Genomic DNA, 133,827 nt, shown 5'->3' with positions numbered 1-133,827 from the left:
CACATGGCAACCTTGGTTTCCAGACTCCGTGCGGAGCTTCTGATAGAGGGTTTTGGGATGTGACCTTCCACAGTTAGCTTGATTTCATAGTGAGAAGACAGAGTCCTGAATCCACTCCCTAGCCTGGATGGTCATCAGACTTAGAGTTTCTTTTTTCTTTTATTCCAGTTTTTTTGTTTGTTTGACAGAGAGAGAGAGAGCAAGAGAGGGAACACAAGCAGGGGCAGTGGGAGAGGGAGAAGCAGACTTCCCGCTGAGCAGGGAGCCCGATGTGGGGCTCGATCCCAGGACCCTGAGATCACGACTGGGCTGAAGGCAGACGCTTAACGACTGAGCCACCCAGGAACCCCAGACTTAAAGTTTCTAACAGAGCCAAAGCCAGTTTCTAAGGGGGTGTGGCCAAGGCCATACAACCCCTCTTGTTTGAATCATTATTACTTTCTTATCAGTAACACCCTCGTTCCTCCTGCCTCAAAGATTCCTGAAAAACCCAACCACCACACTGTTCTTACTTCCTGATGATAGTGCAGAGCTGCTCCTGCTTACCCCCTTGTTTGTTCCCCGAATCATCCCGCAAAAGCCCCAACCTGTATGAAAATCCCTTCCTACTCTATTTGCTTGAGATGCCCATGGCTTGCCATGGTCTGCGTGCTCCCTTAACCTCTACCCTTGTCACGTACAGAGATGGTCCAGTGGACCTGAGCATTATTATCCTCATATTTAAAGATGAAATCCTGAGGTCAAGAAATGTGTCCATGGGGCGCCTGGGTGGCTCAGTTGGTTAAGCCTCTGCCTTCAGCTCAGGTCATGATCTCAGGGTCCTGGGATCCAGTCCCGCATCGGGCTCTCTGCTCCTCAGGGAGCCTGCTTCCTCCTCTCTCTCTGCCTGCCTGTCCGCCTATGTGTGATCTCTGTCTGTCAAATAAATAAAATCTTTAAAAAGAAAAAAAAAAAACAAAAACATTCCTCTCCTTCTGCCGCACGGGCCGCTGCCAGCTGAAAGGTGGACGACGGTTTTTCATGGAAATCTTAGCCCACTCTGGATGCTCATTAAAGAAGTCCGGCAGAGGCTCCTGGGGCAGCCCCCCCGGGTGCTAACACTGTCCGCAGCCAGAGGCTCTCTGTTCCTCAGGGAGCACGGCCTCCCTCTCAGAATTCTGCTTTGCCGTCTGGGTGTCACTTCTGGACTTCGTTTGGTTTTCCATGGACAGATCTCCTGGTTCCCTGGGGAAGGGATCCTATATTATCCGGAGGCCGCCGCACGTGCCCAGCTGCGCTAGAGAACCTCACTTGTGTGTCCGCACGCACGGGCACACGGAACGTCGGAGGCGCCCCAGGTTCCGCGGGCTCTTTTGTTTCCTGGGCCCCACCCAGCGCTGTCCCCCACCTCCACTCTCCTTTACACCCGAGGAGACGCCGTAGTGTGCAGAGTGGCTTCGTCCGACTGGTTCTTCCAGCTCCGTGACCTTCCTCCTCCGAGTGCGGGGACCCGGGCGCCCTTCTTGCTTTCAAATGCAGTGATACTGGGATTCCGAATATAAAACTGTATTCACTTGGAGTGTTTTAATTTACTTTAAACAAACCGCTTATTTTTCTATATGCATGGCCTCAGGGGAAAAAAGAAAAAACAGCTCTGCAGAGAAACAAGAATAACCCTAATATCACCCCAAGCAGACTCCCACATACGCCAGCAGCAGGGCAGCGTTCTTTCTGGCTTTCTCCCTACGCATATGTTCTTTTGTCAAATCCAAATTAGGATCACCCTTTGGCAGGGTTATAACGTTTTGGTTTGGGTTTGTGTTGTTGTTGTTGTTTGTTTGTTTGTGTGTGGTTTTTTTTTTTTTTTTTGCACTTAGTAAAAATATACCTCAAACATCTTACTCAAATAGACTTTGACATCATGATTTTTTTTAAAAGATTTTATTTATTTATTTGACATAGAGAGATCACAAGTAGGCAGAGAGGTAGGCAGAGAGAGAGAGAGAAGCAGGCTCCCTGCCAAGCAGAGAGCCGGATGCGGGACTCCATCCCAGGACTGCGGGATCATGACCTGAGCAGAAGGCAGTGGCTTAACCCACTGAGCCACCCAGGCGCCCTGACATCATGATTTTAAGCAAGTGCTTATCATTTATGAATTCGATGTGTTTCTGAAGACCTGGTGGGGTTTTTCCTCCTTGTGATTGTTCTTCCAAACCTGAACCACCACACCCAGCAGGTGAACAGAGGGTTGCAAAATGTTTTGAAGCCTGTGACAGCTGTGTGCCTCTCCAAGCCGGACAGGAGGCTGCCTCACCCTGTCCCTCTAGATGGGACAAGATCTTTCCGAAAATAAGCCACCAGGACAGGCCACACAGACCACCAAGGGCTCAGCGAGAGTCAGCGGGACAAATATATCTCATGGGTAATCTGCAGTTCCGAAAGTCTGAAGACGCATTTCATCGTGATCGGGAACATGCTGCACTGACTACTAATTCTTTAGAAAATGTCTTTTTCCAGGGCGCCTGGGGGGCTCAGTTGGTTAAGCAACTGCGTTTGGCTCAGGTCTTGATCCCAGAGTCCTGGGATTGAGTCTCACATCGGGCTCCCAGCTCTGCAGGGAGTCTGCTTCTCCCTCTGACCTTCTCCTCTCTCATGCTCTGTCTCTGTCAAATAAATAAATAAAATCTTTAGGAAAAAAAAGAGAAAATGTCTTTTTCTGTAAACCAGGAATATCTTTTCCCATCAGTAAATATAGTTCATTTAAAAACTGCTCATTGGGGGCGCCTGGGTGGCTCAGTGGGTTAAAGCCTCTGCCTTCGGCTCAGGTCATGATCCCGGGGTCCTGGGATCGAGCCCCGCATCGGGCTCTCTGCTCAGTGGGGAGCCTGCTTCCTCCTCTCTCTGCCTGCCTCTCTGCCTACTTGTGATCTCTATCTGTCAAATAAATAAATCTTTAAAAAAAATAAAAATAAAAATAAAAACTGCTCATTGTAGGGGTGCCTGGGTGGCTCAGTGGGTTGAACCTCTGCCTTCAGCTCGGGTCGTGGTCCTGGGGTCCTGGGATCGAGCCCCACATTGGGCTCAGCTCTGCAGGAAGCCTACTTCCCTCTCTCTCTCTCTGCCTGCCTCTCTGCCTACTTGTGAGCTCTGTCAAATAAGTAGATAAAATCTTTAAAAAAATTAAAACTGCTCATTGTAATAAATGGTGCATTTTCATACAAATTATACAAAATCGATAGAATACTGATAACTGTTGCAGCGCAGGGATAGGTACCTGGAGGTCTGTCAAACTACTCTCTCATTGTGAGCCTGTTTGAAATGGCCTGTGGTAATGGGTAAAAACAGCCTCTCGTGTGCTCTCACCCTCTGACCTGAGCTGAGACCGCACCCCAGGGCTGGGGAGATGAACAAATCCTCCAGTTCATTTGAGGTCAGTGGCCAGCTTGGAAAAGAAGACCAATAAGGAGATTTAGGGCCCGCGGTCCTCACTCTAGAAAAGCTACTGTAAGGCGATAGGCCTGGGGTGTGGGGGTAGAGAGTGCTGTGGAGGGGAAGCCGAGGGGGAGCCCACTGTTCTGGGCACCAGCCTAGACCCTTTCCTGCCTCTTGCTCAGGCTTCGGGTGCCCTGGCCCGTCATTAGCACCTGAGCCTTGTGGGAGAAACTCTCCCTGCCCCTTCTAGAAGCAGGCTCTGAGCGCCCCACGATGCTCCTTGCTCTGCAGTGGGAACGTTTTCCCACTTACCCCTGCCTTAGGCAGCTTTTGCTCCCTGCCCCCGCCTCGTGGCGTGGGATTGCCTGGTAGCCCCAAGACGTGAGTGAGAGGTGCTCGGGCTCAAGGCAGGCCCACTGGTGAATGAAGCCAACGTGCCACCTCTTCTGCGTGCGGGCCTTCTGGCTGTGCAGCTCCGTTGTGCTGCTTTGTTGTAGGACAGGCCGGCGCAGGTGAAAACCAGCAACAGACAAACGGCAGTGGCAATGAGAGCAAGGATTGATCATTTACACAGAAAACTGAAATTTCTGGCTTTACAGGCCTTTTGGTGTGTGTTTTGCTTTTGTTTCTCTCTGTTCTATTTTGCTTTTGCAACATTTAAAACATAATCAGAAAAACCAGAATAATCAATTCCCAATATTGGGTCTAAGACCAAAGTTATTCCTGCTAGTAATTCTTAATTGGGGGCTTTCACCTAAAAATTTGTATTTGGGGACTTGCTTAAAAGCATCTGGAAGGGTGCCCGGCTGGCTTTGTGGGTAGAGTGTACTTGATTTTGGGGTTGTGAATTAGAGCCCTTTGTTGGGTGTAGATATGACTTAAAAATAAAATCTTGGGTGGCTCAGACAGTAAAGCATCTGCCTTCAGCTCAGGGCATGATCTCGGGGTCCTGGGAGAGAGCCCCGTATCAGGCTCTGAGTCTGCTTGTCCTTCTACCCTCCCCAATTCATTCTCTCTCTCTCAAATAAATAAATAAAATCTTAAAAAATAAATAAATAAATACACCTCAAGAATGGCTGACCTAGCCTAATCCTCTCATTTTACTGATAAAGAAACTCGGGGTCAGAGAAGGTGAGTGAGTGATCCAAAGTCACACAGCTAGCTATTAAGGGCTAGAAGGAGGAGCTGCAGTTCCTGACCCCAGGCCACCTGCCTTGTCTAAGTGTTGGGACCACTAGACCCAACCAAGTCCATCTTTTTGACTTATTAGAAAGGAAACTCCCAGGTTCCCACGGCCCCCTCCCTTAAGACGGTATTTGTTGAAGTATGGAACCACCTGTTCCAGAACCGGTCCAGATGCCTGTGAAAGATACAGTTCCGGCCTCAGCCCTTCACCAACCTTAGACGAATAATCTGACTTCTCTAGACCCCAGCTGCCCATCTAGGAAGGAAATAGAGCATCGCTTCACAGAAATGCATGGAAGGGATCCCATACAATTTCTGACATAATGGTGGCTACTGTTCCCTCTTAATTCCCAAGGACGACAAGACAGTCATTGTGTTGAACCCCAGGGGACAGAGATGACCCTGCCAGTCCTCCTCCTTAGGGAACTCACAGTCTAATCACTGACACAATGAGTCCTTCCTCTTCAAACCAAGGCTCCCACTCTTAATGATTCAATGAGGCCTGTGTTGTTTGCATTTTCCAGAACAAGAAGCTATTTGTACCACAGAAAGGAACCCCATGCTGGTTGAGGGCATTCTCCCACTCTGAAGGTAATAACCCTCCTCAGTTTCCTCATCTGTAAGATGGGCTTTTTCCATCCTCAGGGAAAGGAAGAAAAGCATATTTGGGTCATGTGCAGAGGCCTGGGGAGCTCTCTGAGAAGGCGGTACTGACAGGGACAAGATGTCCTGGGAGCAGACCCCCACATGAGCTCCCCTCAGGAGAAGCCCCTCAGGAGAAGCCCACGGGACCTGGCTGAGAGAGAGGACATCGTGGCCAATGAAACCAAGCAGGTGGGAAACCCCAAGGCCCCGTCCAGCCCACCTGGCCAGCACCTGCAGAGCTCTTGCCTGCCCAGACCCGTCTCTGTCCAGAACGGAGAGACTACCCTGAGCCGTCCCTCCTCTGAAGCCTTCAACTTTCTCCTTCCTTTCCAGCTTCGACTTTCAAGCTGAATGGACGCAGAGAGTTGGTTCCTGTTGTTTCTAGGCCACAGGTGGCAGAAAAAGTAGCACCTTGGCTGGGACAGCTGCAGGGAGGGCAAGAGAGGGAGGCCAGGAGGCCGGGAAGTGCCGCCCCCAACAGCCACCCCTGGCCCCAGCAACAAAGCGCCCCTGTTTCCACCCCCCTGCAGGTGGTTTCGGCTATGGCTATGGGGAGCCGTTCAGAGAAAAGTCTGGCTTGCACTTTCAAACGGGAGATGCACCCCTCTGCTTTGCCAGGTTTTCTTAGTTTACTGCATCAAAGTTTAAATACATGTAAAGCGATTATTTCAGCTAATTCATGCAAATCATTAACTTAACCCTCAAACAGTCCTGTTCTTATTAGTCTCAGTTGTGAGAGGAGAAACCCAGGCGGCTGACCGTAGCCGACCCAGAACATCTGACCATCAGAGCAGATCGGTTTTTCACATCCTCCTCCTCTCCACAACAAAATTATTTTCATCAAGAATCATGGAATGAAACAAATAACAAAAGGGCCAGAAAAGAAACACAGGGAAGTTTTTCTTGTATTCAACTTTGTATATCAACCATAAGAGACTCTTAATCATAGGAAACAAACTGAGGATTGCTGGGGGGGGTGGTCGGGGGATGAGGTAACGGCGGGGATGGACATTGGGGAGGCCACGTGAGGTCATGAGCACCGGGTGTCATATAAGACTGATGAATCACAGACCTGTACCCTTGAAACAAATAATACATTATATGTTAATTAATTGAATTTAAATTTTAAAGAACCTTATATCAAAACATATATATTTTTTGGCTTCCCTTTTTTATTCCTTATCAAATCATGATAACAACAGCATATGATTTGTAACAGAGAAAAACCATACACAACTCCAGTCTCCTAAGAAAAATCACGTGTTTATTTCTCCATCATCCACTTACAGCCTACAACCATATGTGCACATATCTCTCCAGGGCTCTAATGACAGAAAATCTTCTATTTTTATGTTTTCTTTTTGTTGCCTGCCATATTACAAGCATTTCCAACATGGCAATAACATCTTTATAATTATGGTTCGAAGCGGCTGCATGGGACAAACAAGAGGTCTACCAAATGAACATCAGTGGAGGGGGGGGCAGCAACAAGATAAACATAACTCAGTATTTTTTTGTTTCAACAACTAAAGCAATGCAAGACATTTCTCAGCAGCAGAAATACAAAGTCATCTCTGTTAAAACACAAATACTATGGGCGCCTGGGTGGTTCAGCGGTTAAGGCTCTGCCTTTGGCTCAGGTCATGATCTCAGGATCCTGGGATCGAACCCTCCATTGGGCTCTCTGCTCAATGGGGAGCCTGATTCCCCCTCTCTCTGCCTGCCTCTCTGCCTACTTGTGATCTCTCTCTGTGTGTCAAATAAATAAATAAAACCTTTAGAAAAACCCCCACAAATACTACATTACAGAAAGAAGTAATAGATTAAGTACTTTTTAATTACATCAATGTTGGGGTAGGGGTTTGGGGTTTTTTGGCTTTTTTTTTTTTTTACAAGAGGGGTAAAAACACATGAAGAAATGTTTCCAAATGAGTGAATAAATGAGCAAACACATGAGCCAATGGACCAAATCATTTGTTTTATTCTCTGAATCAACTATCGCTGCTAAAAAGAAAATAATAATAATAATAATCACACATTCTGTTACTGTAAGTTCCTCTCCTGCAGACACACACACACACACACGCATGCACGTGCACACACTGTTGGATTTAGACCTCTCGTTTTCACTGAAAAAATCCCCTTCCCCATTCCTTATATTTCTGGGGGGGAATCTTTTTCTTGTCCAGGTTGGATGAGGATGAGCGAGCTCCGAAGTATATGTTTAGTGCGCCACCTAGTGGACGTAGTCTCTCCACAGTTGACCTAGATCCCAAACGTTAGGAAGCTCTTCAAACGTTCTTCAAACAGGTTGTTCCTCATTACCAAATCCATTACCAGTTCCTGACCACCGATTAATAAACCCAAACCTATTTCCAACCTTGACCAGCGTCTTTATTGCAATTTGAAAGAGGACTATATGCCCGAGCAACAAACTATACCAATGGAACAAGTGAGAACAGAGTTTGACATTAAAATTAAATAAATGGACTGAAAAATCAATGTGTCGTGTGTCTGTGATAACACAGGGGAGCATCCTGACATTGGGTAAGCAACAAATGACAACAATTCAGAGCAAAATTAGTAGGTCAACAATTGTAGTTTGAAGTATGACCACACTCCTCTGTGGTCAAGCAGCATAATTAATAAGACTGGGCTATTAGCGATCTATAACCTCCCGTACCTGGAAAAAATAAGTACACATTCCTTTTGAGGGATGCAACATTTAAAACAATATAGTAAGCATAAAGCTACAAATCCCAAAGGATCCTTACCATTCAGACTGTAGTCTTTGATGACAGAGCAATAGAATTAGACATTTATAACTAGAGTTTTTTAAAATCTCAAGACAGGTAAAGTTCTACGAAATATTTGGGACAATGGAAATAATAACTTCCGTTTTTGAAAGCAAAGCGTGGTGACCTCTCAAAGAATGGAAATACCATCTCATGGCTTCCCAACTAGATAAGAAAAAAAAGAGATTATAGAAAATTGGTAATATTTTCAATCCAGACAAAAATAGGACAAAGTAAAAGGGAAGAATATTAAAAAGATAATACAAAATGAGATAGTGGAAATAAATCCAAATGTATTAATAATTATAAGAAAGATAAACATAATAAACTCAGATATTAAAAGAATGTATCAGATCAAAGTCCTAAAAATCCAATAAAACATTGCTTAGGAGAGAGACCTACAACAAAACCACAAAGAGAAATTGAAAATAAAGGGATGAAAGACTGGCTTAAGCACATAACATAGGCAAATAAACCATATGGTATTTAAAAAATTAATATAAATGATGAAGAGGAACAGTACATAATAAAGAAATACGCCATTAAGAAAAGAGGACAGCAAAAATCTTGGTAGATAGAATAACATAGCCGAGCCACTTTTTAAAATATGGACACAGATTCTTGAACCCCTTCTCCTTCAAAAGATGGAGCCTAACTCCCCGGCCTTGAATATGGGCTGAGCTTACCCAAGCTACATTATAAAAGACATCACTGCTTCTGCCTCATGCACTCTTGAATCACTTGCTCCGGGGAAAGCCAGCTGCCCTGCCAAGTGGACACTCCAGCAGCCCGGGAGGGGTTGGCAGGGAGAGAGCCTGCACGAAGCTCCCAATCATGTGAGTGAACTTGGAACCAGTCCTCCAGCCCGGGGCAGACCCTCAGAGGACAGCGTCCCCACAGAGAGACTCCAAACCAGAACCACCAAGCTGAGCCATTTCTGAATCTCAGACTCCGAAGCTGTGAAACTATGCAACTGTAGTGTTGTTTTAAGCCATTAAGTTTGGGGTTGGGGGGTAATTTGTTATATAGTAACAGATAATTGATTAAATGGCCTCAAGTTGTAGAAAGTGAGAAGGGCCGTAATGACAAGAAGAAACAGACAAATGCCTAGGCCTCGTGGGAGATTGTAATAGCCTCTATCATAAATGGGTAGATCATGCAGAAAAAAAAAAGGGAAAATAGAAGATAGTGATACTCTTAGCTCATAGTTACTAAGAATCTACATGCCAGGCACCATTCAAAGTATTGTGTGCTTGGATATAGAAACGTGCACATATAAAAAATAGAGAGCAAACATTCCTTTAAATGTGAAAGGAGCATCACAAATATTGACCAGTTAGAAGATCACAAAGAAAATCTCAGTGTAGTTCAAATAATCTGTTATACTATCTCTACTAGCAATGCAACTAAATTAAAAAGCAACAATTTTTTAAAAAGATTTTATTTATCTATTTGACAGAGAGAGGGAGAAATCACAAGTAGGCAGAGAGGCAGGCAGAGAGAGAGGGGGAAGCAGGCTCCCCGCTGAGGAGCTCGATCCCAGGACCCTGAGATCATGACCTGAGCCAAAGGCAGAGGCTTAACCCACTGTGCCACCCAGGCGCCTGAAAAAAAGCAACAATTTTTTTAAAAGTATTTTTAATCCACATTTGAGAACTTAGCAATTCATTCCCAAATAGCTCATGGTTAAAGGTGAAATGACACTTATTTAGAAGTGAGCAATGGAAGTACAGTTGACCCTTGAAAAACATAGGTTTGAACTTCGTGAGTCCACCTACACGAGGGTTTTTTTTACTATATATAAATACAGTACAATACTGTAAATGTATTTTTCTCTTATGATTTTCTTTTTTTTTTAAAGATTTTATTTATTTATTTATTTGTCAGAGAGAGAGAGCGAGCACAAGCAGGCAGAGAGACAGGCAGAGGCAGAGAGAGAAGCAGACTCCCCGCTGAGCAAGGAGCCAGATTTGGGACTTGATCCCAGGATTCTGGGATCGTGACCTGAGCGGAAGGCAGTGGTATAACCAACTGACCCAACCAGGCATCCCTCATGACTTTCTTAATATTTTTTCTCTAGCTTAATTTATTGTAACAATACAGTGTGTAATACACATAACATAGAAAATGTATGTTTATCCATTGTTTATGTTATCAGTAAGGCTTCTGGTCAACAGTAGGGTATTATTAAAGTTCTCTTGGAGGGGGCAAATGTTATATGTGCATGGAATGGGGTTCAGTACTTCCAACCCCTGTGTGGTTCAAGGGTCAACTGCACTACTAATCAAATCTCATGGGATGTAACTAAAGTAACATTTAGAGGGAAATGTGTAGCCTTAAACAGATTTATTGAAAAACAAATGGAAACAAATAAGTGTGTTCAACTCATGAAGCCAAAAGCAAATACAGAGTAAGCCCTAAATTAAGAACAAAGAAGGAAATTTAAAAATTAGATAATAAAGTAATGAAATAGAAAGCCACAATAAAACCATAGAAAGGGAAAGACTGACAAAACCCAAAACTAGTTATTTTTTTAAGTTATTAACTTTATTTATTTATATATCTTTAAATATTTATTTATTTACTTGTGAAAGAGAGCGCAGGTGGGAGCAGGGGGAAGGTTGGAGGAAGAGAGAGAGAATCCCAAACGGACTGTGCTGAGTGTGGAACCCCGGGTGGGTCTCCATCTCATGACCCTGAGATCATGATCTGAGCAGAGATCAAGAGTCCGAGGCTTAACCACCAGAGCCAATCAGGTGCCCTAGCGTTCAACTCTCCATTTCAGCTAAGATGTTCATCTCGGGGTGGTGAGTTCAAGCCTCACGTTGGGCTCTTTTCGAGATGTGGAGCCTACTTAAAAACAAACAAATAATGTGTGTGTGTGTGTGTGTGTGTGTGTGTGTGTGTGTGTGTGTGTGTGAAGAAAACAAACAAAATAACCAAAATTTTTAAAGAGGCAAAGGACTTGAACACTTTCCCATAGAAGACAAATGGATGGCAGGGAAGCACATGAAAAGATGTTCAGTGTCGTTAGTCGGTAATGGAAACAACCAAAGATCTTTCAGCTGGGGAGTGAGTGAAAAAACAAAGTAGGACAGCCATGTGACCGGATACCGTCCGCCAACGAAAAGGCAGGACTTACTGATACACGCCATCAAGTGGATAAACTCAGACGTTTTGTGCTGAAGTAACAGAAGCCAGTCTCCAAAAGCGATGTATGGTTCTATTTATACGACATTCTGTGAAAGACACAACTATAAAGCCGGAAAGCGGATCAGTGGTTACCAGGACTGTGGTGGGGAAGGGGTTGGTTACAATGGAAAACAGGGATCTAGGGGGGAGATGGAACGTTTCTCGATCCTGGTGGTAGTGACATGGTTGTAGGAATGTCGAAAGTAAAAACTAAAAGGGGTGCCTTTTACTGTATATAAATTCATACGTTAATAAATCTAAAATAAACAAAACTAATGGAATAGATAAACTTCTGGTGATATTGAAACAATTTTTAGGAATTGAGAAAAAGTGATCCGATTACAAATAATGCAATTTTAAAAATCAAAACACTTCACACAAATTTGAAAAATATTAAAATGGATAACTTCATAGAAAAAACCCACCGAAATTAGTAAAATGGAAAACCTAACTAAATCAACAATCACTCAGGAGACTAAACTGGTAATCAAAAGTCTCTTCCAGACTTTAAAACCTCCAAGGTGGGGCGGGGGGTGAACCTGGCTGGCTCAGTGTGGAGCATATGACTCTTGATCTCAGGGTCCTGAGTTCAAGCCCCACATTGGGTATAGAAATTAAATAAATAAATAAATAAAATAAACTTAATAAAAGGGTTGCCTGGGTGGCTCAGTCTGTTAAGCATCCAACTCTTGGTTTTGGCTCAGGTCATGATCCCAGGGTCATGAGATTGAGCTCCGTGGGGAGTTTGCCTAAGATTCTCTTTCCTTCTCTCCCAGCTTCTCTCTGCATCCCCCTACCCCACCTCTCTCTCTTTCTCTCTCTCTAAATTAAAATCTTTAGAAAAAACTTAAAAAAATAAAATAAGATAAAAAACACGAATGCCTGCTTCTAGCATACAAAATGCTCACAGAACATAAAATTACATAAAGTTATTAAACCATGTACTGGGGGCGCCTGGATGGCTCAGTGGGTTAAAGCCTCTGCCTTCGGCTCAGGTCATGATCCCAGGGTCCTGGGTTCAAGCCCCACATTGGGCTCTCTGCTCCGCAGGGAGCCTGCTTCCTCCTCTCTCTCTGCCTGCCTCTCTGCCTAGTTGTGATTTCTGTCAAATAAATAAAATAAAATAAAAAATAAACCATTTACTGGTCTAGTTATTTCTGAATGTTTGTACCCATTTGCTTGAGGATATATGCATGTATTAGTTGTGCGTGTGGTGTTTTTTTTAATATTATTTATTTATTTATTTGACAGAGAGAGAGGTCACAAGTAGGCAGAGAAGCAGGCAGAGAGAGAGGGAGAAACAGGCACTCCACTGAGCAGAGAGCCCGATGTGGGGCTCGATCCCAGGACCCTGAGATCATGATCTGAGCGGAAGGCAGAGGCTTAAACCACTGAGCCACCCAGGTGTCCCTGTGTGTGGTGTTTTTTATAATGTGGTCACATGAGTAAATTACTTTGAAAAAATTTAGCGTGTAGTTACCCCTACGTAAGTTTCTAGTCCCTCATTTATAACAGCTGCATACTATTTCATTTCATTTCATGGTTAAAGGAGGATGGCAGGGTTTATTTTTTGGTAATTTATGTTCTCGTGTTCTATTAAAAAATGTTACAATACATGAAGATACAAACAAACAGAAACCCTCCAAGGTACTCTCCACCTACAGGATAATATTTAAAGCCATGAGGATGGTCCTCAAAACCCTTCCCCATAGAGCCACTGTCTTCCAGGCTGTGCCCTCAGGCAGCACCCCTCCATCCACACACCCTCATTTCCAGCCACACCAGACTCCTCCGTGCTCCCCAACATCACAGCCTCTGTCACCCCTCTAGGCCATGGCCCACACTTTAAGCTCTGCCTAGAAGTCCCCCACCCTCGTTTATCTTTTTCCTTCCTGGCAAACTCCTATTGCTTCAAGACCCAACTCCAAAGTCATGCGCTCAGCAAAGCTCTAGACTTTTGCTCTGCACACCTTTCCCTCTGTGTCGTCCCCTCCTCATCATTCCTGCAGCCTTTCTTGTCTGTCTCTTACCCTTCCTTGTCCTCCTTTCCTACATCCTTTTCCTCTGAGTGCTGAGGAGTCACGGGTGAACCGGGAGGTGGCAGATCAGTGAGGAGACTTAGAGAGACCCCTGTGGAAACCTCAAGGGAGGAGAAGCAGGTCTGCTCTCAGTTTGGACAGACCAGCCCCCAGCATGGGGGCCGAGGGGAGGCGGTTGGTTGGGGAGGAGGGAAATTTGTTGATGCTCAGGGAACAGCTGTTGGATGACAGGAGTCACTTCTGGATTGACATGTGTCCCCCAAGGGATCCCCTCTAGTCCGAACCCCCAGTCCCTGTGAGTGTGACCTTATTTGGAAATACGGTCTTTGCAGATGTAATCAGGTTAGGATGAGGTAATGCTGGGTTGGGTAGGTTTTAGTCCGAATACTGGTGTCCTCATAAATGGAGGGACATTTGGACACAGGCACACAGGGGAGACTGAAGGCGGACGCAGGCATTGGGGGAGCCGGGGAAAGATGTCCCCCTCGGGAGCCTTCTGAGGATGAATGACCCCTTGATTTTGAACTTCTATCCTCCAAAACTGTGAGAATAAATTTCTGTTGCTTTAAGCCACCCTGTTCGGGCAGCCCTAGAAGCGGACTTTAAAACCTCCATACAGAGCCCAAGACTCATTGCTCAGAAACTCGGAGTCGCCTGCCCCCTCCGCTGCCCTGGGAGGCCGCAGCTGTCCCAGGCTCTTGCTGTCCATCTCCCCCCACCCGCCGCCGGCCTCAGCCTCCCCGCTCCAACCCGCAGAGCACCGCCGCCCCATCCACACTAGATGGCGCCAGCGGACTGAGCCGTCCCCGCTCGCGGCGCACCGGGGGCTGCGGAAGGGACTCTGCAAATCCGAGCCCATCAGACGTCCAACTCCTTCAAGTTCTTTCTAGAGAAAGCGGCTTTTGTTCAGGCACAGAGGAAATCGGATCCTCTCCCCTGCAAACTGTCCTGCCAACCCCAACTCGCCCTTCCCCGCTCCCGGCCTGTTGAGGGCGAGGCTGGTGGGGTCCGCGGTTGGGAGCCAAGCGCAGGCCCCCCCAGGGATGGGCCAGGCTTTCCTGCCCCAAGTACCGGCCTCGCGATGGTGATTTGGGGCAGGCCGGCCCGGGTGCCCTGGGTGTGAGGACCGCTATCTCAGCACACGGGTGGCTGTGGGAGGGAAGACAGGGTGTCATCCCCCCTCGGGCTCCCGGGACCCTGCTTTCTCCTCCCAGCTTGACATCTGCAGTGGCCAATGTCCCTCCGGCCCGTCAGCTCCTTCTGCGGTCTCCTCCTCTCAGAGAAGCCCGCATCTGAGAGCCTCTTTTGACACTTTGCTCTCTCGTTGCCCCTGCCTGTTATACGTTGCCAAGTACTGAAGAGTTTGCCTCCAATGGATGTCTGAGATTTCTCCATTTATTTCCATTTCTCCTGCCCCACTCTGGTCCAGGCCACCACACAGCTCACCTGGACAAGCCACTTGCTGCTGAGTGTGGTCTGTGAACCAGCAGCATGGGCACTGTCCGGGAACATGGAAACGCGGGGTCTCAGGTGCCCACCCCAGGCCTATGGGATCCTGCTCTACATTTTTGTAAGCTGCTGTCATGTGACCCGAGGATTCTTGAGGCTCGGTGCTGGCTCATCTCTCTGCACCTGCCCTTACCCTCCTCCATCCATCTGCAACAGAGTAAGAAGAACCTTCTAGAGATACGCCAGATTATTTCAGTTCCTTGAGAAACTCCTTCCATGGCTTCAGTGCTCTTAGGCAATGGACAAGGTCTTGATCACGGCCTAGCAGACTTGCCTAGCCCCGCGGCGTGGTCTCACACCACTCTCCTTCTGGCTCTGAGTCCTGCTTACTACTTCAGAGCTCCTGGCGCCTTGGGCCTTTTATGAAGAACCCTCCTTGCCTAGCTCACCCTTATGCATTTTTGCATGTTATGGCTTCCTAAAAAGGAGCTCTTCCTGATCTCGCTGACCAGACCAGTTCTCACAGCCAGGGGCCGTGTGGATCTGTGCCTCCTCTGTATTCCTAGGGCCCAGCACAGACCTTGGCCCACAGTAGGTGCTCAACACACACTGTTAATTACGGATGTGTCAGAGTAGGCCCATGTGTGGGTGAGTGCCTGTGTTTCCAGAAACACTGTGACACTCCCCCCCAGGATTGTAAGAACCAAGCCAACATCCAGGCCCGGTAAAGCCAGAGGCTGTGTCCCCCAAGAGACCAGAACCTCTTTCTGTACGCTGTCCCGTCAACCCCGATTTGTGTTTGCAGTCTCAGTGTTCCAGTTGCTACAGGGAGAAGTAGGAGGGGCTGGGTCACTGCTTACCGGGTTCTGCCCTCAAAGACAGGCTGTCCTTTCTCCTTCAGCTCCGTCTACAACTTCCTATGGGGGGCAGCTACTTCTATTTTCACCCCAGAAGCCATCCTCTGGCTGTGTTTCCTACCCCCAAACAAGGATAAGGAAACTTCTCTGGGTCCCGGCCCCTCAGTCCCATATTCCTTGACCTTCTGCCCTGGCCCCTGACATGCTTTTTTCAATTAGAGCTTTCCTTCATTTCTCTGGTTCCCCCTTTTCCTCTCCTCGCCATAGAGATGTACAGTCTTTTTGACCCTTTTGTCCATTTCTCTTCAGAGCTCAGACTTTTCACCTGAATGATCTCCCCAAGCCCGTGAGCAATCTTCCCATTTCTCCCAGACAGACTCAAGCCCCCTGGGCTCTAACCACCCAAAGCCTGCCCCTCCTCCTCACTCACCAGGATGCCCGCAGTGGTCTCTGGCGTGGCTCTCACTCCAACTCACTGTCCACTGAGTTCTTTTCTAATGTATTACGTTGAGAGCACAACATTTGGTCTTCAGATCCTTCCAAAGTTCTCACTTGCCTATGGAATCACGTTCACGTCCCTAGTACGACATTCGAAGTCCTGCCCCTGGGGGGGTCAGTGGGTGAAGCGTCTGCCTTGGGCTCAAGTCATGATCCCAGGGTCCGGGATCAAGCCTTCTTCAGGCTCCCTCCTCAGTCGAGAGTCTGCTTCTCCCTCTGCCTGCCTCTCCTCCTGCTTGTGCTCTCTCTCTCTCCATCAAATAAATAAATTAAAAACCTTAAAAGAAAAAGTCCTGCTCCAGCTGGGCGCTGCCGTACCTCCCTCACTGCTTCCCTCCCCAGCTCCCTCCACGCCGGACTCCTGGTCCCTTGTCTGGAGAAGTCACCATTGCTGGGGAGTCTTGGTCAGACCCCCATTTTAGACTGGATGTGCTAGTTTGCTAGGGCTGCAGTAACAAGGTACCACAGACCAGGGGGCTTAAACAACAGAATTGTATTATTATTATTTTTTTTTTCACAGATCTGGAGGCCAGAAGTCCAAATCAAGAGGCCAGCAGGGACTGTTCCAACAGAGGACGGTGTCCCAGGGCCCGTCTCCTGGGCTTGTGGACAGCCGTCTTCTCCCTGTGTCTTCACATCGCCTTCCCTCTGAACATGTCTGTGTCCCAATTCCCTATTCTTACAAGGACACCGGGCATTTTGGAATAGGACTCGCCCTAACGACCTCATTTGAACTTACTGACTTCTTTAAAAACACTACCTCCGGGGGTGCCTGGGTGGCTCAGTAAGTTAAAGCCTCTGCCTTCAGCTCGGGTCTTGATCTCAGGATCCTGAGATCGAGCCCCACGTTGGGGGGCGGGGGGGTCTCTGCTCTGCAGGGAGCCTGCTTCCTCCTCTCTGCCTGCCTGCCTCTCTGCCTACCTGTGATCTCTGTCTGTCAAATAAATACATAAAATCTTAAAAAAAAATAAAAATAAAAACACTACCTCCGGATTTCCACATATGCATTTTAGGGGAAGACAGTCCAATGCAGAACACCAAAGATCCCACAAAATCATTTTTGTTTTATCAGGGAAGGAAGATGGGAATAACAGGTAATGCGTACTGCTTGTTGTCCTTAAACATGGCACTGTGGGCACACTTTCCAGAAGGCAGATTACTGATTTGGAACAAGAGAAAAGATGAGATAAATTTGCAAATTTTCTTGTGAATATTCCTTCCGATCCCAAGTAACACACATTTAGCATTTTTAGAAACAATGTATTAAGCAAGTAATGTATTCACTTGCTACAAAATTCAAAATTACAAAAGGTGTAAAAGATAACGCTTCCTCCAGGGACTCTCCCTTCGCAAGGGGATCCTTGTGCTGCCTGGATCCGGAGGGACCCTCTGTACGTAGAAAAACATGCACTTGGACCCGTTGATTTGTATCACTTTCTTGTACACAAAGATAGCATTCATACACTTGTTCTGCACTTGGCCTTTTCCATACAACAATGTATTGTGTAGATTGGTCCAGAGCTATATTGCTCTCTTTTCCGTATCCGTTTTTGCTCGGACATATCATACGTGTTTAACTCCATATTGGTGATTATTCAGGGTTTGTTTCTTTTTTAAATTCTGGCCTTATTAGACACTTGCGGTGGCTAGCCTGTACACATAAGATATTTGATATATGAACAAGAATATCTGTAGAAAAATTCCTGAAATCAGAATTTCTAGGTCAAAGGGTGTATTGCAATATATTTAAAAGTAAATAATGTTATTTAGAAACAATCACCAGCTTCGTTTCTTGAATAATTTGGGAGTATGTTGTCCAAACCCCTCTACAGACTTCAACATGTATTTCTTACGATGACCTCCTCCTACATAACCACAATATAAGCAACAAATCAGGAAATTAACATGGTTATGTTACCGTCACACCCCATTTCAGTTTTTTTTTTTTAAATATTTTATTTATTTGACAGAGAGAAATCACAACAAGGCAGAGAGGCAGGCAGAGAGAGAAGAGGAAGCAGGCTCCCTGCGGAGCAGAGAGCCCGATGCGGGGCTCGATCCCAGGACCCCGAGATCATGACCTGAGCCGAAGGCAGAGGCTTTAACCCACTGAGCCACCCAGGCGCCCCCCCATTTCAGTTTTGCCAGTAGTTCTGATAATATCATTTGTCCAGTTTAGTGATGCCTTGAATTTCTTTCTTTTTTTTTAACTTTTTTTTAGATTTTATTTATTTATTTGACAGACAGAGACCACAAGTAGGCAGAGAGGCAAGCAGAGAAGGGGGAAGGGGAAGCAGCCTCCCGGCTGAGCAGAGAGCCAGGCTCGATCCCAGGACTCTGGGATCATGACCTGAGCTGAAGGCAGAGGCTTTAACCCACTCAGCCACCCAGGCGCCCCTGCTATGCACATCTCTTCATTTTAAGAAGGGATCTTGAATTTCTTTTTATTCACATCTCTTCTGTGTCCTTCCTTCTGGAACAATTCCTCCATCTTTCCTTGACTTTCCTGCCCCTGACATTTTAAAGATTACAGGCCAGTTCTTTCGTATCACTCAATTTGGGTTGTCTCATTTTTTTCATGTTTGGATTTTCGTTGCTGGTTTCTCTCCTTGCATCCCATCAGGCAGTGCATGATTTTGATTTGTTCGCATTTGATTAAAGTAATGTCTACCAGGCTTCTGTTTATCTACATGGACTCATGGCTCCTGTTTTATTCTATGGATTATAATCCATTTCCATCCCTATTTACCTTGATGCTCGTGTTGCTCCTGATTTAGTCAGTAGAAGAAACGTCAAGTGGGAGTCTTTGGGCATGTACTCATCATTCTTTGAACACTTTCTTGCTTTTAGGCCCATCATGTGATCTTCCTGCCTTAGCTCCGAATTCAGACATTTGTCCAAGAACCCCTGGTTCCTTTTAGTGGAAAATAGTATTTAAAAGCTAAGATCCAAATTCTAGGTGTGTTCCCAAGCCCTCCAGGGAAAGCTAGGGAATATCTGTGCGTATGTGTACGTGTGAGCATGCAGTACACCTCTATTAATTTCTGCATCTGTTTAAGTAGATCGAAAACCAGGAGTGCACACACATACCTACAATTCCAAACTGCTCCTGACGGGTTTTTTGTTCTGTGGCTCTTTCTGAGGTTGTAACTCTGCCCCCACCGAATGGCTTTAGAATAGACTTGTTGAGCAAGAGAAGGGCCAGGAACCGCACCGTAACTCCATGGTCATTGCCAAATTGCCTTGCAAAGAGAATGTACACTTTATACTCCCACTTGATATTTTTAAAACTTTTCTTCTGCCAGTATAGTATCATAGGTGGGAAATGTCATCTCTGATGTTTTAACATGTATTACTTCCATTATGAGATAGCTTGATCATCCTTTTAAAAGATTTTATTTATGTATTTGACAGAGATCACAAGTAGGCAGAGAGGAAGGCAGAGAGAGAGAGAGGGGGGTGGAAGCAGGCTCCCTGCTGAGCAGAGAGCCCAATGCGGGGTTTGATCCCAGGACCCTGAGATCATGACCTGAGCCAAAGGCAGAGGCTTTAACCCACTGAGCCATCCAGGTGCCCCAGCTTGATCATTTTTTAATGTTTCTAACGACAAATAGAGGCACTTGACAAGAAAGGAGTGTTGTAGTTGGATGCTACTGCTGTTTTTCAATCTCTGTCTTAAAGGAAACAATTCAAAAGGGTAAAACACACACACACACACACACACACACACACACACACACACACACACCCCAAAAAACCTCCCCACCAAAACCAAATATACTTCTTAATTTTGGAATCGCTACCTGGCTGTTGCTGGCTGAAACTTGTTTGCAAGCCGCTGGTCTCCCTTCCGTTTTCCACCCCAAAGAGCAAGTGAACTGGCCCATGTGCTGGAGATTTGAATCAATCCTATGATTTCTGAAGACGCCCCCTGCTGGCAGGGGCCAGGCGCTGGTGGATTTCAATGAGAAAGTCCCCTCCGTTCAGTGTTCCATTTTTTAATTTTTATTTTTTTTATTTATTTGACAGAAATCACAACTAGGCAGAGAGGCAGGCAGAGAGAGAGGAGGAAGCAGGCTCCCCGCGGAACAGAGAGCCCGATGAGGGGCTCGATCCCAGCACCCCGGGATTGTGACCTGAGCCGAAGGCAGAGGCTTTAACCCACTGAGCCACCCAGGCGCCCCTCAGTGTTCCATTTTTGTGCAGAATAGACTCTGGGACAGCAAGTCTCCAGGCACTTGTCTGTGGGTGTGCTGAAATTGCTTTCTTGTGATTAAAATAAAGTTTAGTCGAAGAAGAAGAAAGGCATTTCTTATTTTGGTAGCTCTTAAAACCACTATGTATTAGGTTGAAATTGCCCACATCTGACCTCTTTTTTATTAACCTGTTAACATGACAATTTGGGATGATTCATAATTGTATACGCTGGTACTTTTCTCCTACGGGTCTCTATGGCCCCAAAAGTCCTCTTCATACTTCCCATGCCATGGTTCCTTGTTCTCTTACTTCCCTACCTATAGAATTGCAAGAAGATCCAGTCTTCATGATGCCAAATAAATAAATGGCACCTTGCTGGGGAAATCTTCGCTCATCCCCTAAGAAATGAACTCTTCCTCCCTCTTCACTATCCAGGGACTGCGCTGGTGCTGTGTTAGACATTCTTTAAATTCTGCCTTAAATTTTAGGTAGCTGCTTAATCTCTTTCTCCCTATTCGTCTGCAAACTATTTGAGGTCAAAGACTAAGTAAGTCTTGTTCCCTTTTGTGCCCCTGAAATCCAATACCAGGCTTTGTATAAAGTGGATCTAGATCTTAAAAAAAAAAAAAAAAAGTTTGTTGAATGAATGAACAAATAAGTGCTTGGAGCCGGAGTGGGGATGGCCTTCCGTCACATAGTCAGGCTACAGCATGGGAAGTCCCTCTAAGTCTTTGGAACCCAGAGGCTCAAGGGCTTCAGGACCACCCCAGAAGTGAGAGCGGGCTTCATGCTTGGTGTTTGTGTCGAGTCATAGACCTTCCTTCACACACCCCAAATCACCCCAGATGGTCAGCCCTGGCTGGCACAGGCTTCACCAGCAAACAGGCTGCCCTTGCTGAGGGCTGCTTACTTGCTCCTCCAGGGAAGCCTTGTGTGGGGAAGCCCATCCTTGCCAAACCCTCCACAGCGCCCTGCCAAGTTGAGAGTCATCTACTACCCCAGGCTCACGACCAGTTCAAGCTGCCCCAGATGGGGCTGCTCCGGACAATCCTAGGTTATGAAATTTTCTGAGGGCACTGGGGCAATCATGGAAAATCTGAAACGTCCAACAGTCATTCACCCCGTGAGTGGCATGGGACGGGATGGTCCCCAAGCCCTGAGATGTTCCTCTACCACCCAGGAGCTGACAGGAGTGAACTATCAATGTATCAGTGTATCCATCTATCATGCATTATTGGATCTAGAGGGGAAATCAGTTTTGACTTTTCATCTCAAACGTGGGCATCTTAAACATCCAACTTGCCCAGTTTTCAATGTCTTCTGTTATAAAGAGTAGACAACCCATATTTCCTCAGAGTTCAACTTCAGGAATAATGACACAAGTGTGAATCAAAACAATACCATTTTCTTTCAACCGGCCTATTTTTTAAAAATAATTCTCCATGCTGGTGGGGCTGCGGGAATGAGAGTATGATTTGGATTAACTTTCTTGGTGGGAGATTTGAGATATAGCAAAAGCCACTAAAATATGTGTTTCTTTTGATCTAGCATTCCACTTCCAGTCATTTATTCCAAGGAAATAATTTAAAGTGCTGTCAAACCCTTGTTTATAAGAATGTAAAAAAAAATTCTTTTTGGCAATCTACAAGCCCAAATTACCAATAGAAAACCATGCAACTATTAAAAATGATATAGATTGATGTTCTATGAGATTGTAATGGATTATAAACTTAAAAAAACCCAAATACTATTTACAAATGATGTTTTAAAAGAGGAGACTATATTTAGGCATAGGAAAAAGACCAACATTACCAGTAGGAAGTGGTATTATGAAAGACTTGAGTTTTCTAAATTTAGTTTTCTAAATTTCCTGAAATGAGTACGTGTTACTTTGGTGTATTTAACAATATTTTTAAGTGGTCTGAGAAAGACTTCCCTGAGAGATGACTACTTTTGTTGTCTAGGGGTCTGGTCTCCACTTTCCAAACTAGGAGGTGGGGGTCCAGCCGCAGGGCGGGGAAATTCCTTTTCTCTCCTCCCCTCCACCCTTCGCCACTTGAGGGGAGCTCTTCAAAGCCAGCCCTTCCCCTAGCAATTGTTCCTTTGTCCTTCCCTCATCAGTCTTCAAGAGAAAGGTAACAAGCCCATGGTTGACCCCAAGTTGACAAGGCTGCCTTCCCCAGCATTCCTTACCTGATGGGACACGCTTCTGCCTGTTCTCCAGTGAAAAGGACGACTTACCTCTCACGGAAATAAGCAGTCTTTCCTTTTTATATACATTTTTCCTTGTGGGGGAGCAACTCCGACTGCTTTGTGAATTTTCTTATCACGATCAGGTTGGCACAGCTGAAATGCTTTCTCCCCTACACCTAGTAGGTGTAGTGCTGGGCACTTCCCATTCTTCGAGATTCGAGAGTCCTTTGTTCCCCCAGTGAATGGTGTGATTTCCCTGCCAGGACACTGGTTTTTCCTATGCCTGCAGCTCCCTTGTTGGAACAGACACTGAAAGGCAGAGGGAGGGTGGTGAGGGCCTTGGAGGCAGGCAGCATCTGCGGGGCTGGGAGATGGCACACAGAAGGATCACTTCCGCAGAACTGCCTGGGTTCAAGTTCAATCCCAGCCCCATCTCAGGCAGGTTAATGCACCTCTTTATGCCTCGGTTTCAGTTGGAGTGCTGAGTGATACACACACAGAGTGCCAGAGCTCTGCCTGGTACAGGGTGAGCGCCTGGACAGATCCGTCGGTATCACCATGACTTTGAGAAGCTGGTGAAATGCTCTTCCCTTCACTTCCGTGCAGCAAAGGGCAGTGATGTTTGTGCAGACCCGACCTGAGGACTGGGGCTACTAAGTGGGGAGACTTGGCACGGATGCTCCTAAAACGTTTTCCCACCTGATGCTAAGTATTACAAAAACACATCCTGCCCATTAATTACCAACCCAAAGCCACTTCAAGAGTGGCCTGATTTTTTATCCCCAAGTTCCCCATCTTCCCTCTTCTCGCTCCCTTACCACCTGTGGTAGCTGCTCAGATCCAGTCGGCCTCTCTGCCTGCATGTACTCTGCCCTCTGGTCCTAGGATCTCCCCGTCATTTTCCCTCCCTAGACCATGCCTTCCATCTCCCCGTCTCAGAGAAGGGTTGCTGGCTGCTCGCACTGCCTTCCTCCCAAGACCGACAGCTTCTTACGTGGTCTCCGGGTACAGTATGTTTTATCTCCCTGACATTCCTCTTAGGAGATGGAGAGCGTGTCCCCCCAGAAAAGGGGAGCTCACTAATCATTGTTTCTTAACACTGTCAAAGCACATCCGGTCACACAGAAGGCAGTCAAACCTCTCTATTCCTCACTCGGAGGGCCTGGGCCGCCCAGCCTCTGCCCCCCTCCTCCCCTCAGCCCTGGGCCCCACTCCTTTTCTTCTACCCCCAACCCTGCACCTGCTTTCTGCTGCCTTGGCACCCACAAGCACGTGTGATGCCCCGCCCTTTAGCCTGGCTGTGTGGCCCCTTCCATCGAAAGCATGTTTCCTGACTGTGCCTGGCCATAGCTTCCCTCATCAGGGAGGCCTGCTGTTGGGACTGCCCGCCTTCCCGCCTCAGGTCCCGCGGAGTCCCAGTGCAGCACAGTGGCTGGCACTGAGGACGTCTGAAGAGACATGGAACCTGTTGCCAGCAAGGCCTGTGCTCTCCTGTCCCTGAACAGCGCACTCCCTGTCCCGTCTCCTCTTGCTAGGGACCCCTCCCTAGAGCTGGGGCTTCACCACATAGGCTCTTTTCCAACTCAGGATTCTGCAAAGACAGTCTGGAAGGATCACATCTCTCACAACTGCCTTCATAAGAACCTTTTTTTTAATTATTATTTAGAAATGCAGTTATATACATAGAACAATTAAAATTAAATTAAACTTTGTACAAATATTAAAATACTATCTTCACACCCACTGCAATGTACAGGATACCAAAAAATATATATATAAAATAAAATAAAGCAAACCCAAACTGATTGAGTGACATCCTGCACAGTTAATGATGCACGTGTCGTCTGAAACCATTATACAGGAGTACCATTCTGCAAAGGATTCCATAGTGGTGTGATAAGAAGCCAGGGCAGGGTGTGGTGGGCTGCCTCGCAACCCGCGTCCATCTCTCCTCCTGCCTGGCAATATGAGTGCTTGGCCCCTACATGCCCTCCAGCTAGCTCTGCTGCCCGACAGAGGCCTCAACCTGGAGGTTTTCATTCAAAAATTTGATTAGGTTGTCGACTGGAGACTGAGAGGAGCTGCTTCCCAGCGAAGCTGAGCCTGCTGCCTTTCCCCGTCCCAGGAACCAGCTACTCTACCTAACTCGGTCCATACTTCTGCCAAGCAAAATCTCTTCCAGCCCCTCTGTGGGCACCGGTAATGACTGGCCTTCTGCTGAGAGCCAGGGGCCCCAGCAGCACCCCCGAGAGAAGCCCCCAGCATCACTGTCCTCAGCAAGCACATCTGGAGTTAAGCTATAAAGCCTGTGTACCACTTCCCTTCTGGGTCCTTTATTCTCTGTGAGGAGGAAAGAAAGGCAAGGATGTAGAAGTGTTTGCAGCATATCCCATTCTCTCTGTGACAATGTTTCCTGCGAGTGGGAGAGACACTGCTGTGTGGCGAGCAGGTGCTTTGAGAGCTCAGGCAGAAATAGGAGGGGAGAGGCTGAGTGCTTGTGGATCCCTATGCCAGCACTAAAGAAGCAGGAAAAGTCTACCTTTGTCTTGCCATCAGGCTTCTCCACAGAACGTGAAAGCTGGCAGGGAAGGGGAGAGGAGGAGGAGGAGGAAAGGATGAATGGGGAAGACAATATGAGCTTAAGTTCTATTTGCAAATGGAGTGTTAGTAGAATGCACATTGAAATGCCTTGCAAAGCCAAAAGAACTCGCAAAGGGGCTAGGACTCAGCCCATTTCACAGTTCACACCAGTGAAACAGGAACACAGCACACAAAATTCAGAAATGGCAAAACAGAGAGCCTATCTGCTAAACTAAGGCATTGAAAGGGACGGAAATCTTAAGTGATTTTCACCACATACTGGCCCTTGAAAGTCGCTGGCCTGTGACAGCAAGTCACCAGGATATAAAACCTGCACTGAGTCAGCTCATGTGTGCAAAAAGACACTTTTAGTCCTTTGGTGTGGGCCATTCTCCTGGACAAGCCTTCTGCTGGACTCCCCTAGATGTGAGCCCTGGAAAGCCAGGCCCTGGGCAGTTTCTCCCACCCACTCTAGGCTCTTTTGGCAGCCTCCCGACTAACAGCCTGCCGCCTGCCACCACCCTTGTCTTTCCGCCAGGCTCCACCTCGAGGCAGCCGTGGAATCCCTAATCCACAAAGCCTGGAAGCCCTAGAAACATCAGCACCTGGCTGATGGCTGAGAAACTGCTTCAGAGAAGTCCAAGATGAATGGGAGGCCTGGGCAAAGCCAATGACGTGGGGGGGGGGGGGCGTGGTGGATGGAGAGTGCTCACACTAACTTCCCATTTATCCAGACTTTCTTTCCTACCAGGCAGGCAAGTCTGGGCTTGTGATCCCCAGGATGGTGTTAATGATGGCAGAGGTGGAAGGCGGCTTTCCTTTTTTTCTCCCCCCAAGGGCTAAGCCGGTTATCCATGTGGCTGAATAAACCCAAAACAAACAGCACAATCTCTTAGGGGGGGAAACCCAGAGTAATGATATAAAAAAGGGTAAGAGCTTCCATTTTAAAAAATATTCTAGACCATTATTCTGGCTGTGAGTCCAACAGTGAGACTTTGGATCCCTCCACCATTTGTCCCTGCTTTCTTTTCTGGAGGAAGACAAGGGCACCCCTGTGGGTAAAGGAGAGCCCATGTGTGATGAGGCAACTAGGGTCCGTAGGGACCCCACCCTCCAGATGGGCCCCGTGCCAGCCCCTGCTGGGAGGCACGTCTCCGGAAATGGCCTCTTTGGAGGCCAAGGACAGGCCCTCGGTCTTCTGCAGGTCCCTCAGAGGCCTGCGTCCCAGCACCCCTGCCAACCTGCTCCAGATGGAACCACGCAGGCCAGGGCTTTACACACAGCATGTGAAGGCTCCTGGGTGGGGAAGGGGAGAGACGTGGGGGTGCCCGCAGGCCCAGCAGGCACTGCCCTTACCCTGAGCGAAGGAAGACTACAGTGGTGCCAGGAGGCTGGGAACGAGCGGGTAGTAAAGTGCGTGTGAGAGGGATGCAAGAGGCTGAGAGGAGGCTGTTCCCCTCATTTTTGTGGCCGCTCACGCCTGGAGCTACCCTGTTCTGCCAGATACTGAAAATATAGGGGTTCTTTATTGTTTTCCCCACCCCAAAGAGAGCGGCTCAGGGACAAGCAGAGGTGCAGGCGGGGTCAGTGACAAGTGTCTCAGCCCCAGTGCTTCAAAAACAGAACAGAAATAAGCACTCCTCCATGCCACATCTTCTGCAGATGGCAGCAGCCTGGCTGAGCTCTGCCACCCCGGCCCTGGTCAGCATCCACAGGCAGCCGAGCGCGAGCCCCCCGGCGGGAGCATCAGAGAGCACGGAGCCCACCCCCTTTGACGGCGGAGCCCTGGGGCCAGGCTGCCTGGCAGGCTTTCACCCACCGCAGAGCAGCAGGGCGGGGTGTCTAGAACAGTCAGCCCCTCTCCAGGTGCACGGGGAGAGCGGGGAGTCGTCCATCAGCTGTGACACGTGGAAGGGTGGCAGGGGAAACACGACTAGGAAAAGCAGCGGTGCAGCAAGCAGCAGCACGCTTCCGGGGCACAGTTACTAAGGCACGTGACTGTGGTGACGAGGACCCTCGGGACTGGGGCGGAGCTGCCTGCAGCTGCCTGGAGACTCGGTCTGTGCCTCTCAGGCTTCCTTCGTCACCACGAACCCAGAATGGGGCAACTGCCCCCAATGCCAGTGGCCACGCGGGCATTCCGCAGCACCTCAGCAACTCTCCCGTCCCAGTGATGATTCAGGCAGGCCCCTGTGGGCAGCAAGGAAGCGGAGGTTGCCAAGGATCCAACCCAGGAGGCAGCAGGCCACTTCCCCTTACACTCCAGTGAGACAGAGAAAACCAAGGCCAGGAAGGCCGACGCTGGCAGTAGGAAGTGAGGACTTGCATGTCAGGAAGACAATCATTCTCAGCCACCTTCCTTCCCTCCCTCAGCATCTTCTCCATGCTTCTTGGAAACTCAGCAGGGCCAGGATCCAGCACCTCCGAGCTGGACGGCTGGGCGCTGGGAGAGCTTTGGCATGATTTTCCACATCCTCCATCCTCAGCCAAAGAAATGTGCCACCAGTATCAACCAAGGGCAGGCCAGGGACCCACATTCTCGCCCTAATCAGAGCCACCTTTGGATCTGCTCCTGCTAAGGGCAGCGGCGCCAGGCCAGCCCCAGCCCCAGGCCCGGCACCCTGTGCAGTAGAGGGCAGCAGTGCAGCCACTGAGGCTGGCAGGACAGCAACCAGCCTGCATGACGGGGACTGGAGGGGTCGGGGGTGGGGGAAGGCACAAGTAAACACAGCGGCTCTCAGGCCCGCGTGGGCTGGTGGGGTCTGCCGCCAAAGAGCTGGCTGCAGGGGACCCGGAGGGCTCAGGGAGAGGAAGAGTTCTGTCCAGCACATTCAAATATGTCCCCGACACAGATGGGAAGGCCGGGCTAGGAAAAATGCCAGCTCCTCCAGCTGTCCAGCAGGCAGATGGCGAGAATCTTCCTTGAGTTTCCAGCAAGTTGGGCGTGGAGGCCCTCAGAGATACAGAGATACACAGATACACAGGTGGCGGCTCAGGTATCCGGGTAGGGTGGCTGGAGTACAGGGTGCTCAAACCCACAGGGAGAGGGACGAAGGGCAGAGAGGACCGTCGCAGAGAGGAGAGGCCCATGGCAGCGCTCATGCTTCTTTCAACAGTGGGATATCTGCAGGAAGAAAGATCGGGAAGCACAGTAGTTACCCCCCCGGGGCTCTGTGCGGCACACCTGACCCCACTTCAGGGTCTCCATGCAGGCCTGGTCTGAAGACATAAAAAGCTTCACTCAGGGGCATCTGAGTGGCTCTGACAGTTAAATATCTCCCAACTCTTGATTTCGGCTCAGGTCATGATCTCAGAGTCAGGAGACTGAGCCCCACGTGGGACTCTGCACTCAATGGCAAGTCTGTTGCTTTCCCTCTCTCCCTCTGCCTCTCCCCCCACTCACATTCTCTCTCTCTCCCTAAAATAAATTTAAGAATTTAAGGAAAAAAAGCCTCATTCATACCCTTCCAACAAGTCTAAACCCCTCGCCCTTTCTCCAGGCCTTCCTTGTTCATCTCTCCCTCTATACCTGCTTAATAAAATCCGAATATTCAGTCTAGTATTCAAATCCCCTCTGGTCTCACCACCTTGGACCTCCTCTCTGCCTTGACTCTGCTGGACTAGTTGCTTCTCTTTCTATCCTTAATCTCACTCTATGAGGCTGCAGACCCCTGCTCAGGTCCCTCCTCCTCCTTCAGGCCACCCACCAACTGTGTGATACTGAGTAACTCACTCCCCTCTCTGGGTCTTGGTCTCCTTTTATGTCCACTGGGTTACAACAACACCTCGGGGTCCTGATTTCCTTCGGTGCCGTCAGGTCCTGACAGCTCCGTCCACCAGCAATGAGCTGGATAAACTATGTGCCACTCACTCCGACATGGGCACTAAAACTCTTGGTTCCGTTATTTCACAAATATAGGCCTGATCTCTCCAAAAGACTGACCATCCACGCAGGCAGACAGCAGGTTTCACAAGACTTTCTATCCTCTCAGAACTCTAACTAGCACCGGTGTAGATGGGTTCTCAAAAATGCTTGTTCAATAAGTGGAACAAAGAAAGGCAGCAAGGAGAAGGGAGAAGAGCAGGCCCTGTCCAGGCTCCTGAGGAAAGATGAGGGCCGAGAAGTGCACTGGGGACAGGCATCTGTAAGTGCAGACACACGATACGTGTATAGCTGGCTCTCCACGGGGTCACTGGCTTCCATCTTTAGAGTCAGGTCTAGCGACCCCTTCCTAATTCTCTATCCCCCCAAGAGAAAAGGCATGCTGCTGATTTCAGGAAACTCCTAAAGGTGATCTGCATTCAAGAATTTCCAACTTCTTTGCTTTCAGATACTCTAAGCCTCAGACATTAACTGGGCCCAGGACTCCCAGGGCACAGTTTCCTCGCTGGCTTTCAGAGAAGCCTGGTTAGTGCAGAAGCCGCCCTGTCCAAAGGGAAACAGCTAGGTTTAGGCCTCATCCTGAACCACACTGGGGTTTCATGTAAAGATATTGTTTAAAGTGACTGAGTCAATCCTGATATTCAACCTTCAGGTTCCAAAAAAAGGTCAGGAAGCGGCAATTTCCCTCTACAGATGGTCTGCCACAGAGAAGCCCAAGTCACCTGCGAGGCAGCATGGCACTATGGGTTGTAAACACAGGCTTCAGAGCCAGATCCACCCGGCTTCAAATGCCAGCTCAGGCACGAATCAACAGGAAAGTGACGCATGTTCGGGCCTCAGTTTCCTCATCGGTAAAGCAGGAAGAGTAGTACACCTACTTGTCACAATCACTGTGAGGTTTAACTGAGCTAGGGCAGGAGAACGGTCACACAGGAGAGGCATACTCCTGTTTCAAATGAAACTGCTGAACGCCCTGGAGGAGAGACCAGCTCCAATTTTCACTGTAATATGACCCCATACCTCCTTGTCACTCCTAGCCTTTCAGGAACATAGAAATTATAACAGGAGAACAGACCCCGCTCCCGCCTCCAACCAGCTGTCCTCCCTTTGATTTAGCACAGCCTTGTAGCCACAAATAATTTTGGAAACTCCAAACTATCAAGATTCACAAACAGTCAAAAGTGTCCTATACAGAGCCCAAAGCCCCAGCAGGAGCTGAGGTTGAGACCTTATTTTATAGGCTAGCCCCCCAGGTATTAGCTTCCTTTGCCCCCAGTACCCCATTATTAGAGAGGCTCACAGTCCTTCCTCACTCCCCACAAGGCCCCCAAGCAGCTCCTAATTCATGCTCAGTGCAGACCACCTACCATCTGTGTAGTCCTCCGATGTGAGGGATAAAAGGCTTTGTATGTCGCTGTTCTCTGAATCTGGGGCTTCTTTGTATGCCACTCGGCTGTTCCCTGAGCCGGCCACCCAGGAAGAGGTGGTCGCCTGATGCACCATCACAGTCTCAGAGCCCTGAGAACCCCAGGCTTCACACAGTCCAGACTGGCCGGGGGCCTCCTCCTCTCCGCCGGCAGAGGAACAGGCCCCCTGGTCCTGCAACTGCGGCTCCCTTGGCCCGTTCCTCCCACCGGGCCCAGACCCTTCTGACAGCACGATCTGCACCCTGGGGTCAGCAGGTGGCACGCAGTGGCCGGAACTGCCGTACACAGCTTCCTCATAGGACGGGAGCGCAACCTGGACTCCATCCACCATGATGGACACCTGGTCGCCAGATACTCCCTGGTCGCGCCTGCAGCCAAAGGAAAAGACAGACAAAGAATTAAAACACACGACCAGATGCCACGGCACCAACAGCACCAACCATTTCTGAGCACGTACAGTGTGCCAGGCACAGCACTAAGTGCTTTATCCCACGAACCCTCACCTGAGCCCTGTCGGGGACAGATTCACTAAGAGTGCAGATGAGGGTCAGAGAAGTCAAGTAACCTGCCCAGTCACACAGCAGGTAAGGGAGGAAGCTGGGATGTGAATCCAGTTCCGTCTGCTTCCAGAGACTCTGTTCTTACCCTCTGGGCACAGGGACCCAGCCTCTCGACCTGTGCAGAAACTAGGACTCTAGAGACCTAAGAATAACGGCACCATTCAGCACAGTTGTAGAAGAGCACAATGCCCGCATCTAGCTGCGGGTATACTGTCTGAAGACTTGAAGTGGATCCACTCTATGGCATGGGAATTAAAGCTCCGTAAAGCGGTTTTTTTTTAAGCCTTTTTTTAAAAAAATATTTTATTTATTTGACAGAGAGAAATCACAACTAGGCAGAGAGGCAGGCAGAGAGAGAGGAGGAAGCAGGCTCCCTGCGGAGCAGAGAGCCCGATGTGGGGCTCGATCCCAGGACCCCGGGATCATGACCCGAGCCGAAGGCAGAGGCCTTAACCCACTGAGCAGCCCAGGCGCCCCCGTAAAGCGGTTTTTTAAAAAAGGAGGGAGAAGCAGCACTGTGAGACACTGGAGTTGAAATCTTAGGAATTTTATTCTTTTGCCTCAGTTACCTTGTCCTTTTTTTAAAAACTTAATTGAATGTAAATTATAACACAAACAATACACAAAAATAGAAAAAGTATACAACTTCTTGTTTTATCCCAGAGGTAACTGGATATAACCCCTACTAAGGTCAAGACAGAATGCTGCCAGCATCCCCAGACACCCTTGTTCCCACCGTCCCTCTGATCTCCTACCTCCTCACACTGAAATTAATCACTATCCTAACTTTCATGAAAATCATTCTTTTGCTTTCTATCTCAATAGTTTTACTGCCTAAACATGAACCCTTCAAAACCACAACTAAGTTCTGCATATTTTCGATCTTGATGTAGTGGGACATACGATGAATGTGTGTGTACATGTGTACTGGTACACGTGTACGTGCGTCTGGCTTCTTTTATTCAGCTTGATGTGTATGAGATTTATTCATACAAGCACCTTTCTTGGCATCACTTTTTGACACACATACATTCCACCCCATCCCCCCGCCCCCTGATATTTTGAAAGTATGTTATTTTTTTGCTACATAAAACATTATTTGGCACAGTACTCCCAAGAACGTCTTCTCCTATGTAACTGCACCATCATTACAGCCCTGAAATTGAACAATGGTCTAAGACTGTAATACACATTTTTCTAACTACCCCAAAAGAGATGTTTCAGCTGCTGTCTTGTCTGTTTTTTTGAGGATCCAATTATGGATCATGCATTGCAGTTAGTTCTATTTCATCTCCTTTCTTCTACAATAGTCCACTCTAGAGTTTCTTTCATGACACTGACACTTTTTGTAGGGTCCAGGCTGGTTTCTCCTAGAATGTTCCACAATCAGGACTGAACTGTTTCCTTGGGATGAAGATCCCAAGTCAGTGTTTGCCTGGAACACTGTGTCATCTGTGATGCGTGTCCTTCTCAGTGCATTATGTCAGAGACACAAAAGGTAAAGGGCTGGACTGTTGTTATTAGCTCTGGATTTCCTCATCTGTACCTGCAAACAAAATCTGTGGTGCCCAATTCAAATGGTGCAGACACTGTGAGGATGACAGAAGTGGTAGTCAGAAATGCGTGGAGGTTTCTGGAAGGAAGGGAAACTAATGGCAAGGAGGCAGAGAAAGCAGTGTGCATTCTGCTATGTGTTTAACTTCTGTTACTTAAAATGGTTTTTGTTTGTTTGCTTAAAACCTAGTATATGCACACAGCACAAAATTTAAACAGAGTCCCTATTAAAAACCAAATCATTCTTCTACACAAGTCAGGAAAAATCAGCCCATTACTTTTAACACACTTACCAGATAACTACAAGAGGAAAATACTCCCTAATTTGAACGACTTGACAAGCAGATCAGCTTGACTTTACATGGAAATACCCGATTCTTTCAAGTAAACAGTCCCCTCCAGATCCTCTTTATTTTACTAATTGTTTAACAACCTTAAAAAAAAAAAAAAAAAAAAAAGCTGCAGGGTGCCTGGGGGCTCAATCGGTTAAGGCTAAATGGCATTCAGCTCCTGTTCCCAGGGTCCTGGGACTGAGCTCTAAATCAGGCTCCCAGCTCTGCGGACAGCCTGTTTCTTCCCCTGCCCTTCCTCCTACCTGTTCTCTCAATCCCTGTCTCTCTCAAACAAGCAAATAAAATCTTGAAAAAAAAAAAAAAAAAAGCTGCAACCTGCTCCCCAAAACAAAACATAAAAAGGAGACAGAAAAATCACACCTAGAACATCAAGGACTTAGCCTGGGCCTGGTCTGTAAATTCCAGACCAGGAAGCATTTTACTTAAAACAGTTTTGTTTGCTCCTCTGGGCCTGTGGATGGCGAAAGTGACCGATGAACGGCTGTGAGCGCACACAAACAATTCTCAGGGGAAAGAGGGGCTGCTGGGCCAAGTCAGGCAACCCTAGAGGCCAGGCCAGCCCTGGAGAGGAGTCCCTCCTAAGGGATACACACAGGGACAGCCCCTGATCATCTGCCACCCACCCCGCCATCTCCTCTACCTAGTATAGGATGACTTGTGGCTAACGCGCTCACAGAAGAAGAAAAGTAACAAAGGCAGGCAAAACTCCCCCATTTCTAGTGTGGTATAGTGCAGTGGCTGCCAATCCTAGCTGCATGTTAGGACCACTGGAGAAGTTTAAAAAAAAAACAACAAACCGCTAATGCCAGGCTCCCACTCCAAACCAAATTAATCAGAATGTCTGGGAGCAGGAGCCCAGGTGTTGGTATTTGTGTTTAACTCCCAGCAGATGCCTCTACGTGCAGCCAGGATTAGGAACTAGAGGGACAGGGCAGTGGCTGGCAAACATGAGTTTGCGAACTCGCAAAGATGAGCCACCACCGCAGCGCACAGCTTCCCTCTGTCTTTCGCGGGGGCCTTCCCCATGCTCCCACCTAATGCAGCTGCGGCCGTGGCAGCCGCCACAGCCATCAGCCTGCCCTTAACCGTGGCAGCCACGTCCAGCCTGCCACAGACAAGCGGTGCAACAAACAGTAAACCTTACCGACCCTGGGGGACAGAAGTGGGAGCTTTTTAAGTTTTCATTGGACTTTTTGCAATAGTAACTGAATGTCCTTCATTTCAGAGTCAGCTTAAACCTCTACACCCTGATAGTAGCCATACAGATGTCTACAGATCCACAAAGGAACAATAAAGCTATTTGAGACACACACACACACACACACACAAAATCAGAATCACCTGCAGCGCTTAAGAAACTCAGTCACTAGGTCTCACCCCGAGTTTCTCATTCAGTTGGTCTGGGATGGGGCCTGAAAATCTCCATGCTTAGTAAGTCCCCATGTGATGCCAATGCCACTAGGACCACACTTTGAGAACCTCCAATGTAGGGCAAATGATGTGGCTCAGGGATTGGACGTATTTAGGTTTAACTCTCCAGGCGGTCATCATCTAGAGAGATGACCTTGACTTAAACTCTCTAAGCCTCAGCTTCCTGATCTGCAATGCTCCTGTGAGGATAAATCTAATGCGGGCAAAGTGATAAGCACAGAGCCAGGCACATCCAGGAATCAAACACACAGGAGGGCATCCCCTTTCCCAGGGTACATACGGCGGAAGAGGCTGCTGGGCTCGCGAACACCCCTGTGCAGTCAAGAGACCAGACCCCATGACGCGCCTTCCCCCCACCCCACCCCACAAGGGCTCACCTGCTGTGATGGAACGACTTCAGCTTCGGCTGCAGCAGCACAAACAGCACCACGAGGAGGAGAATGAGCGCCACAGAGCTGGCAGTGGAAGCCACTATGGACAGTGTGGGGACCCCCAGGGATGTGTGGGCATCTTTGTCTACAGAAATAAACCATTGTCAGGAATATGTTATACCCAGACCCGGAACACAGAATTCCCACAGCTGACCTCGTCCAAGGTCCCTTGCCTGGTACCACAGCTCGGGCCACTTTAGAAGTTGACATGCGGAACAGTGTTTACATACAAGGGAAGGGGCCAATTCCCCATCCTGTTTCTATATCTAAAATTCACTTCAGACCTGTGTGGGCCATCTCACGCCCAACTTCCCCAACCCCCCGAGATCTGGCCTTTATGAACCCCTTCTGAGGCTGCCCTCAGGACCCTCAGGACCCTCAGGCTGGTGGACATCCACCACTTCCATGTCCCCCGCCTTCCACGGTCTGAGGTCCTGCCCATGTTTCCCCCACGTGGCAGGAAAACTGGTAAGAACTGGGCTGTACAACCCCCTGTTCTAAGATCCTGTGACTTCATCTGTAAATCTCAGGCTGGTCCCCAGCCTTCTCTGGGGTGTCATGGTCTTGGGGCCCGAGTGTGAAGCACAAAGATGGCTGTCTGACACACGTTTTCCTGCAGGCAGCTGGAGTTTCCTGTCATGCACGACAGGCGGAGGCAGGAGGGGGAGAGGTCTTCTGTCCAGCTGGACTGTAGCTCTATAACAAAACAGTCCATTTCCATTCAAAGTAAAATAATATAAAAGAGACACTCCAGAAGGTGTTAGCAGAACACAGTCAAAGGTCACCAGCACTTGGCTGGGCAAACAGGAGATGCTGAGCATCAAAGGGACTTTACATAGCAGAACAGATGCCTCAGGAAAGCTACAGAGCCCCTCAGTGGCTCAGCTGAAATGCAGCAGGACACACACCAGCAACCCCAGATGTCTTGCACAAAGACATGAAATCCCAAAGGAAGGGAGGCCGCAGGGCATCAAAGGAGGTGTACTGCCCCATGGCACAGGTGCTCTGGAGGAAGTGGGCACCACTGCCTGTCAGTTTACAGGAAGCAGAACCCCAGCAGCCCCTCTTCCCATCTGCCAGACTGACCCTCGTTGAGACGGCAGCTGATCTCCATGGCTGGCTTCCACTCTCCATTCTTACAGGTCAGGTACTTGTAGTCACCTTTCAACATGTAGCCTTCGGCACACAGGTACTCAATGACGCTGCCCGCATTCAGGGGGTCTCTGCAAGGCCGGGGGTGGCAGATGTAGCCACCATTCTCTGGCTCTGGGGGCAGGGAACACACTGCAAAGACAGAGAGAGTGCACGGTGCTATAGTGCTATAGTGCTGGGGTTTTCCAGTGGGAATCCCGTCCATGACGGAGAGCTGGATAGTTCCACAGGCCTCAACCAGAAACACAGGAAGAAGCAAGAGCCATTCCCTTGGAAAGGCTGTTGGCTAAAGTCTAGAAATTCAGGTTGCCAATGACACAGGGAAGCATGCTGGCCACAGGGAAAGTCTGGGTGCTTGCAACTTTGCCCCTTTCCCTTGGCACGTGCCCGGAGAGGACTGCATCCATAAGGGAGTGACAGACTCTGACAAAGTTGTGAACTCACAGAGATCTAGCACATGATATGGTTTTGATAAAACCTACTGGGACACACAAAGAATCAGAGGGAAAGGTGGTAAAATACAGTCAGCCTGAGCAGGAGACACATTACCCCTGTTTCCAGCATCAGTTCGAGCAAGGAGTCCATTCTGTGATGAAAATGTGCCTTCATGGCCTGAGAGGGAATATCTGATGGATTCCTAGGCCCCTCTCAAGCCCCCACCTTCTGACTGGAGTAGTCACTGCCAGCACTTGTCTCTGTCCCATAGTAAAAGCCACATGTTTTGTTCAGGTAGGACTACTTAGCTTTAGAAATACCTTCCCCTCCCATCCTATTTATGCTGACAGCTCAAGGAGATGGGGATCATCACGCCCCTTTGTCGATGAGCACACCGGTCCACAGAAGCTAAATGACTTGTAGCCAAGCATAAGGCAGCGTAAAGGGCAGACCTACCCGGTCGACTCTTCTTTCTAAGATCTGAGCTCTTTTTGCCCTCAGACACTGCTTCTACCCCGTGAGCTGAGTGGGCCTTTAAGAAGTGTGCATGTCAAGGTTACCTCCCTTTCAAACAGGTCAGTCAGGGGGATGGCAAATGGAGCCCAAGTGTGGTAAGAACCCTGGCATCGATAAGTTGTAGTAATAAATCAGAGCAGCTTGAGGAGAAGGGGACTCTGATGCCATGGCCTGCCCTTCCAATCCTGCACAGATGCTGCAGAATGGGTTGGGGGCGGGGGGGGTGTCCCTAGCTGTAATAGGAGGGACAGAGCAGGGCACAAAAGGAAGTGCTGTTTGGAAGGCTGAGCTGGGGGAGAAGATGTGCTGGCAGGATGGCTGGGTACCATGAACTTCAACTTTCCAAAAGCCATACTAATAGAAGAAAGATAAAGGGGGGGTGCCTGGGTGGCTCAGTGGGTTAAGCCTCTGCCTTCAGGTCATGATCTCAGGGTCTTGGGATCGAGCCCCGCATCGGGCTCTCTGCTCAGCAGGGAGCCTGCTTCCCCCTCTCTGCCTGCCTCTCTGCCTACTTGTGATCTCCCTCTGTCAAATAAATAAATAAAAATATTTTTTAAATGCTAAAAAAAAAAAAAAAGGAAAAAGAAAGAAAGGTTTCCAAAGGACATCTGATTTTGCTGACAGATACCCTGCCCCTATCCTGACTATCACAAGAACATCTGTATGAAAATAAGAACTGCTGGTTTTTCTGGTTTTTTTTTCCCCCCACTTCCTCTAACAGACCTGGAGTCTGACTGTGCCCCATCCTGTTCACTGGCCTGCCCACTGCTCCCTCGCACACGGATGCCCTCACAGTCTCTCACCAAATACCACTTCCCTTCAACCTACACACTGTTAGTAAGCAAACTGAATGCCAGTCAGGCGTGGGGGTGGGGGGGGGTGGTCCCGTCAAAGAGCTGATAGCTCCCTGCCTACAAGTGGTTTATTGCTGAGGTGGGGAGAAAAGACTCATTTGCAAAGATTCACTAGAAGACAATGCCAGGGTAGGTGGCCCAGGGATCCACACTAGAGGTGTGGGCAGCTTTTCTGAAACTAAGGGATGAGACACGCCTTCTCCAAATTCTTCCCACGCTACCCACCTCACCCAAAGTCTTGAACAGGAGGAGGGCAGACCCACCACACTCCTTCTGATGCCTCCTCCAACTCTAGCCAACTGGTTCAAAGAAGCTGGCCAACTGGATTTCCAAAGAAATCTCTACAAATGGCTTTACTCTTTACACTTTCCTTCTTTTGTTCAGGGCAACAAGACTGCCACAGAGCCCCTGGCTCTCCTAGCACTGTGTCTAATTGGGGCACTTCCGAGGCATAATTAAAGCTGAGCACTGCAGGGCAGCTCTGGGAAGCAGGCAGGACCCACTCACAGGTCCAGTGTGCTGGGAAAGGTGGTCTCAGAGGAAGAACGGCTCATTCTGAAGCCACTCCAGCTTTGCTGGTATTCCTGCCCATAAAGCCCACATCTGCACGAATCTTTGCGAGGAACCCTGGAGACCACCGAGCATTCATTTGGTCAGTGAAAAAGAATGAGGTCTACAAAGAAGTGACTTGCAATTTCATTTCATTTCAATTCAACTAGTATTTATTGATTATTATGTAGGGGTCATTGTGCTACACTCTGAAAAAGGTTAAAAAAGATAAGCACTTCAGGTACCTGGAGCCAAATAAGGATATGACAAATAAGTACACACATATATTTTAAAAGTTGTTTTCTTATGGCTTCTGGGTTTTGTGTCTAAAGGACATTTTCCCTTCTCTGAGGTTATATGCATACCCCTCAGTGTTTTTTACAGTGGGTCTTTGTTATGTAAATAGTAATTTTACGAGAAAAAAAAAATCGTAGGAAATACATACACATGATATGTAAACCCTCTCCTGAGTCACTCAATTCCTCTCTTCAAAGGCACTGCACCCATTTCTTTCATATCCTTCCAAAGATACTCCACACACAGGCATTCTAATACACCTCAAAGAACATGATTAGTACCACAAGACAGGGAACACAATACAGGAGAGAACACATCTTGTGCAGGAGAGAGCAGGCAAGGTTCAGGGAGGGGGCAGCATTTCGAGTGGGGCTTTATCTCATCAGAAGAAGGTTTCAGCAAATGCAGAGAGGTAGGAAAGTATAGGTAAAGCCCAGATAATTATGAAGCAGCCCTAGTTAGCTAGGCTGCATAATACAACAAAATTCAGAAAAAAGTGACAAGCAATGAAACCATCTTGCAGAGGGCCTTGACTGCAAGAGGTATTTGTACTATGTTCAAAGGACAAAGGGAGCTTTTGAGGGGTCTTGAGAAGGCAGAATTACAAGAGAAGCTGAATCTGATGAAAGATGGACAGAGCTTGAGGGAGCCTTAGAGTAGGTCAACAGTAGAGCAATGCTAGCACGGTAAGTGCGCACACTTATTTTATGTTACCTATGACAGTCAGACAAAGGGGACAAGCTAAATGCATTGGGCTCAGCATTGCAAAGAGGCTCTCCCGGGTCCAAGGAAGTAAGGAGGCTGTAGAAGTAAAAACAAAAAGGGGTGGGGAGGTGGAGGCAAGGTCAATTTAAGACACCAGGAACACAAGAAAAAAATATTGCCCTGCTGCCCAGTCAAAATCAGAGCAGGAGAGTCATGGCAAAGAGCAGACGTTCCAGAGGACCCTCTCAGTGATGCCTGGGTTAACAAGAAAGGGAAGAACATCAGGAAGAGCAAATAATCATCCAGAGTCTTCTGGAAGCCACCCTTCTGGGCAGGAGGCTGACTTACTCTGTGCATCAGGCTCTCTCTCTAACAACCCTTGGTCCACAGAGGGAGTTTCAAGCTCTTTTCTCAACCACAAGAAGACAATGAACTCATCTGATTTGGCAAAGCTGCATAATTTTTAAAAGAGAGCGAGAAAGCCAGAAGATAGAAATTTTACAGGAAAAAAATCAATTAATTCTCCTTCGCTTCCTTCTCTGCTTTCCATTATCTCCTATAGCCACTTAGGCCTCCAGTGGCACAGGAAGCAGAGAGGTAATTCTTCAGGGGCTGCAGAGTGCCTGGCGCACAGCAGTCATTCAGGGAAAGGCCATCTAACCAGTTGGGGAGGGGACAGATGCAGTAGGCGCAGAGGAAGTTAGCTGATCTTCTACTCCAAGTCACTGCAGCCTCACACACTTGGTAGAAAACAAGAACCCTCCATCAGGCCTTCTAAACGGGTTTGGTTTTTGTTGTTGTGGGGACCAGCCTCTTAGGAGGAGGAGGAAGAGGCAATAAACAAAGCAAACTCTGTAAGATTCTATAACAAGCAAATCAAAGGGAGCTCCAGGAAGGGGCCCAGGATCAAACTGTTCAGTTTAACAAACTGAAGAAGCACTTGAGCCCCTGCAAAGGACGGTGTAGGGAGGAAGGAGTACTACCGCCAGCCTGAGGAGGGGAAAGAGACGTGCATTTTAAGAAGACTCAACAAAAGAGGTTTCTGGTTGATGTCAGTTCTAAAGAAAACACCCTACCCCCAAACACTAGGACTGAGGGCTTAAGAAACTGTCAGTGTTCACTTCCATGTTTGAAATAATGCTTTAGACTAAATCAGAGGAGTTAACATTGAGAATACAACTGAGCACAGAGAAGTAGCTGCTTAATCAAGGTATCCAAAGAAAGGATGGCCAGAGAAAAGCTTTCCTGGGAATTCAGGGGACAAGAAAAAGGCTCCCCCAAACCCAGCACACAAACCCAGCAGCTGCAATCATCAGGGACACCACTGGAAGCAGTACTGTAAATGTCCCTATTTGGTTGTGATTCCATCAAAGGACTGGAGCTTGCCTCTCCCCACAAGCCACCCTAGGAGGGCCATAAATGTCCATGTGACAGGACCATGGGACAGCCTTTTGTGACCCACAGAAGGTTTATAATTTAGAGAAGACAGACTCACATGTATCCAACTCTAATGTAAATCAAAGAAGGAAGTGTTAAAAGGTTAGCGTTTCTACTATCTGACACCTCTTACTCATCTGAGCACTGGGGGCAACTGGAGGAAGGTAAGACCCCAGGGCAAAGAGAAACAGGATCAAAAAAATAAGGAGGGGAGGAAGGACCAGATGGGCACCACATATCTAGCACAGCATTGTCCAACAGAAATATAATGTAGTCACACAGCTAATTAAAACCTTCTGCTGGCCACATTGAAAAAGAAATAGGAAACACATGAAATGAATTTTAATAATCTATTTTATTTAACCTACTATATGTAAAATACATTAGTGATTACATCTCAACATGTGATCGATACACAAATATATTAATGAGATATTTAATTTTTTTTTTCATTATTAAGTCCACACTTACAGCCCATCTCAAGTCAGATGAGCCACACTTCAAGCTCTCAGTAGCTACCATGGGGCTTGGAGCCTGTACGGGACAGATTGTGGAGGAGAGTCCGTGTTTGAGAGTCAGAGGAAGTGGTCTGGGGATGGGAAAGCTGTGGGGAGGGTCCAGAGCCAGCCCCAGGGTAGGAGATAAGAGGTGATGCAGCAGGTACGAAGGGAGCCCTGGGCACTGCGGAGCCAGAGAAAAATCAAGGCAAAGACAGACAAAAAGGTGTTCGGCTGTGCAGTCTGGTGTTTTGGGTTTTTTTTTTTTTCTTTTTTGACATAAAACAAGGAAAGCAATAATTACTGCAAACAGATAGCCTATTACATGTGCCAGGCACTTTCGTGAGCTGTCTCTTAACACGAAGCAGGTGCTATAATATTTCCTAAGAACAATGGGGCTCAGCTGAGTTGAGAAATCTGCCACAGATCACACATTTGTAAATGACCACGGTGGGCTCAACAGGCACTCTCGCTCCTGCGTGCCGTTCTGCGGCTCGCCCCGACACGCTAATAAGCCCAAGCTTCTGGAACATCCTGCTACTCTGTATGTGATGGGACAAGTCATGCTATAGTGTGAAAAGGCTAGCTCACACAGAGTTGCCATGAAAACCTCCCAAGAAAGCTGGGAGTGGACATTCCAGACAAATGTAGAGGCAGGGGTGGGGGGCTAGTGATCACATCTGACTACAGTTAAAAGCTTTCTTCTGAGGCCGTCTTTAAACATCTCAGTACTAACATTTATTGACCAACTACTAAATTCCAAGCACCAGTCCAAACACTTTACATATGTAACTCATTTAAGTTTCACAAAGACCCTGTAAGAAACATGATTAATATACAGACTATTAGATGAGTAAATTTTGTGAAGTTAAGAACTTGTTCAAGGGGTGCCTGGGTGGCTCAGCGGGTTAAAGCCTCTCTGCCTTCAGCTCAGGTCATGATCCCAGGGTCCTGGGATCGAGCCCCGCATCAGGCTCTCTGCTCAGCAGGGAGCCTGCTTCCTCCTCTCTCTCTCTGCCTGCCTCTCTGCCTACTTGAGATCTCTGTCAAAAAAATAAATAAAATCTTAAAAAAAAAAAGAAAGAAAGAAAGAAAGAAAGGAACTTGTTCAAGGGCACCAAGCAGAAAGGGGCAGAGTCAGGATTTGAACCCAGGAAGGCTGACTTCCCTTTGCATGGCACTGGGTAGAAACAGAGGGTCTCTGAGCCCAGCTTCTCCTCCCATACCCACATCCTGGAAAGGGAGCTCAGTGACAAAGACAATTTGGGTACTGCCTGAGGACAGTGGGCTCTATGACACACGGGACTGAACCAGATGTCCTCTGAGGTCTCTTCTGACATTTGCAAACCTGTCTCAAGTTGGCTGAGTGGCTGGCCTCACCCCTACCCAAGGTTCCTTTGTCAAAGTCCTATAGCTGGGGTGGTTTTCAGTTAAGCACGAGGTGTGAGGTGCTTCTCCTGAAGAAACCTCTGCACCCCTCCGGGCAGACTCCTGCCTCGGGTGTGTAGTGGGAACAGGAAAACAACAAGAGGAGTTCTCTTACTCAAGTGATACCCAAGGGCTGCTTCTGTCCCCAGCATTCCCCAGTTTTCTGCCTTCCTGATCCCCCCCAAACAGTCAAAAGTCTCAAACGATGACAGCGAGAGGGAAGAGACAATTTCTCATGCCATTTGCAACCTTCCTCTCCTGGAAGACAAACCTCAGCACTCAGACAGGAAGCCACTGTCCAGCTGGGATCCCTTTTCTCATGAGAACTTCCCACGCGCTGGGGGGAGGGCCAGACTGCCACAGCTCAGGCCTTTCTCAGGGTGTGGCCCTGGGGCTGGGGCACCGGAGAGAAAGGGGGGGACCCACCCATGGTTTAGGCTGCCTCTACTGCTCCTCCCAGGCCCCCACCCCCATTTTCCCCGACAGAGGCCTAGGGAAGTGGGACTGGTTTCAGAATCTGTCAGTCCTGTCTTAGGTCTGGGTCCCTCCCCGCCTCTCTCTCTCTCTCCCTCTACCTTGCAGGAAAGGGGAGATGCAAGCCAAGGGTTCAGAGCCAGTGAGGAGGACCATCTTCACGGCACCCTGCTGCAGAGAGGAAACTCCTACAACCTGGAAGCAGCCAGCAAAGCCCTCAGCTGTTTTGAAAGAAGGGCTGTTTCTCTCCCCTGTGGGGAACCCTGACCTGAAAGCAGATGGATCATCCACAACCCCACCCATCATTGGAGATTGAGTCCCATGTCACCAGCTCCAGAAAACCACTCCAAAGAGCACTGCCAGGGAGAACAGAGCAGTATAGGGTGGCGCTCACCAGCACAGGTCTATAATGAGAGCACTGGAGTCACACTGCTAACCGTTACCCCTGTGTGGGCTGGGCCCCATCTTCCCATTCCTATTCCCTTGCTTGTAAAGTAGGGATCCTAAAGCATAGTGTCTACCTACAGGGCGGCTGTGCGCGTGAGTCACAAGTACACAGGTAAAGCGCCTGGTACCAGGTCTGTCATGCTAAGGGCTCAACAAACAGCAGCTTTATCATTCCTCCTTTGTGTTCCCATAACACCTGCATTCTTCTCTATCAACTGTCACCGTGTGGTTGGCTCTGCAACAATCACGTTCTCACAGTCAGCCCCCCACCCCACACCTACCCACCCAAGCTCCGGGGCATGTATTTGTTCTGCTCATTTCTTTCTTTCTTTTTTTAAAAAATATTTTATTTATTTATTTGACAAGGAGAGACACTGCAACAGAGGGAACACAAGCAGGGGGAGTGGGAGAGGGAGAAGCAGGCCTCCTGCAGAGCAGGAAGCCTGATGTGGGGCTCAATCCCAGGACCCTGGGATCATGACCTGAGCTGAAGGCAGACACTTAACCGACTGAGCCACCCAGGCGCCCCAGTTCTGCTCATTTCTTATCCCCAGATCTTGGCACAAAATCTGGAGGACAGAAGATGCTTGGTAGAAAACTGCTTCGACTGTGTGGGCAAAATTCTGCCCCCATTTCAAGGCACTGTCATGTTCCTGATTTGACATGAGGCAAGGACAAGTAACAGCCAAGAGAATCCCCCTGCAAGGTACAGCTCACGTTCTCTAAATCTGGTGTATACCATGAAAACGTCCTCCTGACCTGACAGGATCAGGGCCAGGACAGGGCAAAGCATGGTCTTGGATGTCAGCCAGAAGAGTTTCGGTTTGACCCAGGGGCCCAATCTGCAACCCTGTAATGGCCTGAACTGTTTCGAGTATTATTACTCCTTGACAGTTATTCCCACCCGCAAGTAGTGTTTAAGAGGAAGGATAAAAATGCAACCTAAACGATACTCACATGATGTCTGGCAATATCAGGAACTGATAAACTTTACATTCATTTTCACGTAGCAAACCAGACCTTTACTTCTGGTTTTCAGAATGGGGTAGGGCAAAGGCTTTGGCAAAAATAAGAAAACAGGTTGTTGGAGGACTGTCTGGTTATCTGGAGACAGGACAGGCCGAGAATAGAGCAGGATGAGCCATTGGTTGGGGGGTGTTGCTTTGCTTTCCCCTTGCTCCAGCTCAGTGACCAGCCCCTTTCCCCACTTGCCTTCACAGCAGAGCAGTCTGGGCTGCTCTCTTGACTGACAAATGGCCTCCATATGGCCTGTTAACCCTTTTACCTCCTCCCATTCTTGCAGCTCAGGGACTCAGGGGAACAGGCTGCCAGCTATGGCTGTGCCCCCATCACTCCCCCTTCTACTGTCATGAGTGCTAAAGGAAGAGCGGCCAGGAGGATCACTGGCCTTCATCCTATTCCCTCCAGGCCTGGAGCATCACCCAGTGCAGTGACCTACAGAGCAAAGCCCACAGGACAGCGGGATGACAGCAGAGCTGGATGACATTGATGACAATGAATGGATGACATTCCATGTGCATGAACAAATGTTACTACGCATCCCTTGACAGTGGCAGTGATGAAAGGGTTAAGGGAAAGAAGATGATGTTTTTCTTTTTTTTCACCAACTGCTACTTCCTGGTCTCACCTCCTTCACCCTACCATCTAACTAAGTTGTACATGTGTTTGCTCTCCCCGCTCAGAATCCCCCATCTCCAAGAGGATGCAGGCTAGTCCTCCGGAGGAAGGACTGCCTAGCGTCTGCTGCCTAGCGCACTGTTCAGCCTCAGAAGGGTCACTAATAAGCAGGTGAAAATTAACACTCTGGCTTGGAGTCTGAAGCAAGGCTGAACTCAGGCGCAAAGATCAGGGTGGGGGTTTCATTTCCAACTCTACTTGTGACTCCTAATGCCAAGGCCAGTGAACTCTACTCGTGACTCCTAATGCCAAGGCCAGTGCCAAGCACACAGTAGGCCCTCAAGAAACACAAATGTAAATTTAAGGCAGATTTAATGATCTCTATTGTCCAGCAGGGCGGAAGCAGAAGAGAGGAGGGGAATGAACATGTATCACCAGCTGCCAGCCTGGGCACTGCAAAGCTGCTGTCCCATTTAATTCTCCTATCCTACCAGGAAGGTGGTAGGATACTCAGTTTGCTCAGACAAAGAAATGGAAGCTTTGAAGAATTTAGTAATGTCTGGGGTTGCCTGACTACTAAGCATTACAAGTCTGGATTCAAACTCTAGTTTGCCCTTCTCCCTCTTACACAGAAGCTCCTTGATTACAGATGTGAGCAGAAAAATTTACCCCAAAACCTACAATAGGTATACAAAGGGGTGGGGGAGGACTGACAAAAGTCACAGTGTCCTGTCTGGAGAAGAATGTGAACAGGCGAGTTTACCTGTGTCCAGAGAACTCCGCTCAAATCTCAAGTGGGCCCACATTTTTCAGGAGCAGAAGGGGGTTGGGCAAGACAGTTTCCTTCACTAACCTCTGAGAGTGACAAACAAGCTATTTAGGGACTGCAGCTACCAAAGCTTCAAGAGAAGGTATGGGGGCATTTTCAGCTAAGAATGCAGTCTTCCTAGAAGGCTGTTTGAAAGGAAGGTTGTCACCAAACGCAGAATGGGGAGGTGAATTAGAATTAGACAGTGGGCTGATTTCTGGGCCAGCTCCTGGAACACAAAGGGTCACTGGGGCATCTCTGCCAAAGCCCCAAATAATCAGCCTCTGCCATGTGCCACCAAACATTGACTTGGGCAGTGTTCTGCTTCTCCAAGGTGCTCAAAAGAACACTGTTACTCACTGAGGCCCTACCCAACTTCAAAGAATAAAAGGAAAGAATCGGTAAAAACTCTGACTACAGGTGGTGCAAGAGAGCAGGTGTGGACTAAATTGACCAACAAAACACCAAGTTCCCTGAAAACCACTCACCAGTAACTGAGGGGCAAAGATTTGAATGGTCTTTCTGAAGAAAGATGGGACTGGGTCTCCTCATGACATATAAGGTGTAACTAACAGACTGAGTCTGAGCTGTAAACATGAATTAAGGGAAATCCCACTGAAGCAGACTCAGAAGGCTAGAAGGGGAGAATAGAGTGGACAGCCAGACCACTCAAGTCTACTACCCAAAGAACTATCAGTCACAGACCCCTAGCAGAGCATCTCAGTGGAAAGAATCCTCATTTATAGGCCCCCAAAGGGAAATATGCATACTGCATCTCCTACAAGAAACTGATTACCCCTACAACTCAGTCAACGAGAAATCATCATCGCCATGAACTGCTGCTTTTCTCCAACGGACTTTGGTTCAAAACAACCCCTCCCAACTTCTTCCTCCACAAAATAAAGTTCCTCTATTTCTTCTGTTGGACTTATCTCTATGGTTTTGTCATAGTTTGCATGTCCCAAATTGCAATTCTCTGCTATTCCTAAGTAAACCCATTTCTCCTGGTAAAACAAAGGACTTTTATTTTTAAGGTTAACAAAGGCTCGCCATGAAGTAAGCCTTGTACATTCTGTGGGGGCTCAAGTTGGGCCTGACTTTACCATAAGACAGGGACAGGAAATATAAAAGGAAAAAGTTTTTTTATTTGTTGCTGTTGTTGTTGCTGTTGTTTAGGGGGGCGTGGGGGTAATGAAGCTCTTACAACCTTTGAACCAATAGGTATAAGGCACACGGTGACAATGGGATAGGCAGCTGGGAATCCACAGTTATAAAGTCCACTGATCTGGATATTCTTCCTCCTCTGTCTTGTGGGGGATGGGATTCTCTTCTTGAAACACTTTATCTTAAACCACTCTGTCTCACATGGCCACCACAGAAAACGCAGCTTATCAAGACTTCTTGATTTCCTTTTTACCTCCTAGAAAGTGAACTTATCACCCTGTGCCACCATCAGCTGATCAAGGATAATGAGGAGTCAAACTCTCCCAAGGGTTTTTTTGTTGTCGTTCTTCTTTACCTTTTAACATTTGGGTCTTTCTAAAATTCTGGACCAGAAGGAGCCACTGAGGTCAATGGAGAGGTGGCCTGCCACAGGGTACTCTGTTCCTCCTCCCAAGCACGGGAGGCAAATCCTTCCCAATTGTTTTTCTCTGAGGCCTATTTATGCTTCTCTTAAGAAACTTTAAAAACAGCGGGAATCCATTAAAATCCATTGTGAGGTCCAAGGCAGGGCACATGGCTCTCAAGGTGCTTTTCCACAAGACTGGGACTTGCCTCCCCTTTGATTTAGCCTGTGTATTTATCATCCTGGCTCCAGCACAGTGTGGAAACTCCTAGATCACTAAGCAGAGCATCCTCAGAACAGATTAGTAAAGGCTGGGCCCAGACCTGGTCAGAGTCACAGCAGGATGTCAACTGTGCTCTTACTAATCATGCTGAGGCCTGTGCTCCTGTCACCAGTCCGCCACTGACCTGTCTCTCCTGGTCTTTGGACCCCTGACTTTGCCAAGTCATTTCTGACTGACCAGTCCAAGATCCCTGGTCAGAACATACTGCCTGTTGCAGCCTCGCCCATTCTATGTGTCAGTAGGTAATTATGTCCAGATGTCACACAGGTAAACAGAAAATACCCTTTAACTTTTTGTCTTCCAAAAAGCAGGTTTAATAACTTTCACCCAGAAGAGAGTGAAAAACATTTACAAGTGTTGATTCTTAATCTCCCTGGGTTTCACTTTCCTAATAGGAATTACACTTCAGTAATTTAACAAATATCTATTAAACACCTACCTACCAAGGCGCCAGGTTGGTGCTAGAAATTCAAGAGTAAATAACACATGGTTCTGTCCCTGAAGACTTTAGACTCTTTGAGGACATTGATAAGGATCCCCAATCAGGTTACAGTAATAGTAATATTTACTCTGCTTATCTCCTACAGTTCATATAAGGATTACATTTATCCATTCATTCTTTCCACAAGTCTTTACTAAGTCCCAAAGCACTGTTGCAGGCAAGGGGAGAAGGAGCCGGACAGACGAAAAAGACATAGACTCCCCTCTCTGAAAGCTGTCTAGTACATAACCATAATGGACACACATTAGAAATAAACATGGCATAAGACAGGAAGTTCTGAAGAAGGATTATCTAATGAGGAAGAGATCAGAAAGGATAGTATTAGAACTCTGACTTTTGGGACAAGCAGGATTGTGACCATGGGATAAAGGAGAGCAGGAAGAATGTCTAAGGGGGAGATGAGAGCACCATCGCAGGCAGAGAAGCAAGAAGAGGTCTGTATGGAAAGCAGCGGAAGCTCCCATGTTTAACCGGAGACAGCTGGACATTTAGAAAATCAGGCTCGCACCACAACAGGGAAGATCGTGAATACAAAGCTGAAAAATAAAAAATACTGGGTTCCTTTTCCATAAAATGAGATTTTAAGGGCCTTTCCAGTTCTAAAATGCAAAGTGATGTTGCTAACAATAAAATGAAAGCCTGCTCTCTAGAACTAATCCAGCAAAAGAAGCCAGCCATATAAACGTACCTGCCTGCTCTCGAAACTATTTTTCAACTGAGCCGGGTATGCTGGTGTGATGGAGTCAGGACAGGGAAGGACAGAGAGGAAAACCATGTGAGTTTTCTGGTGCAGATTCATCATGCTGCCTAAGTTTGCCGGGGGTGGGGTGGGGTGTGTGTGTGTGTGTGTGTGTGTGTGTGTGTGTCTGTCTGTCTCGCGAGGGATTGGCGCAGAGAAAAGGAATATAAGGGGGCCTTTGGTCAGTTTCTTTCCCAAGGTTCACTCACATGGCAGCAGATGGCCTATCCACAGAGGAGTGGATCTCAGAAAGCAGCTGCTCCCAGGTCCTGATTCTAACAGCTGGGGTTACAGGACCTCTTTGCACAGGCTGCATGGTAGAAATCAATGGGCTCCATTGTGCCCTCATGCATGTGCTCTCATGTCCCGGCTAATGCCCTATGCCTGCCTGGAAAAGAGGACTGGGAAAAATAACAATATGCGCTTTGGAAGCAGGCACTTGCAAATTAATGGAAAGACACAGTATTATAAAGTTCAATTTTATTTAAATTACCTTGACTTTGCTGGGAAACTATTGAGATGCTAACTATTTGAGAGATAAAGGACTTGCCCATAAAAGGGTCAATGGGTCAATGAGGGGGGCAGGAGGGGTAGATTATAAGTGGAGGAAAGTCACAACTGCCTCTGATCTCCTCTTCTTCCTGCCTGACATGCACGAAGGAATCTGGCTCTCCCATACCAACCAAAAAGCAGGCAGGGTGTTTCATGTATGAGAAAAGGGGATAAAAATCCATAAAACCATGTGTGTGTACACACAGGAGTGTAAGTGTACGATTACATAATTAGGCACATTAAAGTATTTATACTGCTGAGACGAAAAGCCCCTACTCAAAGGCATTCCACCAAAGTTGAAAGGGGAAAAAGAAAATAGAAAATAAAGCATCTAATTGCAATCTTCCACAAAGCCAGACATCCCCAGCTGGTGCCACAGCTGAATTCTCTTAATTAACATGTTGTAATGGCAAGTATGAAAGACACTGTATGCTTACCAACTCCACGCTGTGGCCAGCCAGCCATGGGAGAAGCTTGCAACACTGCAGTAATTAAAGAGTTTTTCTCTTTCTACTATAGTGCACTGAGGTGGGGTGTCGCTTATATTGCTTCAAGCACACACGTGCAACTCCACACGGAAAGACAGAGGTGGAGACTGAAGAATATGAAAAAGCTCACAGCCTAGGAGCTAGCTGGTTTACTCTGGTGGTGGTTTTCTTCTTAACTCCACCCCGCCCCCTAAACTTGGGGCTTTTCCAGTGAGAGGAGGCTGGCAATGTTTGAGCAGCCAGGTCTTTTAAAATAGAAGCCTACCTGACAGCTTAAAATCATAATGTATCTAAATGGAAAAGAGATGGTAGACATTAGCATATAAATGAATACAATGAGGGGGTAAAGGCATTAATACATCAGAGAGTGGGTCAACATAGAATGGATTCTGAAGGACGGACTCTCAGTTCTGGAAGGGCCTTGCGCACTTACAGAGAAGCTTTTATTTTTGCATGACTCTTTGTTATTCCAGAAGCTGGTTATAGGTAGTCCCCCCATTTCCCTGAAAGGGCCCCCCTCAAAGTCAAATAATAGGTTTACATGTACTATAAGGAAGTCATGTCCTCAGAGCCAAACAAGATTGTAAAATGCCTAATTATACTCTGCCTTTTAGATACGATCTTGGTCAATACAGTTTGGCAGTTTTACACATTATTCTTTAATTCTGTTTATTCATCTTCACAATTGCGCAGGGCTGTTGACTCCATCAGCGAGTGTTCACCTGACACGAACAATTCCCCACTTCTGGCAAGCCCACTGAATTTTCAAAATCTTTTCCTCAATTATATCAATGTTAGAAGAGCTACCCTTCTTCTAACTACAATTAGCAATGTCTTTTTTCCATTTTCAACTCACCCTTGCAAAATAAAGGTCAAAACACTCAAGGTCCTGCTCCAGCATACATGGCTGCACAGTTGGGGCCGGCTCAGGGGATAGCACTCTGGACACATGCTCAGGGTACGTGCTCAGGGCACGGCACTCAGGGCACGTAGCCACAACTCGCGGCTGCTCAAGAGTTTCTTCCTCAACTGCTGCACAAAAGTCCAAATTCATCACACAAAGGCAACTGGTGTCAGCTTCCAACAGACCAAAGAACAGGTTGTGCCAAAGACAAATGTTTAAAAGCTGGTGGCTCCGTGTTGCTTCAGAATCATCTCACAAGGTGTCAAATTTGCATTCTTTGCCTTCTCGTTCCCCTGGCCCCAGAGGCCCACAATCCTATCAGTGAATTCAGAGAAAGTAAATTCTTAGGTAGGCCCAGATACAAATGAGAAGTGTGTCTAGGATCCAGGCTCTCTGGGCCCAGCAACACACACACACCTGCATTCTACAAAGAAGCCAAGGCGGAGGTCTGCGCTGCACCAAGGGTTAGTTGTGCTCATCAGCACCTGCTCCAAGCCTGTTCCTCAGGATGACAGCTCATCCCGGGCTTCCCCAACCTCTATGCGTTGTTGAGAGAAAAGGCTTGTGGCACATGCAATCAGGAAGTCTTAGAATCTTGGCAGATGTCTCTGGCCAGACCCTGCAGTGGAACAAGTTAGTAGAACAATGGTTCCTTCCCCAACAGGGAGCAACTTGGCCTGTGGGAAATGGAATCAGTGTGCCTCACAATCTCCATGCCAGTGAGTATTGTCCTCTGGGGCTAGCCCACGTGTATCTGCAGCCCTTCTGCAAAATCAAATGAAACCATATACCCCAAAACTGCAGAGCAACTGATTCTGAACTCCGGGCCTGCTGCTTTCCCTTCTTCCCCGTCTCCCTCAATCTTTCCATCTAGCCTCACCTCTCAAAAGGACAGAGAAAAACAAACATAAAGACCACCAGACCCTCCCCAAATGTGGGGCAGGGCCCCTGAATGTCAAGCCCTGTTTTAGGGAGCACCCTCTTCCATAACCATAGGGAGACCCTCTCCCAGTAACTACAATGAAGTGGTTACTCAGAATGGGTTTAGCAGTTTATCTACCAGCAATCCAGAGCAGAGCACCTGGGCAAAACAGGAAGAAAACACTGGTCTTACAAGACTGTAATATGAAGTGGCAGCTGAAGACGCAAGGCTCTAGCCAAATGTCCCCCCAGGAACTCTCCTTGGGCCAGGGACGCAGACCCCTAGACAGAGAGAACCAAGGCTGGAAGTGGAACCTCTGCCTGGCCTATACCCCGGCCTGGCAACAGGCTGGGGTGATCCTCAAAGAGGAACTGCTTGCCACCCAGGGCTGCATCCACAATGCCTACACTGGCCATGCTGTGGATCTGTGCCAGGGGAGCTTGGGCTGTGTTGGCTGGGAGTGGCAGGCCCAGCCCAGGCCCAGCAGCTGCTATTGAAACTGTCATTCATTTCCTGACTTAAGAGAACTGAGCAGTACCTCCCTTGGCAACCACTCACTTTCCCCTCCCACTGGAAATTAATAGATCTTGCGATAAGCATAACCTGCTTATGCTTGTTTGTCCTCAACTGCTACAATCTCTCAACAAAAATTTATTTTCCCAAGTTTCATTTTTCACTAAGAGCAACTACTAGATAGATACTCTATTCGGAAGAGTATGTTTTCACTGGTCCTCTTCACTTTTACTTGTAATTCAAAGTTACCCAAATTCCTTATTTAAAATTGTTAGGGGGTACAGGTACAGGGGAAGGTAATAGTATGCAACACTGGCAAAGGGTGTGGAAATAGCACTTTTACTGCTTGATTAGGCATGATGTGACTCGCGCCAACTGGAGCTGAGCAGTAATCCCTGGTAACTCACATTCTACAACGATGCCGGAGGCTTGGAACCTGCAGCACATTGTGCCTGGTCCCACAGGGCCTATCAGGGGACATCCCTTCTACACCGAGCAGGGCCTGGTTGGAAAAAGCTTTACTCAGGGTGGCACTCAACAGCTAGTCCTACTTACTCAGACAGCAACGACCTCATGGCTGGAGTTGTTGTGCCCTCCTAGGGGAGATGCAAAGGGCTACTGGCACAGGCCCCTGGGACCATGCTCGTAAGAGACTTCCACCAGGCCATTCCTTCCCCGCCAGAACCTAACTACATAACTTCATTCCAAGAACTATGGATAGTTGGGAACCCCTCCCACTGTGCACCTGGAAGAATACTCCAATTTACCCTGGTAAACTAACTAATCTTCCAAAAAAACAAAACCAAACCCACATTTTTCCAATGCTCTCTTCTTAGAATCTTCGAAAGCCTGCCAATTTCTTTCTACAAGTAGAAATGTTTCTGCTGGATATGCAAGGCTTGCCACAAATTGACTCGTCCCATTTCTCCAATACCAAGCCCCACGAGGTTACCTGCACTGGCCTTACTCACCCATGACCATGGCCTCAGATCAGCCCTTTGGTTTTTCTCAACTTCCCCTCTCCTCACTATCCTCCACTTTTCCCTCCATCAATTCAAACCCAACCTCTTGTGCAGGGCTGAACTCAGTGCTCCTTCCTACAGGAACTTCCTTCCTCTGGGCTACAACATCCACGGCCGCACAACCTAGCACACAGTTACATACCGTCTGTTGCTACACGTAGTTGATACTGTCTCTCCAGGGTGCTGTGAACATCCCAAAAGGACACAGAATCTGCCTTTACCCGCCTGGGCACATTTAAGGCACTGGACAAACACCTGATGGAGGCTATATCTGGAGCTGAGACCTTTTACAATAGGGACTGGTTAATTGCTTTAGAAGATCCCAGCTCTTGCTTCCCTGAGTCTCTCTCCTGCCCACACCCCACTGCTGGACCCAGTCTTGGCAAACTCCGAGACTTCTGCCTGCAAACAGCCAGTATTCTGGCTTGCATCAAAGCTTCAAACAAAGGATTTCACAACATCCCGACCCCCTTCAGGCTCCAAAGCTCTTCAAGGGCACCCTGTTTAAACAAGAGGTGCGGTCTATTTTTGGGAAATGATGAAGCAACTTCCCATAAGAGAAAAGAAAAAAATTCCCCAAGTGTAAAAAGGCTTCTTGGAAAACAAACAGAACAGCATTCCTGCCAGGACAGAGAGAAAGGATTTGACATCTAGACTCTTCATGCTTGGCAAAGGAGCTGGCTGCGCAGCGAACAGGAAATGGGAGCTGCAGGGAGAAAAAGGAGGCAGATCCTAATGGGCAGACATGGGACTCAGCACTGTGTTCAGAGCCAGAGGCCCAACCTAATGCTTCACTTATACTGCCCGAGGTGCCACTGGGAGCTCCCCTACCTCCTCTTTCCCTCATGTGCCTTCAACACCAAATGTGACCCTAAAAGGCTGGGTGTGAATGCAACCGTATTTTATATCCACCAGAGACACCTGCTATTGAAAACAGCTACACAGAGACACCTTCAGTGATTGGCAAATCTTCTAGCAATAACCACTTTTGGCGGAGGTGGTGGAGTGGTGATTTTGTATTTCATACATTTGGTTTGATTACATAAGGACTGCTTTCTTATGTATTCCAGAGTACCTGGGTTTCAGGCAAGGAGGCGTGGACAAACTGGGGTAGAAGGAGACAACCCCTATCATTTGCTTGATCTGCAAGCCTTATCTAGGTACTCCTAATATTTCGCTTTTGTAGCTACTAGTACTCAAACATGACAGCAACATTAGCACTGCTCCTTAAGTAACAAGAAAAAAAAGCATTAACCACAAAGGAAACCTCTTAGGCCAGGGTCCATATGAAGACCTAATGTCTCCACAGCTAGCAACACAGCATTTGTAAGCCTTCAGAAGGGGCATAAGCCCCTTCTCCTGAACTTGAGAATTCGTATCCACCTAGCCTGTCTGCATAAATTAGAAGGCAATGTGCAACAGAGCAAACCTTAGCTTTGCCTTATCAGCAGCATAACCCAAGGAATAACTCTTCCCCTTGTGCTGTCTTACTTTCCCCACTTACCTAGAGACCACTCTCCAGAACTACAATAACCTACAAACTGCCAAAGAAAGTCAACTCCTTTCAGATGCAGTAACAACGTGAAGAAGGTGCCTGCCACCTGCTAGCCTCTGCCTTGAGCTCCCCCTGCAGGGCCTTCCCTGTCTTAACTACCACCCCCACCCCTCTTCTAGCAAGGCCACTTAGGCTGGCAGTCTTTCAAAGCAGAAGGAGCCCCTTTTCTTGGTACTGTGTGGACTCCCGTCATAAAGCTCTTTCAGAAAATAAAAACTTAATCTTCCTAATTTGCATCTCTAACAGATTTCCAGGGTTCATGAAATTTTATTTTTTAGGCTGTGAAGGGGAGGTGGGAGGCTGGATGTGTCTAAATGGGAAAAGCAGCACCACCCAGTACCATCTCCGAGCACAGCCCTTCTGCCAGCAGCATAACACGTACACGCAATTCATGTAGCACTTTTTAAATATACCGGTCAATTTACTATACTTCAAAATAAGGAACAGCTGAATTGGTGGTGGGGAGAGTGAAGGACTAGGTCTAGTTTCCAACCTCTTCATTCGGTGCACCCTCTTCATGCAGGCAGGATGTGCTGAAGATTTACTAGGATGTCTACATGGGCTCCTTAACCACAAAAGAAATCCCCTTCTCGTGCAGCTACTGAACAAGTGGGCTGCAAAATGACAGGGGCCAATCCTGTAACAGAATTTATGGGGAAGGAACTTGTAGGGAAGGGATGGAGACCTAGCAGCTGTGCCTTAACAAAGCCACAAGTGAAACAAAGACTTAACAGAAATTAACCTCGAGTGTTTGTTTTAATTGGAAAGACTGAGTCAGTGGGCAAAGATAAAATGAAAGCATCCTCTCCGAATTAATACTCATTGAGTTTTGTGTGGTCTGAGAGTCAAACAGGCTTTCCTCTAACACACACATGGAGAGCAACACTTGAGATGGAGGGAACAGCACAAGGCACCACGGGATTTTTATTATGGGAATGACAAAGTGCAGGCTAGAGCACAGGATAAGGAAGTGGCTAGAGAGGAAGCTGAAAGCACAGATGAGGATTACGTTGCTAAGGCATATGAACCTTAATGTACGTCCTTGAGTGAGCCCTGAGTTTGACTTCTTTTGTTTTAAGGAGAGAAGGCTGGTTCTAAGTCTGAAATTCTCAGAGTTACTCTGGTAGCAGGGTAGAAGACAGATTTGAGGGGAGGGAAGTGGGAAGACACTGGAGACAAAAACCAGTATGAATGTGGAGAGAGATGATGAGGCCGTGGATGTCAGCAGTGTTTTCTCTTGTAAGGGGCCATCATTCATACCCCAGACTACAGTTATTAGCACACCAGCTGCCTGCCTGCCTGCCCACCCGCCCAGCGCAGACACAACCAGGACGAAGAGCTCTGGTGTTTCCATGCTAAACAAACTCAAGTGTCCAGTGGAAAGTGGGGGTTTTGAAAAGGAGGTATACTTCCAGAATCCCAGTCACTGGGAAGTTCTGGTCCCCTGGGCAGCAAGCTACAATGAACTAATGAATGCAAGGATCCAAAATGAGGGTGTACACCATCTCGACAAGAGACTACTGTATTTTGCAAAATGCTAGGAGACTCTCTTGAATGAAAGGGATATGAAGAAGGTGCCTAAATCCCTGCTGATCCTTCCCCCCCATCCCCTCCCTCACCCTCCCCCTAAAAAATAAATAAATAGGGGCGCCTGGGTGGCTCAGTGAGTTAAAGCCTCTGCCTTCAGCTCAGGTCATGATCTCAGGGTCCTGGGATCAAGCCCCGCATCGGGCATTCTGCTCAGCAGAGAGCCTGTTTCCCCCTCTCTCTCTGCCTGCCTCTCTGCCTACTTGTGATCTCTGTCAAATAAACAAATAAAATATTTAAATAATAATAAGTAAATAAATAAATAAATAATTCCATTGTGAGGATCTTTGAGGAAAATGTTCTATTCAATCATTTAAAAGTTTCTTAAGAGGGTGTGAAATTTAAAAACTATTCCTCATGGTTGAAGAGCCTGGGAAACAGCAGATGCCACTCACAAAAATATATTCCAGGGATACCTGGGTGGCTCAGTTGGTTAAGCGGCTGCCTTCGGCTCAGGTCATGACCCCAGCATCCTGGGATCAAGTCCCACATCAGGCTCCTTGCTCGGCAGGGAGCCTGCTTTTCCCTCTGCCTACAAATAAATAAAATCTTAAAATATATATATATATATATATTCCAAAACTTCTAGAAGAAAATATGAGCCCATCTTTATGAAAATTGGAAAGAATTTCCTAAATAAGTTTTTAAAAACCCACTACATTCCAGAAGGGAGAAAATATTAATAAAGTTGACATAGAAAGCAGCAATTGTTCTCAAACTTTGTTATAGGCCCCTTTATACTATTAAAAATTGAAGATCCCCCAAGATTTATCTATGTGCTACATCTATCAATGTATATCATAGACAAAAATGAAACTAAAAAAATCTGTATTGTGTATTCATAAATTTAAAAAATAACAACAAAAGGGGCGCATGGGTGACTCAATGGGTTAAAGCCTCTGCCTTCGGCTTGGCTCAGGTCATGATCCCTGGGATCTAGTCCCACATCGCATCAGGGCTCTCTGCTCAGCAGGGAGCCTGATTCCCCCTCTCTCTCTGCCTGCCTCTCTGTCTACTTGTGATCTCTGTCAAATAAATAAATAAAATCTTAAAAAAAAAACAACAAAAAATGTCACAGCAATCATGTTAACTCATGTCATGTAGCCTCCAGAAACTCACCCCACACCTGTGAAAGAATGAATGAGTACAGAAAAGGCAAACAGCATCTTAGAATTGATATGAAAACAGTTTCAAACCTTGTCAACCTGCTGAAAGGATCTTAAGGACCCTCAAGAACCTCAGCTATAGAGAAAGGGAGGGGCCTAGCTGGCTCAGTTGGTAGAGCAGGTGACTCTTGATCCCGGGGTTGTTTTGAGCCCCACGTTAATAAAATCTTTTTAAAAATCTACAAAGTAAGAGAAGGTAATCAAGAAATACAAAATTAAAGCCACATGTGGATTCATGCCCATCAACTGGCAAAAATTAGTATCTAACAGTATCAGGTATTACAGAGCGGGTGGACAACTAAGGATGTTCCTATACATCAGTAGTGGTGGAAATGGATACAACCACTTTGGAAACCCATGTGGCAACATGTAGAAAGCTGGAGCTGTACACCTCTGTTAATCTAGCAGCCCTGCTGCGAGATATGTATGCTAGAAAAAATCTTGTATACATGCTTATGACACATGTACAAGATGCTCCTTGTTGGGGTGCCTGGGTGGCTCAGTCATTAAGAGTCTGCCTTCAGCTCAGGTTGTGATCCCAGGATCCTGGGATCGAGCCTGGCATCGGGCTCCCTGCTCGGCAGGAAGCCTGCTTCTCCCTCTCCCACTCCCCCTGCTTGGGTTCCCTCTCTTGCTGTGTCTGTCAAATAAATAATATCTTTAAAAAAAAAAAATGCTCCTTGCAGTACTGTTCCTAACAGTGAAAAACTGAAGTCACTTATATATCCATCAATGAGAGGATGGTTACAAATATTTTGGTATATTAACACAATGCAATAGAATACTGCAGGTAAAACAAACATATCTATATGGTTAAATCTCAGCAACAATGCTGAGTGAAGGCAGGGAGGGCTATGGGAAATTACAAACATTTAAAAACATATAAAACAATATTCCATATTGCTTAGGAATCTAAGTATAAATATGCAAAACCTGTATATGTAATATATAAAACACATGTAAATACACATGTAAGTATGCAAAAACACACACAAACATGGTTGGAAGGACACACGTGAATTTAGGACACTTCTCAAGCAAATATGGCAAAATAATACATCTGGGCAGCAAGGCCCCAGGTATGATATTGGTCTCCATAGTTTTTTAATGTTTTTAACATTTGAAAATTTTCACTGAAACACTGAAAATGAGATAATAGATTTCAAGTGGCTACGTCCTGGAACCTACTGCACACTTAAGTGTCAATATTTTACAATCCCAAACTAAGGCATATATATCATTTCTTAAAAGGGGTATTTGGTAACTTGGTAAGTTATCTAATCCTCCTAGCCACCAGAAGTCCTATTTGGTCCCAAAATACAGACAGAAACCCCAAGATTCACCAAGACTGCTAAATCCTATAGAAGACCTGGGGTTAATTACCTTTTCCTGGGCTCTCAGTGTATAGGACCCTGAATCCCAGACCTGTTTGCACCCAATGACTGACCCCTGACCACCACCCCCAACCCCAACACACTCATCTGAAAGTTAAGCTACCAAATAGCATCTGTAAAAATGCTTTTCTCGACAGTCAGAGGAACATGCAGTAACTCTGAGCATGGACTTCATTTTCAGGCTCCTCAGCCTCAATGGCCCCACCCCCTGCCTTCAAGACAAAGGAGCAGCCAGATAGCCCGAGCTGCTGCTAGAGTCAATTTTCATCATTTAACCCCCACTCCACCCATTCTTCCTTACTTTATCCTAAAAGCTTAGTCCATAGGAGGGGGATCTCTATGATGTCCAAACCCAGGTCCCCTTCGTGCAACATGGAAGGCACGAGCATGCACTTAGGGTACAGTGTTTTTCAAAGTGTGGGCCACCCCCCCCAACCTGTGACAGAACGATGGGTGCAAGTGGTTAAACAGCTTCTGTCTCTGGCAGGGAAATAATGAAATAACTGCACCCTTGGTTTCTTCCCTGAGGAGAACTGAAAGGCTGTTAAGACTGCTTGTCTTGTGGAAAAACTCTTAGAGAATGAAGACTGTACGGCTGCACCCCAGACCGACCACATGATTCTTTGTGGGCGCGGGGTGCCCAAATCAATTTTTAAAAGCACATTAACGTTGGAAAAGCATCACCCCAGCAGATGTTGGTTCCCTAAGTCTGATAAAGGGACCAAAACTGTACCATGTTCACTGTATCCCAGAGTCTCAGGCAGCCAAAAACCAACCAAACTCCCCTTCCCAGCAATCCCTTCCCACCAGCCCCAGTGGAAGTCCCCGCTCTTCTAAGAACCTTCCTGGACGATGTCAGCATGAATTCTCTTCCTTTTAATAGTACTCAGTACCTGAACCACTCAAGGGGGATGAAAATGTATTCTTACCTTTTCCCTGTTAGATGTGAGGGCCTCAGTTCCCGGAAAAAGGCCCAGTGTATATATAACAGCTTTTTACCACTTAAATGGCTGACGTAATGCTAAAGACAATGGCATAGGGAAGTCAATACTAAAACACACACATATGCACATACACACAAAATCGGTATAAAAAGTGTCTGCTTTTTGGGATAACCTGGGCTCAGATCCCAGCTTTATCCTTGATTGGCTGTGAGCAGTTCATTATTGTGAGGACACCAACATGACATGATACATGAGAAAGTGTTTTGCATGTTGTCACCTGCCAACAGTGTAAGCTCTTGCAGCTACTGCTACCGTTATTTCTCTGATTTCAAGAGCTGATTTGTATTATTTACTCCTCTTTCCAGCCCACGAAGGAAAAGCACAGAAACAGGGATTGAAACCATAAGAATACAGAGAAATAAAGCCTCAGAGGCCACAGTTCCCAAGGTCTGTGGGCAGCCACCGGCCAGCTAGACCTCACCTACTTGGGCCTTTGCACCCCCACTGGGCAGGGAGGAGCTGCCAGGGAAGCCCTGGGCAACCAGAACGGTGTCTGGCACACCACAGGAGGTCTACAAACGTTGAGTGATGAAAAGTTTGCATTACTGCCTGGGATGGGAGGCCATGGGGACTCCTTCCCATCTGTACAGCAAGAACTAAGGAAAATTTTATAGGAGCAGGTGAACTAGACTGAGGCCTCCAAGTGGGTGTGAACTTCAGTGTAGCCACAGTCTCTGTCGAAGCCTGTCATTAAAATCATCTTCAAACCACTCTTTCAACAAATGAAAAGCAGAGTGCAGTATCCAGCTGCCTCTGATTAAAGCAGGGTAGTGGGGGAAAATGAGAAACAGAGTCAAGATTTCCAATTACCACTAACAGGAGGGTTTTCAGAAGGGAGGAAATTAATGGAATCATCAAAAGGCTGATGATTTGGGCGCCTGGGTGGCTCAGTGGTTTAGGCCGCTGCCTTCGGCTCAGGTCATGATCTCAGGGTCCTGGGATCGAGTCCCACGTTGGGCTCTCTGCACTGAGGGGAGCCTGCTTCCTTCTCACTCTCTCTGCCTGCCTCTCTGCCTACTTGTGATCTCTCTCTGTCAAAATTAATAAATAAAATCTTTAAAAAAAAAAAAAAAGGCTGATGATTTGACTTAAAATGAATTAAATCAATCTCAATCTTTCCCTGTTTCAATAAAAACCTTGGGCTGTTCAGTTCTTGAGCTTCCTGAAAGCCGCCCAGGCAGGATCAGAGGGGCTAAGTGACAATTAGCCAAGGCTGGGAAATCTTCTGTTTGCCCCTGCAGACAGGCTGGACAGACAGGGCCAGACAATAGTTCTGAGGCAAACAAGCTAATTTTTCCAAGCCAGGAGTCTCTTAGCCTGTCAATACAAACATCAGGAAATAAAGGTGGAAAATGGGGTCAAACTCAATCTGAAGAACAGCAAATCCCTCTAGGATGGGGAAAACATTCTGTAACTTACAGGTACCTTAGAAAAATGGGCAAAGGGACAAGGAAAAGACCAGGGAGCTCAGGAGGTGCCCCCTCACACAGATGGCTTGAGTAGGGCCTTTCATGATGTTCTCAGACACCCCCAACCCCCACCATCTCAATACACAAACAGGGCAGGCTAGCTCCACCAGCACACAGGTGAGATGAAACATGTCCGGAGGGAGGGAAGGCAGGAGGGCAAAGGAGGACAGTTATGCCAAGCTGGAAGAAGGAAAGGAGAAACTGAAGGAAAGGAAAAGAGGTACAGGGATACAAGCCTCTATGCCATTCACCCAGCAAATATTTACCAGGCCTACCAGGAGCACCAGGCCTGGCAGTGGAGGAAGTGGAATAGCAATCCTGAGCACCCTGGAAACGAGAACGGAGAAAGCCTGTGAAACCTTGCAGTCAAGTGTGACGATGTGCAGTAACGGGCCTGGGGCACGACGACCATGCTAAGTCATTCCTCTCTGGACACAGGTTTTATGGAAGTAACATAATGGCACAGGCCAGAGACTCTCTAGAAAGAAAAGTTACTCCAATTCCCAAACTTTTCTCTAGTTTCACTTTCGGTAAGGCAGTGTCTGGACAGGATTCTGATCAGTACTGCTTATCAACAGAAGTTTTCCCATACGTAGAACATTAAAAGCAGGTAACAAGTACGCAGAAGTTCCTGAGCATGGTGGGGGAAGCTATCAAAAGAGGCATTAGTGAATCCCAGGTGTCAGAGCTCAAAGGGCCCTGGAAAGCTAGTCCACCTCTCCCCTCACCGCTTAGCAAATAAGGGGCCTTTGGTTACTGCTCTTTAGAAGTAGTGCTGGTGCTGGTGCCCGAGATCCCCGGCTCGGGGCTCTGCTCTTCATACTCTTCACACCCCAGACCTCGAGCTATGGAAAGACTTCCAAAATGCAGACTTCCAGGGCTGACTACTGCCTAAGAGGGCAGAGTAAGAAAGCGGGTAAGGAGAGGATGCCCAGGATGACCTAGCCAGAGGCTCGCAAGGTCCACCCCACACTCCCTCCTGCCCTCTCTCTGCAGGACGGTGGGCAAGGACCAGAATCAGCCCACAGAAGGTCAGAGACAGACCTGTGAGCTTCTTCCCTTACTCACTGAAGTTTTTCCTAGTTTCCAAATTACATGGGCCTGCCTGCAACATCCTATTCCTGAACCACTTCTCCCCACAGTGGATTCAAGACCTCTCTATCCCTCTGTCCCCACCTTACCAAAAATTGCTCTGAAAAGATCAGATGGACTTATTCACCCCAAGTGTAAACTGGTGGTTTCCAAAATGTGATCCCCAGATCACCAGCAGCAGCATGCAAGAATTTAGCAGAAATGCAAATTCTTGGGCCTGCTGAGTCAGAAACTCTGGAGGCAAGCCCAGCAATCTGGGCCCTCTAGGGGATTCTAATGCATGCTCAAATTTGAGACCCAATGGAGCATATAACCTGTAAGGTTCAACCTGTTGCTTCTCTCCCAATATGTGACTCTTAAATGACACACCTGAATGACCTCTAGAATCTCAAGCCTAGGAGTCCATGTAGCTGCCACTGGAAGGAGAAACTTCCCAACTCAGCATATTCTTCTCTTGCTTCCAGGGTCCAAAACCTTATGCAAGAAAATACATAAACTGTCCTTAAGCCTTAACCAGAGGCAGGAAAAGCATGGGCATGTGGAGAAAGGTGACCCTGCAATGCGAACTGTAAAGCAGGACCTCTCTTCACCAACTCCCAACTAGTGAGACCCTTCAGAAGGGAGAAAGGTGGCTCAGCGGGCCTAGACCTCTCCCTGACTGTGGCACTGACTGGGCAGGTTGATCTGCCCAGACGCCATCCCACCAAATGCAAACTGCAGGTACTTGTTGCAGTAAAACTGGCCTGGGCCAGACACTCAGAGAGGTTTCTGAACCCCCTCCATGGGGTTTCACCCTGAGACCTACAATAAGCACCTACTATGGGTCCCTTGACACTTCCTGCGACACAACGGAGCAGCAGGTAAGGCTCAAGGGTATGTGTCAGGAAGGTAGGACTGGGGTGCAGGACCGGCACTGCAGACACTGCCAACCACAGCCTTAAGAGAACAGCATTAACAACCCTGCCAGCTCCCGCTCTCTGTCCTTGTCCCAAACCTACACTGATTAGCCTTCCGCTTCTCTAGCTTATCCCGGGGCCTTATTCTCAAGAGGGACTCTGTGGCTTCTTAGAGAAAAATGGATGTTGGACTTCCATGTCTCTCAAAGTCCTGACTATGACAACCTTGTCTAACCTGACGGTGAAGAAAAACAAAAAAATTTTAAATGATGTCTCCCTTTCTCCTTTCACCTCTTTATTCCCAGAAATGAGGCATCATCATACTCAGAGATCCAGGCTTTAGATTTCGACTCCACAGATTTGGGCTTCAAACTCAAGATTTGGGGTTCTGTTGGCAAATTTAGTTTGATCTTATATACAAAGGGGCCACTAAATGCCAGCCTCCCACCCAGGGATAAATGAAGGATGAACCAGTTACCCTTAACCAAGTGCTTTGAGCAATTCAGAAAAGAGATGCCAACTAAAAAAAGGAATATTATAATAATCCCTTCCATTAGAATAGACTTTTATTGTTCACCCAGCACTTCTACATATATGACCTCATCTAATCCTATTATCCACAGTCTTAACTATTCCTGCAAGGCCAGGTCTGCCATTACTGCTAACAGAATTTCTGAATACCAGGGAGAGGGACCTCAAAACCTCTGCCCTGCCTAACCACAAGGTAGAGAGAACAAGAGTGTGGACAATGAGTTCCTCTGCCGAGAGCCACTCTAAAGAAACCTGAGACAGATCTGGGCTGGCAGTCACAAAAGTTCTCTACGCCCCAAACACACCAAATCACAGACAGTCCTCACCCCAGCGTCTCCAATTACCCCAGTGCCGATCCAAGCTGAAGACTCCGGGAATATATCCGCACACCCCAGATGCCGGCTGCTCCTCCACTCCTCTCCCTTCCAAATCAATTAGGGGCCTCCTCCACCCCTCAGCCTCCTGTGGGATTCCAGACTTGAGCTAGACCCCCATGGGACCCTGTGCTATAAGTCAGACGGGCTGAAAGGAGTCGTTGTCAGAAACGCCTCCCACAGGCCGGCTGGGCTGAGGCATAGCATGAGGGGCCTTTCCTGAGTGACCCTGTCCCCTCCAGCAGGCTGGAAGGGGCCTCACTTAGCTGGTCACTTTCAGTTCCCACAGGCAAACAGGGGCACAACTACCAATCCTTCTCAGCCCCAACCTTTCCTACAACTTGTACCAAAACCAACACCCTCCTCCAGCCGGCTTTATTTCCCTGTTTAGACTCATCCAACCCTCAATCCATTAGCTGGTGTTTGTTTTCTCTTAAACCCTTTGATCCTTAAGACACTCCAGCCCAGACCTTGTTTCTCTTCCTCCTACTCCCTCTTCTCCTCCTCCTCCTCCTCGACTGGAACAACTCGGCAGGAAAGGCACTGGCTGCACCAGCAGCTTCTCGCCTCCCAGATGCTTCCCCTACACTGCGCTGCTGGTGATGTTCAGCCCCATCTCGGAACTCTCAGACTAAGGCTTGACTTTATTTTTGTTCTGAAACCTCAGCTTCCGATCCTGCTCCACCAAGACAGAGATCACCCCTTCAACCAGCATGGCGAGAGGCACACCAGTTTAGGGGACAGCATGTATTGGACTTCCAAGGTTTTAAAAGAAGTGGCACAGCAATTTCGAAAGGAAGGGTCAAGGAAGCAGAGCAGACACTACATTCGACTCTCTCCCTGCCCTCCCTACACTTGCTGCCTGTCCCTGCCACTGGTGAGGTGCCACAGAACAACAACGATGAGAGAACACTTGCGACCCTACATGGCCAGTGTGTTACCATCCCAATGTCGCACACAGGAAAACTGAAGGACATCAACTTTGAGAAACTTGCTCAAAGTGGTATTACGTGTTCGTGGCAGAATGAGGATTCAAACCAGCCTGCCTGGCCCCAAAGACTGTATTCTTTTTTTTTAAATTATTTTTATTAATATATAATGTATTACTTGCTCCAGGGGTACAGGTCTGTGAATCCTCAGTCTTACACATTTCACAGCACTCACCATATCACATACCCTCTCCAATGTCCATCACCCAACCACCCTCTCCATACCCCCCAACCCCCCAGCCAACCTCAGTTTGTTTTTTGAGATTAAGAGTCTCTTAGGGTTTGTCTCCCTCCTGATCCCATCTTGTTTCATTTTTTCCTTCCCTACCCCTCAAGACCCCCGCCCTGCCTCTCAAATTCCTCGTATCAGAGAGATCATATAAAGACTGCATTCTGAACCCTACTATAAAATCTCATCTCCCCTACTCACTGGCTCCTATTTACCTCCCAGCTCTGGGTACAGACTTCTCTCCCTCAGAAAAAGCTACTGGGGCCCTCCCTATCTGAGTCAGGAACCTCTCTTACATGCAGTCCTCTAGTCCAGGGCCTGCCCTGACCACAGCATGTGTCACGCAGAACCGCAGCAGGTGCAGTCCTGGCATGCAGCAGGGGTGTCAGCAAGTGACCAAGTACATCAGAGGATCAGAGGAGCGTCTGCTCTGAGTTCCTTCTGGGGTACAGCACTGGCCCTGGCTGCAGGTGCCCTCCTCTCCCGGCCATATCACAAGGACCCAACTACAGGTGAGACCTTCCACCACAATCCAGTCCAGTACCTGGCCCCAGAAAGCCCTCCATGGCATTATATACTTCCTGCTGTCCTCCCTGCCCACCTTATGTCAACACACACTTGCTAAATGAGGTAATGCTGCTTAGGAAAATACCGAATCCAGTAGGTACCACAGCAACCCTGGCAACCCCGAGTCATTAGGTCTTGGAGCAAGTCTATAGGGTGTGTGTATCATGGTCTGCAGAACAAGCATTCAGACTTCCCAAAGCTGCAATTCCGAAAAGTCTTTTTTTTTTTTTAAGATTTTATTTATCTATTTGAGGGAGAGAGAGAGAGAGAGCGTGTGCCAGAGAGAAAGCATGAGCAGTGGTGGGGCCGGGGAGGTGGGGGTAGGTAGAAGCGGAAACAGACTCCCCACTGAGCAGGGAGCCTGATGCAGGACTCAATCCCAAGACCCTGGGATCATGACCTGAGCCAAAGGCAGATACTTTACCGACTGACCACCCATGCACCCCCTTCAATTCCCAGAAGTCTAAACAAGCTGTCTGATTCCTTTCCATCAAAAATAGTCAAGATTCCCAGAACTGGAAACCTGTTCTTTGGAAAACCTCTGACAACCTCAAGAGAAAGGACTAGGAGCTCCCACTAATTCCATGCAAGAAATACACACAAAGCCTACTCTCCTCCCCCCAGGCCCTATTAATTCTAGTAGTAAGGGGATGAGTGGTATCTCATAGAGGATGTGACTTTGAATTGGATTTTGAAGGATGAAGAGTCAGGTTTAGGAGGAAGGGGAAGAGGCACAATTCCAGCCACAGGAATCTAGCCACTGGAAGAAAAGTGAGAATAGGCTTTGAAGGTGCTCATGTTCAGGAAAAGGGGAAAAAGGAGTCCCAGCCCTGACTTGAGAGCTGAGTAGAGGGAATTATGGGTGGAAGAAGGGGAGCCAAACCCATTCAAGCTGTCCCTCCCCAGCTCCTCCCCAGTGTCAGGTTGTGTTTTAGAGCCAACATGCATTCCTCCTCGGGATCTTCCCTCCCTCCCATCATCTAAGGGGATCCACACCCACACCCAGTTCAAAGTTCCTTACCGGGCTAAAGTTCGCATATTGAAATGTACTCTTCTAGGCAGCCTTCCCAGTCCCACTCCTTTCTCCTCAGAAGAGCTTCACCACCCACACCCCCTAAGATATAAAGATACTTTCACATGGTTCTTCAGTTCTCCCCAGAAAGCTGGGGATGGAATCTTATGGGGAACCATAAATCAGTGCAGAGGTCCACAAGGTGCCGTGTACTTGACTACCTTGTCCTTACCTACAGGACAAGCTGTGATTCTATACAATCCCGCTGGAAGGGACCACTCACCCCATAGAGTACTCTTCCCAGGATATGCTTGTTGGGTCCACATGGGATGATCACTGGCCTGGTTATAGCAAAGGAGCAAATTTGTTCTTGCCTTCTAGAAACTTATATGCAAACACATGCCAAGAACGGAGATGGAGAGAATGTATACCACCTCAAAGATCAGAGACTGAAGGAGTCTACTACGGAGGAAAAGGTATGAAGCAGAGAGCCACATGGCCTAGTGATGTCACCAGCTACTTCAGAGGTCATTAATCAGTAATTCTGAACAACTATGCATGGTCATCAGGAGGTTTAGTGGGGCTGCACTGGCTTAAGACACCACTGGGTCCCTTGCAATCTGGTCTCCAAAGCAGTAAGATCAACTGGGAAGCAGAAATAACCAAGACCTCTCTCCCGTTTACTGACACAACTCATTGTGCCATGACCAGTGCTCAGTAAACATTGCTGGGCTGCTCCTCAGGTCCACTTAGCCCTCATCTGGTGGCTGATGAACCCAACAACATTCTCCTGTGCCTTCCACCACAGCCAGAGTCAACAAGACCCAACTGGCAGAAGTTGAGCCAGTGACAATAGACACATAGGTCCTGCCCTCTCCCAAGGAGATATGTGTCTACTACATGTGAAGAACTGTCAGGCCCTTTCCTATTTCATGAAGTGTTGCTGGTTACTCAGAATAACAAAGGCTATAGCAGAATTATTTTATAACCCTGTTTGTAGTTGGCCATAACTTCCTGAAACACATTTCCCCTCCCGGGTTGAAATGCCTAAAATACTTTTGTGAACTTAAAAAAGTAAGAAAAAAAAAGCTTTGCAAAGAAGAAACCTTGAAGAGAACTTGTTTATCTTCCCTCTACTACTTCCCAGAATTCTGAATGATTAAACAATTGTACTGTAAGAGATTTGCCTACTGGCAGAGTTAACAAGTCACAGAAGATAAACATGGGGAAAGTCTCCATCTCAGGGGAAGCAAACGAATCCAGGCAGAAAAAGGCTCTTAAAAGAAATGCTGGGGTGCCTGGGTGGCTCAGTGGGTTAAAGCCTCTGCCTTCAGCTCAGGTCATGATCCCAGGGTCCTGGGATTGAGCCCCACATCGGGCTCCCTGCTCAGCAGGGAGTCTGCTTCCTCCTCTCTCTGTGCCTGTCACTCTGCCTACTTGTGATCTCTGTCAAATTAAAAAAAAAAAAAATCTTAAAAAAAAAAAGAAATGCTATCAAATAGAGCTAAGAAAAGTAGGAGAAGGCAAAGGGACTACCAAATGGAGAGAAGACAAGAGAGTTCTTATATTATTTTTACTTCTGACACTGTATTTTCCCAGATGCGTTTACGAATCTTTTAAAATCTAATCCTTCGGTCAACCACATCATCGTGCAGATGAAATGAAAAACGTCTTTAAAAGAGCAGACCCGGGACACCTGGCTGGCTGAGTCGGTTAAGTGTCTGCCTTCAGCTTGGGGTCATGATCCCAGGGTTCTGGGACAGTCCCACACTGGGCTCCCTGCTCCTTGTGGGGAGCCCGCTTCTCCCTCTGCCTGCTGCTCCCCCACTTGTGCTTTCCCCCTCTCTCTGACAAATAAATAAATAAAACCTTTAAAAAAATAAAATAAAAGAGCAGACCCTTGGCATTTGCAAAATGACTCCAAAATGACAAATAGCAGCTTTGAGGAACCCTGACTCTGAAATGCCAACAAGACAGCCTCTATGAAGGGAATGGCTTACTGTGAGATTATCTAGCTGACCCCCTCTCCCCCATCCCAGCAACAACATCGCACAGGGGCACTGCTGCCCTTTCCTCCCTGTCTTCATGTGTAGGATGCCAACACACAGTATTTGAGTTAAGGACTTGCGAATTATGAATAAGTCATGCAGTATGTATCCAACTCTACACAGTATTTACTGGATGGAATCAAACAGCATCCAAGACATGGGAAGAAGCAAGAAGCACCTTCCCATCCTGAGTCTGTCTGAACTAAGCAGCTGTGGCATCAGAGGTGTAGGCTGTAACAAATGATGCTACAATCTGATCTTTCAACCTGGGAATTATTTCTTTGTATGCCAGGCCATGTCCTAAGTGCTTTACATATACAATCTTATTTAATTCTCACAATCATCTTATGAAGTAGGCATTATTATCATCCCCATTCTAGCGAAACAAAGACAGTGTGGTCAGGAACGTTATCCAAGGTAACACAGATAGCTACGAGTAGGGGCCACATTCAAACTGAGGCAAGGGGACTTCAAGGTCCATGCTTTTAATCAGAATACACTGCCTCTCCAAAAACAAGGAGTCCATAAAAAAGAGAATCTTGCCATCCGCAACAACATAGATGGATCTAGAGGATATGATGCTAAGTGAAGCACTCGTGACATAAGTGAAATAAGGCAGGGGTCAGAGAAAGCCAAATTCTCTAATCTCACAAAGTGAAATGTGATTTCACTCATCGGTGGAACTTAAGAAACAAAACTAATGAACAAAGAAAAAAAGAGACCAAAAAACCAGACTCTCAGCCACAGAGAACGCACTGATCGTTACCAGAGGGGAGGTGGGTGGAGGGATGGGTGAATCAGGTGAAAGGGATTCAGAGTACACTTAACCGTAATGATCACTGACTAATATACACAATTGTTGAATCACTATACTGTACACCTGAAACTAATATAACCCCATACGTTAATTACACTGGAATTAAAAACAACACGCAAGGGGCATGCCTGAAGAATAATGACAGCCGGATGTCACACTGAGCTGTACTAGTGACCTCAATGGCCCCATGAGAGCTGCAGGTGGTATTTACCATTCTAAGGTGTTTATGAGTTGAATCCTATCCCACCTAACAAGAGACAGCTCTTTGAAAAAATGCTAGGGTACAATGTTTTTTTAATAGTTATAATCTCGGGGCACCTGGCTGACTTGGTTGGAAAAGCATACGACTTTTTTTCTTTTTTTTAAGATTTTATTTATTTGACACAGAGAGAGAGAAAGAGAGAGTCAGAGAGCACAAACAGTGACAACAGCAAGGGAAAAGGAGAAGCAGACTTCCCTCTGAGCAAGGAGCCTGATAGAGAACTCGATCCCAGGATCCTGGGATCATGACCTGAGCTGAAGGCAGACACTTAACTGAGCCACCCAGGCACCTGGAAGAACATACAACTACTCTTACCTCTGGGTCCCATGTTGGGCGTAGAAATTATTTAAATAAACAAATAGATTAACTTTTTAAAGAAATAGTTATAATTGGGGTGCCTGGGTGCCTCAGTGGGTTAAAGCCTTGCCTTTGGCTCAGGTAATGGTCCCAGGGTCCTGGGATGGAGCCCCACATCTGGCTCTCTGCTCAGCGGGGAGCCTGCTTCCTCCTCTCTCTGTGCCTGCTTCTCTGTCTACTTGTGATCTCTGTCAAATAAATAAACAAAATCTTTAAAAAAAGAAATAGTTATAATCTCACCCTATCTTCCAGTACATTCAGATTTCATGCTTTAGGCTGGCTTCAGGTGAGGCAGTAAACAGGGCTAGGAGAGATCAGCAGCCAGCAACCCTTTTTCATGCAGCAGCATAGAAAGGTTGTCTCTAAACACTGCTTTCCCTCTGGGCCTCAAAGCTAACACAAGTCAGACCAAGGTCACTCCTGACCTGGCCACACTCCAGGCAGCCAGCCACCCAGAATGGAAGTGGAGGGCTGCTCAGACCCTCTGCAGGTTCACCCTCCTGAGTGAGGCAGAGAAAGGAATCTCCCAGAGGGTAAGAGGTGAGGAAAAGAATCAACCTGCAAACCTACTAGAATAATTAAGAACTCTGAAAGCAGGCCCTAGGTTTTTCGGTTTTGTTTTTAAAGCATCCTGTGGCCCCTTTTGCAGAAGGAGTTGGGCAGGTAAGGATAACATCCTCGCTCACAAATTAGGCCTGGGTAGTAGGGTACCTTTGTTTAGAAGGTGGAATCTGTGTTGACTGAGGGCTTTAACCAAAGTGAGACCCACTCAGATGTTCAGTTCACTGGACTCCTGGTTTCTGTTCCTCAAAACTTACAGTGCAAGGCTGATGCCATGTGTCTGCAGTGTTCTCAACATGGCACAACAATCAGCCTGAGGAAGGTAATTTCTCAATGTCTTTTCCTGATGCCACCCTTCAGCAAGCCCCATAATGACCCATCCAGCCTCCTCCCACAATCCTCGAGTCTTTTTATAGTCACAGGTAATTACACCATGGAGAGATTACATCACTTCATCGGCAGTGTTTACAACTGACAGGAAGATGCTGTGCGGATGTTTTGGGAACTACATCCTCATTTAGCAAACAATTTGCTGTGGTCCCTATTGTTCTTTTCCAAGAATAGAACCGCCTTGGCAAACTTGGTGCCTAAACTGGGAACCAAACAACTAAGGGCCATTATAGATGAGAACAGAAATCACCACAGAGGCAAACATGGTAACCCAGTGATGACTCCTTCATCCTTTATCCAGGGGAGAAAACACAGATAGCGTCTTTCTTTCTGTCAAAAGAATCCTCTGAAGGTTGTCCTGAGTGCTCCAATAGGATGACACAAGAAATGGGTCTCAGAGAAGCCTGCCACTCAGCACAGGCAGTGTGGTTCTCAGCAGACCCTGGGCAGCAGAGTTAAGACAGACTGGGCACAAATCCCAGTCAGCTTCTCCACTGACGGTTGCCTGTCTCTGAGCACTTATGTAACCTCTTTCTGCCTCAGTTTCTCATCTATAAAATGGTTACATGACCATCTGGCACACAGACTTTCCTAAAGCTTCAAATGGGATGATACACAGAGAGCCTGACACATAAATGATGCTCTGTATGCATCAGCTTCCAGCCTGTCCTCTCCCCCCAGCTCAGTGTACATTATCTCTGACCCCAGATCCCTTCAGAGATGGTGATGGTGAGCCAGGGCCACCTGTCAACCTCTCTCAGCTACAGCAAAGTCAAGGGCCAAAGCTACATCCTTCCCTGAGAGCCTTGTCCTCAACATTTTCCATCATCAGTGAACACTAACTGCCAGGCTTTCTCACTCTACTGCACAGAAACGTAGATGGCTGTTTTCCCTGCTATTTTAAAATTGCTTTAGGTGCTTGTGTGATGTTTAACATGGCCTAGAGTGTCATGGAAACACTTTAAGGGGGGAAAAATCAGAAACAACGGCACCTAGGTGGCTCAGTCGGTTAACTGTCTGCCTTTGGCTCGGGTCATATCCCAGAGAGCTGGGATCAAGCCCCACATTGGGCTCCCTGCCTCTCCCCACATTGGGAATTCTGGTTCCCTCTGTTCCTCCCCTCCTCGCTCTTCTCTCTCAAAATAAAATCGTAAAAAAAATTAAAAGTCAGAAACAAGTAAAATACAGAGTTTTTTTCCCAGTAAATCCCCTCAGGAAAGGGAGAGAATGAAAATCAAAAGCTTTTCACATGAGTCAGCGAGCAGCAGGGTTGAGACCATCACACTAGACCTTTCCAGAAGGCCAAGGGGTTTCAAAAAGACCAATCCTTCCTCAACTGGTCAAGTCAGACACCTGGTCCCACTTCCTTATCCTGAACACAAAAAATGACTTTGCATCTTTAGTTTTGTTTTTTTAAAGACAGCAAAGGATGTCATCTGCATAAAAATCTCCTGCCCAGCATGACTCAACAGTGGGTCACATACCAACTCTGTTGTTGTCATTATTTGGGAATTACACCACACATTTTATATGCCAAGTATCCTCCAATCATTTTTATTAGGCTACACAACACCAACCTCAGATCCTTAAGGATTTTGTTTCTGTTTTGAAGGAGACACAAAAAGGTCAAATGATTTGCCTAAGGTCATAAAACACGTTTCTTTTCTTTCATTCTTTTTTTTTTTTTTTTCTCAAAGTTTCTTGAGATCATAGGTAAAGGCACCTGGGGGGCTCAGTCAGTTATACATCTGCCTTCAGCTCAGGTCATGATCCCAGAGTCTGGGATGGAGTCCCACACTGGGCTCCCTGCTCAGCAGAGTCTGTTTCTCCCTCTCTGACCCTCCCCCTGCTGCTCATGCTCTTTCTCAAATAAATATATAAAATATTCTTTTAAAAATCACAGGTAAAGGGAAGGAGTTGTGAGATCTGAGAAAGGCTGCTACACAGTTGGGACCCTAATTCCTCTCTAGCCCAAGAAGAGAGGCAAGCTGAGTACTCTGTGTGTGTGTGTGTGTGTGTGTGTGTGTATGGATATATATATATACACACACACACACACATACTTTTTTAAAAATTCTGGTCTGCCTACACAGTGTGAACCAGGTGTGAAGATAAAATATGCTTCCTTTTGCCACTCCCCAAAAGGAGACTTCTAATAATTTTCTCCATCTCTGTTTAAGGAATGACCAAAGGGGAAGCTGGACCTACTGCCTCTAGAAACCAAGATGGAAAATTGAACCTCGATCATGGCATAACTCTGCACCAGAATTCTCTAGTGCCTGCTCCTACATGATTCTTTTCTACACCTGAGCAATTATGACCAAGACTACGGGTAACTGTGGTATTTTATAATGAGAGACTACACTGATGAACTGCCCCCCTACAGGATGCCCACTTCCCTATGTCTAATGGGACTCTTCCAGTCGCAAGTGCACATGTGCACACAAGCACATTCAAGGTCTACTAGAGCCCACTGGGTAACAAAGGCTGTGTAATTTACAAGCACCTCCTTTTAAAATGCTTCCGGACTGGGTGTTCAGGGACAGCTACAGGAACTGGTAAGATACATACCAAGAGAAAAAGGGGACCTTTCCTGAACTGAACTGCCTTTCCTCGACCTCAGAGTATCTGAAAGTCTTGGTTTCTTGGCAAGCCTGTCTGGCAAGCTGCTTATGGCAGGCACAGCCATACAGGTGTGCTCGGGTTTCAGGCCAAGGAGTGGGTGCCTTCCTCCCTGAGAAGCCAGTGCAGAGAGGGAAACGCACTGGCAGCACCATGGTGCACTGGATCTAAGTAATGGGGCCACCCCTTCCCCTGCCTGCAACCTGCTCTGTGCCAGCACACATTTTACGGGGAATAGAAAAGACCTGGGGGTGGGGTTGCAGGGGAGGGAGGATTCTGTGCAGATCGGGGAGGGAAAAAAACTACAGAGCCAACTTTTCCATCCTGCTCTGAGCCCACACTACAGACATACGTTTTTCCACATTAGAGAATAATAATCCCTTTATCCAGCCAGTCTGAAACCATCAGTCCCTGATAATTGAATTCAGACCTTGGATGGAAAGTTGGGAAGGTGTGGGTAGTTGGAAAATGGGGTGGGAAATGGGAGGAGGCAGGGGTGGAGCCCATAAAAGGAGGGTGGCAGTAGGTGGAATGGCTTAATGAAGCTAAGAGGCTAAAGACTTCAGAAACCAAGGGCAGACGTTCCACCCTACTATTGCCAGGTCACACAAAGGGACAGCTCTCCTAGTGCAGCCTGGGAAGAAGACGGTTCTAATCCTGGCCGTAGGACCCTAGGCGAGTACATGACCTCTAAAATCCTAGCTCTGACAGCATTCCACTTATGCACATACTTATTGAGCACCATTTGTTCTGGGCTAGGGGCAGGGCAGCAAATCTCTTCAATAAAGGGCCAAATGTTTTAAAGCTAAATACTTTAGGTTTTGGGGGTGACACAGTTTATGTCACAACTACCCAACACTGCCACTATAATACAAACACAGCCACAAAATATATTATGAATGAATAATGCTATGTTCCAATAAAACTTTATTTATGGACACTGAAATGTGAACTTACAATTTTTATATATACATGAAATATTATTTTGATTTTTTCCCAATCATTTAAAAATATAAAACCATTCTTGGCTCACAGGCCATACAAAAGCAGCACAGAGGACTCGGTCCAGGGACCATAGCTTGCCAACTTCTACTCTAGACATACAGTGGCGAACAAGACAGGGTCTTCACATCCTGTGGCTCTGTGACTACCACTTCTAGAGAGCGTCTCTGGCTTGGGCTGCAGGCCCTGGGAACATAAGCCCTGCTTCACCTGGCTGTATGCTGGTGGATCCTGGCCATCTTTTCTTCTGGAACTTCATACAGCCACAATGCCCACACTGTGGGGTCCCAATCATCAGCGGCCTCCTTGACTGTGCTAGGAGCTCCTCACAACTAAAGAGGTCTTAGGCTTTATGGCAAAGGTTTAAATTCAGTGTCAGAGCAGGGTGAAGAGGAGGCAGTGGACGAGGAGGTTGGTACGTGGGTGGTGGAGAAGGCTACAGTGCAACAACAGATGCATCACTCTTTCTCCCGGCAGTTCAGAAGAAAAATCGTAGATGAGACTGCACCATTATCTGTATGTGTTGGGTAAGTGGGTGGTGGGAGATGACAGAGAATGAGAGACAGCACTGAGCTATGGGGACTCAATACTCTGCACTATACCACAATGCCCCTATCCTTCCTAAGTCCCCTTCCAGAATCTAGCTAAGATCCCTCTCTAGGGAATGCTGTCCAAAGAAAACTACCATCTGTATATATCTAATGAAGTCTGGTAGGGGCCACATTACTATCATAATTAGTTGAGGGGTACATGCAGCTCAGTCGGTTGGGCGTCCAACTCTTGATTTCAGCTTGGGTCGTGATCTCAGAATTGTGGGATCAGGTCCCACATTGGGCTGCCCACTCAGCACAGTATGTTTGTCACTGTTCCTCTGTTCCTCCCCAACTTGTGTGCATGCATGCTCTCTCTAGTAAATAAATACATAGAATCTTTTTAAAAAATCATCATCAGGGGCACCTGGGTGGCTCAGTGGGTTAGGCCTCTGCCTTTGGCTCAGGTCATGAGCCTAGGTTCCTGGGATCAAGCCTCAAATTGGGCTCTCTGCTCAGTGGGGAGCCTGTTTCCCTTCCTCTCTCTTTGCCTGCCTCTTTGCCTACTTGTGATCTGTCAAATAAATACATAATAAAATCTTTAAAAAAAAAAAAAATCACCAGTTGAGACCTCTACTGGTGCTCGCAAATACAGAGGCTCTATGGAGGTTCTCTAGCATCACCCAGAGGCCTATGGTACAAACCCAAATATGCCCTTTCCTAGAAGAACACCAGGTGTGGAGGCCCACATGAACAGAACCTGGAAAGGTCTTCAGAGCACTGTGGAAGGCAATAAGTATCATAAAATTCAAAAAGGCTCACAGCTGCATTTCCAGCTGCTGCTAGGACTCCTGCACCCCACCGGCTTCTTTCAGAAAGTCCTCTGAATCACGAAAATACAGAAGGAGGGAACTGGATATGACCTTAAAGGTATCTGGGTCAACCCCTTCATTGATAAATGGAGAAACTGAGCCATGGAATGGCTAAGTGGCTTGTCCGAGATCACGAAGTTTAGAGTGTCAGAGACCAGGTCCTGGTTTCACTAAATTACAAGACCTCAACTCTACTTATTCTGAAAGAAAACATAAAAAGACAAGAAACAAACAATAACGAACTAACAATCATGAAGCACAAATTGTGTTAGACTAGTCCCCAGCTAGGGACTAGTATCACCCCATTCTGTCGCTGAGGAAACTGAGGCTTAGAGAAGTGAGATCTGCTCAGGTCCCAGAGCCAGCAACAGCAGCACTGGACTCAGAACACCAGCAGTCTGATTCCCAAACCTGCTGCCTATCATGCTCTGAACGCTACAGCTCCATCCTCCCCAGTGACTCCAGTTGTAGGGAGAGAGCCCATAACGTCATCCCCAGGACGTTCCTACACACCCCTCCCTTCAGCTGGCTCAGGAGGCCCCTTACTACCACACCCCCTTGACTGCCCCCTGCTTTACCACAGCACAAAAGGCTCCCTGCAACTGGCCTCTAGGTGGAGAGTCCCCTATCCCAGCTTTGGGAGAAACAATGGTGTGAGTCTTTTCCCTCCCCCACAGAGAGGCAGGCCCAAACCCACCTGAGGCAAGGCCGTCTCCAAGGAGGGTACTAAGGATCACCAGCGGAAGGAACACTCCATGTCCCACGGAGGCCACGGCCAACGCTGCGGTGCTCTTTGGTGCTATCCTGCCATGGCACATCTTTTATCCGTCCAAGTTATTAAAAAAAAAAAAAAAATTAAAAGCCAGAAGAAAGAATTCTAAAGTCAGCCACAGGTAGATTTACCTATAAAAAAAAACAAAACAACAAAAAACAAAGATATAAGTGAAAGCTTCAGCCTTAAGTTTGTTGTAGGTAGACACTTTGATAAGGAAGCTATAGTCACACAAAGTTCCAGAATTCTAGTAAATGAATTCCTGCTGCCAAGAAAGGACAGCCACCTAAGTGGCTTTTCAACGTGTGTCTGGGGGAAATGCCGAGGCCTGCAGCAAACTGCCACGAGCGTCCACAGCCAGGAGCCAGATCCTTGCAACAGGACAAGGACACAAGCACAGGCTCACCTGGAGATCTGTCGGGCACAGCAGAGCTTTCAGAAACTGCCCCGGCTCTGCCCCACCAGCTCTGCCCCACCACCTCCGAGCCTCCAGCAGAGAGGAGGGGAGAGGCAGCTGTTGACAAACAGTGCTACACCCCTGAGTCAGGCTTTACCTTTGGCACTTGGACTCAGAGGGTGTTCAACCAACCAAAAGGAAAAAAAAAAAAAAAAAAAAAATAGAGAACACATGTCTTAAAGGGAGAAATACACCGCCTAGAGAAGGAATGCAGCAGCGGAAGCCAAGAGCCCTGGCCAGGCTTGCTCAACTGCCAGAGGCTGGATGAGCCCCTGAGGATCTGACACTGACTCCACAGCCATGATTCTCAAAAATGGACCAATTAATCCAGGCTCACCCAACACACCTGTGACCCCAGAGACCACACTTGTTGATTGTACCTGACAACAACTAGAGGGAGGACGGTCTCTAGAGGGAGGACGGTCTGTAATTGTTAACTGCCCCCCTCCACCCCGTTCAGACTATGACTTCAGACAACTAGGAACCAGTCTTTAAAAAAAAATAATAATAATCAGGGGTCAAGAGTTTCAGGGATTTTCTACATGCCTTCAGAGAAGTTGAAGAGTTGATACAGGCCTATTATATTTTAGTTAACTCATCTGATTTCATTTATCCTTGTTTATAACAGGTATTCCAAATAAGAACACACTCCCTTTTTAAATTCCATACACATACCTCCTTCTCCATTAATAAGGCTTCATGTAAATAGATAAGGGAGCCTGCCATCTACAACCCTAATAAAGGATGCCCCTGAGATTCTGCCAGGGATATTAATCAGCCCTGCCTTCCATCTATGTCTGAAGCCTTGACTCAGGCCTACATCCCCTGCTAAAGAGAGTTATTCCAAACAGCAGCACGAGTTGTCTCTGTCTGAAGGAAAAGCAGCTATGAAAGTCTTCAATGAGCATTAGCCAGGGGTTCAAGAACAGAGCTACCTTTACTCACTACCACCAAATAGTTGTGACTATAGCAATCTTCTGTCCACAGCCTTTACCCAAGCTCCAACTTGAGCCTTTAAAGCTGTAGAAAACGGATGGTTCCTGAAGAAATCTTGGGGTAGAATCAGTAAGTAACCCAAAACAGAACACAAAACTGTGTACGTGTAAATATGTGGAACATGTATACATTTAGGTGGCTAAGAACAATAGAGTTAGAATGCCAAAATTCAAACCTGTTTCCTCTATTACGACCACGTGACCAAATCATTCTCTTAGCCTCAGCTTCCTCATCTGTAAAATGGGAATACTAACCATATGTCTTCATAGGTTTGATGTAAAGATTATCAGACAAAACACTTGGCAAGTCCCTGGCACTTTTCAAGTCCTCAGTGACCACTGCCTGCTATTGCTGTTGTAATTATTAATAAGGACTGAGCTTAATAAGACCTTAGAGGTCATCAGGTTTCACCTCCTCATTCGATAGATGCCAAAACCAAGATCAGAAGAGGTTAAAGAATATGGCCAGTTAGCAACAGGCCCTTTGGTGCTGCCATTTTTGATTCATTGACAGCAGGCAGCTCTACCAAGTAGTCATCCTCCCCTCAAGGCAACAGCCCACGGATCACTGAGAATAATAATACCTGGTTGTGCCCCATCACAGCACGTGCACAAATATTTCTGTAGTGAATGGATGGCGCCGGATCAGAGTGGTGCTTAGATGTTCTGTGCACAAGTGAAGGCAATCAGGAAAGATTACCCGGAGGAAATGATGCTGACTGCTAGTGGTAGTGAAAAAGAAGAAGAAGAAAACTACCAAATACAAGTGGAACAGAACAATGGGAGCACAGTACTCTTGGCAGAGGCAGAGTTAAGGGCTAGGCTAAGGAATTTAAACTTTACCGTGAAAACTATGCAGCGCTTACAGGATTATAAACAGAGACGTTATAAGACCAAATTCATTTAGGAAGATCACTCTGGCAAGGATTTTGGAGGTGGAGGGGGGCACCAAGTGGTAAAGGATCTTAAATTTAGTATTTTGCAATTAATGTGGAGCTCTTTTGAGGGCAATTTGACATCTGTCCCCGAAATGCACATATTCTCTAACCTATCAGTTCTGCTTTTAGAACCTGTCCTCAAAAAATCACATGAGCAATGATGTAGATGTAAGATATTCACTCATCCTTTGTACCGGCAAAAGACTGAAGTGAAACGAGTTAAACAAGTTGTCATACACACACGTAATGGAATACTATGCACTGGTTTGAAAAGAACAAGGTAGGTCAGTTGGTACTCATATATGGAATGACTTCCAAAATTAGCATGTGAAGAAAACCATTTGTGAGTATGCATGTATTTTTAAAGGAGATACACCTATACACACATGCATGCCTGGAAAATCTCTCTCTGGAATGATGCACAAGAAATTGGTAGCTAACGATTGCCTTCATTTTTCACTGTACATATTCCCCCTTTAAACTCCTTGAGCCATGTACCGTGTACATGTATTACCTATTCAAATAGATAAAAATGTAAAATAAAATTAAGGTAGCAAGGTTTTCTTGCACATTGCCTGCCTCCTCCCTCAACAAACTGACATTAAAATAAACCTGACTGCTCCTCCTGCCAGGAATACAGTCACTTCCAGGGCTCAGCACAAGGGGCATCTCCGGGAGGAGTTCTGACACTTCCCACCATGCCCATCTCCAGTAGGACTAACCCCCTTCTTACATCCCAAGTGTCCTGAGCACCCTATTATGACTATACCTCTAACAGGTTTTACAGGTTATACATCTACATGTTTATCTGTTTCGCCTCACCAGATTCAACAGGGTACTTAGGAAAAGAGAGGGCAACAGGGCCTGGCACCTGACAGGCAGGAAACAAATGCTTGCCGAACTCATGAATACTGTGGGGAGGAGCCCATATAGTATTGGGAAGAAAATGCATACAGATGAGCTCCTGTTTTGTTTTAAAGAAATAACTGACTCCTCCCTTATTGTTTAAGCAGCTACCTGGGCCAAAGGACCAATTCCACCATGAAGCCTAAGACCTGATTAAGCGAAGAGCAGATGGGGGTAATGGGGAGGGGAGCTCTGCAAAGAAAAAAAGATGAAGAGAGGGTAGTCAGTAGAGTGTTTACATGCAAGGCTAGGCAAGAGTTAGTGCTTCGGAAGTAATACAGAGAAAAGGGAAGCCCTACATCCCCAGGGTATTGCTCAGAATAGGAGAACCCAGTTACTGTAGAGAAAGAGTTACCTATGCACATCTTTTTTTTTTTTTTTTTTAAAGATTTTATTTGTTTATTCGACAGACAGAGATCACAAGTAGGCAGAGAGGCAGGCAGAGAGAGAGGGGGAAGCAGGCTCCCTGCGGAGCAGAGAGCCTGATGTGGGGCTCAATCCCAGGACTCTGGGATCATGACCTGAGCTGAAGGCAGAGGCTTTAACCCACTGAGCCACCCAGGCGCCCCAGCTATGCACATCTCTTCATTTTAAGAAGGGATCTGCTTTGAACACAGAATTAAAAAAATAAAACTTATCCTTGAATTGTGACTTTAGATCAAGTGAAAAGAAAAACACCTCAGAACAAATTAACTATTCATTACCCCTAGAGAAACATACAGACAAAAACTTGGAGGAGGAGGAGGGGAAGGAGAAGAATCTATCTCACTTAAGTATTCCTTTGGTACCTTTCTACCCCAGACAGAAAGTAGATGCTGGTTGGCAGGGGCTGGGGGAAGAAAGAACCATTAGTGTTTAGTGAGTACAGAGTTTCAGTTTTGCCAGAAGAAGAGTTCTGGAGATGGACGGATGCGGGTGATAGCTGTACAACAGTGTGAATGCACTTAATGCCACTGAACTGCGCACTTAAAACTGGTTAAGATGATCAATTTCATTTCATGTGTATTTTACCACAAAAAAATTTTGGAAAAAAATTATGATTAAAGAGGAGCCTGGAACTAAGCCTCATGTTCAAAGCTGGAACTCATCCATTCTCACAAGGCATGTAACATTTAAACTTAGAGGTAAGATGAAAGGAAAGGGTCCAGGGCTACAAGTCAGTCCCCTCTCTGCCACCAAAAAGCTGGCTGGTCACAAAGGCTCCTTGGCTTCCATTTCCATATCTAAAAAAGGCTTGAAGGTCTCTCTCAGCCAGAGAATTCACCACAACATCCAAGCTTCTCTGCATATAATACAACTCTGCCTGCCTTCCCCTCTAAAATACGGGGTCAGGAGGAGTCGTGGAAAATCTAGATTCATCCTTCTGATATTCTTCCTTGGGACTGGTGCTGCTGCCCCAATAGCATGTGGTAAAGAGAGACTCCATGAGCTAGAATGTCTGGCCCTCAAGGTCAGCGTCTGGTCTCTCCCACCTCTGTGAACTCAGAACATTAAAAGCTGGGTGACTGTGCTCTGCTGAACGTCATGAACATTTATTTCCTTTCAGAACAATCCTCTATGAGGCTCCATAGCTCTGATTTTGGGGAAGCCACTTACCTCACCTCTGCCTCTATACCCTTATCTATAAAATGGGGTTGTTGCTTGCTTTAACTATCTCCCTACTCTGTAGTGAGGCTCAAAAAGGACAGCTCTGTAAACTGGCAAAATTCAGGTCCTTCTATCTACAGTTTGGCCTAGGAGCCAAGAGAGCAGAGAGCTATCTATGGGCATTTTTTTATCTGCCCATAAAAAATGATGATGCAAACATGACACGCTTCTGGAGTAAAGGACAACCTGTAACAAAAGCCCAAAGTCCAAATGGTTTGCTTGCTTATTGTTGCCACAGATGCTTCCAGGTTAACCAAAGAGCCTGAAAAGATTAAAGGTATCCTGGGAGTCACCTTCAAAAATGGCTCACAGCCTAGGGTAGCAGCAGCAGCAGGTGGGGCCAGCTATGAAACACCTAGGGCACCCTGCCCCTGAGACAGCTCAGGGCCCAGATCTCCTCAGCCCATGTGCCTGGCTGCTTCGGTCCTGCTGGAGTAGCAGGATCATGTAGCATTCTACTGAGCTCTCCTCTGCGGAGACAAGAGTCCTGACTCTGTCAAACTCGGCTTCCAGGTACAAAGTGGGTTTCTCTACAGTTCTGTGAGATCAGCCTCAGTCTACATGTAATTTTCAGGACAGATTATTTCCTAAACAATGACCCATCTCTCTGTTAGTTAAGAGAAGGAACTGGATGGGTAAAACCAACATAAGTCCTTTTCTTGCTTCAGACCTAGCCCAGAAAGGGGATGGTGGTAGTGGAGAGTCTAGAACAAGAAAGTCTGTTCCTTTGATTAGTCATCTTCACCAACCCCAATGCTGCCATGTGATGGGAGAAGACAAAGAACAGTTTGTGAAATGTGACCAGAATTTAATCAGTTTATTACCTTTCAGAATGTAAAGCTAAGAAGTCCTAACTCTGTGAGGATGTGATAAGTCTCCCAGAGGGTATGATAAGAGAAGTGGCTAACATGCCAGGAAGACCTCCCATTCTGCTCCCTTTCTTCCCTTCCATGTCTCCTCCACTTTCCTCCTACTCACTCTGAAACAGCTTGGCCAAAGCAGCAGATATCCAAATGTTAATCAGATCTTAATGCCTCCCACTCTCCCCTTCAAAATGAAAAAATGAAGTTACTTCTAGACATCTTCAGTTTCCTTTTTTCTCCCCTTGTGACTCCTTCCAGTCTTTTTTAACCTCTATATCTTCCCCTTTCTTTTGTGCAACTAACATGTGAGGGCTTCAACAGGCACAAAATCTTCTACTGGACTTGGAGATCCTCAACAGCCAGAATGATGATTTATCCATTTTCTTTTTATCTCCAGGTCCAAAGCCCAAAAGAAAAAGTCAAACTCTTGCTAAAATTCAGCTCCTAGAAATCCCAAAATAACCTTCAGCTTTCCTTGTAAGCCACCTAAGTTAGAGTAGGGCAGGTGTTAAGAGTATTTATTTTTTTTTTTTAATTGCCTTGATATTCTTTTTTGTCTGGTTTCCCCAGAACTGCTCCCCACATCCTCCCATTGTCACGCTTTACCCCTACCATAGTCCTCAAGCTTCAGACAGCAGGGACAGCAGCAGAGATACTACCCCCGCCCCATCCCTAAGCCTCTCTCTAAGTCTCCAACATCTTTTCTAGAACCTAACAGCAGGATGACTGCAGCATGGACCTAAATGCGCAAGACAGCTCTAAGTCCCAGCTCCACCAATCAACTGTGGACTGGCCTCAGGCAAGTCAATTATTCTTCCTGGTCCTCAAGGGGTGGGCCTGGATGATCCCCACATGCCCTTTCAGTTCTAAGGAATCTGGAATGTCTTCTAGGGAATAGGAGGGGCCCAGAAATATTTCCTCTGAAAACATAAGTCAACAAAAGTTCTAACTGGAAGGAAGAAATGTTAAACCCATCCTCTTTGTTCTGCATGAGCAGTCCTCTACCCCTTCTTCTCCCAAGACCATCTCAGCATCCATCTCCCTCTGCACTGCAGCAAACTCAGGAAACTCCACTTTCCCATTTAGAGCTTAATCAATCCATCAGCACATTTGTATAGGCCATCCGTACACAGTGTTCCTAAAGTGCTTTCCAAAAATAACAAACATCTAACAAAAAATCCAGCCTCTGTGCGTGTGCACGCATGCACGCACGCACACAGATCACTGCAGAGCTGTAGGCCCAGAGAGAAAGAGAAAACACACAAGAGAGGACAGAAGAGAACAAAACAACACAGACTCAAGACAGGACAGAAAAAAAGAACGAAGGCAGAGTGGCTGTGAGCAGGAACTTGGCTCAGGCCATAAATTTCCGACCCTAAAGGCAGGAAACCACTTCTTCTCTAAGTCACAGCTTCACCAATGACTGATGGGCTAACTAAGACAAATCATACCACCTTCCTGGGCCTCTGTTTCCTCATCAGTAAAATGAAACAGTTCAACTAACTGTTCCTCAGGGAGGCTGGGATCGTGGAAAGATTCTAGCAGACTGGGCCAGAATCTCTGCTCTGCTTGGATAGTATGAGTTGGGTAGTCTAGGGTAAATTATTTTCAGTTCCCATCTGTAAACTGGACACACAATACCCACTCTTCATTGGGTTGTCGTGAGGTGGAAATGAGATAAACATGAAGGACGCAGGATGGTGTATGGGGCAGTGGGCACTCAAATTAATGTTGGCTAAGGCCCCTTCCTGATCTAAAAGGCTATAATTGAGCACCCACTTTATTCCTGAAGGACACTGTTTCAGCGGGGCTAGAAACATATGCCCTGAGCCGAGGCTCAAAACACAGTCAGTTTAAATGAAAGAACAGCCAATAGGTCAAACAAGTAAACATCCAAGGTTCTCCCTATGACGTTCTAAAAACGTATTTTTTAAAGGAACTTCACATTCCCTCCCCCCAAATTATAATAATTATGTGCCTATACTCAGGCAATATTTGTATTCAGGGAGACCTAGGAGGTTTTCTAGTCTGAACATGTTGTAGGAAAAGATGAGGCACACAACTTACATGTTTGATACATATATGTGTGTGTACACACACACACTTATTACCTCATTAAATAGGTGTCATTACCCCCATTTTACAGATAAATGAAATCCAAGGGGCCAAAATCTATTCTTCTCCTGCTCTCCTACTGCAAAGGGCTTCCTGATCTTTTTTTTCCAAATACAGAGTCAAGTTTAGCCACTTCTCTTCTGAGAAAACTCATCAATTCAGCCCATAAGCATGGAAGGCCCTTCTGAACCCAAAGCATTACTCCCCCGACCATGAATGGGACAACCAATCATATCCTTCCCTAGGGCCTGCTCACAGTGACTTAACTGCTGTACGCTGCATTTACTGCAGGTAGTAAATTCCGTCGGAGACCACCAACTCTGCCTCTTTCTACACCCCAAAGTGCTCAACATTCACTTGTTCACCGAAGAGGGAAAAGAGATAAACCCAAAAGACAAAATTTGTGTAGGAAATGCAAGAAAGCGAAGTCGCAGCAGACATAAAACAGGAGAGGAAAGGGGCATAAATCCTGAAGTTTTGGCCAGGTAGCAAAACACATGCTTGGCAGAAGGGGCTATAATTGGTTCCTAGACCTGAGAGATATATCTATGTGTCATCACACTCCTCTGCTTGGTTCCCATCAGAGCTGAGCTGAGCAGGCTTCAATACCCACTGGGCAAATAAAGTCTGGGAAGCTGATTTGCTAAATCTGACTTTTTAGGGCTCTGTGTTTGCAGTGACTACGCTGCAGTTCAGCAAATATTTACTGGCTGTCTTCAGTGCAAGGCTTGGGTGATCACGGAAATGAAGTGCAGCACAGAAATGAATTCCTTACTCTCAAGGAATTCACAACCTATGTAAGAGGAATTATATGTTTATCTATATAACACTGTGAAAGTGTTAGGAAGGTCCAACAAAAGAGTTGTTTTTGTTTTTAAGTGCTGTGAGAGTGCAGAGGAGATAGGAACAAAGACTTCTGAGTGGGACTAGGAGGAAGTGAAAGAGAAACGTTGAACTGGACCTTGAAAATCATGCACAGACCTAGTGGGCTCTCAGGATAGATTTGCATGCATAGTGCTAATTACAAAGAAAGAAAAAGAAATGGAGAAAAGCAATTCACCAAAAGGATGGCAGAGAGAAAGAAAAAAAAAAAGTGGTAATTTTGTCTGCCAGGCACCACTGAATGCTGTGTCTGGTAACAAGAAATAAATATCTATCTATATACCTTCAATCAAGATGTTTAGGTGCTAGGTTTTGGTTTCCAAAGTACTCAGAGCTGTGCAGGAAACACCTCCTTCCAGGTCAAAAATAGCAAACCCAAGAGAACTGGCTGATGCACTTATGTTTACTTTTTACCATCTCTGTGGATGGCTTCCCAAAGGCCCCCAAATGGGATGGTATAAACAGGTCTGTGTCACTTCCTGGTTCTCAGGCCTTCTGCTACATTCCCAGTCAGTCTGGGAAGGTTGCCTATTTAAAAATAAACTTTAAAAAACTCACCCAAAACCCCAACTCTAAACCACCCTTTCCTCTACTTCATTCGATTTCATTAAAATTAAAAGGGATTCAGCAAGAAATGAGACACAATGACCACAAAGAATGAATTCTCAGCTCAAAACAAAAATATGTGCTGAGTTCAGGGTCAGGAGATCTGGATTCTACTCATATTCTGCCTCTGACTGGAAAACTTGACCTTGAGCAAGCAAGGCAATTCATCTTTCTGCATAATAGCTGTTCCAGCATACCTAACTCCAATGCAGTTATCCAATCGTTCTGGACCTCAAGTTCTTTATCTTTAAAATAGCACAAATAAAAGATACCTCATGGGTAAGTATTATACCAGGAAACACATATAAAGCACTTAACATAACACCTGGCGCTTAGTGAGTCACTGAACATGGTACGTATTCGAACTATACCACCTATCACTAGAATTATCACTATTTTCTGAATATGTAAGAGTTGAGCTAGAAGACCACTACCTAAAGAGCTTCTCTGGCTCCAAAATCCTATGATTTTAAGTCACCATCTCCTTTTTTTTAAGGGGCTAAATAGAAAGGAAGGAAAATAAACTTGGCAAAACATGACAGTTACAAACACCTCCTCAGCATTTACAAACAGGAGGATACAATTAGGAAATCCATCAGTGAATAAAAGAGGGCATACTACCCTCCCCAATGGAAACGTCTTCCCTATTCCTGCATTAATTAAACCCATAGCATGTGGCAAGTTCACCCTTGACACACTGCCTCTACTCCCATGAACACCGAGGACAAGGCCCTCTGGGCCAGTACAATCTGACTTCACCCACCTCCCTTTAACTGTCAGCAGCTCCTTAGACCAGCCCTGAAAGATAGCACAGTGGTCAATCCAATCCATTCATTTCTTAAGATTTTATTTATTTATTTGACAGAGAGTGAGCACGAGCAGGGGTAGCAGCAGGCAGAGGGAGAAGCAGGCTCTCCACTGAGCAAGGAGCCCAACTTGGAATTTGATCCCAGGACCCTGGCAGTTGGAAGGCAGATGCCCAACCAACTGAGCTACCCAGGAGCCCCCAATCCATTCGTTTCTAATAATGACCAATCCCTCCACAAAGTGTTCCTGTTTTAAATTAAAAAGTGCCTTCTCCTTAATATAATATGAATGTTGTCCAACGTCAAATGCCCTTCCCTAAAGTTACAGTGAAACCATAGCTATTCCACTTTATCAAAGCCACAGTGCTAGCTAAACTATAATTAAATTTAGATGAAATTAATAAACTTTTCCTCTTATTTATTCATTTGATGTCCATGATGTGCCAAATGCTGCAGAAGATGCCAAAAACTAACAGGATGGAATGAGTCAAAACAATAGAGGGTGGTACTGAGGTTTTTGGCCTAAGTGATAGGGTAAATGGTGAAAGCCACCAAAGGAGAAAGAACACAGGTGGACCAGCAGATTTTAGTGAAGAATATAATCAACTGAATTCAGGTTATTCTTGGGACATATACTTGAAGGATATTCAGGTAGAAAGGTCTAACAGGCAAATCAGAAATAAGTATGGTGCTCGCTTTGGCAGCACATATATTAAAATTAGAACAATCCAGAGAAGATTAGCATGGCCCCTACATAAGAAATGAGTATGAAGTTCTGCAGAGCACTTTGAGCTTGGAGTTTGCAGCCTATAAGCAATGGCTGAAATAGTGTACTATAATGGACTCAACTAAGAGAGTTAGAGTGAGAAGAGAAGAAAGTCAAGGACAGAATCCTGGGAAGAGCCAATAAATTTTAAAGGAGCATGTCAAGGAAGGTGAGCCTATGAAAGACACTCCAAAAAGTACAAGGAAACCAGGCCTTGTGCATCAAAGCTGTTAAGGGAGGGACAGAGACAGTGAAGGTGGATGTAGGGGGAGTTGACAGTGAAAGTTCAGTATGATGAAGACTGCTCTGGTCACAAGAACATTAATGACCTCATCAAGGCAGTTTCATTTGAGTGGTGAGGGAAGATCATACTGATCTTTTAACATGAATTCAAAGTGAGAAAGTGGACACCATAAAGGCCAAAACTACTGGGGGCAAGGGATTGGAAAAGAAGGGCGAAGAAAGACTGGAGGGTGGCTAGAAAGCATTTGTATCTTACAAGCTGCGCCTGCTCAGTTAACCCGAGGATTTTAGTTAAGATTCCTAAACTGCCCAGATAGCTTGGAGAGTCGCTCTGAACTGACACTCCCACATGCCGTGGTTGGCCAAAGCTAGGGAGAAGTTGGGGATGAGTATCAAAGAGCTGCCTGCATCCTTAGTGTTCAACAGCAACAAAAAAGCCTCTCCATCCCATAAATATGGTCCCTTAAGATTCTCCATAAATATGGTCCCTCTTCCAGCCATTTTCCTCCTTTCTACTCAAATATCTACCTGGGTATTTTCCTCTGAGGTTCTGGTTCAGGCTCAGAATTCTAGGAGCATGTTATTTACCTCCATTTCCTGAAGCTTAACAGTAACAGCTGGAATCAGGTATGCACTTAAGCCAAACAAGACACTGTCTACTGGTGCCAAGTGTTCTCCTCCATCTTGCGTAAATTCCAAGAAGCCTGTGAATCTATAACCAAACTATGACTCTTCCTGTCCTCTCCCTTGCAAATTACCCAAACTTCCTGTAAGCCATCAAGGTTGGACTGTGAGGCCCCAAGCAAAAAATAAGAAATAGGAACTTGTCTATTGTTCCTTCCCCTTTGATTAGTCCCACACCCCTGCCTCCACCTATACCTACAAGCTCCAGTTCTAGCTCCAATCATACTTCTGGTTCTCCAGATGTGGGGTTCTAAATCAGGACCTGAGAAGAAAGGAATCTAATTCACAACATATATTCCCTTAAATCTCCAAACACACACTCTAAAAGTAACCTCAAATTAGTCAAAGTTCAGGGAGAGGTACCAAATGAAGAACTTCATAAAGTCCAGATGACATCCCAGAAGATGTTAAGAGGGAGTATGATAAACACAGCAGATGAGAAAGAAACACCATAAATTAATGAGGAAATCTGGTATTTCCCTCCAGACAAGGCATCTGGACTCATTCCTCAAAAATATCTTTCTTAAGGAACTTACTGGCTTCATTCAACACTTACATTGGGCACCTACATATTCTAGATTCCATGAAAGGTACAAAGATGGAGAAAAGCATATGCCCTACAAGAGATTACAGTCTACTGGGGGAGATAAGACACATATAGAAATAACCACAATATGAGGTAGAAAGTGAAAACACATGGGTGATATATAGCCAAAATGCTGAAGACAAAACATGTAAGTAAGCTGGATTCCAGAAGAGGGAAATGAAACTGTTACTTACAGGATCATTCATTGTGGGTTTTAGAGTTACACAAAAAGGACTTCAGGGGCGCCTGGGTGGCTCAGTGGGTTAAGCCGCTGCCTTCGGCTCAGGTCATGATCTCAGGGTCCTGGGATCGAGTCCCGCATCGGGCTCTCTGCTCAGCAACGAGCCTGCTTCCCTCCCTCTCTCTCTCTGCCTGCCTCTCTGTCTACTTGTGATCTCTGTCAAATAAATAAATGAAATCTTAAAAAAAAAAAAAAAAAGGGACTTCAAATCCTGATTCTACTTCTGGGTTCCTACAGGTGCCAGGTATACTGTTCTAACTGCTGTGAGCCTCTGTTTTGTCACATACACCATGGAGGTAACAATACCTGTTTCATAGAATTTCAAAGAGTCCATGATTCACACGTTTTTTAAGAGTGTACAATAGTATCCAGAAGAGTCTGACTAGGTAAGGTGGAAAGGCACTGCACATGGAGAGTTAATGCTCCTGCCTTCCCCACAGAAGGCTATCTGGGCCTAACTCATGCTCCGACAGCTGGGCCCCTGCTCTTTGTTCACCCACTGTGCCTATCAGTTCAGTTAGCTGCCCAGGTTAAATGGGAACATGGTCAGGAGGTGCAAGGAGGAGACTCAAAGTGTGTGCCTACGTGCATGTTCATGTTAGGATAACATCCGGAAGCACACACCCAGCCTTCTGCAAGGAAGTGCAGCATTACAATGCAGGTAAAATTACAGACTGTACCATATATAGCATGATACTGAACCATGCTAATTTTTTTTGGACACAGGAGTCCAATAACTGTGTGGCAAACTGACATGACCTGAATCTGGCCGAATTCTCAAAATATGTCTCAATGGATCCATTTTTTGACAAGTGAACACAGGAGCAAGACGACATCCAAGGTTAAAAATTGGTCTGAAGGGGTGCCTGGGTGGCTCAGTGGGCTAAAACCTCTGCCTTCGGCTCAGGTCATGATCCCAGGGTCCTGGGATTGAACCCCACATCGAGCTCTCTGCCCTGCAGGGAGCCTGCTTCCTCCTCTCTCTCTGTCTAGTTGTGATTTCTCTCTGTCAAATAAATAAAATTAAAAAAAAAAAATTGGTCTGAAAAAAATCTTTAAAAAAAAGGGGGGGGCACCTGGGTGGCTCAGTGGGTTAAAGCCTCTGCCTTCGGCTCAGGTCATGATCCCAGTGTCCTGGGATCAAGCCCCACATCGGGCTCTCTGCTCTCTCTCTGCCTACTTGTGATCTCTGTCAAATAAATAAAAATAAAAAATCTTTAAAAAATAAATAAATAAATAAAAATTGGTCTGAGGTGACAATCTGAGGGACTTCTCTACCTCCGGTCATGGTGGAGTAACAGGGACTAGATTTATTCTCTCCTTAAAGAACTAGAAAGCCAGATATAATATATTAAATAATAGTTTTCAGACATTCAACAACAAGCAGCAGAGGGCAGTGATCCTTGAATAAAGGGTAAGAAAAGCACTGAACCCTACTAGTGCCCTACCACCAGGACACAGTAGAGAGGAGAAATCTGAAAGAGTTCAACAATCACTGAGTCTGAAACAAGAGTTCGGAATTTGGGACACCAACGTGGCTAGCACTTACAGAGCAAAAAAACTGAAAAGAAGGCACAAAGAGGAAAAAACCCAGAGATCTGTAGAGATCCCCTTGAGCCTTCAGCTGAGTACTCATCTGTGCATACGTGTGAGGAAATTCGCAATGCTGCGGAAAGAATGAAAGGAAAGAAGTAGGTGGCATAAGCCCCAGAGTTCACACAGAGCCAGAAATATTCATGTTGCCGTTGGCCAAAGTGGGAAAATCTCCTAATACACTGGGCATCAGATGCAATCTTCAGAAGGCTTTGGCCTTAGTAGTGGGACCATCTCCACCCTAAACCAAGGGCTGTTCTGGCCCCACCCAAACAAAGCAAGAAAACAAGCCCTGAAAACAAAGAATCCAACAAATTCCAAGTAACTGAACTGCTTCTGACAACAAAGCCCAAAAGTATTGAAAGGAATACAAAAAGTTCTAGCACCCAGAAAAATAAAACTCACTATATCTAGGTTCAAATAAAAATAATAATAACAGGGATGCAAATAGGAAGAAAAATATGACCATAACTAGAAGAATAATGAAACAATAGAAACAGGAATAAAACTGACCCAATGACAGAATTAGTGGACAAGATGTTAAAATCTCTATGATAAATATACTCCATGTGTTCAAGGGAGAAGAGGAAGGCATGAGCATGATGAGGAAAGAAATGAAGAGATAATAAAGATCCAAACTGAACTTCTAAAAGGAAAAATACAAGTATCTTAAGGGAAAATATATAGGATAGGATTAACAGATTAGACACTGCAGAAGAAGAAATTCATGACCTCGAAAACACAGCAAAAACTATCCAAAAGGATATATACAGAACATCAGTCAGCAGTGGGACAGTATCAAGCAGCCTTACATATATGTATATATGTTATATACACACATAATGTGTGTACGTGTATGTGTGTGTGTACTGGGGGTGGAGTAGGCAGACACAAAAAAATTTTTCAAGATATAATGGTAGAAAATCTTCCGAATTTGATGAAAACTATAAACCCACAGATCCAAGAGCTCATCAAACCCCAAGAAGGACAAAAAGAGAGCACAAGGCACACCATAGTCAAAATGCTGAAAATGAGTGATAGAGAAAATGTTAAAAGCACTCACAGTAGGTGTGGGGAAGGAGACATACTGCATTCAAAAGACCAAAGGGTTACAGTGGGCTTATTATTAGAAACAATGCAGCCCAGGAGGCAATGGAGCATCATGTTCGAAGGCTTTGGGAAAAGCGACAGTTTGGCACTGGTTAAGGAAAAATTGACAAGAACTATGAAGTTCCCATCACGAATGCTTTTTGTGCTCTGGAGTAACATTTTTCATGGAGGTCTGTGTTGAGCATAAGATGGAGAGGGTATCCTGTGAAGAATAAAAAGAGGTAAAGGCCCTTTCTTAGGTTCACACGGAGGGGCACTTAACCATGTTTTTTGTATCTGTATATTCAGAACATTACAGTCTGTAGTTCTTATGTAGTCTTTTTTTTTTTTTAAAGATTTTATTTATTTATTTGACAGAGAGAGATCACAAGTAGACAGAGAGGCAGGCAGAGAGAGAGAGAGGGAAGCCCGCTCCCTGCTGAGCAGAGAGCCCGATGCGGGACTCGATCCCAGGACCCTGAGATCATGACCTGAGCCGAAGGCAGGGGCTTAACCCACTGAGCCACCCAGGCGCCCTGTCAATGTTGCTGAACACAATGGTAAAGAGACAAGAAAGGTCTATCCGAGGATTCACCCCACAGCAAAAGAAAATCAAGTTAGAAGTAAAAAGAATCTCATTAAGGAATGAGTTAAGCCTTACCAGCATCAGGCCTGAGTAGGCTCCCCTACCTTCAAGCATACATATCTGCTGGTTAATGTGCCTGATTCAGATGAAATGTTTTTTCAGAATGGAAGAGTGCTGCTTGCACAGAAGTAGGTAAGAATAACTAAAGATATTAATGAGAATTACTCAATTCTTAGCAATCCAGTCCAGGGTAGCAAAATCTCCTCATTAAGTACCCTGGGCTGGCACCCCATTCTTCAGAGTCCAGCCTGCAGCTCTGCATCCTGGAAGGACCATTAAGATGGCAATTTGTCTGTCCCATGCACTGGCTGCTCAGGTCTCCCCACTCAACTGTAAACAAAACTGTAAGTGCCCAGGAAGGCTGGGGCCCCATCATCGGCTGTATGCTTTCTTTGTAACCCTGAGACCAAAGTACACTAAAAACAACAAAAACCAAACCACACATAAAAAACTCCCAGCACAGGTGCCCAAGAGCAACCTTCTTTCCCAAAATACTTGCCGCCTGAACTACAGGTTCTAAACTGGGGGCAAATTTAGCCTCTCCCATGGTATCAGACAATAGCTAGAGTATTTTTGATTGCTATAATGTCAAGGGAGGGGATGCAACTGACATCTAGTAGGGAGAGGCCGGGAGGCCACTAAATACCCTACGATGTTTCACAAAGAATTAAAGAAAGCAAAGAATTTGTAACAAAGAATTATTTGGCCCCAAATGTCAACAGTGCTGCAGTTGAGAACCCTGGCATAAGCGAATGGCTGCTGAGCCACAGCAGATGCCAGCAGATCCACCCGAGTGTCCCATGTCGTGGAAAATTCCCTCACACCACTAGAAGGCCTGTTGTCCTAAAACCTGACCCCAAAACAACACTGATCCTCCCATAGTCCCTAACTCGGGCTAGAGTCCCTTAGAAGCGCTTAGGCGTTCAGGCATCTGGCTTTTAACTCCAGCTCTGCCACTAACTAATTTTGAACATGTTACAAAACTTTTCTGGGCCCGTTTCCTCCTCAGTAAACTAGAGGGACTGGAAAAGATAACTTAAGAGTTCCTCCAGTTCTAAAAGTTCTATTTGAAACACTAGTTTTGGCCTTATCTATTTACAGTAAGTCAAAGAGAAAGGAGAAAGATCCAGTCTCACTGTGAGTATGCACACCCACATCTGAAGGACAGAGGTTCTTATATTATGGAAACCAAACTGGGCCAAAGGGAGCTCCAGAAAAGCCAGGAACTCAGGCATGAGGAAGAGACATGGGAAAGGGCTTTGTAAACACTGACTGGAAGGCCAGGCCAGGCCCTCGGGTTTAAAAATATGAAAGTCCTTTACTAGCCTCCCTCCTGCCCTCCCCAGGTCAATCTTTAATCAGTTTTAAGAGGAGGAGGAGGAAGAAGGAGGCTTACTATTCTTACTATTCAAACTATGGATCATTGAACAGCAACACTGGCAATCAGCTGGGAGCTTACTACAAACTTGCATGGAATCCCAGCCTCCATCCCTGATCTCCTGAATCATAATCTGCATCATAATAAAATCCCACAGGTGATTCCTATGCGTGTTAAAGTTTGAGAAGTCCTGCCCTTCTGTTCTCTGCACTGTCACCACTTCACTTGGTAAAGATCACTTTACGACTGTCTACATTCCCCCCGAATCCCACCTCCGGGCGTAGCTTGTGCACATGTACACACACACACACCAGCACATACGCATGTGCGTGCACACACAACAGTTCAAAACCTCCAAACCCAGACTCATCAAGAGTGACGGGAAAGGTTACTTACTTTCTCTTTGGCTCTTTCCTACGTCCTCACAAGGCCAGAAAAAAGGCAAGGCTTAAAACACAAGCAAAATTAGAGCTTTTGTAAGTGACTCAGCCCACCCCCGCTGTTCAAAGATTCCCTGGGAAGAGGAATAGAAAATGGGGTGGTGAACCCAAAGGTACAAACTCTGATGGGAAGAATCTCATTATCTACATCTAGACAGAGACCAACAGGGGTCCAAGATTTCATTTCTAAAGTTTGGTTTTGCTTTTTTTGCTTTTTCCTTTTTGCTGCTGCTGTCTTACATTACATGAAGATTCTTGGGGGCTCAGGCTAAAGGGCAAGGCACACACACAGAGTAAACAAAAACGCAGCAAGGGTTCTCATAGCAGAGTGGTGGGGGAGCAGCAGTGGAACAAAAGCAAGACCTCAATGAAGAGTAGCATTACAGAGCACTGGAACAGAAGAGAAAATGTGGGGAGAAAGGGGGCTGGACTCTGCTGAGTAGTCTGTGCAGTGAAGGAGATTAGGTTGCTGCTCACCCCTCACTCTACCCACTGGCACCAACAGCGGATGGCCCAGCCCCAGGCACCTGGCGGCAAAAGCAATCTGCGGGTGCCAGCCTGCCCCTCCCTCAGGGCTGCAGATGGGGAAGAGCAGGGCAAAGTCCAGATTCTTCCCAGGTCTAAGCAACACCTAGAAAGAGCACTCCCAGGGTGGGGTGGCAACCTCACTCCACACTTTGGCACACTGAGTTGAACCTTGAAAACAACTCTCAGCATTATCCAAAGTTCTCCTGCACCCACATACAGCTCATCAGAAAGAAGGCTTGGTAAGGCGGGGAAAACCCAGAACAACTCTGAGAGCACTGGGTGTGGCAGCCCCAGGAGGGGTCATTCGCGGGCACATACCACATTCCAGACACACCGGCCAACCAGGGGTACAGCGGTGACAGCAGACAGTCTCTGTCCTCAGGAAGCACGAGGTAACAGACATTAAAACAGGTGGGATAAGTGCTGAGCACTGAGTGATACAGCAGCACTGAGCAGGGGCACCCCACCAGCACGGGGGCAAGGAGTGGTCTAAATGAACAGTGACTGTAAGAAGAGGCATTCCAGGGAGAGGAGCAGCATGTGCAAAAGCCTGGAGGCAAATGAGAACTGGAAAGAGCAAGTTCTTCTGCCTTTTTGGCCTCTGGTCACCCTGACCACAAGTAGACTCAGGGATCTGTGTGGGGATCGTTAACACATTACTGTCTAAAGGAACTTTGGGTCTTGGGTCATCTTGTAAAGTCCAATCTACCCATTTGAGAGGGGAACTAAGGTCCAGAAAGGGGCCATGACTTGCCCAAGGACAGGGCCGGCTGGTGGCTGAACCAGAACTCAGTTCTCCCATCTCTTCACTAAACAGAGTTCCCTCAAATAACCCCTCATCAGAATCTAACCACTGAGCTCCCTCAGACCTAGTGCCAGCCCCAGCCCTGTTCTCCACTGTGCTCTGTCCATTCGGAGCACCCAAGAATGGGCTCATGTCCAGGCCTCTGCCCAACAAGGAAGTTCAGCATAGCATCAACCTCCAGGAGCTCCAACGGGGTAGAAGCAACTCATGAAAAAGCAAGAGTGGCCAACTGCCTCTGCTGGAAAGAGGCAGAAGGCACACACACCAATAATCAAGGTAGGCTATAGTTTTTTTTGTGGGTTTTGTTTCTGTTTTTTTGTGTTTTGTGTTTTTTTGAGGGAAAATTTAGGAAAAATGCCATCCTCCCTTGGAAATGAAGAAGGGTTGTTTGGAAAACTGGAGGGGACTATCAGTCAACACAGAAAGAGGAGATGAGTCTGAGTGACTGCCAAACCAGGCAAGCTTAATTAAGACCGTCCTACCCTTAACATCCCTCCTCCGGCTGATGACACTACAGGAGCTGTGAGAAGCAGTCATTTCCGAAAAGCTAAAGGACTCTGTTGGCTTAGCCTCGGGGGATGCACCAGCAGACAGGGAGCCAAGCCACTGGAACTTCAGGGCACAGCTGCCCTTAGTGTCATCTCATTATCTGCCTTCAATAGCACGTGCTCTATGAAGGTCACCCAGCCTCCAGCCTGCCATCCACCCACTCTGGATCAGTGTGTGCACGGTGGAAGTACTCATTAACTTTTCTAGTGTAACCATCCATAGAATCTGAATAGAAGGCACAGTTACTTAGTTGCAAAACAGAATTCCTCTTCTTCTCATAACAAAACAAAAGATGCATGCCAACAACCAGCTAGCGGGTAGAAACTGTGGAAAGAGACTAAGGGGCACTTAGTTAAGCCCATTTACTAACCTCATCTAGATGCCTAGAAAACCTCTACTCCAAGGCCTTAAAGCATGAGTATGATGGAAACACCCTCAAGATCAGAACTCTTTCCTGTCCTAAATGCCCTTGGATACTGCCTCTGACCTCACATCCAAGTACAGTCCTGGCCTTGAGTGCCAGTGCCAGCCCACAACCCTACACAAGGATACTCAGAGCAAAGAAATGGCCTGCCAGAAAAACCGACTTACTCAGGGGCTGAAAAGCAATGTTTTGGTCTAATATAACAAAGGGACCATAATGGGGACCTTGCATCCTAAATCCCTCAGTATCTGCCACAAGGAGCCTCCGAGAGGAGGGGTTTGTGTGCATGTGTGTGTGCATGCCCACGCGTGTGATGTGCTGGGGGATAACACTGTAGCCAGACTTCCTTTTCTTTCATCCAAACAGCAACCCTTAAGAACTTGCCTTCCTGAAAGACAAATGCAGTTCATTTCCAAACGTCACTGAGAGAACTTCTTGTTTTCTCTCTCTGCTTTTTAAAACAGATGAATGCTCCCCTAGGGAAAAAGCAGCTGTAAATACAGGAGAGGATAGAAAAAGAATCCTGCTATGAGTTCCAGAAGAACCATTTATACCATTGTAAAAAGCGTTCTTAAAAATAAAAAAACAGGGGCGCCTGGGTGGCTCAGTGGGTTAAGCCGCTGCCTTCAGCTCAGGTCATGATCTCGGGGTCCTGGGATCGAGTCCCGCGTCGGGCTCTCTGCTCGGCGGGGAGCCTGCTTCCCTCTCTCTCTCTCTGCCTGCCTCTCTATCTACTTGTGATCTCTCTCTATCAAATAAATAAATAAATAATCTTTAAAAAAAAAAAAATAAATAAAAATAAAAATAAAAAAACAACACACCCCATCCAAATAGAAAACACACAACTTCATTCAAAGTACTTCTCTAAAGTATAACCTTTGGGCAGATGATTTCTCTGTACTCCAAGGCTGTTTCTTCCTCCACTCAACACCATGACCTTCACATATAAAATGGGTTAGTGATTTTCGTCCCAGGATCTTGGAAAGAACTAGCTCACAACTCAATGTATCCACTTCTGAGTGCCTATCATCATCATCGTCATCGTCATTGTCATCATCAAAGGGCTATACTTCATTTCCAAACTGCTAGAGAAATTTAAGCAAATGTAAGCCATTGTTTTTAGGCAGACTGAGACCACAGTATTTACTAGCTGAGGACAGGATAAAAAGGAATAAATCTGAAACAGGCAGCCTGGCTTCTGCACTTATTACTTTCCAAAAAGAATAGCATTTTTCAAAGGCTCAGAATTCTGGGAAATCACCCACTGGCTTATTATATCCCTCCATCCAATAGTAATGAGGCTGTCACCTCGAAACCCATTTGCCAAAAATAAAAGCTCTAAAGAGGTGTTTCAGAGAAAGTTTGTGAGAAGAAAATTCAAACTGGTTTTATTTTCATATAAGCTACAATTAAATGGCTTTGCCTTTGCAACCACACTTCCTACCTCGAATTCCAGTAAGTTTAGATGTGCCCCATAGACTTAAACAGGATTGCAGGGCATTCAGCTGGCTAAAACTGGTCCCAGCCCACAGCCATATTAGTAACTTAACAGTTTCAGAGTCCTAGGTGGGTCTGAGAAATTTTAAAAGGGGGATTGAGGAGAGAGTAGGCACGATGCTTAAAATTCTGACAAAGGCAGAAAAGGAAGACACTGCTTTTCATTTCATGTAAGATTCTATTGTCAAGAAGGAAAACTGCAACGTAAGCTATAAGCCCCATCAGTGACAAAGCAAAGCAAAGAAAATGCTTGTACTTGCAGGATACATTCATACCCCTCCAAATTTCCCAGAGAAATCAATACAAGTGCCATAAACACAAATTTATCAAATCCAGAGTCCAACAGGTCTGTTCACTGTTGCCCCTCACTGTCTGTCCTTTTTTTTTTTTTAAGATTTTATTTCTTTATTTGACAGAGAGAGATCACAAGTAGACAGAGAAGCAGGCAGAGAGAGAGGGAAGCAGACTCCCTGCTGAGCAGAGAGCCCGATGCGGGACTCGATCCCAGGACCCTGAGATCATGACCTGAGCAGAAGGCAGCGGCTTAACCCACTGAGCCACCCAGGCGCCCTCACTGTCTGTCTTCTTAAGCTATAAGCTTTCCTACAGTCAGGTCTCTTTCATCCTCCTTTTGGGAAGATACACCACACAGGCAATCTGGCCTCACAACTCCCCAAGAACCCTGGTAACCTTTGAGTATGAGCACATTTTCCATATGAACTAGGATTTCAAGTGAATTTCAGAATGAGACAAACTCTTGGGGGACAAGACTGACCCTACCAGGTCTTGGCTTCCAGAGCCCTAGACCTACTGGATGGTCTTTGAGCCTCCAATCCCTATTCTGCTGCAGAACCTGTAGAATTCTGCTAGGAACTACACTCTCAAAGCACTGTCAGACCACACCTTTCACCTCTAATGGGTCACCTCTTGTCTACCCCATGCAGCATCATTTCCTGTCAGTCCTTCATCTACAGCTTGCAAAAAGCACAGAAGGTACAGGCCCTACCCCACCTGGAACCTTCAGGGTACCAGGGGAGGCTGAAAACCTAGACAGCAAACAATCAGGGCACACAGGAAGGCAGGAGTATCTATTTCAGTATTCCATGTGGGTGCAACAAAATGCTAAATCCCGAGGTATGAATAACTAGAAAATAAGGAAGAACAAGCAGTAGCTACTTTTAAGAACAAAATAATGAAAACCAGGAAGGGTCTGAACTAAGACAGTCAAAGAGGACCTTCAGAGGAAGGAAGGAAGGGAGGGGCGCCTGGGTGGCTCAGTCCGTTAAGCATCCAACTTCTGACTTCAGCTCAAGTTAAGAGCTCAGGATCATGAGATGGAGCCCTGAGCCCCACGTGGGGCTCTGCACTCAGCAGGGAGTCTGTTTTTCTCCTTCTGCCTCTCCTGCACAGGTGTACTCTCTCTAAAAATAAATAAGTCTTAGAACAAAAAAGAGAGAGAGACAGAGAGAGGAAGAAAGAGAAAAAGAAAAAAAGAAGGGAGATCCGACCTGAAAAGTTGGAGAGCTGAACACAAGTATGGAGAAAGAAGGAATTTCTAAGGCAGAAAGGCTGAAGTAAGCAAGATATAAATTGGGGAGTGGAGGAGGAGGTGGGGAAAGGAGAGGGAGAGAGGCCAAGAATAAGGGAAAAACAGGAAGGAAAAAAACCCTGTTTAAGATCCTCCAGGGCGGGCGCTCATGTGGCTCAGTTGGTTGAGTGACTGCCTTCAGCTCAGGTCATGATCCCGGACTTCCAGGATCAAGTCCCGCATCGGGCTCCTGGCTCCTTGGGGAGTCCGCTTCTCCCTCTGACTTTCTCCTTTCTCATGCTCTCTCTCACTCATTCTCTCTCAAATAAATATATTTATTTATAAATAAATAAAATCTTTAAAAAAAAAAAAAAGATCCTCCAGGGCATGGGACAATTCTTAGCACATCCCTAGATCTATCCCTCACAGACTCGTTTATTCCACAAAGTGTTATGTACTCAGCTGAATACTTCTAGTAAAGCCAGTTTGTACAGCCATGAAAAACAGGCAGAGAGATTCTGCTTTGACGAGTAGGTAGTGGGAGCCAATGAAAGCAAGTGCTTGAGCAGGAAACATGACCTAAGCCAAATGAACAAGTATTTAATAAAAGCCTACTATGTGAGGGGCACCAGAACACTGACTCCCTGCCCTCAAAGGGCACTGTCACCATGGAAGGAGATGGTTAATACCACCTCCCACACACACAGGGCTTCATTCTCTCACCTAATCTCAGGACAAAAGAACAACGTTCATGGGAGATGAACCTGGCCCACGAGACTAAAGCAGCCTAAGAGGTCAGACCGGATGAGGAGGTCTGGTCAGGATGGTGGTGACAGAGACCTACAGAAGAAAGAATGGCAGGGGCTGGTTACTGACTAGAAAGGAAGGGATCAGAGACGGGAATCATGATGATAAAGAAGTCAGAGAACAGGAAGACTTGGGTTTCAATTCCCAGATGGTGACATTATTTCAAGCCATGCTTTCACCCTCCTCCTGACCACCAAATGCTAAGGTCAATCACTCAGCTATTCTCCTATTTCTGGGAATGGGGGTTACACGTTCTATCCTTCCCATCTGCCCACCGTCTTTTAAGCTAGTTGTGATTTCCTGTAATTCCCATTTACAAGGAGGTGAAGGGAATCGGTAAGAAAAGGAGTTGACAAGTCCTTTTTCCATCACAATGGTGATAAATATATCTCAATAGTCCAGCACTAAAGTTTTACTGGCAGCTCTTCTTCTGGGAAGAGGAGAAAAGGAGGAGGAAGCATTGTGTTTAAAAAGCCCTAAAAGAAAAAAGAAAAAAGAAAAAGCCCTGGGGCAGTGTTCTCTTTACCCAACCAAGTTCTCCTCCTAGGGGAACTTCACATGTAAAACACATCTTTCTACCTGTATTTAGTGAGAGACAGGGATGAGACAGAGAAGCATTCGCCCTGAGAGCCAATACTAGTTCCTACAAAGAAAAGAGGCCCAAGAACCCTCAGCACCTGGCTATGTGAAAAATGAGCACAAGATCAGGAGAGCAGAATCGACATAAACCAGGCCACAAATGCCTGAACACACAGCACACTGGAAACAAGGACCTGGACTTCCACATAACTGCTCTGAAGAGGAGAGGACACTTGGGGACGAGGGTGCCTCAAGTGCTTGCCCCAAAGTGGGGCTGTCTACTGTAAGGCTGAGCCAGAGGAGGGCCACCTTGGCTCCCAGAAATGTGGCCCTTCTCTCCAAGATTCTGCCGGCCATTCTGCCATCCCTGACTATCCCAGACAGAAGCAGCACAGTTAACAGGTAAACAATGATGACAGGAGGAAGGGAAATCACAGGTGGTTTTCTCCCTCCATGACTGCTAGACCAGCACTTCATGAACTTTCTTAAAAAAAAACAAGTACAGGGGCGCCTGGGTGGCTCAGTGGGTTAAAGCCTCTGCCTTCAGCTCAGGTCATGGTCCCAGGGTCCTGGGATCAAGCCCCGCATCGGGCTCTCTGCTTGGCAGGGAGCCTGCTTCCTCCTCTCTCTCTGCCTGCCTCTCTGCCTAGTTGTGATTTCTCTCTGTCAAAGAAATAAAAAAAAAAAAAATTTAAAAAAAAAAAAACAAGTACAACTTGAGATTTCTCAAATTTTTTAAAAATAAGTAAGTTAACAGGAAATTTGAGATGTGCACTTCACAAAGGAAAAGTGCAAGCTAGTCCTCTTTCCTATTAAACAAGAATAAAGGGGAGAAAGTGCAGACTGAATGAAGAACACTTGTTGTTAAAGCAACTTGGTGGATTCTCTGACATTTTCTAAACAAGCACTTCCCTCCCACCCGTGCCAGATTCTGACAGCTTGAGCACAGTCATGCTTCACACAGAGACCTCAAACAACTAAAATAAAACTAGGGTGTGACCTGAGAAGATCAGTTATGGCAAAGCATTTTCCCAGTGTTCTGTTTAGGCTTCTTACGGATGGCAAAAGACCTTTTTATAAGCCTGTGTCCTGGCTGTGTCAATGGGGACAGGGATGTTTTGTCAATCTGAAACAACAGTTTCTATAGCTACGGGAGGGGGAGGGGGGTCAGACTCCCAGTGACATGGACACTCAGAACAGTAATAATAGCATCATTATTACTAACTGGTACTTGACTGCTTAATCATTGTGCATGGGTCTAAGCATTTTCTATCCAATATTTGATTTAATCCTCACAACAACCTTAAAAGGTAGGTATTATGACCATCTCCATTTAAGACAAGGCATAGAGAAGTTAAATAACTTGCCCAAGGTCATTACGGTTAGCAATTCATGACACCAAGTTTACAAACTAAGCAGTCTCATCTCAAAGCACAGGAGTTCGTTCACATTTATTCCATATTAGATTAATGTAATTCATTTTAAATGTTAAAATGATCCTGGATGTATTATGGAATAGGAGGCAAAATTCCCACTCATTATAAAAGAAAACAGGAAGCCCTGAAGACTGTTCACGTTGCAGCTGGCAGCTCTATAGCCTCTCAAGGTAGACCTGGACTTGGCCTCGAAGCTCTTCTTCAGAACCCGAGCAGAAGGATGTGTTTTACATGTGAATGCCAGGACCCCACCCACAAGGGAGCTGACTGGCAACCTGTAAGGTGGGTCAGGTGATTCTAATTAAGCACATTTTGAGAAACACGGCTTTGGGGCATTCTAGAAACTTCTGAAGCTGCTGCAAATTTGGGAACTAGGTCATTAGATGTTGAAGGCTAATTCCCCTGAACTGCTAATGAGACAGTCACCGCACGTTAAAAAAGCCACTGAAAGGGTGCCTGGGTGGCTCAGTGGGTTAAGCCGCTGCCTTCCGCTCAGGTCATGATCTCAGGGTCCCCTCTCTCTCTCTCTCTCTGCCTGCCTCTCTGTCTACTTGTGATCTCTCTCTGTCAAATAAATAAATAAAATCTTAAAAAAAAAAAAAAAAAAGCCACTGAAAGAGTGGAATGGACTGAAACAGGAATTCTGAGACATTAACTCCCAGAGCTCCCTTTATAGACTTGCATCTAACGGAGGGAGAGATTGTCCTCTCCACAATGTGCATATATGTTTGTTTCCAATCTTCCACAGCTGAGATAAACTGGCCAGAAGATGCCTCAAAAATGAGTTTGATTTCTCTGGAAAATAAGGGCCAAAGATAGATACAGTGCGTATTAGTGATCAAATTCAGATATCCTCAATAGAAACTTCAACAGAAAAAGGCTGAGAGGGGAAGAATTTTTTTATCTTTTTTAATGTTTGTTCTTTAAAAGTCCCAACACAAAGCATGTTGCCTAGGTCTTTGCACTCATTTGTAAACTGAATAAAGATATACCGGTGTTAGGGTGGCCTCTCTGTTTTAGTCTGTCAGTTAAGTGCCCATCCAAGTATGTGAGCTCCAATTTTGTCCTTTCTCCCTGGCTTATATTATCTATTTCAACTGCATTACTATACAAGATACATGGCTCCAAGTTCAGAACGTTTCAGTAATTTAATTAAGTTGTGTAGAAATGCTAATACTTTCTTGGGCACCAGGCTGACCTTACCCTGCTCCTTTCTAGTCTCTGAGGGTTAAGTCCTGGCTCTGGCCTCCCCTTGGGGTGGGAGGCCCTGTCTTCCTGGATTTCCTCAGGGTCTTACCAGAAGCTGGTTCTGCTACTTACAAGCCATGCCATCCTGGAAAGTTTTTTTAAATCTAATTTGGCATTAATTCTCACAACTATAAAATGGGTAGAATCAACCTACTTCAAAGTTGCTATGAAGATTAAATAAGCTAATACAAACAAAGCACTTAGAACAGTGCCCATGTAAAAAGCACTCCATACACGTTACCTTTTATTACGAGTCTGCCTTGTAATATTAAGAAAGTTTTACATGAATCTAGATATATATATATGTATATACACACACACACACGTGTGTGTGTGTGTGTATATATAAAATCTCAATTGATTATTGCTACAATTACTCCTCACAATAATGATTTAAGTCAGACAAGACTGCAAGTGTATGAGCATTTCCTGCTATAAGGAGGAACTAGCCTGACCCCAAATGAGAGTTCATTACTCATTATCCCCCTAGATTTGCAGCTGGAGACCTGTCTCAGTCATCTTTGTACTCCACCCCCATACATACTAGCACGAATCAATAAATCAATGGTGAACTGGACTGAATGTAAGGTTTGGCCATGCTATCAACAGAGCCATCCCAGCCTGTGATAAGGGCTAGGAAACAAATCAGAATCACTATTCTAGGGAATTCCTGGCTACCCTAAAAACAGAGACAAGAGGGCTACCTTTCCCAGTCCTGATTCCAACTCATCTTTGAGAAGAAAAGCAGCAACTGCAGGAGAGGGAGCAGCCAGAGGTCACTTAGAGGTAAATGGCAGAAGTGTCCCTGCACAACCTCTGAGTCAGCAGGAACCAGGATAATATAACCGGGCATTACCCAGCCCCTCCTGCTGGGCCAAACGGAGATCTATAAATGCGGCATCTCAAAGGCAGATAATGCCGTCTTCCCTAAATGAAATGGGAATTGCCTTTCAGTGGAGTACAGGACAGTCTATAAATACCAGGGATTAAAAGGCTTCCTGTAGGGCCAACTGCCACCTGCCTAAATGCAGAGACTATCTGGTCTCCCAGACCCTAAACAAACCCCACAGTTTCCCTGAGGGAAAAGCTGCCATCATCCAACAGTATACACGCCCCACCAAGTGATACCTTAACCTTTTTTTCTTTCCACTTCAGTTTATTTTTGCTCACTGACCCCTCCCCTTCCCACACCTTCCCTGAGGACCACCCACTCCCGTGCACCCCACCACTGCAGCTCCTACCTGGTCCTGACCTCTCTGCGGATTTGTTCTCTGTCTCCCTCACCATCTCATCCTTCACCCCAACTTCCTAACCCACATATACTACATCTACCCTGAAAAACACAGGCTTTGGAATCAATCACTCCAACCTTGGTCCTACCCCCAACAGAGTAATTTACAGTCCTTAACTTCTGAGAGCTTTTCTGATCTGGAAGTAAAGATAAGCCCATCAGACTACAGCACCTAGCACAGTACCTGGCATACAGCACACACTCAGTACTTCCTGCCTTGTCCTACTCTCCACATTTTTCTTCTCTCCTTCCTGGGTCTCGTGACTCTGTCACTGTTCCCAGATATCATATGTGCTACATCCAAATGTCTTAACCCAAAGGAGGGACTCAAATGATGAACATTTTAGTCACCAAGGTTATCCATGTAGCAGGTACATTCTGGGACAAGATCCCATCAGCAACCTTCAAATTACACTAGAGAGAAGACTGGTTACCTTACACCTCCCCACCATAAATGGCCTGTTTGGTGAAGAAAGTAACCAGAGGGGAAAGACACAGAGCTGAGGGTCACTTACGGCCAGAAGCAAAGTATAAATAAAGACTTGTTGAACACAGAGCTACCCTATGACCCAGCAATTGCACTACTGAGTATCTATCCCAAAGATACAAATGTAGTGATCTGAAGGGGCACCATAGCCAAACTATGGAAAGAGCCCAGATGTCGGTTAACAGATGAATGGATAAAGAAGATGTGGTGTATGTATGTGTGTGCATGTGACAGAGTGTGAGCAAAAGTAGGGAGAGAAGCAGGCTCTCTGCTGAGCAAGGAGCCTGATGTGGGACTCAATCCCAGGACCCTGGGATGAAATGAGCCAAAAGCACTTAACTGACTGAGCCACCCAGACATCCCCCATAAGAGACTCTTAATCACAGGAAACAAACTGAAAGTTGCTGGAGGGGTGGGGGCAGGGAGGTTGGGGTAAATGGGTGATGGACATAAAAGAGGGCACATGATACAATGAGCACTGGGTGTTATATGCAACTGATGAATCACTGATCTCTACCTCTGCAACTAATACTGCATTATATGTTAATTAATTGAATTTAAATTTAAACAAAAAAGTTTTAAGGCCTCTGGAAGGTAAGGGCAGCACTCTCGGATTCAACTAAAACTCCAAAAGAAAGCTTCCCATAATTCCACATTTACATGTAAAAATGTTTAATTAATTCTGTCAGCAAGAACAGCTGCCAGTTTCACTAGAAACACCATCTGGTTCATTTCTGATAAGGCCCCGGCACGACTTCACATAGGCCAGAGACTGCCTACAATATGGTTCCCAAAAGGTGGCATCCTAGATGACAGCTCCAAGGCAGTGTGCCATTCCTCTCTCCCCAGTGCTCGGAAGCTGCTCCTGCAAGTTCACGATTAGGCCTGAAATAAACCCAGAGCTTCGTTCTTTTATAAATATCTCCGTCAAATCTTCCAGGCATCACCCTGGCTAACTCAACATATGGCCTTAAGAGAAGTCACCAAATTACTCTGTGCCTCACTTCCTGTAACTCTGAAGTGGGCATACGTTCCACCTCGCTTCCAGACATCAGCCAGAATTAATTTAAGCAGGTCTGTTTTCAAAAACCAGAAAAATACTACAGAAACATGACAAACAGCCTGAACAACTTGTATTTTAAAGGGGTTTCCATAAAGTGGGTGCGAGGGTGGCTTCTCCACTGTAGAGTCTCATTTTGCGATTAGCTAAGATTAAGAGGGTCCTTTCCACAAGGTCTTTAAGCTCCTCCAAGATCTTCCTTTTGTCAAGCCAACAGGAACCACTTTGATGTACTTCACTAGAGGTCTTTAGGCAGCCACAAATAAGGAAAAGAAAGCAGGCTGGGAATCAGAGCAGACTCGTCTAATACTTGACTGGTATTAAGTACTGAAAAATGATTGCCCCAATAGCAGGGCCCTTCAGATCCTGATGTGGAATTATACAATGTAAATGCAATACTACAGCAAGTATATATTCCCAAAAAGAGGGAATACAAGGTTTGCCAACCACCACTAAATGCAAATTTGGAAAAGGGTGTATTTGAAACACATGGAAAAAAAAAAAAAAAAAAAACTATGAAGTGCAAGAATCTGTATAAAAACTCCTACTCCTTCCAGGCCACTAGGCAAATTTAGACGTGTATAACTTTTGACATTGCACTGCCTGTATTTTTCACCAGATGGTAAGTACTTCATGACCCCTATGAAGGCGGTGGCAAGGCAAATGTTGTAAAGTCTGATGACAAGAACCAAAGAGGAAACGGTGAGAGCTGTACTGTACAAACCCAAGGGGAGAAACTGTTGGCATCAGCTCTGACCCCTTAAGTTTGATGAGGAAGATCTCCCACTTTCTAGAAACAACTCTGGGTAGAAATCACTCAGGGTTTCCCCCACCCCCCGCTAAATGTGAATATACAGAACAGAAGCCCACAGCACAAAGCTCAAAACCTATTTCCCACCAAGTCTAATTTCAGCACAACCATTCAGTCCCACAAACAGGCAGAAGAAAGTTATTTATAGAGCAGGTGGAAGTCACAGGCAGTACCAAAGTGGTATGGAGTGAGGCCTTCTCCTGGAGAGGCTGAGCCCGTCCTTGAGCAGGCCTTCAGAATGAAGGAAGGAGAGGTGAGCAGACTCCAGGCTGTGAGGCTGTTGGTGTGGACTCCAGCAGGAGGGCAGTTAACAGAGAAGGCCATTTCTGCTGCTGATTCAACACCGCCTCAACACAAGGCACCAGACCACTCTGCCTCACTCCCTGTAACTGTGAAGTGGGCCTAACTCCGTCTCACTTCCAGCATAGCTGTGAGGATAACAGCTGGTAACAGTTACTATTTACTGAGCACTAACCACATGCCAGATACCAAGCTAACCGCTTGCTATGTCTCCTCCAAAATCCCTGTATGTAGTAGATACTACTATAAACCCCCATTTTCATACTACTATGAACCCCCAGTTCAAGAAACTGGGGCTTAACAAAGAGACTTACCCAAAGCCACACAAGGCAGACTGAAAATTTAACACTACAAAAGCAAGGGCTGACCATGAATTAATATTAATATCACTTCTACCCCAAATAAACTGCCAATTGCCTATTTTTTTAGTTGTCAGGCACTATACCTGGTTTTAAATATTCCATTTTATTTGATCTTCATAATAATCCCACTAGGGGGTACTTTTAAGTTATATGTGCCAAGAGTCAAAAATTCAAATGTCATGAAAAGAAAGTTTTAAGAAGTTATAGTTTTCCTGTTACCCTTCATCACCCCCAAACCCCCCATAGCAAGTAATCATTGATATTTTGGTAGCTACCTTTCTGGAGACAGGTAGTGTTAAAACAATATCATCTCCATTTTACAAATGACAAAAACGAGGACGAGAGAGGTTAAAACTGCTCAAGGCACAGAGCTGAAATATGGCTGAGCTGACAGAGGAAGCAGGGTTATTAATCTGCGGCCGAGGCCTGCTATCTTCTACTTGCCTCCCACTCAGTACCCGCTTCGTAAAACAATCGTCCATTTTCATTCACCACAGGAAAGGGGGAAACTATGCCTGGCCCAAAGCCAATCTTACTCCTCCACTTTCCCAACTACATGGAAAAAACAGGGCCGTCTAAGCACACCCTGCCCCAGTAACATCAGCACTTCTTCATGCTTCTCCAAATCTAAGCTGTCGTGGGTGGGACGGACCTTCACTTCCAACTTCCTCTGAAAACAAGAGCAGGACAATGGGGAAGAAGAGGTCAAGCCTCGCCTACAGGAGACTGGAGGTTCCCTTGTCTGCAGAAAAATGTTCCTAAAGGAGTCCTCATGAGGTCTCAGTCAAAGACAGTCCCCCTTCAGAAACAGTGTTCACAGAATTGCTCAAAATCCCCACCAACAAGACCTTAAGACCCAGAGAACTTGGAATGTCTTCTCTGGCTTATCCCCAACTGGACCTTCTCATAATCCCCAAACTGCATGGATTTCTAGATACGAAGGTTTTGACCCTATGGCCACTCCCCTCCTCCAAAAATAAAAATAAAAGCCCCTCGGACAATATAAGAATGCTTTTCCTCAGGAGATGAAAGCTGCCTTTCAGATTTTGTACACTTCCACATTTTTGTCCCAACTGTATACAAAAACATACTGACCTTGAGAGTACCTATGCTGAGATGGGGTGGGGAAACAGGAAAGGGTTGTTGTATTGTTTTTCATGAGAAAGTTAAGATTTATCAAGTCTGCAATTCCAGGAGGTTTCCTATTTCCCAGCATGCAGTACCAGTGTTTGATTCAGCCAGCCCTGAGCTGACTCAGTGTTACTATCTACAAGCACAGTGGCTGCTAAATATCTACTGGTTACCAAAGGCCATGGCTTTCCCACTAAAATCTTCCTCACGGTATGACATGACATCTTACATGAAAGCACTCTGTAAAATGGAGAAATCTGTACTGCTTTAATATGGATGCCCAGCCTGCATTGTAAACACATCGGAGACTTAAACCAGCCCTTCCATCCTCAAGGGGCTTAAAATCCATGAGTGGAAAAGACAAACCAAAATAAATACTGGAGAACATTTGTTAGGCTGTGCGAGGCAAAGAATCCCTGTGGGGAGATGATTAAATGGGAAAGAGCATTCAATAAATACTTGTTCAATTAATAAATGAATTCAGATGCACTGCTTGAAAAATACATACCTTGTTGCTACTCACAGAAAGTTTTACTAACACCAGAGGCTCTGAAATCTGTTCATTCTGCTGTTGCTCACATGTATCCAAGAAAAGCAGTGAGCATTTGTAGAGAGCTGCCCTTCTTTCAAAGATGAGATTTTTCAAAAGCATGCACAGACCTTCAAAGGAGATGACCTACACAATTACACTTTATAATTCCAGAAGCAAAAGAACCACTCCCGAAAGAGCTCAGTTCTGGAGAACAAACAGAAACAAGCCATCCTACTACTACTTCCTTGACTGCAAACAGATGCACAGTAGATATTAAAAATATATTAAGTAAATAAGGTCAAACTGTAAATACACACTTGTAGGCTGGATTTAGGGTATGACTGATGCCTCCTGAAGTTTTTTAAACATGGACAGAGTTCCAGAAACAAAAACCCGGGCCTGAAAATTAGCAGGGGGAACTCTGGTCTTGAATCCAAATTCTTAAGGGGTCCTGCAGTTTGGTTTTCACCGGCCTTGCTAAAACATGTGGAAGAATCTCTAGTACCCTCTCTTTGCTTCACTTCCTCCTGCCTCCATGGTTTCTGAGCAGTCTTCTTTTCCTGCTACCAGAGAGAGTGAAACTGGTGAATGTTAACCACCTTTCATCACCCTGTTTATATTTGCTTTTCACTCAACCCAGGCCTTCCCTCCAAATGCCTCTTTTTAGAATTTCATCACTAATACCACTCTTTGATTCCTTGTCATCCACAGCTCATGGCCTCAAGGTCACCTTGCCCTCTCACTCTTTTGACTTTAATCCTCTATCCTTGGTCAATAACTTATCAACCAACCAAATAATCCTGGGGCTGAGTACAAAGAAGTGGACAAGACGGTCACTGACTGACCTCAGGTGACTCCCAACCTCAGCCTGGAACCTGGTCCAACAGAGATGACAACCCACAGAAGTAAAATATATGGGGCTGTGTGCAAATTGGGAGCCTTATGTGTGCCAGTACTGCTTTGGTTCTTCGCTACCCCAGCAGGTTATAAAGCCACAGACAGTTCAAGAAAAGAGATATCACAAGTCAACATTTACATCTAAAATTGAAGCCTGGGGAAGACGGGAGAAAAAAACATTCCCTAAAGAATTCACACTCCTGCTCCTATTTCCCTTCTCCAAGTTTCTCACTGTGGAACCCACACCTAATTTCCTCTCTTAATTAAAAGCAAAGAAAAGAAATTTCAGGGTCAGAAAACATTCCTACAATAAAAACTGATTGGTTAAACAAAGCCAGTAAACAGGAATTCTCACACCAGAGCAAACTCCTAGACCTAGCCTACTCTGTCGAGAAAGGCAATTTGCTTTCTTGCCTGGAAGGCCAGGATTCTCCAAGGATATTTTCCCAGCCCACCTCCCTTCCAGGGTGATAGCTGGACTAGAGCACAGAAGTCACTGAAAATGTCAGAGCAACTCCTTCAGAGTATCTAACTGCAAGTCTACTTTATACAACAGATTCCTCTAATACTACTCTCAAGTTAGATAACCCATGGGTATTTCCTTGGACTGTTATGGCCATGAAGGCAAGAATTGTGTCCATTTTGTTCTTTGTTTACAATTGTATACCTAACACTGACCACAGGCATTCACTAAATACTTGCTAAAGAAATGGTAAGATTTACTTCCTTTCGGTTTCTACACCAACCATTTAAACTCCCACCAGCCTGATGTCACTCACATTCCAACCGGAGCATCAGCTCACAAATTATTATGACTTGAAGGTGCATGTAAAGGGGAAAAAAAGATGGCCCAATGAACTCTCATGAAACTCAGAGCCTGTTTTTCTTGCCATCCCACTGTGTAACATGCAAAATCCCCACAGGACTGAAACGAGGAGGTAGATGGCCTTCCCACAGCAGTTTCCACCTGGCAGGTGGATAAGAATCAAGGACTGATAAAGGTGTGGATCAGCTAACATACCACTTGCTAATTCTCTAAAAATGTCTTGAGTGGGCCAACTGAAAAGCACTACCCACTGAGCACAAAACTGCTCACTGGCTCTCCAGGGTGGAGAAAGCTAGCACATATGACCTCAGTCCAAAAAGCCTGGTTCCTTCCGGACTGATTAGAGACAGTTACAGATGTGTGTTCACACTGCAGCCATGAAGGGTTGTAGACTGCTAATGGGGTTGGGGGGAGGGAACATCAGCCCTCCCTGACATCATGTTCCCAATTATCAGTTAGTCCTACTACATCTAGGATGCCACCAGTACCTGCCACTGTCTCATCTGAGCAAGAGGGACCCAATGGGGAAAAGGACTCAGAGAACACATCCCACTGGCCTGGAGCGGGTGGTGTTTTATGAATCGCAAGGAAGCACAATACAGAGATACAAAATACAGAGATACAATACAGAGATACAAAAGTTAAGCAGGCCCAGCCTAAGCACAACAGCACCCATTTTAACAACAGTTCTTCCTCAGAAGAACTGAACTTAAATAATTCCTCCCTGTAATTTCACTATTAGATTCAAAACTACAATCACACAGGGGTACCTGGGTTAGTTCAGTTGGTTAAGCCTCTGCCTTCAGCTCAGGTCATGATCTCAGGGTCCTGGGATCGAGCCCCGAATCGGGCTCTCTGCTCAGCGGGGAGCCTGCTTCCTCCTCTCTCTCTCTCTCTCTCTCTCTCTCTCTGCCTACTTGTGATCTCTGTCCCTCAAATAAATAAACAAATAAATCTTTAAAAAAAAAAAACAAAACTACAATCACAGAAAGGACATGAATTTGTTCCTAACAACATAAACCACACACTGTTCTGGGCTCCAATGCCCTTTTCCTGAGACAAGCCCAGAGGAAAGAAAAGTTGATCATACACTGGCAGAAAGAGCACTAGGCTAGGGATCAGGAGCCCTGGCTTCTCTACTAGCCCTGTCACCCCTTAGGAAGTCAGCTCTGAGCATCCATTTCCCATTCTTCCTAAAGAATACTTTACTTTCCATAAAGTAAGGAGGTAGGAGGAAATTACCCCAAAGTCACAACCTTCCAACTCTAGCATCTAATAAGCCTAGAGTCTCTCTCATCACATACTTGGTTTGCTGTGCAGGAAGTCTGAATAATACCTGTAAATTATGCCCAAGAATTTGAATCTTCAGATAAGAATTTTATCTTACCTCCCTTTGCCTTTTGAGCCCCTCTAGCACTTGGGAAGAGAATTTGAGAATTTGCATGAACAGATAGAGCACACTCTAAAACTTTGTCAGGGAAGTTATGGCAGCATTCATACACATTTACACACACAGAGGCAAGAACTTTCTGAAAGGACTGATCCTTGGGCTTGGCTCCAGCTACAAGAGAAAGTAATACACGTACAGGAGAAGATAATTCGAGTTCCTAATTTTTGTCTGCCTTATTGGACAAAAGGCCATGTGCCTTGTACCCCACATTTCTCTGGGGTGGAACCACCTTGATCCTCTAATAAAAGAATGAGGTGGCCTGCACACACACACTTCCAAGAGCTTTTGGTAAGTGACCTAGGAGTAAGAAAAACAAGAACAGCTATTGCTCACAAATGCTAGTAGTTCCAATTAGGACAAGGGCAAGAGGAGGCTCTGCACTTCAGTGATATGGCTGGTATGGTGTGAAACCAGCCAGGAGCATATCCTGTAGAGGAAATGACACTCCCAGCAATACCATCTGTTCCTCTTTGGGTCTGGCACGATCTGTATTTTTAACCTCAGGTGCACCTGAGGTCCACCAGTAAGAGCCATATAAAAGCTGCTCTGAAGAGCAGTCATTCACAGACCTACATTTAAACCACACTCAGGGCCCCTCTCCCCCATACCTTGATGGTTGGCTCTCCATCCCAGCCTAGCAAAACTTCTAAGCAGGTGCACAGAACGCTGGCATGGAATGTTTCATAAGAAAAGGAAAAGCTTCTGAGAAGTATAAATTACATTTGATAAGGAAGGCTCTGTGGGGTTCATGGTAAAGTTCACTCCATAAAACACAATGACGTGATTTAGAACGGAGGCTTCATGCTGAAAATCCTTTTTTTTTTTTTTTAAAGCAGCAGTACATGGGCACTGAATGTAGGCACTATTGCATCTGTAAACTCCCCTACTCTTTAAAGTCAGCACCAACGATTTGGAAACCATGCTATTGTATTCTTACACACATAATTCTTCTTTTCATTTTTTCTTTTTCTTGGTAGCATCTTTTCTTAATTGAGGGCAATATCCTCAACAACACACAATCAAAAGTTTTTGCCTTAACACTGTTCTTCCCCAAACAAACTGCATAACCAAAACTTAGCTCCAAAGTAGAAATACGGATGCAGCTTTCAAAATACCTCCCCAAGAAATAAAAGCATATCTCTACACAAAACTTTACACATGGGTATTAACAGCAACATTACTTATAATAACAAAAAAACAAAATAATCTAAATGTCCATTAGCTGATGAATGGATAAACAAAATGTGATATATCTATACAACAGATTATTTAGTAACAAAGTGGAATAAAGTACTGACACATGCTATAAGATGGATAAACTTCAACAACACTATGCTAAGTGAAAGAAGACAACTTCTAAAGACCACATGTTGTATAAGTCTATTTATATGAAATGTCCACATAGGTAAACTACAGAGACAGAGTAGATTAGTGATGGCCGTAGGCTGCAAGGATTGTGAAGAACAGGGAATGCCTACTAATGGAGTTTCTTTTTGAGGTGATGAAAATGTAGGAAAATTAGAATATGGTGACAGCTGTCAGCTACAGCTGATTTAGTGATGGAATATTACAAAGCCATTAGAAATAATTATAAAGGCTGTATGTCATGATGGAAAAATACTTATGGTATAATGCTAAATGAAAAAAAAAATACAAAAATGAATATACAGGGATTCCCAACTGAAAGAAAGCATAGAACAGACGAAAATGATGTTTGTGGTAGGATGGTAGAATCATGGTAAGTTTTTCTCCCCCTCTATTCTCCAAGCTTTCTGTAATCTGGTCCCCATTGTGTAAAGGGGGAAAAAAAAAAGGGAGCCCCAGTCTTCCCTCGGAGAGACCAGGCTACCACTTAAAATGCAAAATGATCAAATTCACCTTGTTCTCTTTTTCAAGTTCCCTTTTTAAAACTTCCACCCACTTAGTTGTTACTCAGATCAATTGAGAAGAGCCCGAAGAAGGAAGAATGGGATAAACAGTCCTATCCCATTCCCAGAAACCAATTTCATTTTACTGGCTTTGTCAGAAGCTGAAGCCTAGTCTAGCCAAAAATCTAAGCGCGGAGAGAGTCTACACACTGGCCAACTCCATGCTCTGATCTTAAACTTCTGTGGGTGAAGGCAAGTCACTGCTGGCAGGAGGTTGGATTTGGAAAGAGGAGACTTTCCCCCATCCTTAAGAAAGGATGGTAAGAAAGAGGAGTCTGGGAAATAGTCCCTATTTATACCTCTTCTCTGAGGTTTTATGTCCAATCTCCAACTACAGGAAAAAAGAATCCTGAGTCATTGAATTTTTCACCACAAAAGATCCTCTTCTGAGTAATAAAGAATTGTCAGTCACCACCTCTGCTGTCTGCAAACCCCTGAGAATCTATTACTGTCATCAGGAACCCAGGCTAACTTTCCCCAAATCAAGCAATGGGGACCTACCAAAAAAAAAAAAAAAAATCTAACACGTACACATAAGTGTGGGAGGGGAGAGTACGTTTAAGGGCACACTGCTATCAGGTAATTTTAAGGATCTACTAACACTGGCAACAGTAACAGAGAACTACATCTGTTTCTGCTTGAGAAAATGTTTCAATAATATCCTGTTTCTAGAATACTGCATAAATTCTTGGCATGCAGCCTTCAGATGTTTCAGGGGTGTTATTTTCCTATTCTGAGATATAAGGGCCCAGGAAGGAGAATATAGGCCACACGGGAACCTGTGAAATCTGCCCAAGTCTCACTACAGTTGGGCATTTTCTGCTGTTGCTATACCAATACCTTCACAGAGATTCAAGTGTCCCCAAGCCCTGACAGAAGCACAGGTGGTCTTTCACAGCCGAAGTGACCCAGCTCAGCACCACTGGAGGTCTACCAGCAGAGTGGAGGCTTCCACCCTTAGAAGAATCAGAGGACGAGAGAGCAAACAGAGGAACCCTGCTGGTTTCTAGGCCAAAGGACTAAAAGGGAAAGAAAAAGGACACCATCACAGACACACATGAACACACAAAAAAAGAAACATCCACAGATGCCTGACAGGTTTTACTGCTAAAACCTAAGCCCTGTAAGAGGTACCTCTTTCCCCAGTGCCTCTACTTTTTCAAATAAAGGTTTTACACAAAGACACTCAAGAACTTACAAGCATCCAAGGGAACAATGGCTGTTGCCTTGAATTCCAGCGAGAGTGGGAGTGAACAGATCTTGATGCTCAAGGACAGTCACCCCAACGCTGCCCTGTAATTGCTTCATTGGTCTCAGATTCACAGCTGTGGCAGCTTCAAATACTAATTGTTAAACCCCCCGCCCCAAACTTCGAACTGCATCCTTCATTCCCACCAATATGAAATAGCCCTCCCACATTACAGGCATCATTCCTCACTGCTCTAGTTTCCAAGACTCCTGCAATGTGGCAACATAACTTAAGAATATTAATATTTTAGGGGCGCCTGGGTGGCACAGTGGGTTAAAGCCTCTGCCTTCAGCTCAGGTCATGATCCCAGGATCCTGGGTTCGAGCCCCGCATCGGGCTCTCTGCTTGGCAGGGAGCCTGCTTCCTCCTCTCTCTCTGTCTGCCTCTCTGCCTGCTTGTGATCTCTGTCTGTCAAATAAATAAATAAAATCTATTAAAAAAAAAAGAATATTAATATTTTAGAAACCATTCCACTAAATGAAATCTCACTATGGTGGGATATGTGGGTGGCCCCTAGACTGAAGCCATCTTGAGGAGAAACCTGGATAAAGAGTCTCTATTATCATACATGCATTTGTCCCAGTGTTTACCCTTAACCCAACTGTCCTAATACTCCACACTCAGGTCTGCACCTAAGCAATATCTGCTTTCAAATATTAAAAAAAAATAAGGCACTGGGCTTCTTCCTCTACTTGTTCTTTCCCCTACCACTTAAAGGAAGATCCCTAAACAAGACTTCCTTACTGTCCAGGAAGATAGAAGAGGGAAAATGAATCCTGCTTGTCAGCTTCAGCTAGGAGATCACATGTCAATTCAGGAGCTCAGTAAAATGCTTCATTCATGGCAATTACACAAGCACTACCAGTGGACCTGCTGACATTCAGGCCTTCAAGGGGGCACGCAGGCCTCTAAGTGGGTACTATAGTCCTGCTGCCCCTCAGTGAACTGTCGCTTGTACATGGGGAAGTAGAGGGGAAAAACAGCACTTACGCTCTCTGGTCTTCCTTCTCTACCCACAAGCAGCTCTGCTAAAGACTTCTCCACAGTTCACTTCTTTCAGTACAGAAATGAGGAAGCTTGTGTGACTAATTTTTTAAAAGATACCGTAATCCTCTGAGCCCACAGCCAGACACCAGGAGAGCTGACCTTGAACAACACAAGTTTGAACTGCGTGGGTCCACTTCCACACAGATTTTTTACAGTACAGTATTATAAATGTATTTCTTCTTTCTTATGATTTTCTTGAGAACATTTTCTTTTCTCTAGCTTACTTTATTTTAAGAATACAATATATAATACATGTAACATACAAAATAAGTGCTAATCAGCAGTTTATGTTATCACTAAGGATTCCTGTCAACAGTAGGCTATTAGCAAAGTTTTGGGGAAGTCAAAAGTTATACGTGGATTTTTTACTGCATAGGGGTCAGTGCCCCTAACCCTGTGTTCTTTAAGAGTCAACTGGAGATACCTGGTTGTCAAAACAGCTGAGGATATGGGAAGAGTGCATAAGGAATGATGTAAAATACAAAGCAAGTCTTTCTGTGGGCTACAGAAAAGCATGGAAGTGTGGAGGGAATGAAATAATGCTTAGTAGCAATAAACCTAAAATAAGTTCTTACTTCTAAAAAGCCACCTTTGGAGGGTGCATATATGTATATGGAGCGGGAGGGGAGTTGAAGAAACTGCGGCCCCAGCAACAGCAAAAGAGGAAATCCCCTGCCAGGAAACGCACCATTACATAAGAGCACAAGTTCAGTCACCACAGGATGGAGACCTGCCAGGAAACCAAACAATGCTGAGGTCTCTTCTCTGCCAGCCCGCATCTGCAACACCTCACTCTACATTTCTTCTCCTTTCTGTTGCCGAAATTCTGGGCTTTGAGAAGGCAGTCCAGTCCTCGGAAAATAAGTTGAACTGTACCAACTGACACTGGGTTTGATATCGGGGTTTAAACATTTGCGGGATGGGGAGGGAGACAGCCCTACTCTGAGCACACAGTACTACAGTATCCAAGTCACTCTGCAGACAGGAAGTCCTAAGTATCAGTCCTCATACCAGTAGTGTCCTCTAATTTAATTAATTTGACAGCAGGTCCTTAAGCAACAAATGGCCACCACTTAAAACTAACAACATAAACCAAAATACACTGACTTAAAAGACTGAACTCCATGACGGCATGGCTGTGTTCTGTCTTATTCACTATCCTCAGTACCTAGCACAGTGCCGGACATACATTCCGCTTCACTTAAATACTTGGGAATACTGAATGAAAGAATGAATAAACAATTGAATATTTTGCACATGTCCAAAGTGTGTACCCTGGAGAATTAAGGATGCTCAAGATCTGAAAAAGAGGTTGAAGAAGAAGAAGTGCTTTGAAAAACTTCTAGAAAGACTCCAGCTTCAATTTTATTAAATGGTAAGCAAATTAGAAGCTAACAGTATAATCTAGCAGTTGGAGTGTGGTCTCCACCATGAGCTATTTTTGTGACCCTAGGCAAGTTATTTGGTTTCGGTTTCAACTGGGGAAAAAAAAAAGAAGAAAGAAAATCATAACAATATCCACCACAAAAGTCTGTTATTAAATGAGATCAAGAAAGTAAACTTCTTGGCATAAAGCTTGGTTCATGTTCCCCCAAAACTGTTCCTATTATTGCTATTACTGTTGCTTTATTAAATACCTCCTTTACTAAGGGGGAGGTAGACCTACTCCTGCCCCTCCACCCAACCAACTGTGAAAATTTTCATTTCTGGTTAAATATGCATCTAGCTAAAAATGCAAAGCCCAGAAAATTCACAACTCAACGCCAAGAACATGTCTGTACTAGCTTCCACTAGATGGTGACAATTTGGGTGTGGAATTCCCAAAACAGAAAAGGGGTGTGTGTGTGTGTGTGTGTGTGTGTGTGTGTGCGCGCATCATTCATACACACCATTTTAAACCAGAGGAATGAAAAGAGCAAAAATGAATTAACCACTGCAAAGGATGGAAAAACACTTCTTCCTCTGCAGATCTAGAAAGGGGGAGGAAAGGCCCCCAGTTAACTGAACTGGGTAGTTCTACTGCACCTCTGTACAAAGCACACACAAGCCCAGTAAGCAAGAGCAACAAAGCAGCAAGCTCCCTACCACCCAGAGTACATTCTGTGGCCTCCTGGCCAGGACATGAACTTCCCCCTAAGGAGTCAAAGACTTGATTTTGACGCCTTTTTCGTCTGGGGTCTTAACAGTCCCACCCCCACCGCCGGCTAATCTCGTTACAGGTAACTTTCCACTTCAGCAGCCCCACAGCCGAACCAGAAGAGGGTCACACCTACACTATTATTTGGAGTCCCTAAAAACCAGAAACAAAAAAGAAAGTCTACATATGTAAACAGGAAGTGATTTCGGTGAGTCTCAGCCCGGATAATAAGTAAAGTTTTTGAGATTAAAGAGCAGATGAGGCGCGGGGGCTCCAGGAAGCTCCGACTGCTCCCACACATGGACTCCAAGATCTCCTCGGGAAATCCACCGTCGCCAAGCCACCCTGCCCCGCGCAGCAACCGCAACTCTGGTCGGCCAGAGGGGGGAAATAACAGTATAAGAAAGGGGCCTCCGCCTTCATGTTCCCCCGCGACCCGCACAGTCTGGTTTCCGCTCTGACTCCCGGCCAGGGAGCGCGACCCCATACGCCGGGCGAGGCCAGGCGGAGCGCCTCGATCTCGGCCCCCAGCTCCCGGCCGCAGACCGACCGTCCGGTCCTCTTCCCGGCTTGCGCACAGCCCACGACGCTGCCCGCTCAGCCTCCCCGGCCGTCCTCCCGGCCCCACGCGCTGCCGGCCGGGTGACAGCGGGGCCGGCGCACACAGCAGCCGACGCTGGGCGGCCGGCCGGGGCTCCCCGGCATCCGTCCCTGGCTCCCCGGCGTCCGTCCCTGGAGGTGCGCGCCGACCCCGCGCTCCTGACAGCCTGTCGGCCGCGCCAGTGACACAATGCCCGGCCTCACCGCCCCCCCAGCCGCGGTGACAACTCACCCGGGGAACCGCGCGGCGACCTCCGCGAGGGGGGGCGCTCGAAGCTTCCGCGGCGCTGGGATCTGCTCTGCCGCCTGCGCGCGCCCGCAACCCTCTCGGGTCTAGACGAGGCCCTGAGTGCCCTTGTCTGCTGGCGCTGGCCAGTGCTACGGGAGGAGGCGGCAGGAGGCGGGGGGCGAGGCTGTCGCCGGCTTAGAGAATGGAACGCGGCGGCGGCGGCGGCGGTAGCGGCGACGGCGGCGGCAGCAGCAGCAGCTCCCGCGTCACTGGCCCAGCTGTACCGCGCGGGCGGGGGAGAACCGCGGAGGGGGGAGGGGAAGGGGCGGGCAAGGGGCGGGGTCAGGCGCGCACGCAACAAGCGCCGGCGTCGCGCCGCCGGGACCGCCCCTCTGGGAGGCCCTGCTGGTCGACGGCTGCCAGCACGCACGCGCCGCCGGAGGGGCCGCACTCCCCGCGGGAGGCGAGCCTGGAGCCCGGAGCCCGGACGGGGCGGGGCGGGGCGGGGCGGGGCGGGGCGGGGCGGGGCGGGGCGGGGCGAGGGGGTTGTGGGGGGACTGTTTAAAGGGACAGTCACGCCTACTGCGCTTGAGTGGCCCGGGCTGTGGCAAGGGATTGCCCTGCGCCGCGTTTGCTGTGCGCTCTCTAGTTCTTTTACTATTATTGTTTTGTGGATTTTCTGGATTTTTTTTGGATTATGGGATTACTATTATTTGCAAATAATTGGTTTGTTCTCAGGTTCACAGGGCGCTTTCACGCATGTTGCCTTATTAGCTCTTGAATCGCTTGCCAGACCTAGGACTGATGGCAGGTCATCATCTCCCTTTTAAGGAGTACTCAAACTGTGTAGTGTAGTTTACCGAGCTTGAAATTGCCCCACGGGGGTGGGTGCGTGTAAAAAAGCACATTCGGGATCCCGCCTCCAGCCATTCTGATTCAGGAGAACTAGGATTGGACTCAGGGATCTATTTTAAGAAGCATTTCTCGCGGTCTCCCTCTTTGTCAAATAAATAAAATCTTAAAAAAAAAAAAGAAAGGAAGGAAGGAAGGAAAAAGATACGAAGAAGCATTCCGAAGTGATTTTTCAGCACACAGAAAGCACTGGACCAATCTCAAGGTTGAGAAAACTGTAGTTAAGAGCATCGGAAGAGTGGGGGCTAGGACCACACCATACTCCTAACTTTATCTCCCATCCTGAGCCTTGCCTCTTTGGGCTGTTTTCCAGGATATACTATGCGAATGGTTTGTGCACCATATCGCTACACCATTTGTTGGTGATCTCACTGCAGCCCTCAGAGGTAGTCCTCCATTTGTGTGTTTACAGGGCTTGTGGCCCATTGATGGCGATGATGGTGACTTTATCTTTGTACCCCACGACCTTGCACAGTGCCTATTCAGAAGTGCTCCTATTTGAGAATCAGTGCCAAGTTTGCCCTTGGACCCACAGATTTTTGTCCTCCTGCAGCTTAGGCCAGGCAGGCCCCTCCTCCCTGATGCCCTTTGGACAGGATATTCCGCTCTCAGGGCCTCTCACCTAACCTAGTTCTAGTAGGTTGCTTGGAAAAGTGCTGTGAATTAACAGGGCATGTCCTTAAGGTAGCTAAAACCAGACCCATGCTCAGGCACCTAACCCCAAGAGAACGTTCCCCTCATGGACCCCACAGAACCTGTGGCTTTAGCTACCTTTTCCATATGTCTGTCCTTGCTCTGCCTTCTTTCTTCCTTGGCTTCCTGTTGGGCATCCCTCCCATCCCGCTCATTTCCCCTCTCTGTTGGGGTTGCACAGCCCAGATCACCAGGGGGTTGGAAAGCAAGTATTAGATTGGCCTGCGTCTGCAACAGAGCTCAGCAACCCTATGTGGGCTGCAAGAACACCCCAGGCACACATAATGCCAGGAGGGGGACAAGGGAAAGGATAGAGAAAACAAATGGAGAGAAGAAAAGGTGGGCAGATTACCCACAAAGGCAGCTTGGTGTAGTGGAATAGGGGTTAGGCTGGGCATCTGAGCCCCTGGCTTTGTACTAGAGTCAGTTTGGCCACTAAGCAGCTTAGTGACCTCATGCAAGACCCACCATCTCTCACTGCAGGTCTGCAACTCACTTCCTGAAAATCCTCGCCTGGGATCTCCCGGTGCCCACACAACGAAATCCAACTCCCAAGCAAGGGCTATGTCCAGTGCTCTCCAAAATCTGTTCCAAGTCCCCTCCATCCTTCCACACACCCCACATACCACCTGTGTCCTAACCTCTCGCATGCCACCTACTTTTACATCTCAGAGCTTGTGCCCACACTGTTCCCTATGCCTGGAATGTCCAACAACAACCGTTTGCAACCTCTCCAGAGCTCTCCTTCCTTTCTGTGGCATTTTGGACAAGCCTCAGTTTAGCTTCTATTTCCTTCTGTGGTATATTGCAGGGTCAGGGGTGAGTCTCTTTTCTCCTTTTGTAACTACTGGCTCCCCAGCCTCTCCTCTCCTCCCATTTCCCTGCCTGCCTGAATTCCACTGGCCTCCTATAGAACTGAGCAAAAGGCTCTATACATTCTGCTATGGGTCTTGCTCATTTTTTCTGCAACATTGGGGGGATATTTCCTAGCCAAGGTTAAATATTTTTATGCCATTGAAAAGATAATTCTTAAAATGAGGGTTAAGAATAATTTAGATGTAGAAATTCTAATTTGGGAAGAACCATTTTTTTAATTAAAAACTGTCTTCAATTTTTTTAAATTTGACAGCTTTATTGAGGTCCAGTTCACATACCATATAATCACAATTTAAATGTTTAATTATATATTTAAAGTGAATAGTTCAATGGGTTTTAGTATATTTACAGAGTTGTGCAACCATTACCATAATCAACATTTTCATGATTCCAAAAAGAAACTCTAAACCCATCAGCAGGCACACCCTACCCCCCTCCACCTCCCCCAACCACAATCAATAAGCTACTATCTTCCTCCATAGATTTGCCCATTCCAGACATTTCATATAAATGTCTCGTATAGTACGTGGTCTTCAGAATCAATTTTTTTGTATCTTATGGCTACCATAATGACTTTTAAGGCCAGAGTTAATTTTTTTATTTTCATTTATTTATCTAGACCCTATCTGTTCTAAAAGGGCTTAAACTGGCTCTTGGAGTTGGTAGTATTCCTGGGGCCTCCCAGATTTCCAGTATAAATCTTAATACTCTAAACCTGGGTATTGGAAGATGGCTTAGAGTTGGGCCCAGGTTGGTGGTAAATAGTCAGTCATGCCAGTTTGTATGGGGCAGTGGGGTGCCTGGGACTTGGGACTCCTGGTGCTAAAACCAGGGGAGTCCTAGCAAACTGAAATGAGTTGGTCACTTGTATGAGTCACAGGGCATGGTTTTCTTTCTCCCTATTTCAGGAATCCAACAAGGAACTTTCCCTTCATTACCGAAAGGGCAAGAAGTAAAGGAGAGAAAAGGCTGGGAATTAATACTTGGTATCTGTGTTGCTATCACTGTTATGTTTAACAGCAGGAATAACAGCTACCATTTATTGAGGACCTACTGTGTGCTAGGTACTTGGTAAGCACAACTTTATACATGTAGCCACTAATTTTGCCAACAATCCTTCAAATTAAGTGTCATCATCACCATTCTACACATGAGGAAACAGTCTCACCGAGATTTTTGTAACATTAAAAACTACATGGGGCACCTGGGTGGCATAGTCAGTTGAGCACCGTCTTGGTTTCTGCTCAGATTGTGATCTAAGGGTTGTGAGATCAAGCCCTGTGTTGCCGGGCTCTGCACTCAGTGCGGAGTCTGTTTGAGATTCTCTCTCCCTCTGCCCCACGCCTGCTTCTCTGAAATAAACATATAAATCTTAAAACAAAACAAAACAAAACAAAAAAACTCCAAAGCATGTATGTTGCAAAACAAGAATTCATTCTTGTTTGTCCAAAAATTGTACTTTTCCAAATACATCATATGTATATATGGCCCTTCCTACCCCCAATAAAAATAGAAAATAATGCCAGAAATTGTCCTCACATATTTCTTGATCGTTTTGAAAGTGCTTTCTTGTGTACCAGCTTATGTCATCTGCACAACATCCCCATAAAACGAGACATTAATTAACCCCCTATTTTGACGGACAAGGAAGTTGAGACACCGAGTAGGTTACCAGCTTGTCTGACCTCATGCAGGAGTTCGCGTGGGGTTTCTTGTTTTGATTCAGTATTCCTTGGGTAGTCTCCAAAGCCCCGTGACGGTGAATAAGTAAACCCACCTGACCCCAGAGGATCTGGACTCTTCCAGCTATCTTCACCCAGGGAGTCAGAGTCCACGATGGGTGGGCCAGGCAGGGCTGAACCGGCAGATCTGAGGGGCAGTTCCCACCCTGGGGAGGAAGATCCTGAGGTCAGGTGGTTGGTTGTCTGAATACGTAGGCCTGTGCCATCATCCTTCCTCAGATATTCGGGAGCCTATGACCCCAGACATGTCATTCTCAGTGACCAGGCTCGGTGACCGGGGCCCTGGTGGCCATTAGTCAGGGAGCTTTGCAGAGGTCAGAGGTCAGAGCAGGGCTGCTCAAGCAAGGAGTCCCTGTCCTGGGAAAAAGGACACCTGAGGCAGTGTGCATCTAATACTGTCCAGTCAGTACGTCTACGAGAGTGACCAAAACCCCTCCTGCTTTTCTGAAGCACTGACAAGTCTTTGACATTTTTATCTGGTAAAAATCAGGTGAAATGGATGAAAGCATTGGCCGGGTTATACACTCAAGCAAAAGCCAAGATAGCAAAGAGAGTGTCTACCTGCTCTGTCTTCAAATGATAACTGTCCATCTCCCCCCTCAACAGATTCCAGTCACCCTGTTTCCCTGTTTCTACTTTCTGCCCTTTGCCCCAGGGCTGGGCAGTGACTCTGGGAGTCAACCAGCTGGAAAGAAAGGAGGCGGTGGGGCAGCCCCAGGGCCTAAGGCTCTGGAAGACACAAACCACACCCACATGGCTCCTGGTCATTTGACACTGCCTTCCCTTGATGACCTTCTTCCTCCAGACTGCCCAGGCATTCCACTCTCAGGTGACTTCAAGATGAGTTGGCTCAGCGAGCTGCAGGGGGATGAAGGACTAGGAAGGGCCCCCTCTTTCAGACTGTCTGAAGAGACAGAGGCTGAGCTGTGAAGTTCTCGCCAGCTTACATCAGACTGTCTGCCAGGCACTGTGTTAATGGCTTTCCATCTGTGATTTCATGCAATCCTTGCAGGAACCTGTAAAGTAGGTATGAATTCTATGATCTCCATTTTACAGATTAGGAAACTGAGGTACAGAGAGGGAAAGATAAGGCCGAGGCCATAGTTACAAAGGAGGAAAGGCCTACGTAACCTCTTTGGGAATACAACTGCAATTTGCAGTGGGAAAGACAAATGTGATTTTTTTTTTTATTTTAAAAAAATTTTTTAAAGATTTTATTTATTTATTTATTTGACAGAGATACAGCAAGAGAGGAAACACAAGCAGGAGGAGTGAGAGAGGGAGAAGCAGGCTTCCCACAGAGCAGGGTTCCTGATGCAGGTCTCGATCCCAGGACCCTGGGATCATGCTCTGTGCCCAAGGCAGACACTTAACAACTGAGCCACCCAGGTGCCCCCAAATGTGATTTTTAAAGGGGTACCACAGGCTGTTCCCTGCAGTGCTGGAACCTCCCTGGACTGTCTTTCAAGAACCAACTGCAAACTTGCCAAGATTTTTGTGAGCCAGCTATTAAACACAGACTTTATTAAAAATGAAATTATATATGTAAAATTAAATAAATTGTATCTTAAGTAATAAATACTCAAAACTTACCACTTCCCAATTACTTTCCTACATTGTATCCTTATCTAATAATGTTTCCGAGTTTATTTACATCAATTATATACTTACAGTGGGAATGCCGTGTACTATGCTACTTAGGATCTCTTCCCAAATCCATGTTCAATAACACCTCCTTGACAGCTTGAAATCACACAGAGTAGAATTTTTTACATCACAGAAATTAGTCAAACTACCAATCAGACCCCACGCCCAGAACAAGTTGTTAAACACTTACCAGCCCCTGTGTCTGCGGAAGCCACCGTGTGGGAATGCAGAATCCAGCATAGGTGGCCCAGGGCTAGACACACTCACCAGCAAAGCCAGTAAGGTGAGTGAGGGTAGGGAACATGTGGGTACCTTGAGGAGACAGCCAGACCCCAGTGTGTCAGTTCCATCTGCCTCCACTGAGGTGCACGTGAAGATTTCTTTTTTCTTTTTTTAGATTTCCCCAGGTAGAGCTGGATCTCCATTTACCAAGCGAGAAGAAGCGGCAGGAACCTGAGAAGAAGCCTGCCTGGAAGGAGGAGAGGCAGATAGGAGACCCCTGTGAATGCTGACCTCTACTGGTAGGAGCGAGAATGCAGGCTTCTGCTTTGTTACCTAATGACGAGGTTCTCTTCGTCCCATGAAGCACAGCCCTGATGCTCCCCAGCATGGGGCACTGGGACAGTCCTTGTGGAACAGACAAATGGACCATGGACAGAAGCACCTGCGTCAGACCAGAGGATTTCAATTACTCGCTCAGAACTTATGCCTCCTTTGGATAGCAAATATTTTATAGCACCCCTTACTGTCATGAAATCAGTTACAGAAAACATAACTTGCGTACACACATAACTGTAAAAACTAAATGCATACATAGGTTCACCAAAAGACATCAGCACGAATGTTCACAGAATATTCACAATAGCGAAGAGCTGGAAGCAACCCCAAAGTCCACCTACAGTAGAACAGGTAAATACATTGTGTGGTAGAGGCGAACAGCGGACCACTATGAAGCCGTGAGAAAGAACAAGCTTCCAATTCACGCATGACACTGACAAATCTCACAAATGTGATTTTGATTGAAAGAAGCAAGACACAAAGAAAGTATACACCATATGATTCCACTTATATAAAGTTCCAAGAGAGGCAAAATTAATGGACAGGGTGTTAGAAGTCAGAATGGTGTTACCTTTAGGGGAAACCATGCAGACAGGCAGCAGGAGGGGACTCCCAGGATGCTGAGAATATTCTGGTTCTAGATCTGAGTACGGGTTACACAGGTGTGTTCATTTTGCAAAAGTTCATAGAGTACATAATTATGATTAGCTCACTTTTTTTGCAGTACGTAGTTATTCAATAAAAGGTTTACCGAGCAGAGCACCTGGGTGGTTCAGTCAGTTAAGCGGCTGAGTCTTAGTTTCAGCTCACATCGTGATCTCGTGATCCTGGGATCGAGCCCTGTATTGGGCTCCACGCCCAGAACAGAGTCTGCTTAGGATTCTCTCTCCCTCTCCTTCTGCCCCTCCCCTTGCTCGTGCTTTCTCTCTCTCTAAAATAGATAAATAAATCTTTTTTTAAAAAGTAGACCCAGCAAAATTGGTTAATTAGTTTAATACTTGCACCTAGAATCCTCATGGCTTTGGCAACTCTAAATGCAGCTGGATATAGGTATGTAGTTTTAGAAACTCAAGTGCCTTGTGTAATATATCTGCCCGGTGCATGACTCTTGTGAAATGGTGAGCTCTTGGTAAAATGCTGAAAAACAAAACACACCCTTTTTGCAATTTTGCGTGACAGTTGTAATTTGGATCATTAGGAACAGGTTGTTTTTCCTGCATAGACATCCAGTAGGGCATACAAGAGTGTACAGAGCACAGGGTGGTTCCTTACCCTGTAGAGCTGTCCTGTCCATTGCAGACTGACTAGTGGCCCCTGCCCCTGCCTGTGCAATGGGGCTGGTGGCAGTATCCATCTTGTAAGACTGTCGTGAAAATTAAAGGAGTTCACCTCAATAAAGTTCTTAGAACAGAGTCTTGCATACAGTGAGCACAAAATCAGTGCTTGATGTTGTTACCACCCTGACTGCCTACCTGCTAAATGACGGTGGGTCTGTCAATCATTGTAACAACCAAAAATACTCCCACAGGTGTCCAGACAACGCCTAGGGGGTGACCCTGCCATTGTGAGCCATGGTTTGAGACCCTGCTGGACCAAAGCTTATGCAATACCATTCCCTTACCCACTCACCCATTCATGTGTTCATTCCTTCACCGAGTCTGTGCTGAGGACGGCTTTCTTCCAGGCTTGACCTCCAGTTGCCACCAGGCTGAGTGGGGAGACAAAGATGTCCACAAAAGACAACAGCACACTGTGACAAAGGTTTGTACAGCCCAGCAGCAACAGATTGTCTATCTTTGGCTCTAGCCTGCTGCCAAGGCGTTCGATCTGCCTTGTGGTTTGTTTGTTTTAATTTTTTTATTTAGTTGCCAGTATTTGAGAAATCAGAAGATTTCACATAAAATACCTGGCCTTTCGGCTTCTCTTTAAAAATGCAAAGCTCTAGAAACACTGGGCCTGCATTCATGTGTGTGGCCAGGGGCCCTATATTTGCTACAACCCTGATTTGACCTGCATTTCCTTTCTCCCCTTGAAGGCCCTGGAGCTTGGGGCCACTGTCACAGATCCATCTGCTTGTAGCTATGGGGACCCTGAGTTAAACTAAAAGCTTCCAAGAGGGCCAGAGGAGTGAGGCTTGACGGCTCAGTGGGAGGCAGCTCAAGTGGGGACAGGGCACATGGAGGACACAGCATGTTCAAAGGCGGTACTCTGAAAACTGCCGTGTCTGAGCTCGAGTGCCGGGTCCATGGAGACACATGGCAGCCGAGGGAGGCCTGGGAGCAGCTGGGAGCCAGGCCAGAGCTTTGAACTTCCCAGGCCTGAGACCAGACTGCTTTCTCTGCATACTTGCTTGACAGAGGTACGAGTTCAATCTAAGAAGGAGTGCCAAGGGTGAGGTGCTGTCAGACATTGCCCGCAGTGTCTTTGCACCTGAGCTTGCCTATCACATGCCTGGAGGTTGGAGGAGCTTGGGAGATGTGCAAGAAATATGAAGAAAGTGGTGGGAACAGGGTGGTCCCTGGGACTGGCCTAATACCATATGATTGAAGGGGGCCTGAAATACACCATTCACAGCCTAACTCAGCGCTTCTCAGAATGTGATGTGCCCACAGATCACGGGGGTGGGGGTGGGGGAGTGGGGGGGATCTTGTTAAAATGTAGATTCCAATTTAGCAGGTCTGGGATGGAGCCTAAGGCTCTGCATTTCAAACAACCCACCAGGGATGCTATTCTGCTAGTCTGAAACCACACTTGGAGCTTCTAGTTAATGTTTTTTTCACTGCAGACTATCGATCTTTTGGACCAGGGAATTCCTTGTCGTGGGGGACTGTCCTTTACATTGCAGGACATTGAACAGGATCCCTGATCTCCACCCACCAGAGGACAGTAGTAACCCCCTAATTGTGACAACAAAAAATGCCTCTGGATATTGTCACATGTTTCCTGGAGGACGGAAGGGGCATCAGAACTGCTCTCTGTTGAGATCCACTGCTCTAGGGTGTCTGTGAATTCTTAAAATCTAAGAGTTTATATGTTTATGGGTTTTACTGAAATATAGAGAAACTTCAAGGGCACTAAGGCAGAGCAGATCACGTAATTTGTGGGGCTTGTTGCAAAATAAAATATGGGTGCTCTTGAGCAAAGAGCAGGACAAAAGTCCTGCCAAAGGCACTAGAATATAAAGCTTCTGCCTTTAGAAATACTTCATTACTTTTAAACACAATAGGGATGATAGGGACATGTTAGGAATAACATAAACTCACAAATCATAAAAAATTATTTGGGGTATCATTATGCCAAAAATAATAATACTTTATTAATGTTAGATCTAGAATAATCCTAAGGATTTTCCAGCCTGTTTTCCTGTAAATTCACTGATTAGGTCATCCAAATGTATAATTTTAGCTACTTTATTTTCAGTCACCGTAATTGAGAGTGATGTTAGTTGCTCCTGGCAAATGTAAGATCGCAAATAATTTTCAATGATTTTTAATCCTGAGAAGGAATCTTCTGCTGACATAACTGTTCCTGAAGCTGTTAAGAATATTTGATGGGTTGTGACAACATTGGAAAGCATTTCTGATAAATTATTTCAAAATATAAAGTTCAGGGGCGTCTGGGTGGCTCAGTGGGTTAAGCCTCAGCCTTTGGCTCAGGTCATAATCTCAGGTCCTGGGATCGAGCCCTGCATTGGGCTCTCTGCTCCGCAGGGAGCCTGCCCCCACCCCCCCCCCCCCCCGCCGCCTGCCTCTCTGCCTACTTGTGCTCTCTCTCTCTCTGTCAAATAAATAAATAAAATCTTTAAATATATATATATATATATATATATATATACACACATAAAGTTCAGGGCACTTAGAGCTGACGATTCTTGTGGAACAACTTTTCTAAGCAGATTTAATTCTTCATACAAATCAGTTTCATGCAAGTCTGAATTTGATCTTAAATGTAAGTTTACACAATGGCCTTTGAATATTTCCACTAACATTTCCTGTAACTTGTGGAGGTCATACCAGAAACCGAAAGTGACTTCAGCTATTGCGCATAATTTAAAACACCTACTTATGCGTTCTTTCATTGTATCTTCAATTACAAGAACAGATTAATTTTGAACTTGTCTTGCTTGTTAATAACTGGTTTGGCTGAAGCTTCCTGGGAATAGAGTGTTCTTTTCCAGTGAATGCGACGACCTTTAAATCTTATTTCTCTTTCTCGGCCTATGAATATTTGCTCTGCCGTTTTGCAGCAGTTTCCAGAATTGTAGATTCTAAACTCCTTGATGAATTCTAATAACTCCCTGACAGGCTCCTTCGCAGTGTCTATGCATATGTTTTAATTGGGTAATAATCTACTGACAAAGTTGACTGCCCGGGTGCCAGCAGCACCTGTCCGGGGGCTCTGATCCAAGAGTTCATATTGGTACAGACGCAGCAAGGATGGGCTCCAGGAATGCGGATGGGCCACCCCGCCTGGGGTTCTTGCCCCCTTGCAGAGCTCCTCCTCCCTCCTGCAGTGGCTGCTGCTGCTGTCACTTCCCCGGTCCGCCCCGGGCCTCGGGGCCTAGTGGTGCTGTAGACTGTCCCAGGACTGCGTGCGTGTGCCAGGCCACGAGGCCCGTTGCTCTGCGTGTCTGCTGCCTGTCCTGCTGTGTGCGTCACCCAGGTTCCTTATTCATGCAGGTTCCGTGGACCTACTGGATTTCACTTACAGAACACCCGCTTAACCTATCACAGATAAAATTATTAAGAATTTCAAGACTGAGACAGAAGCAAAGCATTGACACTCAGGCAGGGTCCTTCTGAGCACAGGGCCTCGCTCAATGACGCAGGCGGCATACCCAGGAAGCCTGCCATGAGCAGGGCAGCAGTGCAAGAGATGGGGCTTAGTGAAGGCAAGTCCCAGGAGAAGCCAGGGGCCTCTCCGAGGCAGCAGGAGGATGGATGGAAAGGGGAGCTGGGCTTGAAGATTCTGAGGGCAATTGCGGTGTGGCACTGATTTTCGAATCAACATAGGCCTCCCCCGCATGGCTCCGCTCGGGCTCTGTGGGGCAGGCGGCTCTGCACTCCAGAGCATGTCCCAGGGGACCGCTGGTGCCCACAGTTTGTTAGGGAGCGCCTACCGCTAACTTCAAGCACACCCCCCCATCACTGCTAACTGCATTTCCTGCTCGTTCTCTCTTCACTTCTCTCGGGCCAACCATTTCCCTCCTCTCCCTTCCCAGTCCTTCCCCCTTTGCAAAGCTGTCTGGGGGCAGGCCCAGATCTCCCTCGGTGGTAAGAAATACATCCAGAGAAAGATTAATTTCAGAGCAGCTAGAAGGATGAAAGCTTTTCCCGAAGGCGAAGAACAAATGGAAAAAATATGACAAAAGGAAACTGGCCTCAAAACGCAGATACACTTTGAAGGTTTTGGTGAAATGGAAGCCTCCAGCAGCTCCAAGGGAATGTCGCCGCAGCTTCTGAAGTCACCGCCCAAGAACAAGCCTGGGTCTGGGGCTGAGATGAGCAATGACAACAGAGAATTTGCTTGGCTGATGGAACATCCTGGCCCCAGATACCCAGTGTCAGGGATGTCCCTGGGGCTGCGGCTTCTAATAGATGACATGTTTGCCCAAGGTCCCGGTAAAGGAGCGCATTCCCATTCATGACAGCCCTGTGAGGCAGGAATCAGTAGTCAGCTTAGTGATGGGAAACAGGGACGCAGGAGTCCAGTAACTAGCTCAGAGCCTTCCAGCTGGTAAGTGTCAGAGCCAGGACTCAAACCCCAGTCCACATGACTTCACATCCAGTGTTCTTTTCTCAGCACTGTGGGAGAATATGTCTCTGCCCCAACCCTGCCCTTCAGCAAATCTGCACAATCAGCAAAGGGTAGATCTCACTATGTCTTTTCAACCCCCCGGCTTTGCTCTCTTCTTTGCCCTGACTCAGCAACCCAGTGCCTCACGCTGGCAGTGCTGGCGTTTCGGGCACAGGAACACGCCCTTGCTGAGAGACCCATCCTCTAGCTGGCATACCTCTCTGGTCCCTCGCATCACCTATTCCAAAAGGGGGGTAAGACCAGCTCTGTCTCAGCATCTAGGCTTCTTGTGCAAAAACGGGGTTTGTGGATTTGGTGCTGATATTATTCCTACTGTGTTTCAAAGCCTGACTCCTTTGCAAATTTCAGGCCTTCAGTTGTTCCCATTTTTAAAATGGGGAGGCTGAGTGTAGAGCTGGGGGAGGGAGGACTATCCATTGAGTATCACGTAGGCGAGGTGTCAAGGAAATGTTCACA

At 46.3% G+C, this 133,827-nt stretch overlaps 1 protein-coding gene and 1 non-coding gene across 2 annotated transcripts; one reads left to right on the top strand and one right to left on the bottom strand.

Annotated features, from left to right (window-relative positions):
• Window positions 1–24,094: 24,094 nt before the first annotated feature.
• SUSD6 (sushi domain containing 6) lies at window positions 24,095–121,419 on the bottom strand. Its single transcript, XM_046007507.1, has 6 exons — window positions 121,130–121,419; window positions 77,433–77,638; window positions 35,767–35,964; window positions 34,627–34,765; window positions 30,292–30,719; window positions 24,095–28,165 (listed from the first exon to the last, which is right to left on the bottom strand). The coding sequence occupies exons 2-6, from the start codon at window positions 77,551–77,553 to the stop codon at window positions 28,140–28,142; spliced, it is 912 nt and encodes a 303-aa protein (XP_045863463.1). The 5' UTR covers window positions 77,554–77,638; window positions 121,130–121,419; the 3' UTR covers window positions 24,095–28,139.
• Window positions 88,411–88,517, top strand: LOC123945360. Its single transcript, XR_006819197.1, has one exon. It is a non-coding gene; the product is annotated as a U6 spliceosomal RNA (small nuclear RNA).
• Window positions 121,420–133,827: the final 12,408 nt, after the last annotated feature.

Source organism: Meles meles, chromosome 6, assembly GCF_922984935.1.
Source record: "Meles meles chromosome 6, mMelMel3.1 paternal haplotype, whole genome shotgun sequence".
Lineage (NCBI taxonomy): Eukaryota > Metazoa > Chordata > Mammalia > Carnivora > Mustelidae > Meles > Meles meles.
Note: the sequence above shows the minus strand (reverse complement) of the source record. Positions and strands in the feature narration are given on the sequence as shown.

Bases quoted from the DNA above. Each gene is read 5' to 3' on its own strand.
- SUSD6 (XM_046007507.1), bottom strand. From the start codon at position 77,553: ATGTGCCATGGCAGGATAGCACCAAAGAGCACCGCAGCGTTGGCCGTG. The intron at 30,720-34,626 runs GTGAGCCCTTGT...CTTTGGCTGCAG, and splicing joins AAGTCGTTCCATCACAGCAG to GCGCGACCAGGGAGTATCTG. The intron at 28,166-30,291 runs GTAGGTGGTCTG...TTCTTCCTGCAG, and splicing joins ATCGGAGGACTACACAGATG to ATATCCCACTGTTGAAAGAA.